We start from the raw sequence: 144,179 nt of genomic DNA on the forward strand, positions 1-144,179 counted from the left end.
AACAGACACAAAAAAGGCAGTTTCTGGCCCCAATGATGTGTGGAGGCTAATGGGAATGACAGCCACTGCACAACTGAAACAGGCATGCTGGAGGACTTGAAGGGTTCACACCTACAGCAGATACTGTGGGTGTCCCGCTCATATCCTGTGGTGCTGGTTCTTCCTGTTTTTGTGTATGTTTCCCATGTCTTACCACAAGCACCTGTGATTCTTCAAGGCCTGGAGGCTTTCTCCTAGCTCACAAGCAGAGCAAGTTGGGAGTTCAGTACATTGGCATTCTAGAGCACCATCAGCAATAATGATTAGGAGTTTGTGGATAAACACCCCAGATCCCTCATGTGGGACAGTCTGGAGCCTGTTTTGTACTGTATCCAAAAGGTCATGGGGAACCAAACCCCAACTGCCTGTAGCAGCACCTGCTCATGAATGCACCTTGCATTGACTGCCTTGCTTTCTTGCCCCTAGGCATCTGTGAATGCTTCCTGGGATTGTCTTTAACTTGCACTCTGATCCTTATTTTAGAGTCTGTTTCTGAGGGAATCCAGACAAAGGCAACACAGAAACAATGATGTGTGTGTATTAGTGGGAGGACAGAAGTTTAGCTCAATGAAGTGTGGAAGGTTGGTAAAGATAGGGAGAACAATCTCCAAAAATGACATAATTTAAACACTTTTGAGGATTCATGTTGAAAGTCAGTGTTGGGACCATGATGAAAGAGTGAGGAATTGGCATGAAAGTAAATCACTGAGATACAGAAGAAAGATAGGCTAAGGGACACCTTTCTTGTGTCCCCACCCCAGAATCCACCTATATAAGAGCATTCTTCCTTTGCCCCAAAAGATAACCTTCCCTTAGACTCCATTGGTGAGGAGTCCTCAAGAGCCTGTCTCAACAATATGATAGACGTACAAAGTCTTGCTCAAGGAGGAACCTCCAAGTGAGGAGGAAATGTAGAAGGAACTACATTTTATTTGACCTCATCAGACATCAGGGTGCATCTGGTTTCAGTCATGTATCAAGATTAGGGAGAAAAATCAGTTCTGAGAAGCTTACCTCAGAAACTCTAAGCATCATTTCCTAAAACAGAATCATAGAATCCTTAAATGAAGAAACCTGGGTCACCTCATCTATTATTTTGGTGCTGAGGATTACCAGCCAGGCCTGGAGAAAACATGCAGCTATCAACCGACATTTAGAGACCAAGTTTTTGTACTTGTAACCATTTCACAATGTAATCAAGATGCCCCTGTGGCATATACCTTCAGATCCCGTCAGTCCCTCAGAGAAGGACAGTTTCTACTTTAGGGTAACTGTGTACCCACTGGCAGTTCCATGATTTTGGTGGTTCTGGAGAGAGCCATCTGATTTGGCCCAACCCAGCTTTCCCACTAAATACAGCTGCCAGTCCCCCCACAAACAGGCTGATGGAAGCTGTGTAATGGATCTGAGAGAGCCCAGAGAGAGACTGAAAACATTTGAAACACAGATTTGTTATAGTTGTCATCTGAGAAGTGACCCTTATGGCTTTGGTTGAAAAAATGTATTTTCTGGTTTGATTGAGCTCAATTTTCTAAGGTTGTGGCCACTAGCTGTGTTTCAATTCATTATGTTATTGCCTCACATCCAGAGATGAGTGGACAAGCCCAGAGAAAATAATTTTTGTTTTTTACTGGTCATAAATCTTCACTAAAAAATAGTAATGCTGAGGTCACCCAGGGAGTAGTACTATGACTGAGTCTTTACCATGACTAGCCTGGGGCTACTCCATTCTTAAAGCACATCTACTAGGTTTGTGGATGGAATGTTGAGAGCTGGTGTGTAATGGTACATTTTTCTCCATGTGATTTGAAAAGTATGTGTGCTGGGAGTAGGAGGGAGAAGGTACTAGAAAGACCAGAAATTTTGTGATTTTGAAGATAACCAAATACTTTCACTAAGAATGGAGGTTTGATTCAGCAACTTTCATTTACATGAATTTGGTCCATCCCTTACCCAGGCTGGGAAATTATCTGCCAGAACTTCAAGGTACAATTATCACAGACACTCTGGTAGCTCCATCAGCCCCCTTCAGTTAGAGCTGTGGAAGACAATCCGACACAATTTCAGATTCTCCTTGAGCTGACAGTTCTAGTTTCAGTCTCTCATTGTGTACCTCTCCATTTCTGACCCAGGGCTTCTCTGTTGCTACAACCCAGAAGTGGAGGTTGGGGAATTATTGCCATGAGTACCATCCTTCAACAATCATTGTTGAAAAACAGAGAAATACCCCATTTCCTGTTCTCAGGTTATAATTCTGGGAGGCCTTCTGTATGCTTCTCAGGATGTCCCAGCAGAATAGAGCCCCTTTTGTTCCCACTGGTATCCTCAACAATGAACCTTTATATCAATTTGATCTCTTTTCCTCTATCATTTTTGCTGCTCCCTCACTTCTCCTTCTTCCTGACACCACCTCTCAAATAAACTATCTCCTCCTAAGTTCTTGTCTCAGACTCTGCTTTTGACAAAACTGATCATGGATAAATACTTAATTTATTTTTTTAAGTGTATTTATTTATTTTGAGAGAGAATGTGAACACACACAAGCAGGGAAGGGAGAGAGCGAGAGAGAGAGAGAGAGAGGAGACAGAAAATCCCAAGGAGGTTCTATACTTAGCTCAGAGCCCAACATGGTGCTTGATCTCACAATGGCAAGATCATGACCTAAGCTGACATCAAGAATCAGACACTCAACCAACTGAGCCACGCAGGTGCCTCTAAGTACTCGATTAAAAAAAAAAAAAACAAAAAAACTCTTGGCATCCAGGTTTTCTCAGAGTCAAGGGAGTCAACTGTCCCATTTGCCATTCAGAGATAGAAACATCCCCTACTGTATTTTTATAATCCCCAAAGAAGTTTGTTTCTCAAAGAGAGATGTTACCAAAGCATTTTGGTCATACAGTCAACTAACATTTGTTTAGTCCCTACTATATGCTATACTTTTGTCGAGCAGTTTGGGTAATGCACAGAAGTTTACATGTTATTAGGGAATATACAAAAAGTAAATAGAATATAAATATAAATCATAATAGAATAAAAAAGGAATAAAAAGGACAAATATAAATTGTTTGAGGGAGGAAGCTGTTGTTTTGGTTGCCTTACATTTATTCCTTTTTGCTGGTAATAGACTTTCAATTTTTCTTTGCAGAACCTGTCCCTACTCCTTGTTTTGTTCTGTGTTTCATCTTGACTGATCCTATCCATGAATCTTGGTATTAAAGGCATGATCCAGATCAGGCCAATTAGTTCATTTTATCCTCCTGGTCACAGTGGCCATTGCTTCAGGAATGTCTGTGTGACTGAGATTGATCCAATTATATTTAGTCCTAGGATATTTGTTGAAACTTTTGTTAGTAAAGTTCTTTTTTTAGTCGAAGTTGCTGAGCTGGAAGATTTAGTTCAAGTTGCTAAGCTTGAAGCTACAGGTGATATTTTGCCACCATAATGTGAAACATGAAAGCAGCTTACAGTGAAGCCAGGATGAAAGACACAAGCCAAATCCTGATGGTATCATTAGAGCACCATGACTAGTTTCATGAGCTGATAACTTCTCTTTGCTACCTAAGATTGAGTTGGATTTCTAGCATGTACAACTGTAATAATCAGGGCTAAAAGATTATTTCAATTACAGGGCAATAAAGTCCAACTCTAGCTGACTCCAAACTTAGATTCAAAGCTTTATCATTTCTAAGAAATTGAGGTGTTGGTAACCTCATCTCTTCCCCAGGCACCAATTTGCTTGAGCTGACAGACACGGAGGGATAAAGAAAGAAGAAGGTGGTTCTGGTCCATTCTCCAGTGTTCAGAAATGCCTACTTTGTGTTCATTTATGGTGAAAACAGTTTGATATCTGTTCTCTTTCCTAAGAAATACTGAAGCAAAGACTCAGTTGGAGGCTTTGTGAGATCTGGGCCAAAGGCTATATGCCTCACACTCTGATGACAAGGTCTACACAGAGGAGGAGATGGCTGTTTTACATGTTTGCCTGCAATGCATCAAGGCTTTGGTACAGGAGGAGTAAAAGGAGTCCATGAATTGTCTTGGGACATTGGGAAACACTGCCCTGGGCAAGTAAGCATGTTCTCATGAAGGATGTGATGAGCTCCTCAGGTGACTCCTGAGAGATGGCATTCAGATGGGAGACTGGAGTGTGAACATGAGGGATCCCAGACCCTTCCACACATAAGGGGTAGATTTGCAGCAGGGACAGTAGAGGGAGTGGTGATGAATATACAGTTACACCCTACTTTAATGCAAGCTAGTATTAGGGGATTAGCTAGTATTTTGGAGAGAGGTAATTACTTCTAGCTCTTTACAGGTTGTAAAAAATTTTTCAGATGTATTCATAGGAATGTGAACTCAAGATGTCACCTTTATTGTTGGTGAGGTTGGATTAGAGAACATGTTTGGACTTGAATTCAGTATTTACCACCTAGATATAGGCAGAGAAGCAAGTCAGCAGTAAATCTTCTCTTCTCAAGTGTAAGTGACCTTAGGGCAGGCTGGATGAAAAAAAATCACAAGATGAGTTGAGCTGTGATGTGGAGAAATTGAGAGGGTGGAGAGTAGTCCAGAAAAAAAAATTTTGAAAACTTTTGAGAGGTTGAAAGTTCCTATTTTATGACTCTCAGCAGGACTATGAGCAGAGTAAAGAAGTAACTGTCTTGGTAGTGTATGCTAAGAGTTAGCAAAATTTGGGCATCATTGTTAATTTGGCCTCATTTGGATGCTGTGCTGGTTATTGAGCTATTGTCTCTCAGATGTAAACTGAATCACTTTTTCCTACTCTGTTTTGTGATGCTGATGCCCAGAAGCTGCAAATCGCATTCTTCCTTTGCCCTCAGTGTCCCTGCTAGTTCTGCTGATGGAGGGGGACAGGAAAGCTGGATGCAGGAGAAAACTTTCTTCCTTTTGTTTTCTTCCTGTTTATCTCTGCATCACCCATTCATGCTTCTTTACTCCACGCAGGATTGGTTGTTGTAGCAGTTGATCTGTAATCCCAGAACCAGCCATATCATATGCCCTCAGAAATACTAGCAGCAGCCCACAGCATCTCCTCCTCAGGAGGCTGGTTCTCTCCTCCAAACTGGAGGCTGTAATCACTCCAGCCTGCTCTCTCCATGCTCAGCCTACGGTGTTTGTGTGTGTGTGTGGGGGGGGTGGCAGCAGCTGTTTCTACAGGTGTTATTCCTGTATGATCTTGGTTCTCCCTTTCCAAGTCCTCCTATATCTTTTTAACTAATTCCCTATGTCAGATTATTTCTAAGTTCCCGGTGTAGTTTCTCTTTTGCTTGAATGAATCTGAGTGATAATAATGCACAGGCTTATGAGGTCTGGGGCATTAAGTTTACTCAACACATGTCTGAACTTTGTGTTTCTGCCACTGTGAATCTCAATCTCAGGTAAAAAAGAAGACTTTGGAGGAAAAACATGTAAGATTGCTTTAAATACTGGCATTATCAGTTCTGTATTTGTCAAAGAAGAGTGACAACAAATAAAAATGTTCCAAAAGGGTTATGGTTTGTGTGTGTCCCTCTTAAACTGAACTGCATGCAGCCTTCTGTTACATACACAATGACTGAGCATATAAGCACTAAAGAATTAAGACAATTTGTGGAATTTGTCTTGAGAAATATTTTTTTTTGTAAAATTAACTGATGTTGGATAGAATAGTTTGCACTAAATCATTTCTAGTCACAAACTTAGAATCAAAATGTTCTTGGGCTCAAACCAGAAGGTCAAAGTCTTACAGTGCCTTAGATGAAAACATGAGGAGAAGTATTGATCCATGACCAGGATGCTACCTTCACTGGGGTCAAAAAATTGGCTGAACTCAGCAGTCAAGAACCCACCAATGTTTAGTCTGGCAGAAAATGATAAAGCTGTCATGTGGGACACATTTGAGGATGAGGCTTCTAAGCCAGATATTTTTCCATTCAGAATATTTGATTGATGCTAGGTACTGTGGTAGGCTCTAGAAATATAGCAGAAAACAAAATAAAGTTCATTTCCTCTTGGAACCATTGGAGGAGATAGAAAATAATCACATTACAAAAAGTTGGGTGGTAATGAGAGAGAAAAAGAAAAATACAACAGTATTGGGGATAGAAAGTGATGAGGTGCTATTCAGATAATATAGGCAGGGAAACCCTCTCTCATAAAGTGACATTTAAACAAACACATGAATAAAGTTAGGGAGTGAGCCATGGGGCTATCTGAAGAAAGATGGCTCCAAGTGGAGGAAGAAAGTAGCAGGTGCAAAGGCCCTGCTTCAAGAACACACCTGGAGTGTGGGAATAACAGCAAAGAAGCCAGGGAGGCTGGTTACAGATTGTGGGACAAAAGAGTTATCTCGGAAGTTTGGAGTGAGGGATGATCATTCAAGGTCTTGTGGGCATTTTGAAGGGTTTTGTCTATGCTAGATTTCAGCACTATTAGAGTGCTCTTAGTAAAACCCCTTCGCCTCCTTAGCCATGTTTCCTTTTTTTGTTTCCGGTGGGAATAATCATCTTGACCTGTCTTCCCCAGTAAGTGCCTGGGAGACCTCAGTCCACACATGGGCATTTGACCCAGCCAAGATCTCTAGCCCTAGTCCCTAAGATGACTTTGAAAAGAAATTTAGGCAAACAAGGAACTATTTCTTTGTTATTTATTCTCTCCTGATGGATGTTCTCTGGTCACTTCTTTCTCTTTCTCTGTCCCTCAGAATATGTGCAGTTGCTTGACCACAGAGCTTCCCGGGATGCAGGCCCACCCTGAGAAACATTGGCACCTCCATCTCTATTTCTCTTCTTTATTCCAAGAACTTTTGTTTATTTTTTGACCTCCTTATTCCCCTCCCCAAAGAAGAGTTTGATAATTTGGGACCAGGAATTTATTCGCATGAGCATTTTACAGGTGAAAAAAGGTAAGGGCCGGGAGTGCCAAATTCTAGTACCCATAAGGGACTACTCCTTCATCAGAGGGCAGACCTTGACTCTCAGAGCTGTTTTTTTTTTAACTTTTTAAAGATTTTATTTTTAAAGAAATCTCTACACCCAACATGGGGCTTAAACCCACAACCCTGAGATCAAGAGCTACAAGCTCCACTGACTGAGTGAGCTAGGCACCTCTCAGATCTGCTCTTTTAACTTCTCTCCCCCAAAAGCATGAAAAGCTTATACAGGCCTTCTGAGGGACTTTCATATGCGCTGCTCTTTCTTCACCTCTACTTTGTTATATGGCCTCATGGGCTATTTACTGTGTGCCTGTTTCCCACATTCACCTAGTGGGCACCTGCCCTTTTTCTAATTCTGGACATTCACTGGACACAACTCTAATAAAGAACCACTTATGAGTGTTTATAACCACAGGCATTGTGAAAACTGCTTTAAGTGCATTGCTCTATTTAATCATAACAAAAACAGCTAGTGGCATTGGAGTTAAAGTTATTCTGATTTTATAGATAAAGGCATTGAGTCTCAGAGGAGTTAAAAGACTCACCTCCACTTGTGGTGATAGTAGAATGCAGAGTTAGGACCCAGACCCAGGGCTGTAATCCAGATTAACTACACATATTCACCTTCTAAATTGCCTCTTAGTGGTGTCCCTCTATGCTCCAGGTCCTCCACTGCAATTCAGGGATAAGCTTGTGCATGTCAGTAAACTTATTATTATTACCACCCTTGTGATACTGTGGTCAAGATCAAAGTAGACAAAGTTGAGTTCAAGGCAGTGCAGTTCTGTAATGTATTCATAAACTTGAGAGTGACAAAATTTGATTTATGTTTAAGTTTTGTTTAACTTATTGGCTACTATGACGCTTGTGATTTTTTTTTTAAATCAGTATACATTATTCCATAGCATGGTATAAAAATGCAATCAAGTACATTTTCAGAATGGTCACATATTTATGAATGGTGGAATTTTGATGGTGTAACTGAGGCTGAACTAAAATAATATGGCTCAAGGGGGTACTTGGGGGAAGAACATTTAAAAAGAAATTCTTTGCAGCTGAGCAGTGATGGTTTTAATATTCAACAAGTTAAATATAAGCTTCTCCAACTGCATTTGGTATGCCTCTAAAATGCCAACAAGATCTGTGTGTATCTGGGTCCTTTCTCCTATGGCTAATTGGCCATCCTGACATTGCAGATCATTTGTGAAAATGCAATAGAAAAAGTACATTTAAATATGACTCTAGGAAGCTTTTCATAATGGCATTAAAGAAATCAAAGTGTTTTTATTAATTCTCAGTTTCACATACCCATCCATGTGGAGAGCGACATTCAGAGATGGCCTGTGCCAAGCTGTAGGAGAAAGCAAATCTAGTTCTTTATAGCACCACACTTGTTCTCCATTATTCCTCTCTCTGTCCTAGAGTGCCCCTCATGCAGTTCTCTGGTTGTCTTCCTCTTTAGAACTTTCAAAAATTTCTTTCCTTGTACCTCATGCCTGGGTCAGTTCTAGTACCTTCCTCAGATTGTACCAGTTACTAGCTTACTTTCTACATAGGACATAGAATATATTAATTATTGAATTAGGCTGATGTGCCTTTGTATAGGGTTGAGTATAACAAAATGAAATGCAATCATAACATCCCAGACTGAAAGGGACAATAAAAGTCATTCAGACAAGACTCTACTCAGTACTCAAATCTTTTGGCATGGACTGGATTCTTTCCTAATCAGTATTTCTCTCTGAGAATTGAATACAAATGGTTTATGTGGGAGGTGATCTCAGTGAGCATCAGTAAAGCATTGGAGACAGGGAAAGGAAAGAAACCAATACTGGTTACATTAGTGAGCATGTTACTGTTGTAGGTAGTTGAGGCTCACTCTTGCTGGGGACCTCTGAGAAATGTGGAATGTGTCCTGCCCCAGAGGTAATCTCAATGAGGGGTGAGGGAGTTGGGGTATTTATGCTCCAGCTCCCATTATCATTGACTGAGCATGCTCTTAGGGGAACTAACACACTGGACCTTTTGGCCTGTTCTGCTGGAGACTTGGGTGTCTGCTGTAGGATGCCATTGGCATGTGAGTGCTGAACTTGTATGGACAGGACAGATACAGTCTGCTACAACTTGTTATGGAAGCATCTCATCAATTACCCAGGTCATAGAGTTCCAGTAATGAGAAACTCAGCACCTCTTAAAGAGCAATTCTTACTTTCTGAAAGTTTTTTCATGTACCCATTGGTTCTACTTATTTAACTTTTAAGACAAAAAAGAACATGCCCTTCATATTTCACAGATCCCCTTCTTGATCTCATGTTCCCACTCAAGTCCTCACTATCAACCTAACATTCCCAGTTTTTCTACCTGTTCCTAATGGGAAGGCACCTCCAGTCTTGCCATTGTCTCTTTTCTAGAGATGTTGTCTACTGAATTCCCTCATTGTAATGTGTTTTGAAAGAGGATACTGGGTTCTTATGTCACAGCTTAATAAAGTGGTTAAGAAAGTGGGCTCTGACAGACTAGGTTCAAATCCTGGTTTTTGTCACCTTAGGTACCTTACTGAGCTTCTCTATGCCTCAGTTTTTCATCTCAAAAATGGTGGTACTGTTTGAAGTACTGTTTACATCAGGATGGGCATAGGATACTGTCTGTGATAGAGTTAGTGCGGAATAAATACTATTATTTTTGTTGTTACTGTTGTTGCTGGTAGTAGTAGTAGTAGCAGCAGCAGCAGTAGTAGTTTCTTCAGTTTGTCTGAATTCCATAGTCTTCCAGCTGTTTTTTGATGGGTATAGGTAGAAACATCTGGAATGACTGGATAGAGAAGAGTTGATATAAAAGAGTGGTATCCAGTTGACAATGGAGAAGAGCAAGTTACCAAGACTTGGAATAGCTATGGTTGTGAGATAAAATCCTATTCTAGTGGGAGGGATTAGATTCCCCTCAAGAAAAGTTAAGTATTCTGCTGCTGTTCACCCAGGGAGGAGTCTTTCATCCAGAGGGGCTAGGAGCAATTGGGTCTGGATACTGAAGCACAGAAAGGTCAGCACTGGTTACAGTGGTAGATATGAGCTGCCTCTGGCCATATGGATGCAGAGGTGGAACAAGCCACAACACTAACCTCTGATTTTTGCTAGTGATGGTGGTGACATGGCCAGCAATGCAGAGAGGGTAGCATTTAGAGCATTAACAAATAAATCCTAAGGTATGTTTGTGTTGTTTCCACTAGCCATAGAATAGGTAACTTAAGCAAATAAGATTAACTTGGGGCCCTGAGCCATAGTGGGGTCTAAATATGTGGGCTGTCCCAGTAGAAACTTCCTCTAACCAGGGCCTGGGTACCAGAAGTAATGTGTGGGGACAAAATGAGAATGAGGAACCAGTAAACCTTGGGGGTGCATTTTGGAAAGCATTGAAAACAGAACAGGGAGAATGATTAAGAAGAGTTGAGCTGAAGATGCAAGATATAGAAATGGAGTAATTTAGCACAGAGGGGAAAGGGTATCATGTATTTACTGAGTCTACTAAGTGGGTTTGATCTCATTTTCTAGTTTTAGGCAGGTGAGGCCTATGAACTTCCAAGAACAGTGAGTAACAGCATTCTTTTCCTTCTGCATTTTTATCCTCATCCCTTCCCCCTACACGATCTGTACTTAGATCTCCTAGAGTAAGGCTTAAAAACTTCTGGGCTGCAATTGGCATCAGAACTTAAAGCCAACAATGTAATAGAAGTCACATTCCCATCCACTCTAGAGGTAGACCTAAGAGGTCTAAAACTCAGCAGCCATAGCTGAAGGCCTCAGTGTGGAGAGGGTGGGGTGAGGCACTGCTGCTAAGAGTGTAATCCCCCTAAATATTGACATTTATAAAGCCTGGCCCATCAGAGGCTCAGCTGGGTTTCAAATATAACCTCTGGTATCAAGAAGGAAATATTTATTGAAACAAACTGCAGGATGAGTTATCAGTATCCACATTTGATGCATATTATTAGAGCTTCATATTCCTTCACAATGACTAGAGCTCTTAGCTAAAGTCCTTAGGTTTCCACATGTGATTTATTTCTCTTTGCCTGGAAGATTCCTTCCATTTATTGTTGCATTCCAAGGGTTGCATTTCAAGGGTTAGCTTCAGGTGGGAGGATCTTAGATGCTGATGGACTGTCCCAGGACAGGAGATAGAGGTACCTTGGATGGGATTACAGGACCCCTTATCCACAGCTGCCAGTGACTGGGATGGTACTTCTATGGCTTCCGAAGTTGTGCATGTTAGTACCACAAAAACCCACATCTGCAGAGGCTGTACCATCTAAAACAGGAACAGGTTTCAGAGCTGAGACATAAGGCAAGTGCCCACCTAAAGACCTAGAGCTTGGTCTCTGTAAGGTTGATTGATGTGTTGCGCTTGCTGGATTACTGGGTCCATAGGGGATTAGCATAGAGATACTAGTGGCTGATCCTGGTGGAGGCTCACCTGGGCAGTGGAATGAAGGAGGTTGCCTTTTTTACAGCTGGATAAAGAGAGAGACACTGTCAACTATACCATCTGTACCATAGGAACGGAGAGCAGAAGTAGAGAATTTGACAAGAGAAAACGAGAAATCTCCAACTCACTCACTGGATAGCAGTTTTGAAATTTGCTTTGGATTTGTTCCACTGACTGTGGAACCTTTGTGATTGAAACCAAAACATCACAGACTCTCAGAATTGAAAAGAACTGGCAAAGTCAATCTCCAATCCTTCATCTACTATTTCCTCTAGAGTTCCTCATTTTCCCAGCAACACTCCTTGAGTATTTCCTGTAGCAGGAGGTTCATCTCCTTATGAGACAGCCTCCATTAGGAATCTGTGCTTTTTAGAAAATATTTCTGATGCTGAGCTGAAGTGGACTTCTGGAGTCAGCTTTGCTAGCTTTCCCTAGAATGTCATGTTGTTTCTTTCAGCAAAAGGTTCAGCCTGAGAGCTGTGATGCATGAGACTCTGAATAGGTCAGGAAGGAAAGGGGCCACCCTTTTCCTTGTTTTAGCTTCTCTAATTTAACCCCTAAAATCACCCCAACGTTCTTTTGTGTTCTGGCTTAATGGTAATGGGTATTCCAGATGGTGAATGGGCCCTAAACACTTGGCTATTCTCTAAAGGCGTATCAAGAATCAATGTTCTATGGGTTTCTTGTGTGTTTTCCACATTTAGTAGCCATCTATTTATAAACATTGGGTACCGTAAACCACATTCATGTGACTCAGAGATACTGCAATTAAATTCCACAGAAAGGGTAGTGCTGGTGCTGGACTTCCAGGGACTTGAACTCAACCTACTCTCTTTTATCTTCTTTTCTCTTCACCTTGACTTTATTCTATTAAACCAGCAATCATCACTCTCATGAAGGGTAACATAGCTGCCAACCTCACATTGCTAGGCTTTGTTATCAGGTCGGGGGGGGGGGGTGGTCATATTTTCCACAGCCCCATTTCTAAAAGTCACAGAAAAAGACTTTGATTTGTGTGGCTCATGTGTCAATTCCATAAACCAACTGTCTGTAGCCACATAGTTTGATTTCTAGCCCTGACTAGAATCTCCTAATTATAGTTGAAGGGGATCAGTTCTCCAGAAAATTGGAGGCATTCCACTCTGGACAGATCAAATGATTGTCCATTGCAAAACTCCCCAGGTGTAATCATTGGGAGATTTGCACTTCAGCATGTATCTATCTCTTAAAATTCCTTCAGTTTCTTGTGCCCCAGCTGTCTACAAAAATTGTGTGTGTGTGGGGGGGGGTGGAGGTGGGGGGAGAGAGGCTCAAGGTCTGTGGATATCCTAAAAGTTTCAAATTATTGCAAGAATGGATACAAGTCCCTTTTCACATGCCAGTCACTCCTTACTAAGTCCAAAAATGTCTACTAGAAATAAGATCAATAAATAACAACCAAGAATCAGAAAAGAAGCCTAGAAAAACAGACATCATGAAGTCTGTGCACAAGTTTATAATTTTCCTTAATGTTTATTTTAGGTGTTTAATAAGTTATCTAATATCTAATTCTTCAGCTCAAATGAAGGTAAAGGGCCCTATGCTAGGCACTAAATGCAAACAACAACAAAAACAAACAAAACAGATCTTCTCTCTTGAGTGGTAGAAACAGGATAGTTAGTAAAGCACCGACAATAATAGAGTGTTACAAGTGCTGTGAGACTTTGGGGAGCTGGAAATGTTATCTGGTTCCTGCACATATAGAAATGGAGAGAGGATTTGCTAGACAGGATAGATTGAAGGATTAGGAAGTGAGAGCTGATAGTCTGGGAGGAGACATAAAAACTATGTAAACAGGCACAAGAACTAAACAAAATACAACAGTTGAGGCCATCTGGTGTCAGTGCACAGTTCAAGGCATTTCAAAAAATCTAGAGGAAGTGACTGTAACCTTCTCAATGTAGCTTTCGCCAGGGCTGGGTTAGGAGTCAGGACACTGAGTTATTAATCATAGATCTCCTACCAAAAACCATGGTCCCTTCACCTGCATGGGCCTCTGTTTACCCATCTAGAAATATAATGTCAAAGAGATTAAGATTCTTTGCTTTTGACTGCATTCATAATGATGACCCTGTGTTCAAGGTTAAACTATGCCTACTAGTGTGAAATATGACAGCATAAATTCATAAATTCAACAAATATTGGGTGCTGGGTACTGCATAGGATAAGGAGTCTACAGCCTAGGGGTGGGGTCAGACAGGCAGGAAGCAAGCCCAGAGTAGTGTTTTAGTGGACAGAGCGTAGGAACACACAGGACGAGTATTGGCCCATGTGATCAAGGATCATCAAGGAGGGCTTTCTAAGGGAGGTGGCATTTATCTGAGACCTAGATGATGAACTGAAGGCAAAGGTAGCAAGTGACATTATAAGAGTGTTACAGGTAAAAGGAGCAGCAAAGTTCATGGAGAAATGAGAGGGCATTGTCTCATTTGGAGTAGAAGCCTGGATATGTGCCCCTTGAGGGCCTTTTATTTTGTGGTGGAAAGTTTAGACCTTGCCATGGGTGACGAGGAGAAATGGAAAGATTTTGTACCCTGGAGAAGCAATTCCTGTCAATTTTTTTCTTCCCATCTTATTTCTTCCCTTGCACTCCCATCACTGTTTTCCAGGTTTCCACCCTCTCTCACCTGTATCTCACATGTACCCTGCAGGTGCCCCCTCACCAGTTCCTTCCATCTGTTCCCATCATCCTTCTCAACCATCCTCCAGAGCACAGACTCCTTTTTCTCCAAGTCATTATTATGTCTTTTCCATTCCTAACACTCCAGTGATTTTTCTATTGAACTGGCTCCTGACCATTTCCTTAGCTTTGCATCAAATGAGCTCATCTTGATTGTCTCCTCTGCAGCCACACTGAGCTTCAGTGGTCTTCTGGCTATTCCTTGAATGTATTCCCCAAAGAGTTGTCTATTGAATGTAAAGGTTTGTTTCAGATGTGGAGAGAGCATATTGATACTGAGCCCGGACCCAACACTACCCCTTTTAATGACTGTGTCACATAGAGAAACATTTCCTCTTTCTGGGTTTTGGTTTCCCCATTTGTTCAATGAATATTTTGGACAATAACCTTTTAAATTCCTTAAGGGCTTATATTTTTGAGTTTTTAAAAGATATATTTTATCTTGTTCATGCTAGGCCTCCAAGGATAATGATATTCTCTCTTAGATAAAATTTTAGTCTCTTTAGTCTCTTAGATAAAATTTAGTCCAATTCAAATCTTATCACCTTTAACACTGTTGATAAATAAGAATATATTGGTACCCATTCTAGGCCTGAGGCCAGAAATTGGGGTTGAACAACGTAAAACATCTATTTAAGTTGAATTCCTGTCTTCAGGGGTGCTCCCATCCCAATGACGGGATTCATATTGAGTACCCATGTCTGACACTCCTCATACTTTCTTACTGTCCCATGTTTATTTGTACTTAATAACATATTATCTCTTTTAAAACCATTTTATATGAATTATCTCTTCCTAAAACTATAATATCAACAAGGACTTTTGCCTAATCTTTTAAAAAATTTTCCCCAGAGCTTGCCATTTATGGAATAGAAATGCTATGGATACTGGACATTGTGTTGCACAGTCAGAGCCATCTGACATTATGATCTTGCCTACTTGATGGCAGAGCTCTTGAGTGTGGGGATCCTGACAAAACAAAATGCCAGTTTTATCGCTGAATAAGTCTGCACTTTTAAAAAATTTCCTCCTTGTTCTGGGCGAAGTCACTTCTGGATTCTTCCCAGTGAACTCCAGGGGCTCCACAAAGATCAGTGCCTTGGCTGCTCATCTCAACCAAGCAGTTAACCTTTCCTCACCAGTCTTACTTCCCCAGGACTCTGAAGACCTTTTATCTACACCCAACTTATCCCATTCGCTCCTTTGAAGGTTGTCAGGAAATTTTAAAAAGCAAAAGCTCTACTTAGTTATTTCTTTGAAAGCCGCACCACTTCTTTTCTAAATCTTCTTCTAGGACCAGCAGCCACTTGGGTATCCTGCTTTTTTCTACAGCTTCAAATTTTCTTTGAGTTAGAAACAGGACAAAGGCAACAGTGTGAAGAAGGCAGTTTGTCTGTTGAGGGCATTGTTGGACAACATTCCTTTCTACAAGGAGGAGATGAACCAACAACAGCTTTGTGAGTCCTGGTGTTGATTTATGTTCTGGCAGATAAGACATGCTTTGTAAGATTCAGTGAACACAGACCTGCTGTGGTGAGTGAGATATCCCTTCTCTCTGATTTAAATGCAACTTGGCACTGCATAGACCAGGGTACAATCACAGTATCTACCAAAGGGTGCAAAACACTGAGGTACATATGATCAGGTGGAGAAAGCCCACATGGGCTGGACTTACTGGGTAATAACCATAAGTTCAGCTGGTGTGGAGCCTTTGTTGAGATTCCAAAGGTGAACTTGTCATTGGGCTCCCTAGAGTTGGGGAAACAGTTCCAACCTGCACTGAACAGAGCAAAGGAAACACATCTATTACCCCGTCTGGGACATATTATACCTAGTCTATAACAACTTTGCAAAGAAACATGCTTTAAGTCCAAATAATTCATCTCATTGTACAACAAAATGGTTTCATGTGTCACATCCTTCAAAGACTGTTGAGTCTGCTAAAATGAGGTGGGCACATTACTAGAGAAAAATCCCTTTACAAAAAATTCTGTTTGTTCTCTTCCTTGTCTTTCATTCCTACATAGGCTTACTCTTCAAAAGGTTCTTAAAAGCTAAAAAATGCAAAATATTCAAATCAGTTATAAATTTGTCTTTGTTAATATGTATGACATATTGGTTAGGAGATGAATTTCAAGTCATTGTTTTTCACCCAAATGTTCAAATAATTAGTATCCCCAGTGTGATTGATGATAAATATTCATAGTAAGTCCAAATTATACACACATTGTCCGTTTCACTCTAATATGTCTAGATACAGGTATCCCTCACTTTTTGAAAGTTTGCATTATCCCTTTGCTTTTATGAAAGACCTACATTAGTACCTGTTTTTGTAACCAAAGGATATCTGATGAGGAGTTTTGTGTTTATGAAAAAAACAAAACAAAAGAAAAAGTGCAAATAGCATTTAGTGCTTGTTTTGCAGTAAGCCATGATACAGGCAGTGCACATACATGGAATGAGGAGAAAGGCACTGCTAGGCTCCGTCCTCAGGAACTACACTCAGTATCTCAGCATCAAGGTACCATAGCTTTGAACTGTGCCTGTGAGCATACGTGCTTTTTTTTCCATTTGTTTTGTACATTCCTTAGCAAGATGTGTCTTAAGGTACAGAAAAACCCAAGAGACATTATTTTTTGGATCTGGAGGACATTAAAAAAATTCATATAGATTAATGGTAATTGTTTCTTTGCTTTGAGTCACATACATTTACAAAAGGTTTCATATATTCTCTACTTTTGGATAATGGTGGGAAACCTGTACACACACACACATACGCATACACATACGCATACATACATTTAAATTTGTCCACATGTTTACCAAATTGTTGCTTATATTTGCTTTTTGAACTGAACTCTTTCCTTTCATGGTTCATTTCTTCTTATATGAAGGATATTTTAAAATATTTCACTCATTGGGAACCTGTGCATAAGTAAGAACTCCCCAATTTTTGTTATCTAAAAAGTTTTTATTTTGTCCTTGCACATGAATGATACTTTAGCTGGGTATATAATTCAGAGTTAACACTGTTTTTTTCCTCAGTAGTTTGGAGATATTATACTATTATATTTTGGACCTGATTTTTACTCTTGGGACACCTATCAGGTGTCTTTTTTTTTTTTTCTGGATAGTTTTCTTAGCTTGAGTTTCTTGAGAGCTGAGTCTGAAACAAATAATGTGTATAGGAAATTTATTTGGGGTGTGATCCCAAGAAGCAGAAGTAAGGACTGAGAAGAATGAGACAGTGGAAGCCAATATAAGAGTGTATTATTAAATTTAACCCTGTGGACAAGGCGGGGTCTCACCTCCATTAGGATCTCTTAAAAGCATCTAAAATGGCTCTCAGAATTGTTCATCCAAAGACTGTTACTATCCAAAGGTAGGAACATTTATTCATTAGTTTCCATCTCCCATCAGTTCTCTGGGAGTATTAACTTTCCTACACTGCATATGTGTTGAAAGTAAAAGAGGAACTGTTCATGTCTGCAGCATCAGAGAAGAAGTAAACAGAAACTGCAGATGCACAATGTGAACATGAAGTAACATGCTGTTGATGCCAGGTTTCTTAAAGCCCACATGGAACTGTCCACTCTAGCCACAACTGGAATCAGAAGTATGACTAAGAAGATGTGTGGCAGGACATCAAGTGCATCTGATGCAGAAATCTACTTTCTGTTTCTGTTGCTTTTAATTTTCTTTTTTTATGTTTGGAATGTTTTGCAACTTCACTAGAATGTGTTGAGATGCAGATTTAAAAACTTATTAAGGACTTACACTTTTTCATGTTGTATATTTATATCTTTATTAAATATGAAAAATCAGATATATTCCTTTGAGTATTGTTTATCTCTCATCCTTAGTATCTTCTCATTTTGGAATTCCTATTAGATGTAGTTTGAACTTTATCATAATATGCCTCATATTTTTCTTTTCTAAAATGTTTATTTATTTATTTTATGAGAGAGGAAGAGAGAGAGAGAGGGTAGGCGTGTGCATGAGTAAGGAAAAGGGAGAGAGGGGCGCCTGGCTGGCGCAGTCGGTTAAGCGTCCGACTTCAGCCAGGTCACGATCTCGCGGTCCGTGAGTTCGAGCCCCGCGTCGGGCTCTGGGCTGATGGCTCAGAGCCTGGAGCCTGTTTCCGATTCTGTGTCTCCCTCTCTCTCTGCCCCTCCCCCGTTCATGCTCTGTCTCTCTCTGTCCCAAAAATAAATAAACGTTGAAAAAAAAAAAAAGGAAAAGGGAGAGAGAGAGAGAGAGAGAGAGAATACCAAGCAGGCCCTGTGCTATCAACACAGAGCCCAACAGACCTGAGCTAAAATCAAGATTCAGATGCCTAACTGAGCCACCCAGGCACCCCACCTTCTTGTTTTTCTTAACTCTTTTTTAAAAATTTCTGTATCTTCAGGGTGCCTGGGTGGCTCAGTCTGTTGAGCGTCTGACTTTGGCTCAGGTCATGATCTCATGCCTCGTGAGTTTGAGCCCCGTGTCAGGCTTTGTGCTGACAGCTCCGAGCCTGGAGCCTGCTTCTGATTCTGTGTCTCCCTCTCTCTCTGCCCTTAACCCACTCGCATTCTGTCTCTGTGTCTCTCAAAAATAAATAAACATTTTTAAAAATATTTTTAAAAAAATAAATAAAAATAAAATTTCTGTATCTTCAAGGGAGGAGCCAATATAGCAGAACAGCATGGAAATTTTAGTGTGTCTTGCATCATGAAATACAGCCAGACCAACACTAAACCATCCTGCACACCTAGAAAACTGATTGGAGGATTAATACAATAATCTGCACAAACTGAACCACAAAATTCAGCAGGTACGTGGTGCAGAGAGGTGAACTTGGGGAGTGAGAAGCTGCAGCAGGCAGGGAGGTGCTTTTTTGGGTGGAGAGAGGATGGAGACTGAGGGGGGGGAAGAATATGGGAAAAGCACCCCTCCCCAAAAGCAGCTGGAGAGAAAGTGGAAAATTGGAAATAGCCACAGCGACCAAGCTAAAAAAGGAGAAAGGAGAAAGGAGAGGGTTTAAATTCCATTAAGACTGTAAACTAGGGGAACACAAAGTCTGCAACTCTGCTTGATACCTGGCTGTGCTCTGGTGGGAAAGGCAAATCCCCAGGCCCAGAGTGGGGTCTGAGAGGTTCTTGGGCCACACTAAGAAAAGCGGTTCCACTGCTGGAAGGACATTTGGTAGAGACTGTTGAAGCCACCTGGTCCCAGCAGACCCCAGAGAATGGCCACATTCTCTGGTGCTGGAACAAGGTCATTAAGGGTGAAGCTTGGTGCCAGATGTGTGTTGTGATTTTCCATAATCCCTGAGACACTGCTGCTACACTGTCTCACGAAATTTTTCTGGGACAGGCTGGCACCTGGCCGCAGTCTCAAGGCACCAGCAGCAGCAGGGTCCAGCAAACGTTCCTGGGTGCAGCTGACATTTAGCCATTGCTCAGTAAGACCCTCCCACAGAGGGGTGGAATGGGTCAAAGCCACAGTCCTTCAGAAGTAAGGAGCTGGGGAAAACATCCGTTGTATATTCATTAGTTTCTGTCTGGGGCTTGGTCACCAACAGTGAAGAGGTACTGTCTGGGGCTTGGTCACCAACAGTGAAAAAGTGGGGAGTGAACAAAAACTGAAGACAGAGGACAGGTGCGCAACTGCTGATCAGGGAGAACAGAGTTCCAATATTAGAGACTGAGTGCTGGGTGACATCATTTCCACCACTCCTGTGCATGCCCATACGCACCTAAGAGCACCCCAACACTCCACCTCAGTAGGCTAGCAGCACCATCTAGTGGAGAAAGGAGCCCTTACACTGAGCCCCACCCAACTGGGGCAACCTCGCTCTTCAAGAACACAAGTCTTACCGCCTGCTTAGTTTATGGACCATAGTCTGACTTCATAGTCTGACTCCTAGGGGAAAACAAAGTAATTTCAGTCCTATTTCAATCTGATAGCAGGTCCACTTATTCAATTTTCTTTTCTTTTTATCTTTTTCACTTCTTTTCTTTATCTTGAATACAGAAAGAGAAAAAATTCATTTTTTTCAATTTTTATTAAAAATATTTTCTTTAAATTTTTTAGTATATTTTTTACTTCTGTGTAAATTTTTTCAAATTCTATTTTACTTCCATCATTTTATTTTAGTCTACTTCGGTGTTTTCACTTTTTCAAATTTTCAAATGATTTCCTTTTGTTATCTTCTTTTGTTTCTTTTCTTTTTCTTGAATGCAGAAAGAGAAAAACTTCATTTTTACTTTCAATTTCTATTAAATATATTTTTCTTTAATTTTTTAACTATATTTTTTACTTTTATGTAAATTTTTTCAAATTCTATTTTACTTCCATCATTTTATTTTAGTCTACTTCAGTGTTTTCACTTTTTCAAATTTTCAAACGATTTCCTCTTTTTCCCTCTTTTTTCTCTTTTTTGTTCCTTTTCTATTTCTTGAATACAGAAAGAGAAAAAAAATCATTTTTATTTTTAATTTTTATTAAAAATATTTTTATTTAATTTTTTCTACAATATTCTTTAGTTCCATGTAAATTATTTCAAATTCTGTTTTACTCCCACCATCTCATTTTAGTCTATTTCAGTGTGTTCATTTTTTCAAATTCTCAAACGATTCCCCCCCCTTTTTTATTCTAAACTGTCAAACCACTTTCAACACCCAGAACAAAACACACCTAGGATCTAGGATCATTTATTTGACGTGTGTGTGTGTGTGTTTAATTTTTATATTTTAATATTTTTTTAATTTAAATTTCTTATCATTTCAATTTTTCTACCTCATTAATTCTTTTTCTCCTTTCAAAATGACAAAACGAGGCAATTCACCCTAAAAGAAAGAGCATAAAGAGACGACAGCCAGGGATTTAACTAACACAGAAAGAAGGAAGATGTCTGAACCAGAATTTAGAGGCATGATAATAAGAATACTAGCTGGAGCCAAAAATAGATTAGAATCCCTTTCTGCAGAAATAAAAGAAGTAAAAATTAGTCAGAATGAAATAAAAAAATGCTATAACTGAGCTGCAATCATGGATGGATGCCGCAGTGGCAAAATGGATGAGGCAGAACAGAGAATCAGTGATATAGAAGACAAACTTATAGAGAATAATGAAGCAGAAAAAAAGAGGGAGATTAAGGCAAAAAAGCACAATTTAAGAATCAGAGAAATAAGTGAGTCGTTAAAAAGGAACATCAGAATCACAGGGGTCCCAGAAGATGAAGTGAGAGAAAAGGAGGCAGAAGGTTTATGTGAACAAATCATAGAAGAAAACGTTCCTAACCTGGGGAAAGACACAGACATCAAAATCCCAGAAGCACAGAGGACCCCCATTAGATTCAACAAAAACCGACCATCAACAAGGCTTATCATAGTCAAATTTGCAAAATACTCAGGCAAGGAGAGAATCATGAAAGCAGCAAGGGAAAAAAAGTCCCTAACCTACCATGGAAGATATATCAGGTTTGCAGCAGACCTATCCACAGAAACCTGGCAGGCCAGAAAGGACTGGCAGGATATATTCAATGTGCTGAATCAGAAAAATATGCAGCCAAGAATTCTTTATCCAGCAAGGCTGTCATTCAAAGTAGAGAGATAAAAAGTTTCCAAGACATACCAAAATTAAAGGAGTTTGTGGCCACTAAACCAGCTCTGCAAGAAATTTAAAGGGGACTCTCTGAGAGGAGAAAAGATGAAAAAAAAAAAAAAGACCAAAAGCAAAAAAGACTAGAAAGACCAGAGAACACCACCAGAAACTCCAACTCTACAAGCATCATAATGGCAATAGACTCATATCTTTCAGTATTCACTCTAAACAACAATGGACTTAATGCTCCAATCAAAAGACAGAGGGTAACAGAATGGATAAGAACACAAGATCCATCTATATGCTATTTACAAGAGACCCACTTTAGACCTAAAGATACCTTCAGATTGAAAATAAGGGGATGGAGAACCATCTATCGTGCTAATGGTCAATAAAAGAAAGCCAGAGTAGCCATACTTATATCAGACAATCTAGACTCCAAAAGAAATACTGTATCAAGAGATGCAGAAGGGAATTATATCATAATCAAGGGGTCTATCCACCAAGAAAACCTAACAATTGTAAACATTTATGCAATAAATGTGGAAGCACCAAATATATAAATAGATCACAAACATAAAGAAACTCATCAATAGTAATACCATAATAGTAGGAGACTTCAACACCCCACTGACAGCAACAGACAGATCATATAAAGAGAAAATCAACAAGGGAACAATGGCTTTGAATGACACAGTGGACCAGATGAACTTAATAGATATATTCAGAACATTTCATCCTAAAGCAGTAGAGTATACATTCTTCTCCAGTGCACATGGAATGTTCTCCAGGATAGACCATATACTGGGACACAAATCAGCCCTAAGTAAGTACAAAAAGATTGAGATCATACCGTGCATATGTTCAGACCACAATGCTATGAAACTCGAAATCTACCACAAGAGAAAATTTGGAAAGGTAACAAATACTTGGAGACTGAAGAACATCCTACTAAAGAATGAATGGGCTAACAAAGACGTTAAAGATAAAATTAAAAATTATATGGAAGCCAATGAAAATGATAACACCACAACCAAAACCTCTGGGATGCAGCAAAGGCGGTCATAAGAGGAAAGTATATAGCAATCTAGGCCTTCCTAAAGAAGGAAGAAAGATCTCAGACACAGAACCTAACCTTACGCCTTAAGGAGCTGGAAAAAGGACAGCAAATAAAACCAAAAACAAGCAGAAGGCAGGAAATAATAAAGATTAGAGCAGAAATTAATACTTTGAAACAAACAAACAAACAAACAAACAAGAAACCAGTAGAACAGATCAATGAAACCAGAAGCCGGTTCTTTGAAAGAATCAACAAAATTGATAAAACACTAGCCAGTTTGATCAAAAAGAGAAAGGAAAGGACCCAAATAAATAAAATCAAGAATGAAAGAGGAGAGATCGCAACCAACACTGCAGAAATAAAAACAATAATAGGAGAATATTATGAGCAGGTATATGCCAATAAAATAGGCAATCTGGAAAAATTAGACAAATTCCTAGAAACATATTCATACCAAAACTGAAACAGGAAGAAATTGAAAATTTGAACAGACCCATGACCAGTAAGGAAATTGAATTAGAAGAGTCCAGGGCCAGATGGCCAGATGGCTTTCCAGGGGAGTTCTACCAACCATTTAAGGAAGAGTTAACACCTATTCTCTTGAAACTGTTCCAAAAAAATAGAAATGGAAGGAAAACTTCGAAACTCATTCTATGAAGCCAGCATTACCTTCATTCCAAACCAGAGAGACACCCCACTAAATAGGAGAACTATAGACCAATCTCCCTGATGAACATGGATGCAAAAATCCTCAACAAGATATTAGCCAACTGGATCCAACAATACATTAATAAAAATATTCACCACAACCAAGAGGGATTTATACCTGGGATGCAGGGCTGGTTCAATATCCACAAAACAATTAACGTGATTCATCACATCAATAAAAGAAAGGACATGAACCTTATGATCCTCTCAATAGATGCAGAGAAAGCATTTGACAAAATACAGCATCGTTTCTTGATAAAAACCCTCAAGAAAGTAAGGATAGAAGGAGCATACCTCAAGATCATAAAAGCCATATACAAAAGACCCAATGCTAATATCATCCTCAATGGGGAAAAACTGAGAGCTTTCCCCTAAGGTCAGGAACAAGACAGGGATGTCTACTCTCACCACTGTTATTCAACATAGTATTGGAAGTCTTAGCCTCTGCAGTAAGACAACACAAAGAAATAAAAGGCATCCACATTGGCCAGAAGGAAGTCAAACGTTCAGTCTGGGCAGATGACATGATACTCTATATCGAAAACCAAAAGATTCCATCAGAAATGGCAAGAATTGACTCATGAATTCAGCAAAGGCCCAGGATATAAAATCAATGCACAGAAATTGGTTTTGTTCCTATACACCAACAATGAAGCAACAGAAAGAGAAATCAAGGAATTGATCCCATTTACAGTTGCACCAAAAACCATAAAATACCTAGGAATAAATCTAACCAAAGAGGTGAAAAATATATACACTGAAAACCATAGAAAGCTTATGAGAGACATTGAAGAAGACACACAAAAATGGAAAAAGATTTCAAGCTCCTGGATAAGAAGAACAAATATTGTTAAAATGTCAATACTAACCAAAGCAATCTACATATTCAATGCAATCCCTATCAAAGTAACACCAGCATTCTTCACAGAGCTAGAACAAATAATCCTAAAATTTGTATGGAACCACAAAAGACCCCAAATAGCCAAAGTGATCTTGTAAAAGAAACCCAAAGCAGGAGGCATCAGAATCCCGGACTTCAAGCTATACTACAAAGCTGTAATCATCAAGACAGTATGGTACTGGCACAAGAACAGACACTCAGATCAATGGAACAGAAGAGAGAACCCAGAAATGGACCCACAAATGTATGGCCAACTAATCTTTGACAAAGTAGGAAAGAACATTCAATGGAATAAAGACAGTCTCTTCAGCAAGCGGTGCTGGGAAAACTGGACAGCGACATGCAGTAGAATGAACCTGGACCACTTTCTTACACAGTACACAAAAATAAACTCAAAACGGATGAAAGACCTCAGTTCAAGACAGGAAGCCATCAAACTCCTCGAGGAGAAAGTAGGCAAAAACCTCTTTGATCTTGGCCACAGCAACTTCTTACTCAACACATCTCCAGAGGCAAGGGAAACAAAAGCAAAAATGAACTACTGGGACCTCATTGAAATAAAACCTTCTGCACAGTGAAGGAAACAATCAGCAAAACTAAAAGGCAACCGATAGAATGGGAGAAGATATTTGCAAATGACATATCAGGTAAAGAGTTATTATCCAAAATCTATAAAGAACGTATCAAACTCATTACCCAAAAAACAAATAATCCAGTGAAGAAATGGGCGAAAGACATGAATAGACACTTCTTCAAGGAAGACATCCAGATGGCCAACCAACACATGAAAAAATGCTCAACATCATTCATCATCAGGGAAATACAAATCAAAACCACAATGAGATACCACCTTACACCTGTCAAAATGGCTAACATTAACAACTCAGGCAACAACAGATGTTGGCGAGGATGCAGAGAAAGAAGATCTCTTTTGCATTGTTGGTGGGAATGCAAACTGCTGCAGCCACTCTGGAAAACAGTATGGAGGTTCCTGAAAAAATTAAAAATAAAACTACCCTACAGCCCAGCAATTGCACTACTAGACATTTATCCAAGGTGTGCTGTTTCGAAGGGACACATGCACCCCATGTTTATAGCAGCACTATCTTTTTTTTTTTTTTTTTTTTTTTTTTAATTTTTTTTTTTCAACGTTTATTTATTTTTGGGACAGAGAGAGACAGAGCATGAATGGGGGAGGGGCAGAGAGAGAGGGAGACACAGAATCGGAAACAGGCTCCAGGCTCCGAGCCATCAGCCCAGAGCCCGACGCGGGGCTCGAACTCCCGGACCGCGAGATCGTGACCTGGCTGAAGTCGGACGCTTAACCGACTGCGCCACCCAGGCGCCCCTATAGCAGCACTATCAACAATAGCCAAAGTATGGAAAGAGCCCACATGTCCATTGATGGATGAATGGATAAAGAAGATGTGGTATATATATACAATGGAGTATTACTCGGCAATCAGAAAGAATGAAATCTTGCCATTTGTAACTACGTGGATGGAACTGGAGGCTAATATGCTAAGTGAAATTAGTCAGAGAAAGACAAAAATCTTATGACTTCACTTATATGAGGACTTTAAGAGACAAAACAGATTAACATAAGGGAAAGGAAACAAAAATAATATAAAAACAGGGAGGGGGATAAAACAGAAGAGACTCATAAATATGGAGAACAATCTGAGGGTTACAGGAGGGGTTGTGGGGGGGTGGAATGGGCTAAATGGGTAACAGGCACTAAGGAATCTACTCCTGAAATCGTTGTTGCACTATATACTAATTTGGATGTAAATTTAAAAAATAAAAAATAAAATTAAAAATAATTTCTGTATCTTCATCTATGTGTCGTATTCTATATGATTTATCTTGTCTATCTTCTAATTCAGTAATTCTCACTTCTGATTATTTTATCTACTGTTTAATTTATCCCTTAAAATGTTCACTTAACTGGCTATATATTTTTTTACTTCTAGAAATTCTATTCAATTCTCTCTAAATTAACTTTATCCTTTCACACCCAGGGGCTATATTCTTTTATGTGTTCTCTTTTATATAATAATTGCAAGATTCTTTTTAATACTTCATATATTCTATTTATATCAAACTTATGAGATGGTTAATTGTCCTGTTTGATGTGGCTTCTCTCACTTCTTCATGGTATATTAGCCCTTCATGAGTTATATATATATATAAGTACACACACACACATATATATACATACATATGTATATGTATGTATATGTATATATATATGTGTGTGTGTACTTATATATACACTTTGTGTATACACATATGTGTATATATAATGTACTTTTAATTATGTTCTCTCCCATTGGGAGTTCCATGAACCCTGGATTGAGGAAATGTCTCTCCAGAACACTCTTTTTCCCACTGGGGGCTTCAGAGATTTCATAGCTCTAGAATGAGTTTTCACATAAATTTATTAGCTTGGGATTCCAGCATTACACTGATAGTATTTATTCATAACCTTACAGCTGCGTGTGACATATACCTAAATTTTAGTTTTTCTGCATATTTCATACTCAGAGTCCAGAAAAGATGACAAGCTTTGATGCCTCTTTCAAGGTAAGCAGGCAGATTTTTCTATGCCTCTTTACATAATAGGATTCACATCAAGATTCACAGTATTTGGCCCAATATCCTATTCTGTAGAAGTTCTGGATCATGTCTTTTGTCCCTGAGTGGGCACCCAAGCCTCAGTCCCCAAACTCTAGAACCTATATCTAGGCCCCATGCTCATATTCTCAACTCTGATATCAAGTTCCTTTCTCATTTCTGGCAACTTGGAATTTTCCTTTCTTTCTTTTGAGATCATTTAGATATTTAAAAGCTTTTCATTGTTAAATTCCATCTAGAGGCTTGCAAGTTTGCTGCTGGAGGATAGGAAAGAGTGACCTATGCTTGTTCATCCTAACACATTACTAGAAATAACTTCCTACAGCCCTTTGTTGGTTACTTCTCATTTATAATTCTCCATGTCCTGTCATCTTCTGTATTATGTGATTCTGTATTTTTATCCATCTCAGAAACTTTTTTCGAGTCCATCCACATGATCTTCCACCAAAAGTGTTTAAGGATTACTTCACTGGTCATGCAGAAAGGAGTACATTATTATTCCCAATTTCTCACCTATAATTTTTGAAAGTCATTTATTGTAGACTTTTTATACCTTGATGGTCTTCTCTGCAGTGATGACTGTAGAAAGTGGGGTTGTAAGAAAGTAATCTCTGATGTCATAGATGGTTAGAAGTGCCCTTGAAGCCACAACAGAAGTGAAAAGTTAATGGCTTCAATCACATAACGCTGGCTCATTTGCACATGGAAAGTGCCAGGGAAAAGTGGAGTGGGGGGGCTTGCTAGTTGTTCTCTGCTAATCCCCCAATTCATTCTCTACCCTTCTCTGCCATCCTCTATAGCAGATATTTTTACTATCTTAAACGTAGGTCCTCAGACTTTCCATTTCCATGCATACTGGCATACTGGCCTGAAAACAGCCAGCACCTATGACTTTGGCTTGAGGGATTTATTGGACTGCTAGACTAATTTGATCTGTGCATCATCAGGCCAGGAAGGTCAAGGAATGTATGCTTCCCAGGACTAGTCCTCAATTAATGACTGATGAAAGTTGACAGATAAATAACTCCCTCACCCCTTAGGACAATGGTATACACAGTTCTAACTTGCTTGATAATGTAATTTTATTAGTTTCCCTCCATTCTCTGTCCCACTGCCCTACTCTCCTTCTTCTTGGATTGTCTAAACTTCAGTGAAATCCTTGTCTCCAGGTTTGATGCTGTGGGCACCCAACCTAAAAATTCATATAGATGGCATCATCCAGCTCTCTTGCCCTCTTGCTTCCAGTGAATTCAGACAATGAGAGGTATTGACAGGAAGATTGGAGGGTTTTAGGAGAGAGATAATTGAATGTGTCTTCCATGCATCAGCACTATAATTTTTGTCAGGACTTTATCTCTTTATGACTACAGCTCTGTGGCTACATTAATCTCCAGACTGGAATAATATTGTTTCCTCTACCTCCTCTTCAGACCTGAGTCACAGGTTTTATTACTATTGCTACTCTTACAGTGCCTCAATATGCCTTGTTTTTCCTTCTGCAGTTATCAATTTATTGCCTTTTAACCCCAAATCTTTGCAAATAATTCTCCTTTGCAAGATGGTTTTATGTAAAATTTTGTCAATAGAGGGCATTAGAAGGACTCTGTATGACTACAAAAAGAGGAAAGGATCTCCCTTCTTTGTCCCTTTGTGCATGATTCTCAAAAATGTCTGAATCTCAGCCTTTAGAGACTATATTAGTTAGCTTGGACTGCTGGTGATTTAAAACTGGTGATTTATAGACTGGTGATTTAAAACACAGAAGTTTATTTTCTCATAATTCTGGAGTCTGGGAAGTCCAACATCAAGGTAGCAGTAGGGTTGGTGTCTGATGAGGCATTTCCACTTGGGTTGTAGACAGCTGCCTTCTGGTTGTGCCCTCACATGACTTTCTTCTGTGCGTGTGTGCAGAGAGAAAGAGAGAAAGTGTGAGAGAGTGAGTGTGTATTTTCTGGTGTCTTTTCTTATGAGGACACTAACCTTACTTGATTAGGACCCCACCATTTTTTACTTCATTTAACCGTATTGAGCTCCATAAAGATCTTACCTTCAAATACAGTCACATTAATTGTTGGGGCTTTAACATATAAATTTTGGGAACACATAATTTAGTCCATTTTAAAGGCCCTCTTTTATTTTTTATATTTATTTATTTATTTATTTATTTATTTATTTATTTATTTATTTTTATTTTTATTTTTTTTCAATATATGAAATTTATTGTCAAATTGGTTTCCATACAACACCCAGTGCTCATCCCAAAAGGTGCCCTCCTCAATACCCATCACCCAACCTCCCCCCCTCCCACTCCCCAGCAACCCTCAGTTTGTTCTCAGTTTTTAACAGTCTCCTATGCTTTGACTCTCTCCCACTCTAACCTCTTTTTTTTTTCCTTTTTTCCTTCGCCTCCCCCATGGGTTTCTGTTAAGTTTCTCAGGATCCACATAAGAGTGAAACCATATGGTATCTGTCTTTCTCTCTATGGCTTATTTCACTTAGCATCACACCCTCCAGTTCCATCCACGTTGCTACAAAAGGCCATATTTCATTCTTTCTCATTGCCACGTAGTATTCTATTGTGTATATAAACCACAATTTCTTTATCCATTCATCAGTTGATGGACATTTAGGCTCTTTCCATAATTTGGCTATTGTTCAGAGTGCTGCTATAAACATTGGCGTACAGGTGGCCCTATGCATCAGACTCCTGTATCCCTTGGGGAAATTCCTAGCAGTGCTATTGCTGGGTCATAGGATAGGTTTATTTTTAATTTTCTGAGGAACCTCCACACTGCTTTCCAGACTGGCTGCACCAATTTTCATTCCCACCAACAGTGCAAGAGGGTTCCTGTTTCTCCACATCCTCTCCAGCATCTATAGTCTCCTGATTTGTTCATTTTGGCCACTCTGACTGGCGTGAGGTGATATCTGAGTCTGGTTTTGGTTTGTATTTCCCTGATAAGGAGCGACGTTGAACATCTTTTCATGTGTTTGTTGGCCATCCGGATGTCTTCTTTAAAGAAGTGTCTATTCATGTTTTCTGCCCATTTCTTCACTGGGTTGTTTGTTTCTCGGGTGTGGAGTTTGGTGAGCTCTTTATAGATTTTGGATACTAGCCCTTTGTCCAATATGTCATTTGCAAATATCTTTTCCCATTCCGTTGGTTGCCTTTTAGTTTTGTTGGTTGTTTCCTTTGCTGTGCAGAAGCTTTTTATATTCATGAGGTCCCAATATTTCATTTTTGCTTTTAATTCCCTTGCCTTTGGGGACGTGTCGAGTAAGAGATTGCTATGGCTGAGGTCAGAGAGGTCTTTTCCTGCTTTCTCCTCTAGGGTTTTGATGGTTTCCTGTCTCACATTCAGGTCCTTTATCCATTTTGAGTTTATTTTTAGGAATGGTGTGAGAAAGTGGTCTAGTTTCAACCTTCTGCATGTAGCTGTCCAGTTCTCCCAGCACCATTTGTTACAGAGACTGTCTTTTTTCCATTGGATGTTCTTTCCTTCTTTGTCAAAGATTACTTGGCCATACATTTGTGGGTCTAGTTCTGGGGTTTCTATTCTATTCCATTGGTCTATGTGTCTGTTTTTGTGCCAATACCATCCTGTCTTGATGATTATAGCTTTGTAGTAGAGGCTAAAGTCTGAGATTGTGATGCCTCCTGCTTTGGTCTTCTTCAGAATTACTTTGGCTATTTGGGGCCTTTTGTGGTTCCATATGAATTTTAGGATGGCTTGTTCTAGTTTCGAGAAGAATGCTGGTGCAATTTTGATTGGGATTGCATTGAATGTGTAGATAGCTTTGGGTAGTATTGACATTTTGACAATATTTATTCTTCTAATCCATGAGCAGGGAATGTCTTTCCATTTCTTTATATCTTCTTCAATTACCTTCATAAGCTTTCTATAGTTTTCAGCATACAGATCTTTTACATATTTGGTTAGATTTATTCCTAGGTATTTTATGCTTCTTGGTGCAATTGTGAATGGGATCAGTTTCTTTATTTGTCTTTCTGTTGCTTCATTGTTAGTGTATAAGAATGCAACTGATTTCTGGACATTGATTTTGTATCCTGCAACTTTGCTGAATTCATGTATCAGTTCTAGCAGACTTTTGGTGGAGTCTATCGGATTTTCCATGTATAATATCATGTCATCTGCAGAAAGCGAAAGCTTGACTTCATCTTTGCCAATTTGGATACCTTTGATTTCCTTTTGTTGTCTGATTGCTGATGCTAGAACTTCCAGCACTATGTTAAACACCAGCAGTGAGAGTGGGCATCCCTGTCGTGTTCCTGATCTCAGGGAAAAAACTCTCAGTTTTTCCCCATTGAGGATGATGTTAGCTGTGGGCTTTTCATAAATGGCTTTTATGATCTTTAAGTATGTTCCTTCTATCCCGACTTTCTCAAGGGTTTTTATTAAGAAAGGGTGCTGGATTTTGTCAAAGGCCTTTTCTGCATCGATTGACAGGATCATATGGTTCTTCTCTTTTTTTTTATTAATGTGATGTATCACGTTGATTGATTTGCGAATGTTGAACCAGCCCTGCATCCCAGGAATGAATCCCACTTGATCATGGTGAATAATTCTTTTTATATGCTGTTGAATTCGATTTGCTAGTATCTTATTGAGAATTTTTGCATCCATATTCATCAGGGATATTGGCCTGTAGTTCTCTTTTTTTCCTGGGTCTCTGTCTGGTTTAGGAATCAAAGTAATACTGTTTTCATAGAATGAGTCTGGAAGTTTTCCTTCCCTTTCTATTTCTTGGAATAGCTTGAGAAGGATAGGTATTATCTCTGCTTTAAACGTCTGGTAGAACTTCCCTGGGAAGCCATCTGGTCCTGGACTCTTATTTGTTGGGAGATTTTTGATAACCGATTCAATTTCTTCGCTGGTTGTGGGTCTGTTCAAGCTTTCTCTTTCCTCCTGATTGAGTTTTGGAAGAGTGTGGGTGTTTAGGAATTTGTCCATTTCTTCCAGGTTGTCCAATTTGTTGGCATATAATTTTTCATAGTATTCCCTGATAATTGTTTGTATCTCTGAGGGATTGGTTGTAATAATCCCATTTTCATTCATGATTTTATCTATTTGGGTCATCTCCCTTTTCTTTTTGAGAAGCCTGGCTAGAGGTTTGTCAATTTTGTTTATTTTTTCAAAAAACCAACTCTTGGTTTCGTTGATCTGCTCTACAGTTTTTTTAGATTCTATATTGTTTATTTCTGCTCTGATCTTTATTATTTCTCTTCTTCTGCTGGGTTTAGGCTGCCTTTGCTGTTCTGCTTCTAATTCCTTTAGGTGTGCTGTTAGATTTTGTATTTGGGATTTTTCTTGTTTCTTGAGATAGGCCTGGATTGCAATGTATTTTCCTCTCAGGACTGCCTTCGCTGCGTCCCAAAGTGTTTGGATTGTTGTATTTTCATTTTTGTTTGTTTCCATATATTTTTTAATTTCTTCTCTAATTGCGTGGTTGACCTACTCATTCTTTAATAAGGTGTTCTTTAACGTCCATGCTTTTGGAGGTTTTCCAGACTTTTTCCTGTGGTTGATTTCAAGCTTCATGGCATTGTGGTCTGAAAGTATGCCTGGTATAATTTCAATTCTTGTAAACTTGTGAAGGGCTGTTTTGTGACCCAGTATATGATCTATCTTGGAGAATGTTCCATGTGCACTCGAGAAGAAAGTATATTCTGTTGCTTTGGGATGCAGAGTTCTAAATATATCTGTCAAGTCCATCTGATCCAATGTCTCATTCAGGGCCCTTGTTTCTTTATTGACCGTGTGTCTAGATGATCTATCCATTGCTGTAAGTGGAGTGTTAAAGTCCCCTGCAATTACCACATTCTTATCAATAAGGTTGCTTATGTTTATGAGTATTGTTTTATATATTTGGGGGCTCTGGTATTCGGCGCATAGACATTTATAATTGTTAGCTCTTCCTGATGGATAGACCCTGTAATTATTATATAATGCCCTTCTTCCTCTCTTGTTACAGCCTTTAGTTTAAAGTCTAGTTTGTCTAAGTATGGCTACTCCAGCTTTCTTTTGGCTTCCAGTAGCATGATAAATAGTTCTCCATCCCCTCACTCTCAATCTAAAGGTGTCCTCAGATCTAAAATGAGTCTCTGGTAGACAGCAAATAGATGGGTCTTGTTTTTTTATCCATTCTGATACCCTATGTCTTTTGGTTGGCGCATTTAATCCATTTACATTCAGTGTTATTATAGAAAGATACGATTTTAGTGTCATTGTGATGTCTGTATGTTTTATGCTTGTAGTGATATCTCTGGTACTTTGTCTCACAGGATCCCCCTTAGAATCTCTTGTACGGCTGGTTTATTGGTGACGAATTCCTTCAGTTTTTGTTTGGGAAGACCTTTATCTCTCCTTCTATTCTAAATGACAGACTTGCTGGATAAAGGATTCTCGGCTGCATATTTTTTTCTGTTTAGCACACTGAAGATCTGGTGCCATTCCTTTCTGGCCTGCCAAGTTTCAAAAGAGAGATCAGTCACGAGTCTTATAGGTCTCCCTTTATATGTGAGGGCACGTTTACCCCTTGCTGCTTTCAGAATTTTCTCTTTATCCTTGTATTTTGCCAGTTTCACTATGATATGTCGTGCAGAAGATCGATTCAAGTTACGTCTGAAGGGAGTCCTCTGTGCCTCTTAGATTTCAATGCCTTTTTCCTTCCCCAGTTCAGGGAAGTTCTCAGCTATTATTTCTTCAAGTACCCCTTCAGCACCTTTCCCTCTCTCTTCTTCTTCTGGGATACCAATTATGCATATATATTTCTCTTTAGTGCATCACTTAGTTCTCTAATTTTCCCCTCATCCTCCTGGATTTTTTTATCTCTCTTTTTCTCAGCTTCTTCTTTTCCATAATTTTATCTTCTAGTTCACCTATTCTCTCCTCTGCCTCTTCAATCCGAGCCATCGTGGTTTCCATTTTGTTTTGCATTTCGTTTAAAGCGTTTTTCAGCTCCTCGTGACTGTTCCTTAGTCCCTTGATCTCTGTAGCAAGAGATTCTCTGCTGTCTTGTATACTGTTTTCAAGCCCAGCGATTAATTTTATGACTATTATTCTAAATTCACTTTCTGTTATATTATTTAAATCCTTGTTGATCAGCTCATTAGCTGTTGTTATTTCCTGTAGATTCTTCTGAGGGGAATTCTTCCGCTTGGTCATTTTGGATAGTCCCTGGTGTGGTGAGGACCTGCAGGGCACTTCCCCTGTGCTGTGGTGTATAACTGGAGTTGGTGGGCGGGGCCACAGTCAGACCTGATGTCTGCCCCCAGCCCACCGCTGGGGCCACAGTCAGACTGGTGTGTGCCTTCTCTTCCCCTCTCCTAGGGGCGGGATTCACTGTGGGGTGGTGTGTCCGTCTGGGCTACTTGCACACTGCCAGGCTTGTGGTGCTGGGGATCTGGTGTATTAGCTGGGGTGGGTAGGCAAGGTGCACGGGAGGCAGGAGGAGCAGGCTTAGCTCACTTCTCCTTAGATGATCCACTTCAGGAGGGGCCCTGTGGCAGCGGGAGGGAGTCAGATCCGCTGCCAGAGGTTTGGCTCCACAGAAGCACAGAGTTGGGTGTTTGTGCGGAGCGAGCAATTTCCCTGGCAGGAACTGGTTCCCTTTTGGATTTTGGCTGGGGGATGGGCAAGGGAGATGGCGCTGGCGAGCGCCTTTGTTCCCCACCAAGCTGAGCTCTGTCATCTGGGGGCTCAGCAACTCTCTCTCCCTTTGTCCTCCAGCCTTCCCGCTTTCTGAGCAGAGCTGTTAACTTATGACCTCCCAGACGCTAAGTCGCGCTTGCTGTCGGAACACACTCCATCCGGCCCCTCAGCTTTTGCCAGCCAGACTCGGGGGCTCTGCTTGGCCAGCAGGCTGCCCCTCCACCCTGGCTCCCTCCCGCCAGTCCATGAAGCGCGCACCACCTCGCCGCCCTTCCTACCCTCTTCCGTGGGCCTCTTGTCTGCACTTGGCTCAGGAGATTCCGTTCTGCTAATCCTCTGGCGGTTTTCTGGCTTAGTTAGGCAGGTATAGGTGGAACCTAAGTGATCAGCAGGACGCACGGTGAGCCCAGCATCCTCCTATGCCACCATCTTCCAACTTTCTCCTGACTGGATATTTCTTAAAGGCCCTCTTTTAAATTGCTTCCTTGTTCAATCTCTCTCACCAAAGAAGTAATAGTTACTTTCTGCATTTTCTACTTCTAGACTCCTTGAGTCTTATTTTAACCCCTTTATCTAGGTTACCATTTTTACTAGTTAACAATTCTCTATATCAACTTTTTCTGTTTAAATTATGTTTCTTTTTTCTCATGGACCTTGACCAACACAGTTCCCTTAACTCCATTCCTACTATAAAAGTAATCTTTTTTATTAAATTTTCTTTAATTCCAATCAAGTGAACCCTCTGATATGGAGAAGGTGACCAAATCTGGTTGATCACCTGGTAACTCTGATGGTATGTCCACTGTTTTCCAATAGTTAATAACCTTATTCCTTCCAATAATTCATTTTAAATAGTCAAGCTTCTACTTTGGTCCAGTACCCTCTATAAATCCCATATTTATTTATTTTTTCTCTCTCTTTTTAAAATTTTATTTATTTTTAATATAATTTATTGCCAAATTGGCTAACAAACTGCATAAACTGTGCTCTTGGTTTTTGGGGTAGATTCCTGTGGCTCATCACTTACCTACAACACCCAGTGCTCATCCCAACAAGTACCCTCCTCAATGCCCATCACCCATTTTCCCCTCTCCCCCCCCAACACACACTCTTAGTTTGTTCCCTGCATTTAAAATTCTCTTGGGTTAGCCTCCCTCCATCTCTGTTTGTGACTATTTTTTCCCCTTCCCTTCCCCCATGGTCTTCTGTTATGTTTCTCAAGATCCACATGAGTGAAAACATATGATATCTGTCCTTCTCTGACTGACTTATTTCACTCAGCATAATACCTTCCAGTTCCATCCATGTTGCTGCAAATGGCATGATTTCATTTTTCTCATTGCCAAGTAGTATTACATTATATATATATATATATATATATATATATATACCATATCTTCTTTATCCATTCATCAATTGATGGACATTTAGGCTCTTTCCATAATTTGGCTATTGCTGAAAGTTCTGCTACAAACATTGGGGTACACGTGTCCCTATACATCAGCACTCCTGTATCCCTTGGGTAAATTCTTAGTAGTGCTATTGCTCGGTTGTAGGGTAGTTCTATTTTTAATTTTTTGAGGAACTTCCACACTGTTTTCTAGAGCAGCTGCACCGGTTTGCATTCCCACCAATAGTGCAAGAGGATTCCCATTTCTCCACAACCTTGCCAGCATCTGTAGTTTTCTGAGTTACTTTTAGCAATTCTGACCAGTGTGAGGTTTTGATTTGTATTTCCCTGATGATGAGCATTGAGCATCTTTTCATGTATCTGTTGGCCATCTGGATGTCTTATTTGGAAAAGTGTCTATTCATGTATTCTGTCCGTTTCTTTTCAAGTCTAGCCATTCAACTCTATTCTTTTTACTTAGAATTTACCTCTTCATCTTGACCCACCAGGTTGCATCAGGGCTTGTGTCCAAGAAAATTAATGACTCATCACAACATCTTTATGCATGTGCATTTTTCAGAAGGACAAATCATCAACTCAGAGATAGAAGTCCCTCTTTAATTCTACAAGCTCTAATGGAATTTATTATGATGGGCTGCTGAAATAAATATCCTGGGGAAGGTCTTTTAACTGTGAACTTCTCTAATTCTGCTTCCTCCTTCATATGCCTAAGTGAAAGAAGGCAGAGATATAAGTCTACATGTGGAGAGTCAACAATCAGATTAAAACCTGTCCATACCTGATGTTTTGCTGATATTTGATTCTTTGGCTAGATAAAATGGCAAATTCCTATCAGTTATATTGAAATTGGATAGGATATCATCCAAGGTCACAGAATGAGTTAGTGAGTGGCTCTGTGAATGGTGGTTGTTCAGGATTTCTGATTATGCTTAATTCCATGTTTCATGCTATTGGACCTAGTTTTAGGTAGAGAGAGAACTCAACTTGAGATATTTTCTAGTGCAATAGTTATTATTCTCATTGGAAATTTATTTCTCTAACGACTTCCTCTGATTACTTAAATTCATCTTTAAAATGGATTTCTTTTTTTATACTCAAAATTCATGTAGGTTTTTTTTTAATATTACATTTTTAATGAGAAAATGTGTATTCATTTGAGAAGAAAGTGGAAATTATATAGAGTGGTACAGAGAACAGGAAAAAGTCTGATTAGTTTTCACCATCTAGAAAAATAATATTTTAAAATCATGAAGTAATATTTGTGTTGCATTTCATATTATTTTCCCCATTAATATTTTTGATAAATATTTTCCATGTTATCACAGCCTTAATAGCTATGATTTTTAATTTATACATGACTGTAATTTATTTTTTTTTTTTTTTTTTTTTTTTTTTTTTAATTTTTTTTTTTTTTTCAACGTTTATTTATTTTTGGGACAGAGAGAGACAGAGCATGAACGGGGGAGGGGCAGAGAGAGAGGGAGACACAGAATTGGAAACAGGCTCCAGGCTCCGAGCCATCAGCCCAGAGCCCGACGCGGGGCTCGAACTCACGGACCGCGAGATCGTGACCTGGCTGAAGTCGGACGCTTAACCGACTGCGCCACCCAGGCGCCCCGTATACATGACTGTAATTTAAAATATTATAGATTAATTGCCCACCATACCTTAGTTTAGGGGTGACTGAGGGAGGCTTTTGGCTAGGGAAATCAGATAATCTGTTTTCAATGTTTTGGGAAAATAATTTGGGAATTTTGTGATTTTACCTCCCTGACTACTGCTTGGGAAAGAAATTAAGTCAGGCTCTTCTCATGGATTTGAAAGACACAGGAAAATTTCTAGCCAATATATGTGAAAGAAGTTCCACTGTCATACTAGTAAACCCAAGAAGATCAGAAAGAAAAATTATAGAGGTTGAAGGGCTTAAGATAATAAAAGTTATAGAAACTTGTGTTTGATTCTTATGGACTAAGCTCCCCTTGTGCTCAGGACCACATGCAGATGAACATTTCCCAAAGCTTCCTCACAGAGTGCTGCAAGGGCTGAGAGCAGAAGTGTCTCAGCTTATAAAACTTGGATTTCTGAGTTCTATTTTCAAGCACCTTTTTATTCTCCAAATATTCATTCAGTTTAACATTTCACATACCTTATGGATGTAAACAGAAGGAAATCAGTGTGAAAATGCTATTAGTCTTATCGACAGAAACATAGCCTTTTCTTGTCATCTGAGCAGTTATATTGCTATTGCTTCTTTAGAGACTATAATTTCTGTTGATGCCTGTGTATTCTTGACATTTTTGTTTTATTAACTGATCTATTTCTCTTGTTTATTCTCCCTTGGCATCAAAGTTGATAGATGCATACATTTCACATGATATCTTTGAGGTCTTTTAAAATCCCCCTTGCTCTGAGCAATAGTCCACATATAAGAACTGTCACCAAAATAATATGGTCCTGCTTTTGGTGTGTGAGGTGCCTAGAGGCCTTGTCTGCTCACAGTTCTGTGCACTGTCAACATGAGTGGAATTTCAAGCAGTACATAAATTACTTCCCTAAGTTATATTTTATAGTGGTGAGAGGGGGAAAAAAAAGAAATACTATTTCTCAGAGATACAGCCTGATATGAAGCCTATGAATTTATGCAATAATCTCTGAAATGCAATAACCCCTGATTCTTGCGTTTTAAGGGATGGAATTCACATTCTCTTTTTCCCCTACCTTCAGAAAATATATATGTGTTGTTTTGCTATGAAGTTACAAGTAAAAAAGCAGTTTCAGAATGACAGACTGACTCTTGAGACAAAGAAACCCCACAGCTTTTAAAATAGTCTTACTGGAAAACTGAAAATACAGACTACTTTTCCCACCTCTCTGTTGTCACAACTCTGGCATGTCACTGAAGAGTCAGTGTCTATCAGAAGGTAAGGCCAGTGATGAGCAGTTTGGTTGTTACTGTGAAGTTCATGTCAATTCATAATATTATTATTACTTTTAATTTGCATTTATTAACTGATGAGACATGGTGATATTTTATATATTTATTTACCACTGCTATTTTTCCACAGCATTGTGGGTTTTTTCCCTTTATAATTTAATACTTTTATATAATTTAATTAAATTTTAAATTGTTAATCCATGATTAAAAAAAGAAAAAAAATGGCTTCAAATGGTAAAAATTTAGAATATAAGTGAAAAGTAAAGTCTTTATCTCATCTGTCCTCTAGTTATCCAGTTTTGCAACCATTGTTATCCCCCCCCTTGTTTTTAACATCTTTGACATATTAATTCCAATAGTCTTTCCCTTCCCTTATTTATCTACCTTTGTGGAGATAGGTGCCAGCGATGATCAATGAATCTGGCTGAAATATAATGGCTATAGTTGCTTTGGCCATAACTGGAAAATTTGAAACATTGGTACTTTAAAATAATTTCACTTGGAGTGTCACATTCCTTCTTTGTGGTTCTCCAGTGTCTATTATCAGGTTTTGTAAGCTTGACCTTGCCAGGTGGGTAACAATACTAAGGATCTCAGCTTTGTTTGAATCTCTGGCCAAAAGATTTTATGTCTTCCTTGGCCTTTCTTTCAATGCTTGTTCTGTGCTATAAACACCCACTTGAGAAAATCTCTTATATTGGTCCAGGTCCCTAGACTCCACAAAAGGAATTTTCCTTCTCATAGGAAGTGAATAGAGTTAATAGAGTGTGACCACAATACATCTTTCTTAAGACAGACATCACAAGATCTACCCAGTCCTCCCTGAAAGATAAGCTACAGACCTTCACTGACTGGAAACACCTGCACATACAGAATGTGAGGCCTCATAGTTAGAAGCCCTGATGGTTTGTTTCCATTAAAAATTAATTTGACATGATGAATACATGATCTATGAACATAATATAAAATTCAACATACAATTTCAACATATATGCTATTAAATAAATTGGGAAGACTTATCATTTAATACTCCAAGTAAGATGATAAAAAATGTGGGTCCAAAATTTTGCCCTGAGAAAGTAATAAAAAGGGTCAGAACTTTTTGGTCACTGTTGTGGTCCTTGCTTTACTAGAAGAGCTACACAGTAACCCTGCAAGAGCTTGGCAGTGGGCTAGATGAGAATTCCCTTTAGATTTATCTTCAGTGGCAAGAGAGTCATGGATCTCTAGCTTTGGGATCTAGTATTGTTTGGACTATCATAGAATTCTGTCTTTATCACAAGGATAAAAATGATGTAGATAGTGGTTCTGCACTTACGGAGCTTGGAAGGCATCATTCCATCTTAATGATAAGTAAAGAGCTGCACAGACTGACACATCAACAACTCTTCTAGGATATGTAAGAAATGTAAGGACATCAGGCAAACCACTGCCCTCAGTATTACAGAGACTAACAGGAAAATACAGAGACAAATTTACCAAATCAGAGTCATGAGTGGAAACTACCACAAGAACAAGTGCAAGAATAGGAAAATCGGAGTTGTAATTGAAGAATTGCTGGAGGCTTACTGCAGATAACTCTGAGAGTTAAAAACTTCAGGGAAGCCCAATCATAGGAAGCCCTTTGCAATTTTGTGAGATTTACCTCCATAACCTTAAGCAGTTTCCAACAGTAAATACTGGGAAAAAATTTTCCTTATGTTCTGGCAGAGGAAGGGGAAAAGGAACCATTTTGAACTATGCCAGAGGGGCGCCTGGGTGGCGCAGTCGGTTAAGCGTCCGACTTCAGCCAGGTCATGATCTCGCGGTCCGTGAGTTCGAGCCCCGCGTCGGGCTCTGGGCTGATGGCTCGGAGCCTGGAGCCTGTTTCCGATTCTGTGTCTCCCTCTCTCTGCCCCTCCCCCGTTCATGCTCTGTCTCTCTCTGTCCCAAAAATAAATAAACGTTGAAAAAAAAATTAAAAAAAAATGAACTATGCCAGAGCACTATGTTGTTAACAAGGTCTGCCCTCAGAAGAAACTAGTTATCAAAACCTAAACTGCTGGGGTGTTATCAGACAGTAACTGTCCTGGGAGAAGGGAAATGCCCAATTCCAATCCACTTTGGCCATCCTTCCCAACCTAAGAGAGGAGGGGAAAAAAACACATATGAATTTAAAGCCCAGAGGCATAAGCTCATTTAAAGACTGAGACCTAATCACAAGACTATAGAGTGGCTCCCCCCAACCCCCCACCACCACATACATCTCACTACCATGTTACTAATGGTCTACTTACCACAGTTCCTTTTGCTCAGTATATGTCTGGCTTTCAATAAAAAAATTACAACACATGCCAAAAAGCAATAAACAAACAAATGCAACTTGAAGAGACAGCAAGTATCACAACCACACATGTCAGGGATGTTGGAATCATCAGACTGAAAATTTAAAAAAACTATGAATAATATGGTCAGAGCTCTAATGATTTAAATAAACAACATGTAAGAGCAGATGAACAATACAAACAAAAATGGAAATCCTAAGAAATAATTTTAAAAATGCTAGAGATAAAAAACATTGTAACAGAAATTTAATTTTTTATTTATTTTTGAGAAAGAGAAAGACTGTGATCCAGGGGAGGGGGGAGAATGGTGATGGAGAGAGAGGGAGATACAGAATCCAAAGCAGGCTCCAGGCTCTGAGCTGGCAGTCCAGAACCCGATGTGAGGCTCAAAGCCATGAACCATGAGATCATGATCTGAGCTGAAGTCAGACACTTAACTGACTGAGCCACCCAGGCGCCCCTGTAACAGAAATTTAAATGCCTTTGATGGGCTTATTAGTAGACCATATATGGCTGGGGAAAGAATCTCTGAGCTTGAGGGTATCTCAATAGAAACTTCAAAAACTGAAAAGCAAAGAGAACAAAGACAAAAAAATATATAGAATGTCCCAGGATTATAGGAAAACTGCAAAAGGTATAGCATACACCTAATGGAAATACCAGAAGGAGAAGAAAGAGAGAGAGGAACAGAAGGAATATTTATAGTAATAATGACTGAGATTTCCCCAAATTAATGCCAGACACCAAGCCACAGATCCAGGAAGCTCAAATAACACCAAGCAGGATGGATATGACTTCTCCCCCACCGCCCACCCCCAACAACAACAAACACACACAGAAAGACACCTATGTATGTCATATTCAAAGTACAGAAAATTAAAGGTAAGGAAAAAATTCTGAAAGAAGCCAGTGTGAGGGAGTGGAACCTTACCTATAGAGTAACAAAGATAAGAATTAACAGGTGCCTGGGTAGCTCAGTCAGTTGAGCATCTGACTCTTGATATCGGCTCAGGTCATGATCCTAGGGTTGTGGTATTGAGCTCCATGGCAGGCTCTGTGCTGGGTGTGAAGCCTGCTTAAGATTCTCTCTCTCCCTCTTCCTCTTTCCGCTGCTCACATGCTCTCTCTCTCTCTCAAAAAAAAAAAGGAATTACATCTGACTTCTCAGAAGCTATGCAAGCAAGAAGACTGCATAGTGAAATATTTAAAGTATTAATGAAAAGAAACCCCATTAACCTAGAATTCTGTACTTTGTCAGAATATCCTTCAAAGGTAAAGGATAAATAAAAAGTTTCTTGGGCAAACAAAAATTGAGGATATTTGTTGCTAGTACACTTTCCCTGAAATAAATATTTTTTTAAAAAATTCCTTAGAGAGAAGGAAAATAATTAGGTCAGACACTTGGATCTACACAAAGAAAAGAGTGTCAAAGAAGGATTAAATGAAGGTAAAATAACTTTTATTTTGCTCATTCTTAATATATAAATTAATTAATTTATAAACATAGCAGTTTGTTCCAAATAATAATGGCAACAATGTATTAAAGTATATATGCTTATGTATATGTATATATCCTTATGTATATGTCTGTATGCTTATGTACACTTACATATAAGTAAAAAGAATGACAGAAATTACCAAGGGATGAGAGGGAGAAATTAGGATTATTTTATTTTTGTAAGATACCCACATAACCTATGAAATGGTAGTGTTACTTGAAAGTTGAGTTGGATTAGTTGTAAGTATATATTGCAAACTCTAGGACAACCACTAAAAAAAACTACAAGAAAACTGTACAGCTGCTATGCTAATAAAGGAGAGAATACAAAATCATATAAAATGCTTAACTGAAGCTACAAAAGGTAGGAAAAGAGTGGATGACAAAAATAGGAACAAAGAACAAGGTCAATAAATAGGAAACAGTCACAAATATGGTAGATATTAATCCAAATATGTCAATAATTATTCTGAATGTAAGTGATGTAAATGCACCAATTAAAATATAGAAATTGTCAGAGTGGATCAAAACCATGATTCAACTATATGCTGTCTAAAAAAAAAACAACTTTAAATATTAAGATTAGATTACATAGGTTAAAAGTAAATGGATAGGAAAAGATACACTACACTAACACTAATCAAAATAAAGCAGGAATATCTACATTAAGTTCAGACTTCAGAGCAGACTTCAAAGTATGGAAAGTTATCAGGGATAAAAAGGGCATTGCGAATATAAAGGGGTCAATTCTCCAAGAAGATATGGTAATTCTTAATGTGTATGTGCTTAACAACACAGCATCAAACTACATGAGGCAAAAAACTGATAGAATTGAAAGGAGAGGGCTTCTGAGAAGATGGCGGTGTAGGAGGATGCTGAGCTCACCGTGTCCTGCAGATCACTTAGATTCCACCCACACCTGCCTAAATAACCCAGAAAATCACCAGAAGACTAGCAGAATGGATTCTCAGGAGCCAAGTGTAGAAGATAGGTCCACGGAAGAGGGTAGAAAGGGCGGAGAAGTTGTGCATGCTACACGGACTGGCAGTAGGGAGCTGGGCAGAGGGGCAGCCTGCTGGCAAAGCAAAGCCTCTGAGTCTGACTTGCAAAAGCAGAGGGACCGGACGGAGTGTGTTCTGACAGCAAGCGGGACTTATCATCTGGAAGGTTATAAGTTAACAGCTCTGCTCGGAGAGCAGGAAGGCTGGAGGACAATGGGAGGGAGAGTTGTTGACACCCAGATGACAGAGCACAGCTTGGCAGGGAACAAAGGCTCTCACCAGCTCCATCTCCCTTGCCCATCCCCCAGCCAAAATCCCAAAGGGAACCAGTTCCTGGCAGGGAAAACCACGCAAACACCGAACGCTGTGCTTCTGCAGATCCATCCCTCCTGTGGGTCTGACTCCCACCTGGTGCTGCAGGGACCCTCCCGAAGTGGATCACCGAAGGATAAGCTAGCTGAGCCGCCCCTCCCACCCCTGTGCACCATGCTGATCCACCCCAGCTAATACACCAGATTCCCAGCACCACAAGCCTGGCAATGTGCAAGTAGCCCAGATGGGCCATGCCACCTCACAGTGAATCCCGCCCCTAGGAGAGGGGAAGAGAAAATACACACCAGTCTGACTGTGGCCCCAGTGTGGGCAGGGGGCAGACATCAGATATGACTGCGGTCCCGCCCACCAATGCAAGTTATTCAAGACAGCACAGGGGAAGTGCCCCGCAGTTCCACACCACTCCAGGGACTATCCAAAATGAAACAGAAGATTCCCCTCAAAACAACCTCCAGGAAATAGTGACAGCTAACGAACTGATCAAAAATGATTTAAACAATGTAACAGAAAGTGAATTTAGAAACATAGTCATAAATTTAATCGCTGGGCTTGAAAACAGTATAGAGGACAGCAGAGAATCTATTGCTACAGAGATCAAGGGACTAAGGAACAGCCAGGAGGAGCTAAAAAATGCTATCAATGAGCTGCAAAATAAAATGGAGATGACCACAGCTCAGATTGAAGAGGCAGAGGAGAGAATAGGTGAACTAGAAGATAAAATTATGGAAAAAGAAGAAGCTGAGAAAAAAAGAGATAAAAAAATCCAGGAGGATGAGGGGAAAATTAGAGAACTAAGTGATGCACTAAAAAGAAATAATATACACATAATTGGTATTCCAGAGGAGGAAGAGAGAGGGAAAGGTGCTGAAGGGGTACTTGAAGAAATAATAGCTGAGAACTTCCCTGATCTGGGGAAGGAAAAAGGCATTGAAATCCAAGAGGCACAGAGAACTCCCTTCAGATGTAACTTGAATCGATCTTCTACACAACATATCATAGTGAAACTGGCAAAATACAAGGATAAAGAGAAAATTCTGAAAGCAGCTAGAGATAAACGTGCTCTAACATATAAAGGGAGACCTATAAGACTCATGACCGATCTCTCTACTGAAACTTGGCAGGCCAGACAAGAATGGCAGGAAATCGTCAATGTGATGAACAGAAAAAATATGCAGCCAAGAATCCTTTATCCAGCAAGTCTGTCATTTAGAATAGAAGGAGAGATAAAGGTCTTCCTAAACAAACAAAAACTGAAGGAATTCATCACCACTAAACCAGCCGTACAAGAGATCCTAAGGGGGATCCTGTGAGACAAAGTACCAGAGACATCGCTACAAGCATGAAACCTATGGACATCACAATGACTCTAAACCCATATCTTTCTATAATAACACTGTACATAAATGGACTAAATGCGCCAACCAAAAGACATAGGGTATAGAATGGATAAAAAAAACAAGACCCATCTATTGGCTGTCTGTCTACAAGAGACTCATTTTAGACCTGAGGACACCTTCAGATTGAAAGTGAGGGGATGGAGAACTATTTATCATGCCACTGGAAGTCAAAAGAAAGCTGGAGTAGCCATACTTATATCAGACAAACTAGACTTTAAATTAAAGGCTGTAACAAGAGAGGAAGAAGGGCATTATATAATAATTACAGGGTCTATCCATCAGGAAGAGCTAACAATTATAAATATCTATGTGCCAAATACGGGAACCCCAAATATATAAAACAATTACTCACAAACATAAGCAACCTTATTGATAAGAATGTGGTAATTGCAGGGGACTTTGACACCCCACTCACAGCAATGGATAGATCATCTAGACACACGGTCAATAAAGAAACAAGGGCCCTGAATGATACAATGGATCAGATGGACTTGACAGATATATTTAGAACTCTGCATCCCAAAGCAACAGAATACACTTTCTTCTCGAGTGCACATGGAACATTCTCCAAGATAGATCACATACTGGGTCACAAAACAGCCCTTCATAAGTATACAAGAATTGAGATCATACCATGCATACTTTCAGACCACAATGCTATGAAGCTTGAAATCAACCACAGGAAAAAATTGGGAAAACCTCCCAAAGCATGGACGTTAAAGAACACCCTACTAAAGAACGATTGGGTCAACCAGGCAATTAGAAAAGAAATTTAAAAATATATGGAAACAAATGAAAATGAAAATACAACAATCCAAACGCTTTGGGACGCAGCGAAGGCAGTCCTGAGAGGAAAATACATTGCAATCCAGGCCTATCTCAAGAAACAAGAAAAATCCCAAATACAAAATCTAAGTGCACACCTAAAGGAAATAGAAGCAGAACAGCAGAGACACCTCAAACCCAGCAGAAAAAGAGAAATAATAAAGATTAGAGCAGAAATAAACAATATAGAATCTAAAAAACACTGTAGAGCAGGTATATGAAACCAAGAGTTGGTTTTTTGAAAAAATAAAATTGATAAAACTCTATCCATGCTTCTCAAAAAGAAAAGGGGGATGACACAAATAGATAAAATCATGAATGAAAATGGAATTATTACAACCAATCCTTCAGAGATACAAACAATTATCAGGGAATACTATGAAAAATTATATGCCAACAAACTGGACAACCTGGAAGAAATGGACAAATTCCTGAACACCCACACTCTTCCAAAACTCAAACAGGAGGAAATAGAAAGCTTGAACAGACCCCTAACCAGAGAAAAAATTGAATCAGTCATCAAAAATCTCCCAACAAATAAGAGTCCAGGACCAGATGGCTTCCCTGAGAATTCTACCAGACATTTAAAGCAGAGATAATACCTCTCCTTCTCAAGCTATTCCAAAAAATAGAAAGGGAGGAAAACTTCCAGACTCATTCTATGAAGCCAGTATTACTTTGATTCCTAAACCAGAGACCCAGCAAAAAAAAAAAAAAAAAAAAAAAAAAGAGAGAGAGAGAGAGAGAGAGAGAACTACAGGCCAATATCCCTGATGAATATGATGCAAAAATTCTCAATAAAATACTAGCAAATCAAATTCAACAGCATGTAAAAAGAATTATTCACCATGATCAAGTGGGATTCATTCCTGTGCTGCAGGACTTGTTCAACATTCGCAAATCAATCAATGTGATACATGACATTAATAAAAGAAAAGATAGAACCATATGATCCTGTCAATCAATGCACAAAAATCATTTGACAAAATTCAGCATCCTTTCTTAATAAAAACCCTCAAGAAAGTCGGGATAGAAGGAACACACTTAAACACCATAAAAGCCACTTATGGAAAGCCCACAGCTCATATCATCCTCAATGGCGAAAAACTGAGAGCTTTCCCCCTGAGATCAGGAACACGACAGGGATGTCCACTCTCACCGCTGTTGTTTCACATAGTGTTGGAAGTTCTAGCATCAGCAATCAGACAACAAAAGGAAATCAAAGGCATCAAAATTGGCAAAATTGAAGTCAGGCTTTCACTTTTTGCAGATGACATGATATTATACATGGAAAACCTGAAAGACTCCACCAAAAGTCTGCTAGAACTGATACGTGAATTCAGCAAAGTCGCAGGATACAAAATCAATGTGCAGAAATCAGTTGCATTCTTATACACTAATAATGAAGCAACAGAAAGACAAATAAAGAAACTGATCCCATTTACAATTGCACCAAGAAGCATAAAATACCTAGGAATAAATCTAACCAAAGATGTAAAAGATCTGTATGCTGAAAACTATAGAAAGCTTATGAAGGAAATTGAAAAAGGTATAAAGAAATGGAAAACCAGTCCGTGCTCATGGGTTGGAAGAATAAATATTGTTAAAATGTCAATACTTCCCAAAGCTATCTACACATTCAATGCAATCCCAATCAAAATTGCACCAGCATTTTTCTTGAAGCTAGAGCAAGCAATCCTAAAAGTTGTATGGAACCACAAAAGACTCCAAATAGCCAAAGTAATATTGAAGAAGAATACCAAAGCAGGAGGCATCACAATCCCAGACTTTAGCCTCTAGTACAAAGCTGTAATCATCAAGACAGCATGGTATTGGCATAAAAACAGACACATAGACCAATGGAATAGAATAGAAACCCCAGAACTAGACCCACAAAAGTATGGCCAACTAATCTTTGACAAAGCAGGAAAGAATATCCAATGGAAAAAAGACAGTCTCTGTAACAAATGGTGCTGGGAGAACTGGACTGCAACATGCAGAAAGATGAAACTAGACCACTTTCTTACACCATTCATAAAAATAAACTCAACGTGAATAAAGAACCTGAATGTGAGACAGGAAACCATCAAAACCCTAAAGGAGAAAGCAGGAAAAGTCCTCTCTGACCTCAGCCGCAGCAATTTCTTACTTGACACATCCCCAAAGGCAAGGGAATTAAAAGCAAAAATGAAATATTGGGACCTCATGAATATAAAAAGCTTCTGCACAGCAAAGGAAACAATCAAGAAAACTAAAAGGCAACCAACGGAATGTGAAAAGATATTTGCAAATGACATATTGGACAAAGGACTAGTATCCAAAATCTATAAAGAGTTCACTAAACTCCACACCCGAAAAACAAACAACCCAGTGAAGAAATGGACAGAAAACATGAATAGACACTTCTCTAAAGAAGACATCCAGATGGCCAACAGGCACATGATAAGATGTCAACATCGCTCCTCATCAGGGAAATACAAACCAAAACCACGGTCAGATATCACCTCACGCCAGAGTGGCCAAAATGAACAAATCAGGAGACTATAGATGCTGGAGAGGATGTGGAGAAACGGGAACCCTCTTGCACTGTTGGTGGGAATGGAAACTGGTGCAGCCACTCTGGAGAACAGTGTGGATGTTCCTCAAAAAATGAAAAATAGACCTACCCTATGACCCAGCAATAGCACTCCTAGGAGTTTACCCAAGGGATACAGGAGTGCTGATGCATAGGGGCACTTGTACCCCAATGTTTATAGCAGCACTCTCAACAGTAGCCAAATTATGGAAAGAGCCTAAATGTCCATCAACTGATGAATGGATAAAGAAATTGTGGTTTATGTACCCAATGGAGTACTAGGTGACAATGAGAAAGAATGAAATATGGCCCTTTGTAGCAACGTGGATGGAACTGGAGAGTGTTATGCTAACATGTTTTCACTCTTATGTGGATCCTGAGAAACTTAACAGAAACCCATGTGGGAGGGGAAGGGAAAAAGAAAAAAGAAAAAAAAGAGGTTAGATTGGGAGAGAGAGTCAAAGCATAAGAGACTCTTAAAAACTGAGAACAAAGTGAGGGTTGATGGGGGGTGGGAGGGAGGGGATGGTAGGTGATGGGCATTGAAGAGGGCATCTTTTGGGATGAGCACTGGGTGTTGTATGGAAACTAATTTGACAATAAATTTCATATAATAAAAAAAGAGATAAAATAAAGAATTGAAAGGAGATAAAAATGCACAGTGGTGATTCGTACTTTCCGAGAATGGGAAGGTCAAGTTATTAACATTTTCTTAGAACAAACTCAGGCAATTTTTCTGCCACCCTTTGTCAAAATAATGTCATTACCCTATACGGTCTTCTCTGTGTAGACCCATAGCATACCCAGCCCTCTTCAGAGAAATTTAGTGGGAGTATATACCAATCACTAATGGTTCAAAGTGTCCAGAAGGACACTGGCAGTTTCCCAGATTTCAGAGCTGAAATATTTCACATCTGGAATCAAAACCCAGGTCACTTGACTCCTGATCCAGTGCTCCTTCCACAGCTCCTCCCCCATTTTCAATGCCTACAGTCATATTTTTTATTTGCCCATAATAAATGGTGTGAAAATCATATAAAAATTAGTTTAATATGTAGACCTATTACATTGCCATATTTAGCTCAAATACTTAGGGAATAGTGTAAATGAAACCTTGATCCCAAATTCTACATGAACTGAGGAGATGGAATACATGAGGGTAGGTTTCACAGTTACATGGAACTGGGTTTGAATCCAATTTATTTCCCTTTCTAGCCAAATGGCTGTAGACAATAACACTTATAAGCCTATTTCTTTCCCTATGCAATAGATATAATATCACTTATTTCACAGTATAGTTGTGAGAATTGCATGTTGTGTGTAAAGCACTTAACATAGTGTCAGGGCCATGAGAAGTGCTTTCCTTTGCCTTCTTCCATCAATTTGTCTTCAAGGTTTAGTTCACATTCCACGATACCTCCCACAGTCTTTTGTCTAAACCACCTTAGTGGCTCCCACACTGCTTGGTTTTATTGTCATGACTCGATATAGTTTCATTGTTGTATTTTGTTGTGTGATTCTGATTTGCCCCATGAATTCATGAGCTTCTTGTAGCAGGGACTATATTCCATCTGCCCTTGTTCTGTCCCCACTTCATGGACAGAGGATATAAGATCATGGAAGCTTTCTTTGGCACACTGGGTTAAAACTCTGCCAGGGTGGACCAATTCCTGGACAGAGAGCAGCCTCTAAAACAGAAACGGGATTTATAAATATGGCTGCACTGGGGTATCTGGCCAATTTTCCCCCATGAACTTTGTGATGGTAGAGACGTGACTCAGAATTCATGGTTTGGATGGAAAAATATATGATTTGTGCTTGGATTTTCCTCAACCATCTGCTCTTGTCTCCTGGGAGGCTTTACAATATGGTGTTGGACAGGGGCGCCTGGGTGGCGTAGTTGGTTAAGCGTCCGACTTCAGCCAGGTCACGATCTTGCGGTCCGGGAGTTCGAGCCCCGCGTCAGGCTCTGGGCTGATGGCTCAGAGCCTGGAGCCTGTTTCCGATTCTGTGTCTCCCTCTCTCTCTGCCCCTCCCCCGTTCATGCTCTGTCTCTCTCTGTCCCAAAAATAAATAAACGTTGAAAAAAAAATTAAAAAAAAAATATGGTGTTGGACAATATATGGGGAAGTGATGTTCCAGATACAATACTTAAACTTTTCCCAACTGGTTCTGCTTTACCCAAAATCATCCTTGCTCCTTCAGGCAATCTTTCCACTGAAATTCCGTAAAATTGTAAGCATTCGTGAGATAATGGGTGAGGATGAGGTTCAAGAGACTCTCCATGGTCATAGGATGAGTGAAGTGATTTGAGCCTACAGCTGATAATAGTACTGCCAGTCCTGGGACACATTATGTGCTGGGCACAGTATGTACACAGTAATTCATTTAATCTTCATGACAGCCCTATAAGGTAAGTGCTGTTGCCATTCCACGCTGTAGATGGGAACGTCAAAAATAAAGAGGTTAAGTTATTGACTAATACCACACAGCTGCAACTATCATAGGTGGAGTTACAACTCAAGTCTGTCTGTCTCCAACACCCATACTTATTTCCTCCTGCTAGATTCTTCTCCAGTGAAGGAATTCAGAATATGCCAACCCAAAAATTGGCCTAGGGCACTTTACAAACAGCAGATATGGAACAGGGTCTCTGTCCTCCTTCTTTATATTAAAAACAGATCATAAAATTTCTCATGAGAAAGATGCCCTCCCCCCCAACCTTGTACCAGGAAGAGAACATTCTTATCATCAGGGACCGGGAGCTGACACTGGAATGAACCTGTGCAAACAGACCTGCTAAAATAACCTCTATCTCCTATTAGTGTCTATCTCTCATCTATTTCCTGGTCACCGTCCCACAAGTTACTTCCCCTAGCCCAGTTGCCTTTGTCTTGTCACATCCCTACAATTTATCATTCTTTGTGTAAAAAGCTATATAACTATTTGGGCCTAATGGCTTCTTTGGGTCTTTATTTTCCTTCTGAATTTTCCTTTGTACATATTAAAATATTAAAATACACAATAAATTATTGTGTATGTTTTTCTTCTGTTAATCTGTTTTATGTCAGTTTCATTCTTAGGCCAGCCATAGAACATAAGAGAATAGAAGAAATTATCATCCTCTATACCTGTATAGATAGATCATAAGGTCTTGGATTTTATTTGTACAACACTTTAACATGATGACCCATATGCAGAGGTAGATTGAATTATATATGTTAGAATGTTGTTTTCCTGGTATTCAGAAGTGGCTGTACTTTGCCTCACCGCTGACATGGGTTGACTTAGCTTACTGAAGTAGAAGACTACTAAAAGAGAGTTAGTCATGGTTTGTTGTTCTACAAAACCATGCATCTTTAAACCCAGACATTTTGAAAGTATTAGGCATACAAGTCAGAGATTTCATTTCAGATGCATCCATTTTCAGGGATTTTTTCAATAACCTGGCTTCACAAGTGTATTAAGGAAAATTTGATTTACACAAAATAATATGCATACAACCTCTCAGAAACACATCTGCAACTGAAAGTTGTGGTGACACATTCACTGGAGGATGGAAAGGGCTTGACGTCATCAGAACTCAGAAGAGCTAAGTAGTAAAGTAGTAAAGTAGAATCCTGATCACTCGAGGCTTTAATAAGTAAAGTATGTGTAAATTTAGGAAATTTTAATCTTATATAACCTGGGGGGGGATTCTTTTGAAACAAAAGCTGACTGAAGCTGCTTTTACATGCATGAAGCAGCATGACCCATCTCAGAAGCCAGGTAAGAGGGGAAAACAACCTTCATAGGTCTTATCTGCTCTCATTGGTAGGCCAGTCTACTCCACCCTTGGTCCTGCATAGTTTGGAAGGCAAAGGCCAAAGAGAGGGCAGAACACTATGCCTGTTTAGGTGGGTTTAATGAGCAGCCTGGGAGGAAGGGGAAGAAAGAGGGAGACATAGGAAAGGTGGTAGGGAGAAATGGGCAAGTGACAGGCTGGCATGCAGGCAACAGAAAATCTTCTGTTCGGGGAAGTTGTCAATTAGTTTTATATCTAGGGAAAGTTATGTCTGCAACTAAATTTGTGATTTTGTTACCAGATCTGTGTCGTAATTACCCAGCATGCTTCCAAGCCTTTTTAAAAGTGTGGTGCACTCAGCAAATTTTATTTGGTAATACTCTCAGGGTACTGGAGGAAGAGGTGCGGTCTTCAGGATGGGACAAGTGGGTCAGTGTGAGGGGTGGCAGCTGGGGGAATCAAGCTGTCTTAGCTCAGACTGCCATAACAGAATACCACAGGTGGGGGGCTTTAATAACAGAAATTAGTTTTCCCACAATTCTGGAGACTGGAAATCCAAGACAAAGGTATCATCAAGGTTGGTGTCTGTCACAAACTTTTTGAGTCTGAAGTTCTGTCTTGTCCAGCAAGAGAGTGGATGCAGAATTGAATATGAGAGAGGCTAATGTCCAGGAGGAGACAACAGCCCTGAATAAAGTTTCTTTCTCCATATTTATTAGGATCAGAAGGCTTACATATGTGATGGATGTGCATAAAAAGACAATAAAACAGTGACCATTAACTCATGTGTGTGAGAGAAAGGGGATTTCAAAGGTATGCAGTGTTAGGGGTTAGGGTCAAGACAAATCAAAATGTAGGCACCAGCAGATGGCCATTTACTGCAGGCACCAGGCACCATCTCTGTTTATCTTAACTTTTCTAAGGGCTAAGACAGACAGAGCATGCTACCTCAGGGTTAAAAAGGCATTTTTCTTGCTCATTAGTTCTGGGCACTTTTGCCCTGTAGGAGCTTTCTGCTCTATGCTTTGCTTTACTTAATGATTAATCCTGGGTGCTTTTACCCTGCTGCTGTGGTTTTCCACCTCTACCTGTTCTCCAAAGCTTTCATCCTGTGGAAGTGGCTTTCTGCTCTATGCTTTGTTCTACACTGTGCTCTTTCACCAGTGGTGGCTTTCCACCATAAGCCTTGTTAGCCCATTGGTGCAAGCTCAGAAAATTCTTAAGCTTATTCTCCACAGGTGTCTGGTCAGAGTTCTCTCCTTGGATTATAGATGGCCACCGTCTCGCTGTGTCTCCAGATGGTCCTTCCTCTGTATGTGCATGGAGAAAGAAAGTGAGGAATCTGATGTCTCCTCCTTTTTTCTTCTCTTTTTATAAGAGTACCAGCTCTAGGGTCTTCCTCTAGGACCTCATTTAGCCTTAATTATCTCCCCAAAGGCCCAATCTCCAAATGTAATCACATTGGAGATTAGGGGTTCAATATATGAATTTTGAGGGGACACAATTCAGTAAATAAAGGGTGATGCTGAAAAACAGGTGACAGCAAAGATAGAAGGTATAACATGTGCTTACTCAGGAATGGGCAAGACACAGCCCTCTATTTCCCCAAATTTACCAGAAGTCATTCCAAATGGAGTATGGGGTAGAATCCTTTTTTTTTTTTTTATAAAAATACATGTTACTGAATCTTTTCTGCTATGTTTTCCTATCAGAGTCACATTTCTAAGATTTCAACCCAGTTCTCTAAGAATAAGTTATGTTCTATACTTCTGGTGTCACAGCATATTCACTGGTGTTCACAACAGGACTCACAGCAGGCAGAAAAGGTGTTTATTTTCTCCTGAAAATTCATATCTTATACCAAGAGGAGAATCTTCTACATTGGATTAGAATATGTATAACACCACCACCCACCCACCTCACCAACATAATCGCTAAACAATCCTGGGTTCTCAATGTTCAAGAATAGCTAATAAAGTTATTCTCAGAAAAATGGGCACTTGTTTGAAATGGAAATTTTCTCCTCCTTGCATCAGTGGTACCTAGCCTGAATGATGATGCCATAGCAGAGCTCTGATCCTGCCCCCGAGGTCAGCCACCAGGAGGAACAGGGCATCTCTGGAAATGTGGTTAGCACTGTTCCCAGGCAGTGGACATCTTCTCTTAGAGCCAGACTCTTCCTGAGAAGGAAAATGATAGATTCTGCTCTGCCCACAATCACATCAGGCCATGACTTTCCTTTTAGAAAAATCAGAGCAACGTGTTCAAAAGAACAATTGTTTGATTACAGTTGCAATTTACAGGACATAAGCTTGGGATGCTAGGGACATGGTTTAGCTTAGCTTGCTAAAGCTCATGAGCAATTAAACAAGGATCTATGCTCCATCCGCATCCAGAAGGCAGTATGATACTGTGATTCCTTACAAGGGGTTGAAGATCAGACCTATCTCAACTAAAATTCTAATTCTGTTTCTTATCCAACTTTTAAGGCTTTAACTGTTTAGTGCTTCTTTATATAAGATAGACATTATGATAGTAGCTATATTATAAGATTACATGCAATTGTCTTAGCACAATGTTTGATTACTTAGGAAATGCTTGAAAAATGTCTGCAGTAAGTAGGGTGTCATATAATGAACTGTTTAAAATTCCAGTTTGAGATGAAAGAGGCACTGTCGGTATTTATACTGGGCTACAGGCATAAACTGAGACTCTCCAAGCAGACTAGCATGTATAGTCACCTAGCTATGAGAATGGAGTTGTCTGTGTAGCCTCCACTGGAGATAGTTTAGAAACAACTCCGGTATAGTAGGAGATTCCCTGCCAGGAACAAATAGATTTGCTTTGAACTTGGAGTATAGACACCAGGATTATAGCTTGGATCATGGTATGGATTGAATTGTGTCCCCACAAAAGATATGTTGCAATCCTTACTGTCAGTACCTTAGAATATGACTGTATTTGGTATCAGGGTTGTTGCAGATGTAATTAGTTAAGCAGAAGTCATGTTGGAGTAAAGTGGCTTCTTAATCCAATATGACTGGTGTCCTTAAAAAAAGTGAAATTTATACAGAAACAGAGGAAAGATGGCCATGTGAGGATAGAGGCAGAAACTAGAGTGATGTTGTCACAAGCCAGGGAATACCTGAAGCCACTGGAAACTGAAAGAGACAAGGGAGGATTCTCTCTGAGGCTTAGAAGGGTGCATGGACCTGCTGAAACCTTGAATTTACACTTTCAGTCTTCTAAACTGTGAGACAATATATTTCCATTGTTTTAAGCAGCCAAATTTGTGGTACTTTGTTATAGCAGTCCCAGGAAACTAATACATATCATGACATTAACCAGCTATTTGGTGCTGAACAATCCAGCCAGCCTCACTGAGCCTCAATTCTTTGCTTTTAAAATGGAAATGAAAGACCTCTCAGATAGTGGTAAAAGTGTTCTCTGACCTAAGAAGTGCATTTCTCTTTAAGGGCAAGAAAAGGAAGAATATCACCTGTTCTGTTTTGCCACAGAACAATCACAGCTGCCTAACAGAGTAAATGCAGTCAGCAAGACACATTGTTCGTAAAGGACATAAAAAAGTCCTTTAGTTATTTGAACTAAAGGACTTATTAAGCCCAATGAGCAGCTAAAAAGCAAAATCCTGAACACCTCCACTAAGTCTGTGAGCCCCTCATCATGGTAGTCTTAATGTAATTAGTTGAGATCCTGACCTTGATCAGCGTATGTGACTTTGAGGGTGTTCATATGTTAGAGGACTAAGGAAGAAGTGGATAGGTAGGATCATACAGGGAGCTCATAAACCCTTAGCCACAGTGCTGGTATCCCTGGCTACTTGCCTCAGGATATTTGCAGATTTAAAATAGCAGTGATAGGGGCGCCTGGGTGGCACAGACGGTTAAGCGTCCGACTTCAGCCAGGTCACGATCTCGCGGTCCGGGAGTTCGAGCCCCGCGTCGGGCTCTGGGCTGATGGCTCAGAGCCTGGAGCCTGTTTCCGATTCTGTGTCTCCCTCTCTCTCTGCCCCTCCCCCGTTCATGCTCTGTCTCTCTCTGTCCCAAAAATAAATAAACGTTGAAAAAAAATTAAAAAAAAAATAAAACAGCAGTGATAATAGCTACTCATCAGAAGTTTCCACTTACCCAGCCCTGCTTGGGTCAAGGACCCTTTATTTAAGTCAGACCCCCCTTAGGATCAAGACCAGTAAAGTGTCCCAGGACATGGGCACTTGATGTTCTCAAAATCCACAGGCAATATTGGAAGAGGTAAATTTAGGATGCAGAGATAAATAATTGGGAGAATAAACAAAAATATTTTTGATCATAGGCTGGGGTTCCAGTTCATTAGGAAGGCATAAAAGAATAATAGCAGAGCAATTCATGAGCAGCAGTGTGCAACTGAGATAGGAATTCCTATGACACATAACTGAAAGAGAGAAATGGTGTTAGAGTGTTCATGAAAGCAATAAATTTGAAAACCACTGAATTCTGATGGAAAAGATCCTAAGTGCATGTCTTCAATCTACCTGAGCACTCATTGTGGATGTCTCTTCCTCCTAGATTTATATTTTGGCATACCTCTGGTTCATAAATAATTTCACCAAAACATTACACATTTATATACATAACAAAACACACCCAAATAGTATATTTTATTCTAGCACAAACTCCCCTACAACTTGCTTCTCATTCTGAAAAAGTAGGTTCATCATGATGGCTGTGTCCTACCCAGGATGCTATTCTGGCAGTTCAGAGACTTCCACCTCAGCCTAACAGGAGGGTATGAAGTGAGATTCCCAGCTTCTACTTTGGCTTTCTTCAATTGTTACTCCACACAGAAGCCAGAGTAAACTTTCTAAAACATAGATCAGATCATGTTTGCCATCACTCAGAATTCTTCCAAGGCCTGCCATTATACTTAGAACAAAATACTGTGTCATCACCATAGTCTACCCAGGCCTCTGTGTCAGAGCTCTTCCTGCCTCTTTGACATCAGCTCTCACCCTCTAGTTTCCTTATTCAGCTCCACCCACACTTTCCTTCTTTTTATTCTTTGACACACCCAGTTTCTTGCTTCAGAGAAGAGCACTTGTGGTCCATATTTCTGGAGTTTTCTTCAAGGTATACCTTAGTTTCCTTTCTAGTCAAACCTTCCCTGACCTCAGTATCCAATATGCAACTTGTTCCTCTCTATATGTAAGAAATAACATTGCCTGACATTAGGTTAGATGATAAATAAGTGCACATATCACTATTCCGTTGGATAGTCAGCTTTCTGTGGGCAGGCACATTATCAGATTCTCCATGGTATCCCCAGCACCTAGGATAGTGTCAGGAACCTGAAAAGGATCTCAATAAACATTTGCTGTATAAATGGATGGCTGGATGGAAGGATCAATAAGGTGTTGAGATGCAGAATTATAGCTTAAGGTAATTGGTGCAATTGAGAAATTTTGTCACAAACTTGTATTTCACTAGCCTCAGGGCTTAATGTACTAAAAGCTTATGTGATCTCAGGCATATACTCTCTCTTTCATTCATTCACTCACTCATTTGTTCAACATATACTAATTATGCACCTGTAATGACCTGACACTATGCAAGGTGCTGAAGACAACTGGTGAGCAGATAAACCTGGTGCTGGTTCTCATGGAGTTTATATTCTATTAGTGGCATAGTTAGCCAATTTAAAAGGTAAACAAATGAATAAACAAGAAGTACTAAGTAGTAATATAAGCTATGGATAAAATAAAACAGGATATGAGAAAGAGAGTGGCTGGGAGTAGGTGGGATTATGCTTTATCCAGCGTGTCTGGGCAAATTCTTTCAGAGGAGATTTCTTGGATGATAAAATACTATTCTTGATACTTTCTGTAAGGATACTTTTCAGTAAAGATTCTCTCGTGAAATATTTAACTGGGATCTGGGAGGCTAAGGTGCTCAGGTCCTGGTTCTTAGTGAATTTAACTGTGTGACCTTGGGCAATTGACTTGACCTCTCTGCGCTTCAGTCTTCCTATCTTGTAAAATGGGAGTCATACCTACTTCACAAGGTTGTTGTGGGGATTAAATGGATATAATATCTGTAAAGCATCTAAGGTTCTTGAACAAGACACTATATAAATACAAAATAATATCTATTAAAGTTGGTTTATTTGTGAAAAAAGAAAGAAAGAAAATTGAATAAGGAGAAGAAGCTGGTCTTGTAAAGAAGTCCAGGCAGAAAGAAAATCAATTGCAAGGGCCCTGAGGCAGAATGAACTGCGGCAATTATGGCTGGAACACAGCAAGGAGATCCTACTGCTCAGTAGGCATACAAGTGCCAGAAATTAAGGAGTCTGGTAAGAAGCCTCAGTATCCTAATCTGTGAAATGGACATGAGACTGTTCATCTTATAGGGTTGTTCCAGGAATCAAGTAAGATAATGCATGCCATGCACACAGCACATAGCTGGGCACAGTGTAAATGGAAGCTGAAATTATTTTAGCACTAATGCTTTGCTAAAAAGGACAATTGGCTTCAGTATTTCTGATAATAAGTTTTACTGTCTGGACTGGGTATGCCAGGACCTCTTTTCCAGTGAAGGCAATGGTCTGGGAGTCTAGTTGGGCATCCTCTGCCTGCATTCTTCCTACCTGCCTTCACATCTGCCTGTCTGTCTGGATGCTTTCATAATATGCACTTATTTTAAAATAGATACAAATGGAGAACTAAGCAAGGACCACTGGGCATGAATATTTCTGCTAGCTTCAATCAGGTTTGGAGCCATTATGTAGCTGCCAGAGTTTTTAAAATGAAATTCTGACATGATAGTAAAAGAGGAGGGAAGATCATACAAAATTGGAAATCTTCCAGTCTTGAGCAGGTTAGGTGGGAGCCAAACTGCAGGACCTCTTTTTCCTTGGTCAAAATTGGCCACATGTGGCAGTAACTTCCCCCACACTTCTAGATTGCACATGTGTGGGATTCTCATGCTTTAGTATAAAAAAGGACCCTCTGAGAGTGAGGTAAGGCACTGTCAGACTGCAACCTCCAAGGCCAATGAGGTGGAAAGGGTATGAACTGACAAAAAGCATGTCTGTGGCAAACACCAAAATGGAATGAAGAATAGCTGAAAGAGAAGGGGAAAAGGATCTTAGAAAATGTGTGAAGACTGGATGGAATTTATAAACTGATTGAATATGGGGTTGAAAGTGAAGAAACTGAGAGATGCAAGAGTCCTCCATAGAGATCCCAGCTTCTTGGGATGTTATAATTTCCCTTCTTACCTTCTCCCTAAATTCTGATTTCTCTATATAAGTTTGATATTAAGACTTGATTTCTGGATCTTGGACCTTCACATTTCTTACTCACGTGGCAAGCCTTGTTCTAGTCAGCAAGTAACTAAGAGTTGAAGTCTAGTTTTCTCTGCAGAGAAAAGCCTGGACAATTGGGGCAGAAGAAGTTCAGGTGTGTGAAAGGCAGATCAGACCTGAGGTTGTATAAAAGTAAACACCAAGAGATTCTGCGGTCAATATTCTGACCACAAGCCATGACTGACTGCAGGCTCTGGGAGATCCGGCAGAGGGCTCTGAGGCAGAGTGTGGCCTTGTCTCTTCATGGGCTCCCTGTAGTGACCACAGCTTCTTTCCAGGCATGTCAGGAAAATTAAAGGACATAAAGATAGTCAGATTCTTATTCTTCTAAAGAATGGAATGAGTATTACCCATGGGTGAAAGAACGGATAGACAACAATGGAAAGAAAATCAAGGGTGGCATGGTAATTGTTCCATATCTCCACAATTAGGTGGTGGCATTTTACACATCATACCCTCCTCCCCTCTCCTGCAGTTAATGTTACTGCCAATAATAAACTACAATGAAATAATGAGAAACTATTTTCTTTTTTAAAAAAAAATTAATGTTTATTTATTTTTGAGACAGAGAGAGACAGAGCATGAACGGGGGAGGGTCAGAGAGAGAGGGAGACACAGAATCTGAAGCAGGCTCCAGGCTCCGAGCTGTCAGCACAGAGCCCGATGCGGGGCTTGTACCCACGAACCGTGAGATCATGACCTGAGCCGAAGTCAGACGCCCAACCGACTGAGCCACCCAGGCACCCTGAGAAACTATTTTCTTAACAACTATAGTGAGTTTATGTGGAACAGCTGAGAATTGCATAGAACTAGCAATTGGGGTTTTAACTTTTTGAGTATGGTGAAAAAAATCATCACAAAAATGGAAAGATTATTGCCTTTGTTGAGCCAAATACCTTGTCAAATTGATGGGAAAAGAAGGTAGGACCATAGAATATTGATTTGAAAAAGGCAAGGCTTCAAAATAGGAATGAAACTGACATGAATCAGAAATGAACAAAGAGTAGGGTGGGAAAGAGTAGCTAATGTAGGAGAAAAGGGGAAGAGGGAACGGGGATGGCTGAGGGACACTGCTGTCTGCTTTGTTTTGTTTTATAGTGGAACTCTTTGTAGTGGAACTCTTCTCAGAACTTCAATCATAATCATGATGGTGACAAAGTTCTTATTAATTAAGTTCTTATTAGGTGCAAAATATCATCCAAAATACATATATTACTCATTCAATCCTCCCAGCAACCATGGGAGTTGAGTAGTGCTATTATTCCTATTTTAAGTATGAAAAAACAAACTTGGAAAGATAGTATGGCCTGTCCAAAGTTACTCTGCTATACATGGTAGAGTTAATCTTCAATCCCAGTCTATCTGGTTCCAGAATTTGTTCTCTTAACTACTTCATTTTGCCGTGTGTGTGTGTGTGTGTGTGTGTGTGTGCATTGTCAGAGGAATAAGAGACAGGCTAAGGACACAGAAAGTTGGAGACATAGGTGACCACAAGCTGGAAGTTCCCTGAACACCTATAGAAATGTGAAGCTAAAATTGGCCTTTACCTAGGTCATGGTATAGAGACTATTTCCTCTGGATTTTATAGGTTAAAAAGACCGTGGATAATAAATGGTTTGCATTGCTAGATGAGTTTTCAATTTTGGTCTTGAAAAGAAAGTGGTATTGTGAACAGCTGTGAAAATTATTGCATGAAATTTGTTACTAATAAAGTACCAGTGTTTGTAAATGATTTACTTCTTGTGTAAACGAAAGCAGATTTGAGTTGTTCCCTATAGCAACACGATTTTCATCCATATGTATTCTGATTCACTTTTAGAAGTGAGAGAGAAAGGATGCAGATAGTGTTTTGAGTTTTAATTCTCATTCTATTTTGCCTAAGCTGCTGCCCATAGCCCAAATTGCATATGTGAACATTATCCATCAGAGGTGTCTTGTCACAAAAGTAGTTTGAGAAAAACTTGACTAGACAGATGCTGTATGAAAAAATTTCCTCCCCCTCCTAGATTACTGCAATGCCTACAGCTCCCAAGAGAAACAATGATGATAGGAATTTGCACTGGGTTCATTTACATTACAATTCTGCAGTGCTATTCATTTTGGCTTCCAGATGATGTCTAATTGTTGACACATACAGAAGTACAAAGTGTGAAATTGCCCCCACTCTGGAAAAAAACTAGATGGTGGTGAAGGTAATTCTGACTTTAATTGGTTAAGAAATTGAAACTTGTCATACACATAAACAGCATTTTGTTTATTCTCCTGACTTTTCTGCAGCTGTTCAGGAGCAAGACTGTAACCAAAGAAAAAGCAGTCCATTCCTTTAAACCATCATTGCTTTTTTAACTCGATTAAGGGCTTGATGGGAGGATGCCTGTTGGTGCCCCCTTGTAATGGGCTGGATTACCACCAGTTCCAGCTCCACCAATCTCATTCCCACCTGGGGCTCATTTGCATTTCAGAAGCAAGACAGGGCTGGAACAGTCAATGTTTATCCTCCAGTCCCCAAGGGTTCTAGCTGTTCAGCAGCCAGCCAATCCAACCATGAATCCGTCTTATCCCTGCCAGCTCTGAGCCCAGGAGTGGTCATGGTTGGGCTGTGAGCAGGAACAATCAGGTCTGTTTTTGCATGGGTTTATTTGGGAGTCACAATACTCACTTAGTTATGGAAAGGCATTTTGGGAGGGACCTATTGAGCCAAAGTTGACCAAATATTTGCCTAGGAGATGTAAAACAGTGAAACTGACAAAGGCAGTATTATTGGCAGAAATAATTCCTTCTTTCCTCTTCCTCATTCCTTTTGTTCATTTATTCAATAGTTACTTGTGGTATAATAGCAAATATATGTGTAGTCTTTGTTCCTGGTGCTTAGCACAGAACTCCTAAAAGTCTTGGAATTTCCTAAGTGAAAGCAGAATGTTTTGTTATTAATAACAAGTTCCTTTCTTTTTTTTTTAATTTTTTTAATGTTTATTTTTGAGACACAGAGAGACAGAGCATGAACAGGGGAGGAGCAGAGAGAGAGGGAGACACGGAATCTGAAACAGGCTCCAGGCTCCGAGCGGTCAGCACAGAGCCCAACGCAGGGCTCGAACTCACGGACTGTGAGATCATGACCCCAGCCGAAGTCGGATGCTTAACCGACCGAGCCACCCAGGCGCCCTATAACAAGTTCCTTTCAACCAGATCTGAATTTATGCTAATGTGATTCTTGGGCAGTTCCTAGATAGTTTCAGGGCGGAGGCTGTTCTCCAGCAAGACCAAACATTGATTAGAGGTTTGGAACTTTCAGCTTCTGCCCCGATGTCCTGGGAGGGGAGAGGGGTTGAAGATTGAGTTCAATCTCTGGTAGTCAAATGATTTAAGCAATCATGCCTTTGTAACAAAATTTCCTTGAAAATCCCTAAGGAGAGTTCAGAGAGTTTCTAGGTTGGTGAACATATTGTGATCCTGGGAGAGTGGCACTCCTGGCAAGTATTTGGAAACTCTGCCCACCCAAACCTCCCCCATCTTCCTCATAGTCTACCCTATTCATGTCTTTCATTTGCCTCTTCCTGAGTTGTATCGTTTATAGTAAGCCAGTAAATGTGAGAAAAATGTTTTCTTAAGTTCTGTGAGCCATTCTAGCAAATTTTTGAAACTGAAGAGGAGGTCATTGGAATTTTCAATTTTAGCCAGTTGGGCAGAAATATGGGTGGTCTGTGACTTGTCATTGGTATCTGAAGTAAGGACAGTCCTGTGGAACTGAGTTTTTTAACTTGCAGTATCTGAAGCTAACTCTATATACATAGTGTCAGAATTGTATTCCATTGTTGAACATCCAGTTGGTGTTAGAGGATCAAGCACATTTATTGCACATCTGGTGTGTCTCTAGTGCTGTTAACTGAGAATAAAAATATGAATAAAACCAAATTCCTATCTCTGGTTGTTAGCATCATTGAAGATGCTAATGGAGTCCAGAAGGTGTGACTATGTCTGCCTCAGAGAAGGCTTCAGGAGGTACTGTTTGAAACAAATCAATCCGGCTATAAGATTTCCAGGTAGAGTGGAAAAGAACACTCAAGCAATAAGAATATCTGTTTAAAAAAAATTTAACGTTTATTCATTTTTGAGAGAGAGACAGAGCATGAGTCAGGGAGGCGCAGAGAGAGAGGGAGACACAGAATCTGAAGCAGGCTCCAGGCTGTGAGTTATCTGCACAGAGCCTCATGTGGGGCTCTAAACCACGAACTGTGAGATCATGACCTGAGCCCAAGGCAGACACTTAGCCGACTGAGCCACACAGGCACCCCAGAATATCTTTGACCAAAGACAGAAATGTCTTTGGAGAAAGCCCCTGTAGCTAGAATGTGAGGAGGAGCCAGGGGTGCATGGTGAGACAGATGGGGCCTTACATGCCAGGTCTACTGGTTTTGACTTTATCCTGGGGATGAGAAGACTACTTAGCAGGTATATTGTACACTACACTAGGTACCTCAACCTCGCATCCTCTCAGCCTGCTTTTTTCTCTAGCTATTGCTGCAGCATCTAGCTCCTCACAGGAGTAAGCACAGCAAGTTGCCTTGCCTGTATCATATATACCTTTTCCTTCCTCCCCACCCCTGTGCTTCTCTGATAATATAAAATGTCTTTAAGAACCACCCAGAAAACCTACATGCATGGCCTGAAAGTGTGAGAACGTTAACAGCTTCATGGTATAGTCTTTGACCAATAGGAGACTAAAGATAGTAAGTAAATGCTTCCTCTGTCTTTTGCCTGGAATAATTTGAAGTATACTCTAAATGGCTTCTCAGATGGTCCTAGCAGAACTGAGTATCACTTGCCCACATTGATAACTCACATTAGCTAAACCTTACTTCCTGTTTTGTTTTTCTTAGTGCCACATTCTTATTCCATAAGATCATATTGCATCATGTATTTGTGCATATAAGCTGCTGTCTCATGCTGTGCTTTCTGGGGGTAGTCATGGTTGGTGGGAGCTCAGGGTAAGTGGGAGGCTACTGCAATAGTTTAGAGAAGAGTGAGACTTGGTCAGCTTGGAAGGAGACGGAGTGGTGGTGATGGATATTCACAGTTTTTTGGAGTCAGTGTTGAAGCAGACCAATGCCTGCTATGCATGATTCTGGAGGAGGAGTAAAGGTGAGGCTGCTTTCATTTGTCTGGGGGTGGACAATGCATTCTTCCAGTCCTCACAGCCCTATTTAAATGACCTCTCCTGTGCCCAGATGGAGAGAAATTGACTCTTCTCTTGAACCCACAACTTCCTGGAACAGTCTATGGTAAATAGATCACTTGAACAAGTCAAACTTAGTGCCAGGAGAGTGCAGAGGGTGTAACAAAGGTCACATGTGATCTCTATTTAGATATAAAAAAAGTTATTTCCTGAGCCCTTATCATCTATTACCATGATCCTTTACAATCTGGAAACCAATCATTTTTCTGGGATTAATTTCTGATAATTCACAGGGTAGTTCTGTCCCCCTGTTTCCCATACAATCATCTCTAGACTTTCACCCATGTTGTTCCTTCTACCTGGAATGCCTTTCTTCCCCTCTGTACCTATTGAAATCCTATTTATCTTTTAAGGTTTGGCTCAATTCCTGCCTCCTCCACCAGATGAGGTGAATTGATGCCCTATCTGTAGTCCCTGAGTAATAGAGCTTACATGCTATGGCTGGTGTTAGAGTTGTCTGTTTACACATCTGTCTTCCCCAGTAGGCTTTGGGTAAGTAGAGGCAGCCTAGTGTATCTCAGTCTCCTTCATATCTCCTAGAGAAGGTTGGCACATAGTGGATGTTAATGAAAGTATATTGAATTGAATGTGATAACAAAACCTTGCTTAATTTATCTAATTGTCCCTTTTTATAGTAAAAAGGAGTGGTTTGCAAAACAGCAATTAATTAATCTCCAGTGGAGTACACTGTATTTGTAAGTGAAGCTACCATTCAAGGGAAAAGCATAAAACTGTGTTGCCTTGCCCTCCAGAGCCTCATCTGATAGGACTACTCAGCACCAAGGTGATAAAATCCAATGTTCATAGCAGCACTCTCAACAATAGCCAAATTATGGAAAGAGCCTAAATGTCCATCAACTGATGAATGGATAAAGAAATTGTGGTTTATATACACAATGGAATACTACGTGGCAATGAGAAAAAATGAAATATGGCCTTTTGTAGCAACGTGGATGGAACTGGAGAGTGTGATGCTAAGTGAAATAAGCCATACAGAGAAAGACAGATACCATATGGTTTCACTCTTATGTGGATCCTGAGAAACTTAACAGGAACCCATGGGGGAGGGGAAGGAAAAAAAAAAAAAAAAAAAAAAGGACGTTAGAGTGGGAGAGAGCCAAAGCATAAGAGACTGTTAAAAACTGAGAACAAACTGAGGGTTGATGGGGGGTGGGAGGGAGGGGCGGGTGGGTGATGGGTATTGAGGAGGGCACCTTTTGGGATGAGCACTGGGTGTTGTATGGAAACCAATTTGTCAATAAACTTCATATAAAAAAAATGTAAAACAGAAAAATCTAAACACAACACAGACATGGTTAAAACTCAAGGGAATGATGTCTAAAAGAACAAGTGCAAATGGAAAAAAAAAAAAATCTTTCTCTTATACTTAAAGAACTGGTTTTAAGGATTAAGACAAATTATTATTATTAATTTTTTTTGCATCACTTCAGTGGGGCCAAAGTCTAATCAGAGAACTTCTTTTCCTGCCATAACAGAGAAAGATGCTCATATTCTGTAAGGTTTCAAAAACTGTTTAATCATTGTATTTTAAGTGGCACACACATACACATAGGATTTCTCCAGTGACTGTGATGACCGCAGTTATAAGGTAGAAATCTTCTATGTTTATATATTTTATGACAGTTACCTGAACCCATAGTGCTGTAAACACACTGTTCTTTCTACCTATAATGCTCCCCTTTCCTCACCACTTTCTGAAACCCTCATTCATATGTATTCCTTTTTTTAAAATGTTTATTTATTTATTTTGAGAGAGAGAGAGACAGCCCATGAGAGCAGGGGAGGGGCAGAGAGAGAATCCCAAGTAGACTCTGTGCTGTCAGCATGGATCCCAATGTAGGGACCTGATCTCTCAAACCCGTGCTATCGGGACCTGAGGTGAAACCAAGAGTCAGACATTATATTGAGCCACCCAGGCACCCCTACTAATTCATCTGTATTCTTGAAGATCAAGTATCCCCTTGCTTTGCAAGATGTTCCATTACTCAGCCTAAGTTGATCACTCCCATCTCTGTCTTCCACTTTACCTAGGATATGTTTTAGCCTTCACAACTCAGCCTTGCAAATGTGTTTCCATGGCATTATTCACTATTACAGAATTTGAAAAACCAATATGCATTCAACTTTCATGATTTTTGCCCTATCTATGTTTCATTCTTACTTTTACTTCATTAATATTTTTTTAAGTTGTTCACCTTTAAAATTTGCAAGAAAGCTAAAAATCAATTCTATAGGCAAGACATAAGTATAACACTTGTCACAGAAATGGTCAAATAGTTTTTGATTCCAGAAGAACCCTGGTTTTTACCAAAGGCCTGCAGTCTGAGACTTGTTCCCTCTTTGAGATTAGCCAGTCATGGAAAAGTATGAGACAGACTGACACAAAACTGAGACTTTCTCCTAAATGTCCTTTCTCCAAAGGACTGAAAGAGAACTAAACATGGAAGAATTTTTCATTGAGTTATGTGACTTTATGTTATGTCTGTAAGCCACCTCAAATCCCCTTTCATTCCATCTACAGGGTTTCTAGTGTCTCACCCTTTGGAAACACTGTCCTCTGGACTGAGGGCTTCCCTGAAGGGCAATGACCAGGTTTTATTCAGCTCTACTTTTCTCTGTGCCTGGCACATGGTAGAGTAAACATATTTGGGCAGAATAAGTATCAATACTGTCATACTGTATTTAATGAACAAATGAATTCAGTGACTGATGTGTACTGTGTTGAGAGGTCATGATGCAGTCATCAGCAGCAATGCATGGAAAGAGTTTGAAGTTGTTTAGCTCTTACTTTTCCTTCATGGTAAAACTAAAGCCATACTTAATAATAGCTGCCATATAGTAAGCATTTACTATGTGCGTGTGTAAAAGTATGTAACTCTTTAATTCACCCTGAGCTGAGAAGTAGATATTCTCATCACCAAAGGGAAGATTAGAAGGCTGGGGCTGAGAAAAGTTAAGTAGGTTATCCAGGGATACACAACAATAGGTAACAAAATTAAAAGTTAAACCTGGTTTGTCTCATTCCAAAGCCCTCACCACTACATCAAACTTCCTCCTAAAAATTCTTAGTGAAAAGATCAAGTTTAAAAATCTAGAGGGGCGCCTCTATCTGAGGGGTGGCTCAGTCTGTTAAGCATCTGACTTCGGCTCAGGTCATGATCTCGCAGTTCATGAATTTGAGTCCTGCGTTGGGCTCTGTGCTGACAGTTCAGAGCTTGGAGCCTGCTTCGGAATCTGTGACTCCCTCCCTCTTTGCCCCTCTCCTGCTCATGCTCTCTTTCTTTCTGTCTTTAAAAAATAAATAAACGTTAAAAAATTTTTTTTAATCTAGAGAGCTGGTTCAAGGATTAGGATGTGGATATCTTTGAAGGGTCACTAGCCTGCCTATCGCAAATTCCAAACCAAATGGTGAACACATGACCTCTAACATTGTTTTATGCTCTAAAACATTTGGTTGAACGGCCTTTTGGTTTTATTGTGAAACATTTCTTTATACACTGAACAACATTCCCTCCTTTCAGCTCCAACTCATTGTTCCCTCTGTCTAGGATACCTTCCCTCCCCCACCTGTAACTATGTGAAAGCTGCAAGTATTATAGTCAAGCTTGAACCCTACCTGCTTTAAAAGGCTATTCCTGGGTACCCTTGTCAAATATTATTTTGAATCTACTCTCCCATAGCATGTCACTTGTTCTTTCACATGGGGCATATCACTGGCTGCCTGTCTATGTGTTTTCTCATAGTAAGCATTGTATATGTGTGTTTAATGAAATGGATCCAATGAAACGAGAGGGTTCTAGGCCAGAGATTGGTTTAGCTCAGTCATGTGACCCAATGTTGGCCATTGAGAACGATGGAGACAACTGCTTAGGCAGGATGATGCAAATTGTGGTGTTGCTTTATACACTTGTGGTTTAGTGCATTTAGAAACTTTTACAGCAATTTAACTGAGTAGTTTTATGCTTATGTAATCTAATAATAATAATATATTTTGGATTGTATTTTTAATATCTTTATTTTTTATTTTTTTATTATTTACTATTTTTATTTTTATTTTAAATTGTATTTAAATCCAAGCTAGTAATGGTTTCAGAAGTAGAATTTAGTGATTCATCACTTACATATACACCTAATGCTCATCCCAACAAGTGCCCTCCTTGACATCCATCACCCATGTAACTCATCCCCCCACCCATCTCCCCCTCCAGCAACCCTCAGTGTGTTCTCTATATTTAAGAGTCTCTTATGGTTTGTTTCACTCTCTGTTTTTATCTTATTTTTCCTTCCCTTCCCCTATGCTAATCTTGTTTCTTAAATTCCACATGTGAATGAAATCATAGGATGCTTATCTTTCTCTGACTGACTTATTTCACTTAGCATAATACACTCTAGTTCTATCCACATTGTTGCAAATGGCAAGATTTCATTCTTTTTGATGGCTGAGTAATATTCCATTGTATAATATCTTTATTTTTAAATTTTATCTATCTAGTAATTGATCTTTATTGTGTTTTACAAAAATAATGTTTCATGATGGAATGGAGGGAAAAAAAATTGGTTCTTCGCCTCACATAGTTTGAGAAGCTAAGAAATTTCTGGGAAAGATTTTCTTACCTTAGAGGAAAGGATGTTTCTTTATGTGTGTCATATCTATCCAGGATGCTGGGGACTCCTGCATTCACCTAAGTGACCAAATGAAAATTACACACTGGTATGCTGGGACTTCACAGCAGAAAGAATGGAGACTAAATTTATTGGTAACAGTATTAGTTATCATATGATCAGTATTTAATATATACCCAGCGCTTTTCAAAATGCTTTATGCAAACTTTTTTACTTAATCCCCATAATAACCTTAAAGTGTTACTATCACCTGCTATGGATTGAATGTGTTTCCCAAAATCCATATGTTGAAACATAATTCCCAGTGTGAGGTTTTAAGAAGTGGGGCCTTGGGAGAGGGACCAACATTGTGGAGAAGTAGGGGGATCCATACTTCCTGCATCTCTCCAACAAAGAAGGGCTGAAGCCAAAGGACTTTGAACCCCAAGACTCTGGGAGAAAAAGAGACAGTCTACCAGGGAGAAACTGACACGACCTGATGAGCCATAGGTGGGTGATTGTGAACTGGGGGAGATAAAACAGGCTACATAGGCACAGAGGGTAGCGATCCCCTTTTGCAGGGAGACAAAGGGAAGAGAAAGAGAAGCTGGGGAAGTGCAGGACTGTATCTGGACAAGAGAAAAAACTTCAGACTGGGATGGAGAGGGATCACATCTTTAACTGCAGGACTTTCTTCAGACTGGGGCTGGCTGCCCTGTTCATGCACCTGGGGAAGAGGGGAGCCACCTCCGTGTTAGGTGGTAGGTCAGGGGCACAGCCTGCAGCAAGAAACCCCCTCCCCTGAAGTGCTGTGGCACATAATAAAACCATTTTTATTCCTACCACCTATTTCTATTCGCCATTTTTCTTCCTACCACCACCAAGGCGGGGCCTCAGGGATTGGTCCCCAGGGCCCACAGTGGAGGCAGGGCCAGCCTGCACCAAAGCACACCCCTCCGCACTGGGTTACTGCATATCTACTGGACTGGGATAGATGTTGTGGAACCAGATGGACCACTCCACCAGACCAGCACTGCTGCATTGTCTGGAATAATTCTAGGACAACTCTTGCTATATAGATATATTCTCCCTTCCATTTCTCCTTCTTATCTCTTTCCTCCTCTAGGCTGGTTACTCTGCTTATTGGTTTTTTTTAAAAAAGACATATTTAATCCATTCTCTTGATACATGTTCCATACCACCTTAATTACATTCCTTTCTCTCTCTCTGGAATAATCAAGCCATATAGTTTATTTGTCTGGATAACTTTATCTTCTTTTTTTTTTTTTCTCCATCTCCTTCATTATTTTCCTATCTCTCTCTCTGGACTAAGACTTTTAGTCTCCCTGCCTGGTCAATGTTTATTTTTTGTTTTTCCCTGTCCCTGTCATTTCTCTCTTTGTATGTGCTCTTCTATTAGCACTGCCTCCACCCTGTTCTTTACTTGTAGCTGGTGTGTCTCGTTCTTTGCTTTTGGATTGTTTTTAGTTTTTAGTTTTCTGTTTTTGTTTGTTTGTTTGTTTTATTTGTGTGTTTTTGCTTCCTGTTTGTCAGTCTGTTTATTTAGCTTTCCAGGTCTACGTCAAGGAACAAATCAAAGCACACATGGTGGAGTGTCCAAAATATCACTACAAGTAAGGAAACAAAATAACCAAAGTCACAACAACAGAAAGCAAGTAACACTCTCCAAAAAAACACCTCCTGAAGGGCCAGGCCCTGGGCAATGTAAGACCCCCATTTAATATAGCAGTGCTCATACTTGCAGAGCACATAACAAGCTTTTAAAGCTCATAAGGGACAGAAAACTAGCCAAAATGAGGAAACAAAAGAATTTTCCTCAAAAGGAACTCCAGGAGGAGGTGACAGGTAAAGAATGATCAAAACAGATATAAGCAACTTAACTGAACAAGAATTTAGAATGATAGTCGTAAAATTAATTGCTGGGCTTGAAAAAAGCATAGAAGAATGCAGACAATTGATTGATGCAGAGATCAAGGGACTAAACAATAGGCATGATTAATGAAAAAATACTATAAATGAGGAGCAAAAATAAAATGGAGGTGGCCACAGTGTAGATTGAAGAGGCAATGGGGATAATAGGTGAATTTGAAGATAAAATTATGGAAAAAGAGGAAGCTGAAACAAAGAGAAAGAAAAATTCCTGGAGTATGAGGAGAGAATTAGAGAACTAAGTGATGCAATCAAACAGAACATTATCCATATTATATGAATTCCAGAAGAAGAAGAGAGAGAAAGGGGCTGAAGGTGTACTTGAACAAATCTTAGCTGAGAACTTCCCTGATCTGGGGAAGGAAACAGGCATTGAAATCCAAGAGGCACAGAGAACTCCCTTCAAACATAACTTGAATTGACCTTTTGCATGACATATCATAATGAAACAGGCAAAATACAAGGATAAGGAGAGAATTTTAAAATCAGCTAGGGATAAACAGGCCTTAACATACAAAGGTAGACACATAAGGGTAGTAGCAGGCCCATCTCCTGAAACTGGGCAGGCCAGAAAGGAATGGCAGGAGATTTTCAGTGTGATGAACAGGAAAAATATGCCCCCAAGAGTCCTTTACCCAACAAGCCTGTCATTCAGAATAGAAGGAGAGATAAAGGTCTTCCCAAACAAACAAAAAGTGAAGGAATTCATCACCACTAAACCATCCCTACAAGATATCCTAAGGGGGATTCTGTGAGTGAAATGTTGCAAGGACCACAAAGGACCAGAGACATCACTACAAGCATGAAACCTACAGACATCACAATGACCCTTAACACTGAATGTAAATGGAATAAATGCTCCAACCAAAAGACATAGGGTATCACAATGGATTAAAAAAAAAAAACGAGACCCATCTATTTGCTGTCTCTCTACAAGAGACTCATTTTAGACTTGAGGACACCTTCAGATTGAAGGTGAGGGGATGGAGAACTCTCTATCATGCTACTGGAAGTCAAAAGAAAGCTGGAGTAGCCATACTTATATCAGACAAACTAGACTTTAAATTAAAGGCTGTAACAAGAGAGGAAGAAGGGCATTATATAATAATTACAGGGTCTATCCATCTGGAAGAGCTAACAATTATAAATGTCTATGTGCCAAATATGGGAGCCCCCAAGTATACAAAACAATTAATCACAAACATAAGCAACCTTATTAATAAGAATGTGGTAATTGCAGGGGACTTTAGTACCCCACTTACAACAATGGATAGATCATCTAGACACAGAATCAATAAAGAAACAAGGGCCCTGAATGAGACATTGGATCAGATGGACTTGACAGATATATTTAGAACTCTGTATCCCAAAGCAACAGAATATACTTTCTTCTCGAGTGCACATGGAACATTCCCCAAGATAGATCACATGCTGGGTCACAAAACAGCCCTTCATAAGTATAAAACAACTGAGATCATACCATGCACACTTTTAGACTGCAGTGCTATGAAACTTGAAATCAACCACAGGAAAAAGTCTAAACAACCTCCAAAAGCGTGGCCGTTAAAGAACACCCTACTAAAGAATGAATGGGTCAACCAGACAATCAGAGAAGAAATTTAAAAATATATGGAAACAAATGAAAATGAAAATACAAGAATCCAAACCCTTTGGGATGCAGCAAAGGAAGTCCTGAGAGGAAAATATATTGCAATCCAGGCCTATCTCAAGGAACAAGAAAAATCCCAAATACAAAATCTAAGTGCACACCTAAAGGAAATAGAAGCAGAACAGCAAAGACACCCCAAACCCAGCAGAAGAAGAGAAATGATAAAGATAAGAGCAGAAATAAACAATATAGAATCTAAAAAAAACTGTAGAGCAGATCAATGAAACCAAGAGTTGGTTTTTTTGAAGAAAAAATAAACAAAATTGATAAACCTCTAGCCAGACTTCTAGAAAGGAAAGGGTGATGACCCAAATAGATAAAATCATGAATGAAAATGGAATTATTACAACCAATCCCTCAGAAATACAAGCAATTATCAGGGAATACTATGAAAAATTATATGCCAACAAACTGGACAACCTGGAAGAAATGGACTAATTCCTAAGCACCCACACACTTCCAAAACTCAAACGGGAAGAAATAGAAAACTTGAACAGACCCATGACCAGAGAAGAAATTGAATCAGTCATCAAAAATCTCCCAACAAATAAGACTCCAGGACTAGATGCCTTCTTGGAGAATTCTACCAGACATTTATAGCAGAGATAATACCTTTCCTTCTCAAACTGTTCCAAAAAATAAAAAGGGAAGGAAAACTTCCAGACTCATTCTATGAAGCCAGCATTACTTTGATTCCCAAACCAGACAGAGACCCAGAAAAAAAAAAAAGAACTACAAGCCAATATCCCTGATGAATATGGATGCAAAAATTCTCAACAATATACTAGCAAGTCAAATTCAACAGCATGTAAAAAGAATTATTCACCATGATCAAGTGGGATTTATTCCTGTGCTGCAGGACTCGTTCAACATTCGCAAATCAATCAATGTGATACATCACATTAATAAAAGCAAAGATAAGAACCATATGATCCTGTCAATCGTTGCACAAAAAGCATTTGACAAAACCCAGCATCTTTTCTTAATAAAAACCCTCGAGAAAGTCGGGATAGAAGGAACATACTTAAACACCATAAAAGCCACTTATGAAAAGCCCACAGCTAACATGATCGTTAATGGCGAAAAACTGAGAGCTTTCCCCCTGAGATCAGGAACACGACAGGGATGTCCACTCTCACCGCTGTTGTTTCACATAGTGTTGGAAGTGCTAGCATCAGCAATCAGACAACAAAAAGAAATCAAAGGCATCAAAATTGGCAAAATTGAATTCAAACTTTCACTTTTTGCAGATGACATGATATAATATCATGTATTATAATATAATATATTGTATAATATAATATAATGTAATATATTGTATTTATTATATATATAATATAGTGTATAATACATGGAAAACCCGATAGACTCCACCAAAATTCTGCTAGAACTGATACATGAATTCAGCAAAGTTGCAGGATACAAAATCAATGTACAGAAGTCAGTTGCATTCGTATACACTAACAATGAAGCAACAGAAAGACAAATAAAGAAACTGATCCCATTCACAATTGCACCAAGAAGCATAAAATACCTAGGAATAAATCTAACCAAAGATGTAAAAGATCTGTATGCTGAAAACTATAGAAAGCTTATGAAGGAAATTGAAGAAGATATAAAGAAATGGAAAACCCTCCGTGCTCATGGATTGGAAGAACAAATAATGTTAAAATGTCAATACTCCCCAAAGCTATCTACACATTCAATGGAATCCCAATCAAAATTGCACCAGCATTCTTCTCGATGCTAGAACAAGTAATCTTAAAAGTTGTATGGAACCACAAAAGACCCCGAATAGCCAAAATAATTTTGAAGAAGAAGACCAAAGCAGGAGGCATCACAATCCCAGATGTTAGCCTCTACGACAGAGCTGTAATCATCAAGACAGCATGGTATTGGCACAGAAACAGACACATAGACCAATGGAATAGAGTAGAAACCCCAGAATTAGGCCCACAAAAGTATGGCCAACTCATCTTTGACAAAGCTGGAAAGAATATCCAATGGAAAAAAGTCTCTTTAACAAATGGTGCTGGGAGAACTGGACAGCAAAATGCAGAAGGATGAAACCAGACCACTTTCTTACACCATTCACAAAATAAACTCAAAATGGATAAAGGACCTGAATGTGAGACAGGAAACTATCAAAACTCTAGAGGAGAAGCAGGCAACAACCTCTTTTACCTCAGCCACAGCAATTTCTTACAGGACAAAGGAATTAAAAGCAAAGGCAAAGGAATTAAAAGCAAAAATGAACTATTGGGACCTCATCAAGATAAAAAGCTTCTGCACTGAAAAAGAAGCAATCAACAAAAATAAAAGGAAACTGATGCAATGGGAAAAGATATTTGCAAATGACATACCAGATAAAGGGCTAGTACCCAAAATCTATAAAGAACTCACCAAACTCCACACACACCCCCAAAAAAAAAATCCAGCCAAGAAATGGGCAGAAGACATGAATAGACACTTTTCCAAAGAAGACATACAGATGGACAACATGCACATGAAAAGATGCTCAACATCACTACTCATCAGGGAAATACTAATCAAAGCCACACTGAGATGTCACCACATACTTGTCAGAGTGGCTAAAATGAACAAATCAGGAGACTGCAGATGCTGGAGGAGGATGTGGAGAAATGTGAACCCTCTTTTACTGTTTGTGGGAATGCAAACTGGTGCACCCACTCTGGAAAACAGTGTGGAGGTTCCTCAAAAAATGAAAAATAGAACTACCCTATGACCCAGCAATAGCACTGCTAGGAATTTACCCAAGGTATACGGGAGTGCTCATGCATAGGGGCACCTGTACCCCAATGTTTATAGCAGCACTTTCAACAATAGCCAAATTATGGAAAGAACCTAAATGTCCATTAACCAACGAATGGATAAAGAAGTTGTGGTTTATATACACAATGGAATACTACTTGGCAATGAGGAAGAATGAAATCTGGCCATTTGCAGCAACGTGGATGGAACTGGAGAGTACTATGATAAGTTAAATAAGTAAGGCAGAGAAAGACAGATACCATATGTTTTCACTTAACAGAAGTCCATGGGGGAGGAAAAGGGGGGAAAAAAGTTACATAGAGGGAAGGAGGCAAACCATAAGAGATTCTTAAATACTGAGAACAAACTGAGGGTTGGTGAGGGTTGGGGGAGATGGGAAAGTGGGTGATGGGCATTGAGGAGGGCACCTGTTGGGATAAGCACTGGTTGTTGTATGCAAACCAATTTGACAATAAATTATATATTTAAAAAAATACATAAATAAAATGTGCTATTTAATCCCAGCAATGCTATTGGCTCTGAGATTAAGAGTACAGAGTGTATAGATAAGAGAGGAACCTGATTTGTCCTGGGTATCTGGAAATGTGTGTTTGACTGGGAATCTGAAGGTGACTAGGAACTGGCAAGAAACAAGGAAGTAAATTTCAGGCAGGGTAAAGTGTGAGGAAAAAGTGACAGATGTGTGTGTGAGGAGTGAAATAAGATAAGAACACATTTATTTTGGGGCGCCTGGGTGGCGCAGTCGGTTAAGCATCCGACTTCAGCCAGGTCACGATCTCGCGGTCCGTGAGTTTGAGCCCCGCGTCAGGCTCTGGGCTGATGGCTCAGAGCCTGGAGCACGTTTCTGATTCTGTGTCTCCCTCTCTCTCTGCCCCTCCCCCGTTCATGCTCTGTCTCTCTCTGTCCCAAAAAAAAAAAAAAAAAAAAAAAAAAAACGTTGAAAAAAAATTTTAAAAAAATAAAAAAAAGAACACATTTATTTAGAACCTGGAGAGTGTGAGGGAGGAGAGTGATGCCAGATGAGGAAGGCAACACTAAGAACTCACATTATACTGGACTTCAAAGGCCATGATAAGGAGTTTGGAGAGTCTGTTAACAGAAAGGAGAGGCATTTTAAGCAAGCCATGATTAAGATTAGATTAGCATTCTTTAAAGATCATTGCTGATCTATGTGGAAATGAATTGGAGGGGAGAAGATGTCAAGTTCCAAACCAGTCAGGGGATAGTACAATTGTTCAGCAAGAAATGATAATAATTGGGACTTGTGTGGTGTGGCATGGGTGTAAATTTTAAACACCTCTCCTTGCAAAGCATCTTTAAGAGACTTTAGTGATCTAAATCCACCCCTCCAACCTTTCTGCTCTCCCAGAAGGTAAAAATATGATTCTGTGTTTGTTAATCTTATACTGGGGCTGCCAAGCCAATTGCATTTACAGTGCAGAATGGTTGCATGTGTACTTACCACTATAGGTCCCTTTGTATAATTAAGATTACTGATATAGCTAATGACTGTTTTATGGGACTTGGGCATGAGAGAATTGTTTCAGATGGCCATAGAGAGTTGCAGCTATTGAATATTTGTGTTTAAGATAGTTTGGTTATAGCTCTGAGTTATTGGATGCTGAGCCCTTAGGAAGGATGAATTTCCAAATAAAGGCATTGTTCCTGTGTAAAAATGTGATTAGCTTCATGACAGTCTGATTTATGGATGACTCCCCAGGAATACCTCATTGATTCATTTATTCACTCAACCAACAATTTCTGGGCACCCACTATGTTCTAGGTCAACTATATACTAGACACAGGAAACAAAAAGATGTCTTCAAGAAAGAGTTTGCAGCCAATGAAGGTCCAGTTCATTTTCCAGGGGTAAAACCAAAACCTAGACTCCATTTAACTAGATCCCTTCATCAATGCCATCATATTTTCTCACACCACCCTTTTCTTGCATTTATCTGGCCTTTTATTCTGTCCAGTCATCAACCTTAGTCACCATTCTCTAGAGATCCAACCTGAAGGGTCAAAGAGAAAAGACAAAGGAAGCCAATTCATTCAAGGATAGTTGCCTAATGTCTTTCTAAGCCTTGGGTTATGTAGTTTAGTACTTATTTTCTGCAAATGAGCTGGTATCTCAGAAATATTCTGAGGCAAACCTTTTTTTTAAAAAACTGTGTCTTTTTCCATAATAAAATTCTGAGTTGAAGGCACTGCCCTTCATTAATAAAAGATGATATTTGGAGATAGGAACATGTGTGTGGATGATTTATCACTAAACCAGCTTCCAAAGTTGACTTTCCAGACTTGAACCATATAAATATAAACTCAGGATACCTCCTGTTAGTGACCTGGCTTTTTGTTATTCCTCTCTTAAGATATCAAGATAAATACTTAGCTTCTTTTAGAGGAAAGACTTCAAAGGCAAGAAAAGCTCTTCCAAGAAATCATTTATAAAGGCTGCTTCCTTTGAGGGGCCTGCACATGGCTTCCTAACAAAGCAATGCCTTATGGTTTTTCCTTCTCTTGCAGAGTGATTTCCACCTGTTTATTCTATTCTGTTTTTTTTTTTAAATGCACTTATTCTAAGACAATCCCATTTATAATTGTACCCAAAATAATAACATATCTAGGAATTAACCTAACCAAAGATGTGAAAGACCTGTACTCCAAAAACCATAAAACACTGATGAAAGAAATTCAAGATGACACAAACAAAAATGGAAAGACATTCCATGCTTATGGATTAGAAGAACAAATATTGTAAAATGTCTATAGTACCCAAAGTTATCTACACATTCAATGCAATTCCTATCAAAATACCAACAGTATTTTTTACAGAACTAGAAAAACAATTCTAGAATTTGTATGGAAAAGACCCCAAATAGCCAAAGCAATCTTAGAAAAGCAAAGCTGCTAATATCATAATCTGTTATAGTTTCTTTTGTGATTACACTAAAACAATGATAAAGTGATCCAGGCTGTCCCCATCTTGACACTCCTCTTTATCTCTAGGATTCAAGAACTTGTAAACAAACAAACAAAGAAACACTTTGTTGAAAACAAAGTGTGGAGAACTCACATTTTTTCTTATTGCCTCAGACCAGAATTGGCATATTTTAACTCCCCTCACAAACTAAAACAGTCATCTGGCCAAGACAAAATGCAAAGGAGATTGGGAAATGGAGGGAAGCATGTGAGCCAGTTAATGAGCACCACTGTAAAAAAATAAAATAAAATACAATGAGCACCACTGTCTCAGCCATGTAGCTACCACTATTATCACCAGATAAAGAATAAAGAGACTTTTTTTTTAATTTTTTTTAACGTTTATTTATTTTTGAGACAGAGAGAGACAGAGCATGAATGGGGGCGGGTCAGAGAGAGGGAGACACAGAATGTGAAACAGGCTTCAGGCTCTGAGCTGTCAGCACAGAGCCCGATGCGGGGCTCGAACTCACGGACCGCAAAATCATGACATATGCCAAAGTCGGCCGCTCAACCGACTGAGCCACCCAGGCACCCCAGAATAAAGAGACTTTGAAAGGTCAGTGTCTCAAAGTAATAAAAGGCAGGGCCAAGGCTGAGCTTAGACTGGTGTGACTCTGTATTTCTAATTACAGAACCATGGTACCTTGTTTGTTTGTATTCTTTCAGGATAATTAGACTTATTTATTCATTGATTCATTTATTCCAAAAACATTTGGCAATCATCTATTATATACTAAGAACTGTGTTGGGCTCTGAAAATATCACAGTGAACAAGTTACATGAGGTGCAAGAGTGAAGGAATCTTAGATAGCTGTGGAGCTGAATCTCACGTGTTTTCTTTCTATTCAAAAGACATTTCTTCAGTACTTCTTATGTACATGACACTGCACTGAGAAGACCATAATAAAATCAAACGTGGATCTTGACCTCAAGAGTTAATGATCTATTAAGGTAAACAGAATATCAAAACCCTACATACTCTACAGTAATTGTGTTCTGCTTGATCTCAAGCTGGAACAGTCCAACTACTATGGGAACCAATAGTAGAAAAAGGACTAGAACTGGTTCCATGATACAGATGGAATATAAACAGGGTGATGAGAAGTGGGTAAGATAACAGAGAGCAGTGGAGTGAAGGATAGAGAGATTTGCATGAGCAAAAAACAAAAACAAAAACAAAAAAAAACCCACAGGTAAGAAAGTAATATCTGTTCAGACAGAAGTAGCAAGGCCCACGTGCATGCGGAAAGGAAATGCAAGCATAGGGAAATGTAGTAGGGTTAGGGCTTAAAAAGCTAGACATCAGGGATATGAAGAAAACAATTCAGCAGAGTGGTCAGGGCTCCATGCTAGCATGAAAAAAGACATGAGGACTAGCTTGACTAATTGCTTACTATGTGGCTTTAGACAAGCCCCTAGTATCCCCAAGTTCTTATTTTTAATATTTGAAAATAGGCAAAAATTTAGACCCATCTCATAGGATTTCTGAGAAGATCAAATTAGATAATGCTTTTAAAGTGTCTGGCACATAGAGATCCAATTTTGGGCCATGCCTAGTGCCTTAAACACAAAGTGAAAGTAGATTGATTCATGAGATTGGTTATTCTAATTTCCAAACCAGTATGTTACAACCAGAATCTTGTCTTCCCGCAAAGGTAACTCCCAGTGACCCCACATTTATATTGAGTGAATCATAGAATGTGCTCTTTCCTTGGGGTGGACAGGTTGTATGGCAGCTAGTCAGGTAAGTTCTGTAGCCTATCTTCCAAGCTTCTCTTTGCAAAGATGGATTAAAAGGTATGATTGGTACATTCCTGGTTTTAGTGCCTCAAAGTTAACTTTGATCTCTTTAGAATGGTTGTGGGATGGATACTATCCCTTAGATATTTTTAGAGATAGTGAAGTAGATGTGGCTCTTTAGAGAAAATTTCTTGACTCCAGGGATGTTCTTAAATTCTTTTGAATTAAGAATTTCACTACTTGTTTTCCAATTAGAAGGAGCCTCTTTCCTATAAGCAGACACACATTAAACATTTTATTAGTTCTTACAGAAACCCTTCATGTTTTTAACTAGAGGAAAGGGTTCATATTTTTTCCTTGCCTCAAAATTGTGATATTCATCCAATTCTGGGTCTTAAGGGTAAATTTTCCCATCACTTGGCAAGAATAACACTCACTTCTGCTAACAGACTTGCAAGAAAGCACACTCCCTCTCAAACTGCCAGACCCAGAGTGCTTCAATCTACTATGGAACTAGAGTCTGTAGTGAGTTTTAGCTACTCAGCAGAGCAAGGAAAAACTAACTTTCCAGCAAAGTGAGTGTTAGCCACTCAGCAGAGCAAGGAAAAACTAACTTTTCAGAAAAGTATTGTAAGCACTTTTTAACATTAGCTTCCTTGAAGGGTGAGATGCCAAGGTAATTTAAGTCCCTTCTGTGATCTAAAGCCTCTGTTTGCTGGTTCATTGTTATTTAATAGTAGTGGCTTCTGCTTTTATAATAGTATACATTTATTTTACTAACTTCATGATTTGCTGTGATGACTCAGCTAAGGAAGAGCATAACTAATTAATGCCTTGTGACAGAGTGTGAGATTCCTCTATGTCTCCTGCCTCAACATTCCAAAGCATGTTCAGAAGTCTAGGTAGTTTGGCATTCCTGAACCGACTCTACTTCTCATAAGGTCATAGATTCTGGCTTTGAAACCTCCTCAGCAGAATTCAGAACACACTCTTTGTGGTGCCTTACTTATGGATCAACATGTAGTAGGTGCTTCATAAATATCTGCTGAATAAATGAATGTCCACATGACATATTCAGGAAAGCTGAAGAAAAGGATGTTTGTGGATAATCCTCAATTCACTAAAGAGCCCATGGTTTTACCCAATGCATATTTGTGGTATGTTCCATCTTTAATCAGGGTGTTTTTCCCAACTATTATATATATATATATATATATATATATATGTATATATATATATATATACACACACACACACACACATACGCACATATATATACATACACACATATATACACACACATATATGTATATATACATATATATGTATATATATTTATAATAATTATTAATATATTAATATAAATCTTGTGTGTGGATATGACCAATTAGGAAATTACTTATATTGGATGTGATACATGTAATAAATATATAATTATTATACATATATCATTATAAGTGAATTTCTAAATACATATGATGACAGTATATTAGCTACCTGTTGCTATAATTAAGGATATGTGTAACAAGCAACTGTAAAACACAGCAGCTTAAAACAACAAGCATTTATTATTGTTCATGAGTCTGTGGGTCATATATGTAGCTCTGATCTTTTGAGCTTGCTTATAAATCTGAGGTCAACTGTGTACTCTTTAGGTAGCTGATCTAGGTTGGCTTTATTTGGGATAACTGGGATGTCTTAGCTCTCTGGGGTGTCTTTCATATTCCTCCAGCAGACTAGCTCAGGCATGCTTTTATTGTGGAGTTATGGGTTCAATAGCAAGAAAGAGGAAACATGTAAGACCTCTTGAGACATAGGCTTGGAAATGGCACAGTGTCATTTCCCCAGTGTTCTATTAGCTAAAGCAAGTTTTAAGGTCATCTCAGATTCAAGGAACAGAGAATAAGCTCTGTCTCTTTTAGAAGGAATGAAGAATCAGAGCTATTTTTTTTCAATATGTTTACCACTAAGCAGAGAGGAGAATTAGCTAGAATTGTGAAGCATAAACTAGGAACAAAATTATGACCAGAGATAAATTTTCTTTAATAATTTATTAGAGTCTTCCATCAGGGCTGAAGATCTAGGGTTTGGAGGAATGAATGGGGGAAGCTCCATGGACAGATAGAAGGGCTAAGACCGCTACCTTGAACAGAAATTCTGGAAGCTAAGATCCTCCTACAAGCTTCATATGGAATGACTACAGCAAATTGCATGGGTGCAGATTCCACACTAGCCACCTAGGGACAGAAGAGCTTTAAAAACCTGTTTTTTTCTAAGCAGAGCCCCACTGCCTGTCTATTTAGGGTATAAGAGAGAGTCTCTTACTTTCTCTCCCACCTTTGTGAACAAGTGGGCCAAGAGTGAGAAGAGAGAAACCATATACTTTTCTCTCTATCTCTCTGTCTCTATCCCCTTAAATCCTATTTCCATTTTGATTTCTGTTCCAATGGAGGTAAGAAAGGGAGAAACCTTAAAACACCATTTCATCTTTGTTTTTTAGCATACCCCTGTATAATATAATTTTGGTACAAAAATTTCTGTTGTGGGAAAAATTTAAGCAATTTTTATTAGATTTTTGAAATTTAAACTGAGAAACAGATATTTTGGCTATTTATAATTTACCATGTGCCACTGAATCAGTTACCAACCTATTATCCAGTCAATCCATATTGGACACTTATTATGTTTATCTCCAATATAAGGAAAAGTAAGAGCCAAGATCTCTGTTTATGAGCTATAATTATGGTTAAATCGTCTTTTAATTTTGCTGAAGTTGGAGTGTCTCAATTGAGATTAGACAGAAGTAACCACTCTGGCTTAGCTAAATTACAGAGCTGATAACAAAAACAGATGGGATAATGAATGCAATGATATCATGAGGAAATGCCTTTAAGATATTATGAATTACTGGGATTGAAAGAGGGGGATCATTTTGTCTGGGCCACTTTGCCTGAAAGAGCACTTACAAGTGAAATGTTTTCATTTCAATCAGAGCACTTTAGTACTGGATGTTACAGTATGAACTATGTGGTGATATATATAATTAAAAAGTAATAAATGGCTATTTTACTATTTTCTAATTCAGAATATGACAGATGAAAATTCAATTGTTCACTCTGTGTTAGCAGTACTCATTCTTCACTTAACAGATGGTGACTCTGATTTGGAGGCTTTCTCATCAGGGCTTTGAAGAGCTTCTCTTGCAGTGTCTATTATTGCTTCCAATGTTGTTAGTGTTCCAAGGTAAGGATCATCCACTCAAGTATCAGGGAGAAACCAGACTCCTTTTATAGCACTAGATTATACAACTGGCCCCTTGAGCTGAGCACAGTCCATCTACTGGTGGGTCTCTATTGAGTTCCCTGGGATGTATTTAGTACTGATTTTAAAGACTGAGGGGGAGAAAGACAAAAAAAAGCCTACAGTCTAGCAGGATTGATAAGCCTGTCATACAAAGGCAATTAAGGAACAAGATAGTACATGGATGGTTTAACAGCTTCCAAAATGAATTGTTTGTACATTTATTTTTCATTTAATGTAGTATCATTTAACTGTGCTAATATCTGTTCCTGCCACTGATGTGTAAATTCCTGAGGATGAAGACCTGTGACATATGACATCACGTTACTCTCTTGTTAAAATCCTTCAGTGGAATTTCTTTCTCAGGTCATGGCAGAATTTTGGGCACTGAACTTACTGTCCTATGGTAAACAGTGAGGACAGTGAAAAAAAATAGATGACGGAACTGTTTTCAGACATTGGTAATGAGGCAGCGTAAGATTATAATTCCAGATAGAAAAGAAAAAAATGAGGTGAATCCTATGTCCCAACTTTTTACCTACAGGAATTTTCCAGATGGCAGTGCAGGAGAGGAAACCCAAGCTGATCAAGATGGTCATGCTGGATTGAGGAGATAATGACTGAATTTCAGAGGCAACGGGAACCTTCAGGACACCTGGAATTTTCAAAGCATAGAACCATAGAGGAGAGAATCACATAAAAAAAAGAGCGAGAAAACCTGCATGGGGCTCACCTGAGCCTTTGGTGAGTAGTGATCTATATATGTCATGATAATTGGGCAAAGAACGACTATCAGAAAACTCTAAACTAAATAATTTCCAGACTTTACATGGGGCTGGAAGATGTTTGAATTCCCATGAGTCAGAGCGATAAGTCCTTATTGAATACCAAAGGCATTCTGTAGAGCCCCAGAAAGGTCATGCCTTGGTAGTAAAGCCAAATCAGTCCTAGAGTAAATGGCTTATTCAACAAAACCATAAAACAAGCCATCAAAAGATCAAACTGATAAACAAGAAATGTCAAAACCAATTGCTGGAAGCAGCTGGACCAGCCTGATGGCAGGGCCTGACTGCAGGGCAGTCCACTGACGGTGAATCTCCTTGTATGCCTGCTTTTATGTAATTTGGCCTTAATAGAAGTACCTGAGGAATCGTCTGTTGGGGAATTGTCCTCAACAGGACCCCTGGGAAAAGAACCACTGGGGAAAGAAAATAAGGTTCCACAAGGAAATCGTGCGGCCCTACATTTAGCCCTTGCCACCCCCTATAAAGACTCCGCTACCTAAAGGAAGGATAGCCCCATACATTTCCTAGCCAAGGAAGAATAAATGGATTTGAAAGCCCCACTCTGGCAACAAAGGAGTGTATCTATGGGCACAAGTTCCTCCAACCCTTAGGCCCACTTGGCCCCCAGGAGGCATTCCAGATGATGATTGAACCTAGTCAGTTAAAGTACAGAATGGTTCATTAGTTCCTAGGTGCATTGTCTCTCTGAGAATGTATAAGGCGTGGGTTCCTAAGACCCTCTTGGCCCCCTCCTGGCACCTCGGACAGAGGCGAACACTTTTGTTCCTCAAACCACAAATGGTTCAGGGAAACAACTAAGAGGCCATGTCCCTGTAACTGTTCCACTTGGGGTGTTGAGAGATAGATGACCTTTCATGAAAACAGCAAAGCAAATGCTTTATAGATTATAGATAAACGTAGAGACATAATGAAAATAATGTAAGAAACTAATAAGCAAAGGGCAGGAGGGAACATTATGAGAAAATAACCATGTTATTCCTTAAAGGGTGATTACACATAGGAACATTTTTAGAATTAGATAATGCCAGAAAACATAGGTGATGCATGCTACAAGAAAATTGCTAACAAATTTATAATGCCATGTTTGCCACAATAAAGCAGCAGTTCAACACACTGCTGTTGTCTGTGTCCATTTTTATTTTTGCTTTATTTTATTTTCACTTTTTCGCCAATGCCATTCATACTTCAGGAACCCCTGGGCCTGCTGGAACTGGACTCCAGCAACCAATATTAACACTTTTTAAAGAATAACAAAATTCAGGCATTCAACAATGTGACAATCACAATACTTAATATCCAATCAGAAATTACGAGAACTGCAAAAAACCAGGAAGCATAACCTATAAACACACAAACAAAAATAAATCAATAGAACTAAACTCAGAAATGACAGAGATGCTGGAATTAGCAGGCAAGAGATAACACCAGAAGAAAATGCTCCATATATTTACTCTAGGCCCTTGGACCCACCTCCCTGCTTACATGTTTTCTGAGGCTGCTCCAAGCCAATGTCTGAGCATGGCAAAGAAATTAAGATAAACTAATTTCTATGGGATATGGGATTCTCCATTAGGAGATCTTAGGTTAAGAATTTTCTCAACTGTCTGTTTGAACTTTTGGTGTTACTACACAGCTGCCCAAGACTTTTTCTACCCAATATCCTTTCCTTCCCTCTCACCATTATATTCATCATATCTGCCTTATGGTTTGAAGGCTTTCCATGATTTTTCATGTGTTTTCCCCTATATCTGTCACAAGCATTTCCACCAAAACATTTTCTGTATTTTTATTCATGGCTCAATGTTTGCTTTTTGGAAGATCTAAGCTGAAAGTGCCTAATAACAGACATTTAAAAATTATGGAAGAAAAGTGGCATAAATGAAAGGAGAAAAAGACAAATTTTCATTATAATTTAAATTTCAATACTTCTTTCTCAGTAATTGATAGAACTGCTAGACAGAAAATGATTAAAAACAGAAAAAAATTTCAACAACACTATCAACCAATTTGAATTAAATGGCATTTATAGAAGATCATAGCTAACAATGACAAAATATATATTGCTTTCAAGTATACATAAAATATTTACCAAGTTAAATCATATATTGGTCCATAGAGTGAGTCTCAACAAATTTACTAGGCTTGAAAATATATAAAGTATTCTCTTGATTCAGTAAAACAAAATTATAAATCAATAATAAAAGGATCTCTAAAAAATCTTGAGGTACTTTATGACATATTAATGACATATTAATTTATGACAAATTAAATGACATAATTCTTAGCAACCAATGGGTCAAACAGGAAATTTAAAGCAGAAGTAGAAAATATTTTGCATTGAATAATTAGAACAACATATAAACATTTTGGGGCCCAGATAAAATAGGACAAAAGGGAAGTGTATAGCTTTAGAAGAAATAATGTCTAAAATCAATTATCTACAATTTGCCCTCAAAAATCTAAAAAAAAAGAGAGTGAGTCAAACCTAAAGAACATAGAATAACAGAAGTGGTAAAGATAAAAGCAAAAATCAATTAATAGAAAACAAAAGTAAGGAGATGGTCCTGGAAGATGGCGGTGTAGGAGGACGCTGGGCTCACCGCGCGTCCTGCTGATCACTTAGATTCCACCTACACCTGCCTAAATAACCCAGAAAACTGCCAGAGGATTAGCAGAACGGAGTCGCCGGACCCAAGTGCAGATGAGAGACCCACGGAAGAGGGTAGGAAGGGCGGCGAGGCGGTGCACGCTCCACGGACTGGCGGGAGGGAGCCGGGGCGGAGGGGCGGCTCGCCAGCCAAGCAGAGCCCCCGAGTCTGGCTGGCAAAAGCAGAGGGGCCTGACGGACTGTGTTCCGACAGCAAGCGCGACTTAGAGTCTGGGAGGTCATAAGTTAACAGCTCTGCTCGGAAAGCGGGAAGGCTGGAGGAAAAAGGGAGGGAGAGCTGCGGAGCCCCCGGACGACAGAGCTCAGTTTGGTGGGGAACAAAGGTGCTCACCAGCGCCATCTCCCCCACCCATCCCCCAGCCAAAATCCCAACGGGAACCGGTTCCTGCCAGGGAAATTGCTCGCTCTGCGGTTCCTGCCAGGGAAATTGCTCACTCCGCGCAAACACCCAACTCTGTGCTTCTGCGGAGCCAAACCTCCCGCAGCGGATCTGACTCCCTCCGGCTGCCACAGGGCCCCTCCTGAAGTGGATCACCTAAGGAGAAGCGAGCTAAGCCTGCCCCCCCTGCCGCTGTGCACCTTGCCTACCCACCCCAGCTAATACGCCAGATCCCCAGCATCACAAGCCTGGCAGTGTGCAAGTAGCCCAGATGGGCCACGCCACCCCACAGTGAATCCCGCCCCTAGGAGAGGGGAAGAGAAAATACACACCAGTCTGACTGTGGCCCCAGCGGTGGGCTGGGGGCAGACATCAGGTCGGACTGCTGCCCCGCCCACCGACTCCAGTTATACACCACAGCACAGGGGAAGTGCCCTGCAGGTCCTCACCACACCAGGGACTATCCAAAGTGACCAAGCTGAAGAATTCCCCTCAGAAGAATCTCCAGGAAATAACAACAGCTAATGAGCTGATCAAAACGGATTTAAATAATATAACAGAAAGTGAATTTAGAATAATAGTCATAAAATTAATCACTGGGCTGGAAAACAGTATACAGGACAGCAGAGAATCTCTTGCTACAGAGATCAAGGGACTAAGGAACAGTCACGAGGAGCTGAAAAACGCTTTAAATGAAATGCAAAACAAAATGGAAACCACGACGGCTCGGATTGAAGAGGCAGAGGAGAGAATAGGTGAACTAGAAGATAAAGTTATGGAAAAAGAGGAAGCTGAGAAAAAGAGAGATAAAAAAATCCAGGAGTATGAGGGGAAAATTAGAGAACTAAGTGATACACTAAAGAGAAATAATATACGCATAATTGGTATCCCAGAGGAGGAAGAGAGAGGGAAAGGTGCTGAAGGGGTACTTGAAGAAATAATAGCTGAGAACTTCCCTGAACTGGGGAAGGAAAAAGGCATTGAAATCCAAGAGGCACAGAGAACTCCCTTCAGACGTAACTTGAATCGATCTTCTGCATGACATATCATAGTGAAACTGGCAAAATACAAGGATAAAGAGAAAATTCTGAAAGCAGCAAGGGGTAAACGTGCCCTCACATATAAAGGGAGACCTATAAGAATCGTGACTGATCTCTCTTTTGAAACTTGGCAGGCCAGAAAGAATTGGCACGAGATTTTCAGTGTGCTAGACAGAAAAAATATGCAGCCGAGAATCCTTTATCCAGCAAGTCTGTCATTTAGAATAGAAGGAGAGATAAAGGTCTTCCCAAACAAACAAAAACTGAAGGAATTTGTAACCACTAAACCAGCCCTACAAGAGATCCTAAGGGGGACGCTGTGAGACAAAGTACCAGAGACATCACTACAAGCATAAAACATGCAGACATCACAATGACTCTAAACCCGTATCTTTCTATAATAACACTGAATGTAAATGGATTAAATGCGCCAACCAAAAGACATAGGGTATCAGAATGGATAAAAAAACAAGACGCATCTATTTGCTGTCTACAAGAGACTCATTTTAGACCTGAGGACACCTTTAGAATGAGAGTGAGGGGATGGAGAACTATTTATCATGCTACTGGAAGCCAAAAGAAAGCTGGAGTAGCCATACTTATATCAGACAAACTAGACTTTAAATTAAAGGCTGTAACAAGAGATGAAGAAGGACATTATATAATAGTTACAGGGTCTATCCATCAGGAAGAGCTAACAATTATAAATGTCTATGCGCCGAATACCGGAGCCCCCAAATATATAAAACAATTACTCATAAACACAAGCAACCTTATCGATAAGAATGTGGTAATTGCAGGGGACTTTAACACCCCACTTACAGAAATGGATAGATCATCTAGACACACGGTCAATAAAGAAACAAGGGCCCTGAATGAGACATTGGATCAGATGGACTTGACAGATATATTTAGAACTCTGCATCCCAAAGCAACAGAATATACTTTCTTCTCGAGTGCACATGGAACATTCTCCAAGATAGATCATATACTGGGTCACAAAACAGCCCTTCATAAGTTTACAAGAATTGAAATTATACCATGCATACTTTCAGACCACAATGCTATGAAGCTTGAAATCAACCACAGGAAAAAGTCTGGAAAACCTCCAAAAGCATGGACGTTAAAGAACACCCTACTAACGAATGAGTTGGTCAACCAGGCAATTAGAGAAGAAATTAAAAAATATATGGAAACAAACGAAAATGAAAATACAACAATCCAAACACTTTGGGATGCAGCGAAGGCAGTCCTGAGAGGAAAATACATTGCAATCCAGGCCTATCTCAAGAAACAAGAAAAATCCCAAATACAAAATCTAACAGCACACCTAAAGGAAATAGAAGCAGAACAGCAAAGACACCCCAAACCCAGCAGAAGAAGAGAAATAATAAAGATCAGAGCAGAAATAAACAATATAGAATCTAAAAAAACTGTAGAGCAGATCAACGAAACCAAGAGTTGGTTTTTTGAAAAAATAAACAAAATTGACAAACCTCTAGCCAGGCTTCTCAAAAAGAAAAGGGAGATGACCCAAATAGATAAAATCATGAATGAAAATGGAATTATTACAACCAATCCCACAGAGATACAAACAATTATCAGGGATTACTATGAAAAATTATATGCCAACAAATTGGACAACCTGGAAGAAATGGACACATTCCTGAACACCCACACTCTTCCAAAACTCAATCAGGAGGAAAGAGAAAGCTTGAACAGACCCATAACCAGCGAAGAAATTGAATCGGTTATCAAAAATCTCCCAACAAATAAGAGTCCAGGACCAGATGGCTTCCCAGGGGAGTTCTACCAGACATTTAAAGCAGAGATAATACCTATCCTTCTCAAGCTGTTCCAAGAAATAGAAAGGGAAGGAAAACTTCCAGACTCATTCTATGAAAACAGTATTACTTTGATTCCTAAACCAGACAGAGACCCAGGAAAAAAAGAGAACTACAGGCCAATATCCCTGATGAATATGGATGCAAAAATTCTCAATAAGATACTAGCAAATCGAATTCAACAGCATATAAAAAGAATTATTCACCATGATCAAGTGGGATTCATTCCTGGGATGCAGGGCTGGTTCAACATTCGCAAATCAATCAACGTGATACATTACATTAACAAAAAAAAAGAGAAGAACCATATGATCCTGTCAATCGATGCAGAAAAGGCCTTTGACAAAATCCAGCACCTTTTCTTAATAAAAACCCTTGAGAAAGTCGAGATAGAAGGAACATACTTAAAGATCATAAAAGCCGTTTATGAAAAGCCCACAGCTAACATCATCCTCAATGGGGAAAAGCTGAGAGCTTTTTCCCTGAGATCAGGAACACGACAGGGATGCCCACTCTCACCGTTGTTGTTTAACATAGTGCTGGAAGTTCTAGCATCAGCAATCAGACAACAAAAGGAAATCAAAGGCATCAAAATTGACAAAGATGAAGTCAAGCTTTTGCTTTTTGCAGATGACATGATATTATACATGGAAAATCCGATAGACTCCACCAAAAGTCTGCTAGAACTGATACATGAATTCAGCAAAGTTGCAGGATACAAAATCAATGTACAGAAATCAGTTGCATTCTTATACACTAACAATGAAGCAACAGAAAGACAAATAAAGAAACTGATCCCATTCACAATTGCACCAAGAAGCATAAAATACCTAGGAATAAATCTAACCAAATATGTAAAAGATCTGTATGCTGAAAACTATAGAAAGCTTATGAAGGTAATTGAAGAAGATTTAAAGAAATGGAAAGACATTCCCTGCTCATGGATTGGAAAAATAAATATTGTCAAAAAATACTACCCAAAGCTATCTACACATTCAATGCAATCCCAATCAAAATTGCACCAGCATTCTTCTCAAAACTAGAACAAGCCATCCTAAAATTCATATGGAACCACAAAAGGCCCCGAATAGCCAAAGGAATTTTGAATAAGAAGACCAAAGCAGGAGGCATCACAATCCCAGACTTTAGCCTCTACTACAAAGCTGTCATCATCAAGACAGCATGGTATTGGCACAAAAACAGACACATAGACCAATGGAATAGAATAGAAACCCCAGAACTAGACCCACAAATGTATGGCCAAGTAATCTTTGACAAAGCAGGAAAGAACATCCAATGGAAAAAAGACAGCCTCTTTAACAAATGGTGCTGGGAGAACTGGACAGCAACATACAGAAGGTTGAAACTAGACTACTTTCTCACACCATTCCTAAAAATAAACTCAAAATGGATAAAGGACCTAAATGTGAGACAGGAAACCATCAAAACCTTAGAGGAGAAAGCAGGAAAAGATCTCTCTGACCTCAGCCGTAGCAATCTCTTACTCGACACATCCCCAAAGGCAAGGGAATTAAAAGCAAAAGTGAATTACTGGGACCTTATGAAGTAAAAAGCTTCTGCACAGCAAAGGAAACAACCAACAAAACTAAAAGGCAACCAACGGAATGGGAAAAGATATTTGCAAATGACATATCGGACAAAGGGCTAGTATCTAAAATCTATAAAGAGCTCACCAAACTCCACACCCGAAAAACAAATAACCCAGTGAAGACATGGGCAGAAAACATGAATAGACACTTCTCTAAAGAAGACATCCAGATGGCCAACAGGCACATGAAAAGATGTTCAGCGTCGCTCCTTATCAGGGAAATACAAATCAAAACCACACTCAGGTATCACCTCACGCCAGTTAGAGTGGCCAAAATGAACAAATCAGGAGACTATAGATGCTGGAGAGGATGTGGAGAAATGGGAACCCTCTTGCATTGTTGGTGGGAATGCAAATTGGTGCAGCCATTCTGGAAAGCAGTGTGGAGGTTCCTCAGAAAATTAAAAATAGACCTACCCTATGACCCAGCAATAGCACTGCTAGGAATTCATCCAAGGGATACAGGAGTACTGATGTTAGGGGCACTTGTACCCCAATGTTTATAGCAGCACTCTCAACAATAGCCAAATTATGGAAAGAGCCTAAATGTCCATCAACTGATGAATGGATAAAGAAATTGTGGTTTATATACACAATGGAATACTATGTGGCAATGAGAAAAAATGAAATATGGCCTTTTGTAGCAACGTGGATGGAACTGGAGAGTGTAATGCTAAGTGAAATAAGCCATACAGAGAAAGACAGATACTATATGTGTTCACTCTTATGTGGACCCTGAGAAACTTAACAGGAACCCATGGGGGAGGGGAAGGAAAAAAAAAAAAGAGGTTAGAGTGGGAGAGAGCCAAAGCATAAGAGACTGTTAAAAACTGAGAACAAACTGAGGGTTGATGGGGAGTGGGAGGGAGGGGAGGGTGGGTGATGGGTATTGAGGAGGGCACCTTTTGGGATGAGCACTGGGTGTTGTATGGAAACCAATTTGTCAATAAATTTCATATATATATATAAAAAAAAGAAAACAAAAGTAATATAAAATATTGATAAAACTAAACATCATTTGTTGCTGAAAAGAGCGATAAAATTAACAAAATTCTAGTTAGGCTGATGGGGAGAGAGAGAAAGAGAGACAGAGAGGGAGGGAGAGAGAAAGAAAATGAGAAGAGAGACACAAATCATAAATATGACAAATAAAAGAGAATATCACTATAGACCCTACTGACATAAAAAGAATAGGTAAGTTTTATGAAACACTTTTTAGTAAATTAAAAAGTTTTTTTTAGTAACTTAAATGATGCAAATTTTAAAGACTCAAGCATAAATATATAATATAAATACATCTATATTAAAGAATATCAATTTAAGCCTTCTTACAAAAAAATTCCAGGACCAGATGGTTTCATTGTTGAATTCTGTGAATGTAAGGAAGAAGTACCAATCCTACACAAACTCAGAGAATACAGGAGGAGGAGGAAGCACTTCCCAATATATTGTATGAGTCCAGCATTACCCTGTTACAAGAATCAGAATAAAGAAATGAGATACAGACCAGTATCCCTTAATGAAATATTAACAAATGAAACCCAGCAATATATAAGATAGATAATCCATCATGACCAAAGAGGACTTACCCAATAATGCAAGGTTGATTTGTCATTTGAAAGTCACCAGTGTAGCTCACCATATTTACAGAATAAATGGCTAAACTGATAAGATTTTCTCAGTAAATATTTTCTCAGAATAAAAATTGATAAGGGGCGCCTGGGTGGCGCAGTCGGTTAAACGTCCGACTTCAGCCAGGTCACGATCTCGCGGTCCGTGAGTTCGAGCCCCGCGTCAGGCTCTGGGCTGATGGCTCGGAGCCTGGAGCCTGCTTCCGATTCTGTGTCTCCCTCTCTCTCTGCCCCTCCCCCGTTCATGCTCTGTCTCTCTCTGTCCCAAAAATAAATAAAAAAAAAAAAAACGTTGAAAAAAAAATTGATAAGATTTAATACCTACTAGGTATTGATATAATAATACCTCCTAGGCATTGATACTAGGAGTAGAAGAATTTTAACAAACTGGGAATAGAAGAATATTTTCTCAACCTATGAAATGCATTTATAACAAATCTACAACTAACTTTATACTTCAGGGTGAAAGATTGGGGATCTTCCCCCCTGAGATCAGAAAGCAAGGATATCTGTTTTCACTTCTGTTGAACATTGTACTGGAGGTTCTAGCCAAAGCAATGAGACAAGAAAGAAAAATACAATTTTGAATTGAAGAAGTAAAGCTATCCTTATTGATGGAAATAATAAATTTAGCAATATTATAAGGTAGAAGGTCAAACTACAAAAATCAATTGTATTTATACATATTAGCATTGGGAAAATTGAAAATAATATTAATTTTTGCATTACCATTAAAGGTAAATATTTAGAGATAAATTTATCAATATATTCACAAGACCAGTGCACTCAAACCACAAAAGATTGCCAAAAGAAATTAAAGATAGATGAAGAAGTTTGTCAATTGAAGACGGGTATCTTAATGCTAATGTTATCCAGTTTGATTCAATGCAATTCCAATCAAAACGTCTACAGGCTTTTTAACATTTTATTTTTTTTAATTTTTATTCACTTATTTATTAATTATTTTTTCATTTTATTTTTTTATTTTTTTTTTAATTTACATCCAAATTAGTTACCATATAGTGAACAATGATTTCAGGAGTAGATTCCTTAGTGCCCCTTACCCATTTAGTCCATCCCCCCTCCCACAACCCCTCCAGTAACCCTCAGTTTGTTCTCCATATTTATGAGTCTCTTCTGTTTTGTCCCCCTCACTGTTTTTATATTATTTTTGTTTCCCTCCCCTTATGTTCATCTGTTTTGTCTTTTAAAGTCCTCATATGAGTGAGGTCATATTATTTTTGTCTTTCTGACTGACTAATTTCACGTAGCATAATACCCTCCAGTTCCATCCAAGTAGTTGCAAATGGCAAGATTTCATTCTTTTTGATTGCTGAGTAATACTCCATTGTGTATATATATCACATCTTCTTTATCCATTCATCCATCGATGGACATTTGAGCTCTTAACACAGGCTTTTAATAGAGATTGACAAGATGATCCTGAAATTTATATAAAAATTCATAGATAAAATAATTTTGAAAAAATACATAATAAAGGTGGAGGACTTAAACTACTTGATTTCAGGGCTTACTCTTCTTAAACTAGAATAGTCAAGACAGTATGGTATTGGTGTAAGGACAGACATATAGATAAATGAAAGAGACTAACTAGCCCAGAAATAGACCCATGTATATATTATCAATTGATTTTTAATAAAGTTACCCAAGGTATTTGTACCCAAGGTACAAGGGAAATAATTGTATTTTTGACACATGGTGCTAGAACAAATGGATTATACATATGGTAAACAAATGAATCTCAATCCCTCACATCATACAGAAAAATCATCTTAAAATGGATCATAGACCTAAATATAAGAACTAAAACTGTAAGGTTCTGGAAAATAACATAAAAGAAAATATTTTCAGTACTGTAATAGACAAAAATTTATTAGAATACAAGAAACACTAGCTAGAAAAGGAAAAAAAAAAGATAAATTTGACTTTTTAGAAATTAAAACATATTCTTCAAAAGATACTATTTAGAAAATAGAAATGCAAAGCACAGATTATATCTTATTTGTTTTAGCTGCTATACTAAAACATCACACACTGGGTACCTTATAAACAACATAAACTTATTGGTCACAGTTCTGGAGGCTGGTAAGTCCAAGATCAAGGTGCCAGCATGGTAATGTTTTGGTGAGGTCTTGCTTCTTGGTTCATAACTGGTGCCTTCTCACTGTATCTGCACATGGTAGAAGGGGCTAGGGAAACTTTCTGGGGACTCTCTTATAAGATACTAGTCTCAGTCATGAGGGTGGAATCCCCAAAGGTCCCACTTCCTAACACTATCATCTTTGGGGGGTAGGATTTTAACATATAAATTTGAAGAGATGCAAACATTCAAACCATAGCTTATGGAGAAATCTTTTTTTGTAAAATATGTATCTGAAAAAGAAAAGAAGTGTTTCCAAAATATTTAAGAATGCTTACAATGCAATAAAAAGATAAACATCTCAATGAAAATAAAATGACAAAAAGACATTCACAAAAGAAGATAAAGGAATGCCAAAAAAAACATGAAAAATGTTCAAGATCATTATTCATCAAAGAAATGTAATTTAAAAACACAGTGAGATACCACCATTCACCTACTAGAATGGATATAATTAAAATGACATTTACACTAGGCTAATCATCCATCTATTCATTCTTTAAATATCACTTCTTCAAAGAAACATTCTTTGAACTGAATTCTAAATTATCCTCTCTAACATCTCCTTATTTCCTTCCTAATTCCTAAAGTGTTATATATTTATATATTTTATTATTATATATTTATTAAGGTGAGCATTTAATGATCAGCTTTTCCTCTAGGATATAAATGCCATGAGAGGCCATCATTTTGGTCCCTATTCTATCCCAGGAAACTACTATAGTGACAGGACTTAGGAAGATGGCAGTGGAGTAGGTTCATCTCATCCTACAAATACAGCTAGATAACTGTCAAATAATCCTAAATACCCCAGAAATAGACCTGAATACTGGCAGAACAAACCCCATAGCTAAAAGTAGAGAAGAGGCCATGTTGAAGAAGGTAGGAAGTGAGGAGATGTGGTTTGGGAGAGAAACAGATCATGGCTACTGTGGTGGCAAGGGAGCTATTGTCAAAAATAATGGCAAGAAACATATTTTTTTTTCAACATTTATTTATTTTTGGGACAGAGAGAGACAGAGCATGAATGGGGGAGGGGCAGAGAGAGAGGGAGACACAGAATCGGAAACAGGCTCCAGGCTCCGAGCCATCAGCCCAGAGCCCGACGCGGGGCTCGAACTCACGGACCGCGAGATCGTGACCTGGCTGAAGTCGGACGCTTAACCGACTGCGCCACCCAGGCGCCCCGGCAAGAAACATATTAACACACAGGAGAGTGCACAGGGAAAAGGAATCCCCATTATAATTGGCTTGGAAAGTGAGAGTGGCCAAACTGTGTGAGTTATTGCAACCAGTGGGGCTTAAACCCTGGAGTTCTAAAGGTCAGCAGGCATGATGAGTCAGGGAGATCCCAGAGATGTTGTGGCTACCTTTGGAGAAAAGGCAAGGTAAACAGCATATGGACATACAGATGGTGTTTCCATCTGAAACACCATCTGAAATAGTAACTGGGACACACATAAGTCAGCCAGAGAAAGACAAGTAGCATTTGATTTCACTCATATGTGGAATTTAAAAAATGAAACAAACAAACATAGGGAGAAAAAAAGAGAAAGAGACAAACCAGAAGATAGATTCTTAACTATAGAGAACAAACTGAGGGTTGCTGGAGGGGAGGTTGTCAGGGGGATGGTTTAAATCAGTGAAGAGTATTAAAGAGGGTACTTGTGATGAGCACTGGGTGTTATATGTATGTGATGAATCACTAAATTCTACTCCTGAAACTAGTATTAGTTAATTAATGTCAACTGGAGTTTAAATAAAAACTTGAAAAAAAAATGGAAAAAAGAAGAAACAGATTCTTAATGATAGAAAACAAACTGATGGTCACCAGAGGGGACAGGGATGGGAGAGATAGGTAAATATGTGATGGGGATTAAGGAGGGCACTTGCCATGATGAAAATAGGGTGGTATATGGAAGTGTTCTGAATCACTATATTACCCACATGAAACTAATATAAAACTGTTAACTAACTCAAATTAAAATAAAAACTTCAAAATTGTTTTAATTTTTTTAAGTTTGTTTGTTTATTTGTTTGTTTGTTTAGGGAATGAGAGCACAAGTTGGGGAGGGACAGAGAGAGGCAGAGAGAGAATCCCAAGCAAGCTCTGCACTGATAGTGCAGAGTCTGATGTGGGGCTCAAACTCATGAACTGTGAGATCATGACCTGAGCCAAAGTCAGATACTTAACTGATTGAGTCACCCAGGTACCCCTAACTTTTTTTTTCAAAAAACTGCTACAGTGGCTACATTTCAAAGAATCTCAAATACTCAAGATAAATGAATAATGAAACACCTGATAGGGCCAGAGACTTACATAAGACAACAATTTATAAATGTTTGTATTAAAGAAAATTGAATAAGGGCTATTGTTAAATTCTCATTTGTTTATGTCATTTTACAAATTCACTACCCAGATCAGTGATTTGGGATAATCTCATATCTTTAGCTGATAAAGTTTTGTGAGGTTAGAGGTAATTTTTCAGTTTCACCATATCCTTGTTAGGCCTACTTGATCATTCTGTATTTGAGCATTACAAACCCCATTATCTAAACCTTAGTTGCTGTGGCCTTTTGTGATCTAGGGCATACTGAAAAGCAAACAATACTGTTTGACTCACAGGTTTTTAAACTTATCTTTTTGGTTTCTTTGTACTTACTACCATGCGGGGGACACTATATTCTGAACCAAGCCTGACTAAAAAAAAGTGGGGGGCAGCTTTTATAAAGATCTAAACCAATTTTCCAGCATTTTCTCTACCTCCCTGCAAACTTCATTTTTTCCTATCATATTACATTGGTCATTTTACCAAAAGAGAAGTCTTAAGCAAAGTTCCTGATATTCCTATTCTTCTCTTTTCTCTGACACCGTATCCATAGCACTCTCCCAAATCACTCACTGCTCCCCTTTCTTAAGGTATGTGGTGTGACTTACTTGGTGTTAAAGATGTGGGAAGAATAAATTCTCCATCTTCAGCTCATTCTTACCCTTATTTTTTCTTGAGAGTTACCTGTCCAAAGAAAGTAGGTAAGATTTGTTGTTCTAGACCACCTTGGTATGGCATTACTATTCCTAGACAAGTAACCTGGACAAGTCTTGGGATCCAATTTTCAGGCCTAGTGGCTCTTCCAATAAGCCACTTCCTCCAAATTATCCCTTAACAGTACTCAAGGTGATACTTTCATTGCCACTCCTTTCCTTTGTTTTTCAGTTTGTTCAAAAGTTAGGTAAGGACAAGAGTTATGGTTTATTATGCCTCTACAAAGATCCCAACAATGAACACTGTGTCTCTGTAGAATCATGTCTCTGAAAATTACAGAATTAAGTTTAAACTTATAATACCTCCCAATCAACATCAGTAGACATTTTTATTGACTTAATATGTTCAGGAAAATATACCAGACTCATGCATCAAGGCTATATTTGCTTTTGACGAATTTATGGCCTGGTTAAAAAGATTGCAGATGTATAAACCTAATCGCTGCAAATTAGGTCATAATTTTTAAGTTTACTTGTTTACTTTTTATGTGTACAATTCAATGTTTTTTAGTATATTTGCAAAGTTGTGTAACCATCACTATAATCTAATTCTAGGACATTTTCATAACCCTGAAAAGAATATGTGTACTGATTGACAGTCACTCCCCATTCCTCTACCCTCTAGTTCCAGGCAACTACTTATCTACTGTTTCCATAGATTTGTCTATTTTGGACACTTAATAAAAATAGAAACATACAATATGTTGCCTTTTGTGTCTAGATTCTTTCACCTAGCATGATGTTTTAAGGTGATACATGCCATATTATAGCATGTATCAGTACCCCATTCCTTTTTATGATTGAATAATATTCCATTGTAGGGAAAAATAAGTTTAATTGTCAAATATTTTGGGATACTTCACATATCTGTTATCAACTTCTAGTTTAATTCCATCATGATTTACTTTTTCATGATTTCTACTATTTTACACTTTGTTAGGATTTTCTTCATGATCCATACACAGACTATCTTAGTGAATATGCCATATCAAATTTAAAAAATGCATAAGTTGCCATTTTTGGGAAGAGTGCTCAGTAAATTTCAGGTCAAGTTGGTTCAAGTCTTCTGTATCTGACTGATTGTATGCCCTTCAATTCTAGAGTGAGGGGTATTGAAGCCTACAACCATAATAGTGGATGTCCTATTCCTTGTGTAAGTTCTTTCAATTTTGAAAATATATTTTAAAGCTTTATTATTCAGCACATCTACATTTACAGTTGTTACATTTTCTTGAAGAACTGACCCTTTTATCAGAATAATATTCTAAAGTCTACTTTGTATGATTTTAATGTAACTACTTCAGCTGGCTGAATTTCAAATTGATTACTGTTTTTGCACTAATCAGAAAGCAACAGTGACAGAGGAAACAACTAGTCCGAAATCCACACATGCAGAGAGAAGAAAGTCATGAATACTTGCTTACCTAGTATAGACGCACCTGGATTCCGACAGAGTTCAGCTGGAAGAATTGATGAATTGGGGAAAGCAGAGTATAGCCAGCAGGACAGAGGAAACCCTTGGGAACCAAAGTGTAGGCGTCTTCACCCTGTTTCAGGTTTTTTCTCTAATGGCAATGGGGCACTCCAGAAAAAAAAAAAACCTAAAGAGTTAGCTCAATGGTGGGGGAAGGGTCCTTCTCTCATGTTCTGATTAGGCCACAGTCTTAGGCAAGCCCTGTGTCACTGGCCTTCTAAGGTGTGTTTTTCTCAGCTCTCTTGTTATTCTCCACTGTAGTTCTGAGTCAAGCACATATTCTGTTCCTCCTCCAGGAATAGTATCTTTTTTTATTTCTCTGTTTCCTTGTTGCAATAACTTTTTACCAGTTCCTTTAAAGTTTATAACTCCTCACTCCATGTACTGATTAAAATTTTGCTCCATAAGAGACATGAGGGGAGGAAGAATCTGGCCAACTTTCTCAGTACTCCTGAACAGCTGTCATTCCCCTTTCCCAGGTCTGCATTACAATAGAAACTTTAAGGCTTTTTCTGCCTTTTTTTTTTTTTTGGTAAACCATTAAGATTCATGGAAAAAAAAGAGAGTATGGACTTCCTCTATTTCTGCAGTTCCCATGGTTTCATAGCGTTCCTGCAGCCCAAACTCAGCGTTCACCAATTTATCAATTCTATCTAAGCTCTCCAGTTGCATCTAAGTAACAAGTGTTCATATTTCCTATTTACCTGCAGGTGGCAGTCTTGCCCCAGATTTTGTGTTAGTTGTTTGCTCTGCTATCTCAGCTCTCAGATGGGTTAAAAATAAAAGTCAGGAATTTGAAAAATGTGCGGCTGTTTTGTTGTTGCTGTTGTTTTGTTTTGTTTGCTGTTGTGTGGGAGTGATGCTCCTTGCTGCTCACTAGATGGCAGAATGGCTCACTTTTGATCTACACCCCAGTTGCTGAATGTGCTCCAGGATCCGATGTTTATTGTGGCTATGGTACCACAGGTTTTAATGATCCTTGTCCATATTTTATGCCCATGGTGGGGCTTGTTTGCTGGAGGGTTTGTTTCCCTTTGCACTGGTTTGTCTGTTGCAGCTCTCCCAGTAATATTCCACTGTGACTTGTTAGTCTGCTGGTGGAGGCTGATGTTCTGGTTAAACATCAGTCCTAGGCAAGGACTTTGTACCTTGGGGATGTAGACTTCACAAATGTCCCTGCCCCCTCCTTCAGGAGTATTTCTAGGTCCATTGTGTATTATTGCCCTTTTCCCAGGGCTAGTGGAGTTTTCTGTAACATTCCCTCAGCTGCAATTGGTTTTCACCAGTGCCCTAGTGCCTCAGTTTCTGTTGTGCTTCTCCTTGTAGATAAATGCCTTTGTTCCATAGAGGACTAGGGAAGATGGGTCTTGACAGAGTTTAATGGCCCTCCCACAGTGGCTGCATTCTGTATCTTGGAGGAGAGACATGCATTCTTAGGAACCCCACAAGTTTTCTTGTGAGGTTTGTGAGGAAAAAACCAACAAGAAGGTGCAACCTCCCTCTCCCATATCTCTGACTTCTCTCTTGCCCTTCACATCAACTATTCTAGATGAATTCTTACCTGAATTCTGCTGGTATTTTTTCACAGGCAAATAAGTGTCCAGGCTTTCTCTCCCTGCTGGCACCTGTTGCTTCCTACATTTCAGGGAGATGGGAGTGGTACTTTGCATTCTCTGTGACATTGGCAGTGTGTCCTATAATCAAATTCAGATCTGACTCTATTAGTATATCACAAGATAAGATCTCAGTTCCATAAAACTGCCCCCACTTGAGATGACAGTCCAAAGTCCTAGTTTGTCCCCTGTACCAACGAGGTATAAAGCAGGATTCCCATAAACTCCTTGGGTTTGACGATTTTCTAAAGTGGCTCACAGAACTGAAGAAATGCAACTTATATTTACCAGTTTAATACAAAGGACATCATAAAGGATGTAGATAAACAACCATATAAGAGACACACTAAAGCAAAGTATGGGGGAAGGGATGGGGAGCTTCCATGCCCTCTTCAAGTGCACCACTCTCTTAGCACTTCCACTTGTTCACCAGTGGATAAGAGCTCTGAATCCTGTACTTTTGGGATTTTTATGAAAGCATTACCATATAGGTATGATAATCATTAATTCAATCTCCAATCCCTCCCCCTTTCTCAGAAGAAGGGAGATGGGACTGAAAGTTCCACCGTTGTTGTTGTTGTTGTTGTTGTTGCTCTTCTTCTTCTTTGAGAGAGAGAGAGAGTGCACAAGCAGGGGATAGGGGCAGAGGGAGAAAGAAAGAGAATCTTGAGCAGGATCCATGCTAAGCACAGAGCCCAATTCAGGGCTTGATCCCACGATCCTGGGATCATGACCTGAACTGAAATCAAGTTAGACGATCTTGAGCTACTCAGGTGCCCCCTGAAATTTCAACCTTCTAAACATGGATTGAAATTTCTGATGATAGCCTCACTAGAACAAAAGATATAACTGTCATCCAGGAAATTCCAGGAGAGTTAGGAGCTCTGTATCAGAAAGAAGAGTCAGATGTCAAATATTAGACCAAAAGATGCTCCTAATGATATTATCCCTTAAGAAAGTACAATGGATTTAGGAGTTCTGTGACAGAAAGTAGGACCAGATATGAATATACATTTTTTCTATTATTTCACATCCACAGTACATTTTCATAAAATGTCCATCCTTATAACCACCAACCAGATAGAGAAATGCAATTTTTCTAGTATATTCCTCTCAGTTAATAATCCCACATAGGTAACCACTATTTTGACTTCTATCATCATCAATAGTATTACCTATTCTTGAATTTCGTATCAATGGAATTATATAAACTTTTAGCTTTGGGGTTCTTTTCCACAATGCTGCATTTTTAACATTCATCCGTGTTTTTGTGTGTTTCAGTAGTTTATTCTTTCTATTGCTTTGATTGTATCATTGTATGAAAATTTATTTATATACTTTTCAAATGATGGAACTTTGTTTTACTTCCAATTTATGACTATTAAGAAAAAAACTGATCCCTTGAAATTTAAGTATAGCAAAAACAGGATAAAACAGTAGAAATTGAAGATATAAATTGAATAAACTAATTTCCACATTAGATAGGATTTCAATATTCCAACTCCAGAGTAGCTACACATAATTCGTCTTGCTTAGTATTTTTCTGTACTGCAGGAGTACAAAAATAGAGTATTGGCTCACAGAATATAGTAGTTTTCTTCTTAAAACACATATTTTTTGCCAATCTTATTCAGAGTCTTCATTAACCTTTGCCTTTCCTGTTAGTTGTGTCAAACACTGAGAGATGGAGAGTCACGTTCATCTTACTCATTAGACAGGTCTTGCTTAAAACAAGTCCATTGTGTGCATAGTGTCTAGCATCCTTTTTTGCTGTTTAGCAATTGACTGACATCTGAAACCATTTCTTAAGCCACAGCACTTAAGGGAATAAGCCTATAATTAAGTAACGTACTACCCCCAAAATAACCCTTAGAGACTCTCCATTTCATTCCTATTACCTTAATACTGCCTGTACTTTAATCACAAGTGTGCATCCTATCTCTTCCCAGAAGCTTGCTATGGTCATATGGGTCCATAATAAAATTTTAATCTTGAAATTCTCCAGGTATTGGGGTTGAGAAATGGCAAATTCATTGGCTGGCTTACCTGGTAACATAGTCAGGGTTTGCCAACCAGATTCAAAGCAAGAGAGGGTGGCACAAGTTCTTAGGGATCAACGTCAAAATAGGGGAGAAGGGCATCCATGGCTGGAGGATAATATATTTGAGAATGGTCTCTGGTAATCAGACATAATACTTTGCAGAGTCCGATGAACTAAAAAGGCAGGCATAATACATGGGACAGAACTGTAGTTCATCCTTGACTGTTGTAGTGTCCTGATTTTGGATACAGCCATACATGTTTTTAATTGTGGATAATGTGTGCTCATTTCCTGGATTTGTTGTGTTTTTTTTTTCATTTCAAGTTTTTATTTAAATTCCAGCCAATTAACATATTGTGCTATGTTAGTTTCAGGTGTAGAATTTAGTGATTCATCACTAACATACAACACCCAGTGCTCATCACAAGCGTACTCCTTAATACTCATCACCTATTTAACACATCCCCCAACACACATTCCTTCCAGCAACCCAGAGTTTGTTCTCTATATTTAAGAGTCTGTCTTGTGGTTTGCCTCTCTTTCCCACCCACCATGTTCATCTGTTTCAATTCTTAAATTCTACATATGAGTGAAATTATATGGTATTTGTCTTTCTCTGACTTATTTTGCTTAGCATAATACTCTGTAGCTCCATCCATGTCATTGCAAATGGTAATATTTCATTCTTCTTATGGCTGAATAATATTCCATTGCATATGGAATAACATTTATTCTCTGTTTATCAGTCGAGGGACATTTGGGCTCTTTCCATAATTTGGCTATTGTTTATAATGCTACTCTAAACATCAGGGTGCATGTGTTCCTTTGAATTACTATTTTTGTATCCTTTTGGTAAATATCTAGTAGTACAATTGCTGGATTGTAGGATAGTTGTATCTTAAACGTTTTGAGGAACCACCATACTGTTTTCCAGAGTGGCTACACCAACTTGCTTTACCACCAGTAGTGTAAGAGGGTTCCTCTTTCTTGCATCCTTAACAACATCTGCTGCTTCCTGTGTTAATTTTAGCCATTCTGACGGGTGTGAGGTGATATCTCATCATGGTTTAGATTTGTTTTTCCCTGATGATCAGCGATGTTGAGCATTTTTTCATGTATCTGTTAAGCATCTGTATGTCTTCTTTGGAAAAATGTCTATTCATATCTTCTGCCCATTTTTAATTGGGTTATTTGTTTTGGGGTATTGAGTTTGTTAAGTTCTTTATAGATTTTGGATACTAACATGTTATCAGATATGTCATTTGCAAATATCTTCTCCCATTCAGGCAACTAAAATGTTGCCTTTTAGTTTTGTTGAGTTTTTCCTTCACTGGGCAGAAGCTTTTTATCTTGATAAAGTCCCAATAGTTCATTGTTGCTTTTGTTATCCCCACTTCAGGAGATGTATCTAGTAAGAAGTTGCTACGACTGATGTCAAAGAGGGTGCTGCCTATGTTCTTCTCTAGGAATTTAGGTCTTTCATTCATTTTGAATTTATTTTTGAGTATGTTGTAAGAAAGTGGTTCAGTTTCATTGTTTTGCAGATTGCTGTCCAGTTTTCTCAGTACCATGTGTAGAAGAGACTGTCTTTTTCTCATTGAATATTCTTTCCTTCTAGGTCAAAGATTAGTTGACCATATAGTTATGGGTCCATTTATGGATTTTCTATTCTATTCCATTTATCTATGTGTCTGTTTTGTGCCAGTACCATACTGTCTTGATCACTACAGCTTTGTAATATAGTTTGAAGTCTGAAATCTGGATGCCTCCAACTTTGCTTTTCTTTTTTACAATTGCTTTGGCTATCCAGATATTTTGTTTTGCAGTTTCATACAAATTTTAGGATTGCTCTAGCTCTATGGAAAATACTGTTGGTATTTAATAGGTATTGCATTAAATGAGTAGATTGCATTGGGTAGTATAGACTTTTTTTAATGTTTGTTTGTTTGTTTGTTTGTTTAGAGAGAGCAGAGGAGGAGCAGACAGAGACAGAGAGGAAGAGATAATCCCAAGCAGGCTTTGTGTTGTTAGCACAGAGACTGACATGGGGCTCAATCCCATGAACCGCAAGATCACTGTCTGAGCCAAAATCTAGAGTCAGATGCTTAATCAACTGAGCCACCCAGGTGCCCCTGAGTAGTATAGAAATTTTAATATTTGTTCTTCTAATCCATGAGCATGGGATGTTTTTCCATTTCTTTGTATCAATTTCGATTTCTTTTATAAGTGTTTTACAGTTTTCAGAGTAAAGATCTTTTACCTCTTTAGTTAGGTGTATTCTTAAGTACCTTATGGGTTTTTGTGCAATTATAAATGGGATTGATTCCTTGATTTCTCTTTCTGCTACTTCATTTTTGGTGTATAGAAATGCAACAGATTTATGTACATTGATTTTATATCTTGTGATTTTTTCAGAATTGCTTTATATTGGGGTTTTTTGTGGTTCTACACAAATTTTAAGATTGGTTGTTCTAGCTCTGCAAAAAATGCTGGTGGTATTTTGATAGGGATTGCATTAAATGTGCAGATTGCTTTAAGTAGTATACACATTTTAACAATGTTTTTTCTTCATATCCATGAACATGGAATGCTTTTCTACTTTTTCTGATGTTCCTCTTCTAGTTCCTTTAGGTGTAAGGTTAGGTTGTGCACTTTGAGACCTTTCTAGCTTCCTGATATAGGCCTGTATTGCAATATACTTCCCTCTCAGGTGTCTTTGCTGCATTCCAAAGGATTTTAACTGTTATGTTTTCATTTTATTTGCTTCCATGTTTTTTTTCTTTTTTCTTTTTTTTTCTTTCTTTTCCTTCTTAACCGTTAAATCTTTAGTAGGATGTTTTTAACCATTATGTATTTGAGAGCTTTACAATTTTTTTCTTGTTGTTGACTTCAAGTTTCATAGAGTTATGAGTGAAAATATGCATGGTATTATCTCAATCTTTTAGTGCTGGTTGATGCTTGATTTGTGACCCCATATGTGATCTATTCTGGACAATGTTCCATGTGGACTCAAAAAGAATGTGTATTCTGCTGCTTTAGGATGAAATGTTCTGAAAATATCTGTTAAGTTCATCTGGTCCATTGTGTTATTCAAAGCCATTGTTTCCTTGTTGATTTTCTGTTTAGAGGATCTGTCCATTATTGTAAATGGGGTGTTCAAGACCCCTACTATTATCGTATTATTTTCAATGAGGTTTTTTTTTAATGTTTGTTATTAATTGATTTATATATTTGGGTAATCTGAGTTGGAGACACAAATATTTACAACTGTTAGTTCTTGTTGATGGATAGACCCCTAATTATGATATAATGCCCTTCTTCATCTCTTGTTACAGTCTTTTTCTAAAGACTAGTTTGTCTGATTAATTATGGCTACTCTGGCTTTCTTTTGAGGTCCATTAGCATGATAGATGGTTCTCCATCCCCTCACTTTCAATCTCCAGGTGTCTTTAGGTCTAAAGTCAGTCTCTTGTAGGCAGCATATAGACGGATCTCATTTTTATGCATCCTGATACTCTATGTATTTTGACTGGAGCATATAGTCCATTTACATTTAGAGTGATTATTAAAAGATACAAATTTAGGGCCATTCTGTTACCTGTAGAGTTGGTGTTTCTGTTTATGTTCTCTGGTCCTTTGTAGTCCTTTGCTGCTTCTGTTTGTTTGTTTTTGCAATCCACTCAATGAGTCCCCCTTAAAATTTCTTTCAAGGCTATTTATATGGTCATAAACTCCTTTAGTTCTTGTATGTCTGAGAATTCTTTTATCTTTCCTTCTCTTCTGAATGACAGCCTTGTTGGGTAAAGAAGTCTTGGCTGCATATTTTTTTTTATTCAGCATGTTGAAAATATCCTGTCAGTCCTTTCTGGCCTGCCAAGTTTCTGTGAAAAAATTTGCTGTGGAACTGATCTGTCTTCCCTTGTATGTTAAGGACTTTTTTCCCTTGTTGATTTCAAGATTCTTTCTTTGTATATTTTGTGAATTTGACTATGATATACCTTGACAATGTTTGGCTTTTGTTGAATTTAATGAGAGCTCTCTGTGCTTCTTGGATTTTGATGTTTGTGTCCTTCCCAACATTAGGGAAGATTTTAGCTACAATTTGTCCAAATAAAAATTCTGCCTCTTTTTCTCTGTCTTCATCTTCTGGGACTCTTATGATATGAGTGCTATTATCCTTGTGGTCATTGCAGTCACTTGGTTTCAATACTTGGTTATCACATTTTCCATTTTGGCCTTATTGATTTTTAGTTCTCTTATCTCTACTTTAAGGGTCTCCCTGATGTCTTCTATGCTTTTCTCAAGATTAGCTAGTATCTTTACGATTGTTGCTTTAAATACTGGATCAGGCAGATTACTTATATCTTTTTGGATTATGTCCCTGGTGTGATCTTTTCTTGTTCTTTCTTTGGGGATCAGCTCCCAAAATAACTGGCACTTTGATATGTCCCTATCTTATTCTGTGTTAGGAAAATCTATTATGGTTCCTGCTCCTGAGAGTAATGGCTTTATGAAGAAGAGGTCAGATAATGTCCAGGAACTGGTACTTCAGGGAGTGTCTCTGATATATGCTGTATGTACTCTGCTGCTTTGTTATGGCTGTTCTCTCTTTCAGGTCAGTCCTCTGCAGTATTTCTCCTTGTCTGCAGTGATGAGTGTTTGGACCTTGGCTGTAGTGTGGAACATTTTAGCTCAGTGTGCTCTTGCTAGCTTGCCAAAAGAGATCTGATGCTATTTCAGTAGAATTCGAGTTTTTGAACTCTGTGATGAGTAGAAATGTTGTGTGCTGGACTTCAGGGGGAAGGACTAGCTGCACTGGTCATTAGGCACATTTGCCCTAGAAAAACAATACAAGTGGAGTGCAGGTGGGTGGGATCTGGTGAAAGAGGGTGCTTGGGGTTAGGCAGCTAGTGTTGGCACTGTGCTGTTTACTGAAGTTGGTTTATGTTGAAGGGCAGGGGAGGGAAATGGAGCCAGGCTACTCCTTTGTCCCTAAAGAGGGTAGTCCAAAGGGATACAGGAGTACTGATGCATAGGGGCACTTGTACCCCAATGTTTATAGCAGCACTCTCAACAATAGCCAAATTATGGAAAGAGCCTAAATGTCCATCAACTGATGAATGGATAAAGAAATTGTGGTTTATATACACAATGGAGTACTACATGGCAATGAGAAAGAATGAAATATGGCCCTTTGTAGCAACGTGGATGGAACTGGAAAGTGTTATGCTAAGTGAAATAAGCCATACAGAGAAAGACAGATACTATATGTGTTCACTCTTATGTGGACCCTGAGAAACTTAACAGGAACACATGGGGGAGAGGAAGGAAAAAAAAAGAGTTTAGAGTGGGTGAGAGCCAAAGCATAAGAGATGCTTAAAAATTGAGAACAAACTGAGGGCTGATGGGGGGTGGGAGGGAGGGGAGGGTGGATGATGGGTATTGAGGAGGGCACCTTTTGGGATGAGCATTGGGTGTTGTATGGAAACCAATTTGACAATAAATTTCATATATTTAAAAAATAAATAAATAAGATGGAAGAGCATCATAAGCCAAGGAATGACAAGAGCCTTTAAAAGCTAAAAGACACAAGGATATAGATTCTCCCCTGGAGCATCAAAGAGAACACAGCCCTGTGGACACCTTGATTTTAGCTCACTGAGAAATCAGATCTCCAAAACTCTAAGATAATAAATTTGTATTGTTCAAACCAAAAATAAATAAATAAATAAATAAATAAATAAACAAATAAAATAAAAAAAAAATAAAGAGGGGAGTCCATGCTTGCTGCTCTCAGGGAAGCACTTCCAGAGAAGCAAATAATTTCCCTTTTGGTGTCACAGGCATCTTTCAGATTGCTAATTTCACATTCTCTGTCTCTGGGTCATTTGTCTGCCTAGAGAAGCACAGGGTACCTTGAGTTCTACTCTAACCAGGTCTGCTGACGTTTAAAATTACAAACTTCAGGGACCTGGTATAGCAGGAAACTGCACTGGCCCTCTGGGAAAGGGTCTCATTGCACTGAGACTGATGCAGGTTTGATGCAGAAGGTCAGTTGCACCCGAACACAGGGGTGTGGGATTTAGAGCAAGCAATCTAAACAAGACTGTCCCAGTTAGCTGTCCTCAGCATATGTCTCTGTGACTGTGCTGAGGGGCACAGGAAAGAAATGACACACACTGTGTTTGTTTTGTTTTGTTTTGGTCCCTGGAGAGGGAATGCTACCTTTCACTGATGCATTTGAAAAAGTAGGAAGACTATTTCTATGTGTCCCTTAGATCATGGGGTTATTTACTTGCCTTTGCTCTAGGAATAAGGCAGCATCCTCAGGTCCCTATCACAGCCAAGCCTGGGGACCTCTGAAGCTCCTATCTTTGAGCCTTGCTTGTTGCAAAGACTCATGGATTTCAGCCCCTCCTTTCCCCAATCAATGGCTTTGGGGAAAGTGTTCTCCTTCTACTTATCCTTACACATTCCACTCATTCTCACCTTTGTCAATAACCAGGGCTCCCTCCCTTCCACAGCAGCTATGACCCATTTCTTTCCTAAACCACATCTCTACATTTCCTACTTTCCTCAAAGTGGCCTCTTCTCTGCCTGTAGTTGTGTAGTTGTTCTATCAGCATATATATATTATAGTCAGTACATACATACATATACTCACTCATAAAAAAGGAATATTTTTTGAGGCTTTATTTTAATTCTGGTATAATTAACATACAGTTTAATTAGTTTCAGATATATCATATAGTGATTCATATAGTGAGCTTTTCCTATAAGGTCAGGAACAATACAAGGATATCTACTCTCACCATTTTTATTCAACATAGTACTGGAAATTTTAGCCACAGCAATCAGACAACAAAAAAGAAGAAAAGGGCATTCAAATTGGTAAGGAAGAAGTGAAACTTTCATTAGTTGCAGATGATGATCCCCTATATAGAAAACCCAAAAGCCTCACCAAAAAACTACTAGATCTGATAAATAAATTCCATAAAGTCTCGGAATACAAAATCAATGGGCATAAATCTGTTGCATTTTTATATACTATTAATTAAGCAGCAGAAAAAGAAATTCAGAAAACAATCCCGTTTATAATTGCACCAAAACTAATAAGATACCTAGGAATAAACCCAACCAAAGAGGTGAAAGACCTGTACTCTAAAATCTATAAAACATTGATGAAACAAACTGGAGAAAACACAAAGAAAGGGAAATAATATTCCATGTTCATAGATTAGAAAAACAAATATTGTTGAAATATTTATACCACCCAAAGCAAGCTACAGATAAAATGGATGTTGAATTTTATTAAATATTTTTTCTGTATCTATTGAGATGATCATATGATTTTTATCCTTTTTTCTTTCTTAGTGTGATGTATCATGTTGATTGACTTTCAGATATTGAATAATCCTTGCATTCTTGGAATAAAGTCTACTAGATAATTGCGTATGAGGCTTTGAATATGTTGTTCAATTTGGTTTGCTAATGTTTTGTTGAGAATTTTTGCATTTCTGTTCCTCAAGGTTATTGGTCTGTAACTTTACCTTTCTTTTAGTTTTCAGTTCACTTATTTAGACAGACAGAGTGCAAGCAGGGAAGGGGAAGAAAGAGAGAAGAGAGAGAGAATCACAAGCAGGCTCCTCACTGTTAGTGTGGAAACTAATGTGGGGCTTGAACTCATGAACTGTCACATCAAGAGTAGACACTCAACCAACTGAGACACCCAGATACACCTGTAATTTTCCTTTTAGGTGGTATCTTTGTCTTGTTTGGTAAGAGGGTAATGATGACTTTGTAGAATAAATTTGGAAGTGTTCCTTTGTCTTCAATTTTTTTGGAAGAGACTGAAAAGGATAGATATCAACTCTAAATCTTTGGCAGAATTCATCTGCAAAGTCATTTGGTCCTGGACTTTTGTTTTTTGGGAGTTTATTACTGATTCAATTTCATTACTAGTGATTGGACTGTTCAGATTTTCCATTTCTTTCTGAATCATTTTTTGTATATTGTATGTTTTTAGGAATTTGTCCATTTCTCCTGATTTTCCCATTTGTTTACATATACTTATTTGTAGGAGTTTCTTATTTTTTTATATGAAATTTATTGTCAAATTGGTTTCCATACAACACCCAGTGCTCATCCCAACAGGTGCCCTCCTCAATACCTATAACCCATCCCCTCTCCTACCCCTCATAAACCCTCAGTTGGTCTCAGTTTTTAAGAGTCTCTTATGTTTTCACTCCCTCCTTCTCTGAACATTTTTTCCCTTACCTTCCCCCATGGACTTCTGTTAAGTTTCTCAGGATCCACATAAGAATGAAAACATGTGGTATCAGTCTTTCTCTGTATGACTTATTTCACTTAGCATAACACTCTCCAGTTCCATCCACACTGCTACAAAAGGCCATATTTCATTCTTTCTCATTACCAAGAAGTATTCCATTGTGTATATAAACCACAATTTATTTATGCATTCATCAGTTGATGGACATTTAGGCTCTTTCCATAGTTTGGCTACTGTGGACAGTGCTGCTATAAACATTGGGGTACAAGTGCCCCTATGCATCAGCACTTCTGTATCCCTTGGGTAAATTCCTAGCAGTGCTATTGCTGGGTCATAGGGTAGATCAATTTTTAATTTTTTGAGGAACGTCCACACTGTTTTCCAGAGTGGGTGCACCAGTTTGCATTCCCACCAACAGTGCAAGAAAGTTCCCGTTTCTCCACATCCTCGCCAGCATCTATAGTCTCCTTATTTGTTCATTGTAGCCACTCTGACTGGCGTGAGGTGGCATCTGAGTGTGGTTTTGATTTGTATTTCCGTGATGAGGAGTGACGTTGAGCATATTTTCATGTGCCTGTTGGCCATCTGGATGCCTTTTTTAGAGAAGTCTCTATTCATGTTTTCTGCCCATTTCTTCACTGGATTATTTGTTTTTTGGGTGTGGAGTTTGGTGAGTTCTTTATAGATTTTGGATACTAGCCCTTTGTCCGATATGTGATTTGCAAATATCTTTTCCCATTCCATCGGTTGCCTTTTAGTTTTGTTGATTGTTTCCTTTGCAGTGCAGAAGCTTTTTATCTTCATGAGGTCCCAATAGTTCATTTTTGCTTTTAATTCCCTTGCATTTGGGGATGTGTCAAGTAAGAAATTACTGCGGCTGAGGTCACAGAGGTTTTTTCCTGCTTTCTCCTCTAGGGTTTTGATAGTTTCCTGTCTCACATTCAGGCCCTTTATCCATTTTGGGTTTATTTTTGTGAATGGTGTCAGAAAGTGGTCTGGTTTCATCCTTCTGCATTTTGCTGTCCAGTTCTCCCAGCACCATTTGTTAAAGAGACTGTCTTTTTTCCATTGGATATTCTTTCCTGCTTTGTCAAAGATTACTTGGCCATACTTTTGTGGGTCTAATTCTGGGGTTTCTGTTCCATTTCATTGGTCTCTGTGTCTGTTTTGTGCCAATGCCATGCTGTCTTGATGATTACAGCTTTGTAGTAGAGGATAAAGCCTGGGATTGTGATGCCTCCAGCTTTGGTCTTCGTCTTCAAAATTACTTTGGCTATGCGGGGTCTTTTGTGGTTCCATACAAATTTTAGGATTGCTTGTTCTAGCATCGAGAAGAATGCTGGTGCAATTTTGATTGAGATTCCATTGAATGTGTAGATTGCTTTGGGTCGTATTGACGTTTTAGCATTATTTATTCTTCCAATCCATGAGCACGGAATGGTTTTCCATTTCTTTATATCTTTTTCAATTTCCTTCATAAGCTTTCTATAGTTTTCAGCATACAGATCTTTTACATCTTTGGTTAGGTTTTTCCTAGGTATTTTATGCTTCTTGGCGCAATTGTAAATGGGATCAGTTTCTTTATTTGTCTTTCTCTTGCTTCATTGTTAGTGTATACGAATGCAACTGATTTCTGTACATTGATTTTGTATCCGGCGACTTTGCTGAATTCATGTATCAGTTCTAGCAGTCTTTTGGTGGAGTCTATCGGGTTTTCCATGTATAATATCATGTCATCTGCAAAAAGTGAAAGCCTGACTTCAATTTTGCCAATTTTGATGCCTTTGATTTCCTTTTGTTGTCTGATTGCTGATGCTAGCACTTCCAACACTATGTGAAACAACAGCGGTGAGAGTGGACATCCCTGTCGTGTTCCTGATCTCGGGGGAAAGCTCTCAGTTTTTCGCCATTGAGGATGATATGAGCTGTAGGCTTTTCATAAGTGGCTTTTATGGTGTTTAAGTATGTTCCTTCTATCCCGACTTTCCTGAGGGTTTTTATTAAGAAAGGATGCTGGGTTTTGTCAAATGCTTTTTCTGCATTGATTGACAGGATCATATGGTTCTTATCTTTGCTTTTATTAATGTGATGTATCACATTGATTGATTTGCTAATGTTGAACGAGTCCTGCAGCACAGGAATGAATCCCACTTGATCATGGTGAATAATTCTTTTTACATGCTGTTGAATTTGACTTGCTAGTATCTTGTTGAGAATTTTTGCATCCATATTCATCAGGGATATTGGCTTGTAGTCCTCTCTCTCTCTGTTTTTTGGGTTTTGTTTGTTTGTTTGTTTGTTTGTTTGTTTTGCTGGGTCTCTATCTGGTTTGGGAATCAAAGTAATGTTGGCTCCATACAATGAGTCTGCAAGTTTTCCTTCCATTTTTATTTTTTGGAACAGTTTGAGAAGGATAGGTATTATCTCTGCTTTAAATGTCTGGTAGAATTCTCCAGGGAAGCCATCTGGTCCTGGACTGTTCTTTGTTGGGAGTTTTTTGACAACTGATTCAATTTCTTCTCTGGTCATGGGTCTGTTCAAGTTTTCTATTTTTTCCCATTTGAGTTTTGGAAGTGTGTGGGTGCTTAGGAATTAGTCCATTTCTTCCAGGTTTTCCGGTTTGTTGGCATATAATTTTTCATAGTATTCCCTGATAATTGCTTGTATTTCTGAGGGATTAGTTGTAATAATTCCATTTTCATTCATGATTTTATCTACTAGGGTCATCACCCTTTTCTTTTCAAGAAGTGTGGCTAGCGGTTTATCAATTCTGTTTATTTTTTCAAAAAACCAACTCTTGGTTTCACTGATCTGCTCTACACTTTTTTTAGATTCTATATTTATTTCTGCTCTGATCTTTATTATTTCTCTTCTTCTGCTGGGTTTGGGGTGTCTTTGCTGTTCTGCTTCTACTTCCTTTAGGGGTGCACTTAGATTTTGTATTTGGGATTTTTTTGTTTCTTGAGATAGGCCTGGATTGCAATGTATTTTCCTCTCAGGACTGCCTTTGCTGCATCCCAAAGGGTTTGGATTCTTGTATTTTCATTTTCATTTGTTTCCATATATTTTTAAATTTCTTCTCTAATTGCCTGGTTGACCCATTCATTCTTTAGTAGGGTGTTCTTTAACGGCCACGCTTTTGGAGGTTGTCTAGACTTTTTCCTGTGGTTGATTTCAAGTTTCATAGCACTGCAGTCTAAAAGTGTGCATGGTATGATCTCAGTTGTTTTATACTTATGAAGGGCTGTTTTGTGACCCAGCATGTGATCTATCTTGGGGAATGTTCCATGTGCACTCGAGAAGAAAGTATATTCTGTTGCTTTGGGATGCAGAGTTCTAAATATATCTGTCAAGTCCATCTGATCCAATGTATCATTCAGGGCCCTTGTTTCTTTATTGATTCTGTGTCTAGATGATCTATCCATTGTTGTAGGTGGGGTACTAAAGTCCCCTGCAATTACCACATTCTTATTAATAAGGTTGCTTATGCTTGTGATTAATTGTTTTATATACTTGGGGGCTCCCGTATTTGGCGCATAGACATTTATAATTGTTAGCTCTTCCAGATGGATAGACCCTGTAATTATTATATAATGCCCTTCTTCCTCTCTTGTTACAGCCTTTAATTTAAAGTCTAGTTTGTCTGATATAAGTATGGCTACTCCAGCTTTCTTTTGACTTCCAGTAGCATGATAGAGAGTTCTCCATCCCCTCACCTTCAATCTGAAGGTGTCCTCAAGTCTAAAATGAGTCTCTTGTAGAGAGACAGCAAATAGATGGGTCTTGTTTTTTTTTTTTTTTATCCATTGTGATACCCTATGTCTTTTGGTTGGAGCATTTATTCCATTTACATTCAGTGTTAAGGGTCATTGTGATGTCTGTAGGTTTCATGCTTGTAGTGATGTCTCTGGTCCTTTGTGGTCCTTGCAACATTTCACTCACAGAATCCCCCTTAGGATATCTTGTAGGGCTGGTTTAGTGGTGATGAATTCCTTTACTTTTTGTTTGTTTGGGAAGACCTTTATCTCTCCTTCTATTCTGAATGACAGTCTTGCTGGATAAAGAATTCTAGGCTGCATATTTTTCCTATTCATCACATTGAAGATTTCCTGCCATTCCTTTCTGGCCTGTCAAGTTTCAGTAGATAGGTCTGCCACTCGTCTTATGAGTCTCCCTTTATATGTTAGAGTGTGTTTATCCCTAGGTGCTTTCAGAATTTTCTCTTTATCCTTGTATTTTGCCAGTTTCACCATGATATGTCCTGCAGAAGATCGATTCAAGTTACGCCTGAAGGGAGTTCTCTGTGCCTCTTGGATTTCAATGTGTTTTTCCTTCCCCAGGTCAGGGAAGTTCAAGTACACCTTCACCCCTTTCTCTCTCTCTCTTCTTCTGGAATTCCTATGATACGGATATTGTTCTGTTTGAATGCATCACTTAGTTCTCTAATTCTCCCCTCATATCCTGTTTTTTTTTTCTTATCTCTCTTTTTCTCAGCTTCCTCTTTTTCCATAATTTTATCATCTAATTCACTTATTCTCTCCTCTGCCTCTTCAATCTGTGCTATGGCCGCCTCCATTTTATTCTGCACCTCATTTTTAGCATTTTTTAGTTCCTCATGACTATTTCTTAGTCCTTTGATCTCTGTAGCAATAGATTCTCTGCTGTCCTCTATGCTTTTTTCAAGCCCATCGATTAATTTTAAGACTATTATTCTAAATTCTTGGTCTGTTATATTGCTTAAATCGTTTTTGAAAATTCATTATCTGTCACTACTTCCTGGAGTTTCTTTTGAGGATAATTCTTCCATTTCATCATTTTGGATGGTCCCTGCAGTAGCTCCAAACTGCAGGGCACATCCCCTGTGCTGTTGTGAGAAACTTCTGTTGGTGGGCTGGACCACAGTCAGACCTGATGTCTGCCCCCACCCCACCACTGGGGCCACATTCAGACTGGTGTGTACCTTATCTTCCCCTCTCCCAGGGACTGGACTCACTGTGGAGTGGTGTGGCCCCTGTCTGGGCTACTTGCACACTGCCAGGCTTGTGGTAATGCTTTGATGGGATCTGGCCAAGGGTCTATTAGCCGAAGTGGATCTGCATGGTGCACATGGGCAGGAGGGGCAGGCTAAGCTTGCTTTGCCATCAGTGGTCCTCTGCAGGAGGGGCCCTGAATCACTGGGAGGGAGGCAGACCTGTTGGAGGGATGGATCCATAGAGACACAGCATTGGGCATTTGCGCAGTGCAATCAAGTTCAGTGATGGGAATTGGTTCCTTTGGAATTTCGGTTGGGGGATGGGAGAGGGAGATGGCACTGGTCAGCACCTTTGTTCACCGCTGAGCTGAGCTCTCTCTTCCAGGGGCTCAACAACTCTCCCTCCCTGTGTCCTCTCACCCTCCCCGCTCTCCGAGCACAGAACTGTTAACTTTTCACATTCCAGATGTTAAGTCCCTCTGGCTGTCAGAACTCACGGAGTCCAGCCCCTCTCCTTTTGCTAGCCAGACTTTGGGGGTTCTGCTTTGCCAGACGGGCTTTGCCTCCACCGTCCCAGCTCCCTCCTGCCAGTCCGTGTAGCATGCACTGCCTCTCTGCCCTTCCTACCCTCTTCTGTGGGCCTCTTGTCTATGCTTGGCTCTGGACAGTCCATTCTTCCAGTCTTCTGGCGGTTTTCTGGGTTATTTAGGCAGTTGTGGCTGGAATCTAAGGGATCAGCAGCACATGGTGAGCCCAGTGTCCTCCTATGCCGCCATCTTCCTGGACCCAAAAGTTCTGCTTATGAGTTTTTCCTACACTACAGAGAATATACACATAAGGCCAGTCACGCAGCAGTCAGCCAGTATTTACTAAGCATAATGGCATTTGAATTCAGCCTGGATCTCTGATTGTGATGTTTCAGTACTGTATTAGAGGTTATTAATGATAGTTGCAATTATTATCAGTGATTGTTGTGTGGTTGGGAGCACCAGAGGCAGAACTTTTGGGTCCAGGAAGATGGAGGCGTAGGAGGACACCCATTTACAATTGCACCAAGAAGCATAAAATACCTAGGAAAAACCTAACCAAAGATGTAAAAGATCTGTATGCTGAAAACTATAGAAAGCTTATGAAGGAAATTGAAAAAGATATAAAGAAATGGAAAACCATTCCGTGCTCATGGATTGGAAGAATAAATAATGCTAAAACGTCAATACGACCCAAAGCAATCTACACATTCAATGGAATCTCAATCAAAATTGCACCAGCATTCTTCTCGATGCTAGAACAAGCAATCCTAAAATTTGTATGGAACCACAAAAGACCCCGCATAGCCAAAGTAATTTTGAAGACGAAGACCAAAGCTGGAGGCATCACAATCCCAGGCTTTATCCTCTACTACAAAGCTGTAATCATCAAGACAGCATGGCATTGGCACAAAACAGACACAGAGACCAATGAAATGGAACAGAAACCCCAGAATTAGACCCACAAAAGTATGGCCAAGTAATCTTTGACAAAGCAGGAAAGAATATCCGATGGAAAAAAGACAGTCTCTTTAACAAATGGTGCTGGGAGAACTGGACAGCAAAATGCAGAAGGATGAAACCAGACCACTTTCTGACACCATTCACAAAAATAAACCCAAAATGGATAAAGGGCCTGAATGTGAGACAGGAAACTATCAAAACCCTAGAGGAGAAAGCAGGAAAAAACCTCTGTGACCTCAGCCGCAGTAATTTCTTACTTGACACATCCCCAAATGCAAGGGAATTAAAAGCAAAAATGAACTATTGGGACCTCATGAAGATAAAAAGCTTCTGCACTGCAAAGGAAACAATCAACAAAACTAAAAGGCAACCGATGGAATGGGAAAAGATATTTGCAAATCACATATCGGACAAAGGGCTAGTATCCAAAATCTATAAAGAACTCACCAAACTCCACACCCAAAAAACAAATAATCCAGTGAAGAAATGGGCAGAAAACATGAATAGAGACTTCTCTAAAAAAGGCATCCAGATGGCCAACAGGCACATGAAAATATGCTCAACGTCACTCCTCATCACGGAAATACAAATCAAAACCACACTCAGATGCCACCTCACGCCAGTCAGAGTGGCTACAATGAACAAATAAGGAGACTATAGATGCTGGCGAGGATGTGGAGAAACGGGAACTTTCTTGCACTGTTGGTGGGAATGCAAACTGGTGCACCCACTCTGGAAAACAGTGTGGACGTTCCTCAAAAAATTAAAAATTGATCTACCCTATGACCCAGCAATAGCACTGCTAGGAATTTACCCAAGGGATACAGAAGTGCTGATGCATAGGGGCACTTGTACCCCAATGTTTATAGCAGCACTGTCCACAGTAGCCAAACTATGGAAAGAGCCTAAATGTCCATCAACTGATGAATGCATAAATAAATTGTGGTTTATATACACAATGGAATACTTCTTGGTAATGAGAAAGAATGAAATATGGCCTTTTGTAGCAGTGTGGATGGAACTGGAGAGTGTTATGCTAAGTGAAATAAGTCATACAGAGAAAGACTGATACCACATGTTTTCATTCTTATGTGGATCCTGAGAAACTTAACAGAAGTCCATGGGGGAAGGGAAGGGAAAAAAAAGTTAGAGAGGAAGGGAGGCAAAGGATAAGAGACTTAAAATTTGAGAATAAACTGAGAGCTGCTGGGGGTGGGAGGTAGGGGAATGTGGGTTATTAGCATTGAGGAGGGCACCTGTTGGGATGAGCAATGGGTGTTGTATGGAAACCAATTTGACAATAAATTTCATATTTAAAAAAAGAGAAGTTTCTCCTCTCTTTGCTGTGATTATTGTTTGATAAGGGGTTTCTGGGTGAGGGCAAGCTTTCTATGGTTCATATTGGAAAGCCTATCTCCTGATAAGACCCTTATTAGAGTGACTGCTCCTCATCTCCTCCCAACTCTGTTTTGATTTTCATTCTTATTAAATTCCTTACTAGAGTGATTTCTTGAGTTTTTGTTTGTAGAAAAAGAAGATGTGTATACTTCTGGAAAAAAAATCTCTTACATAGAAAAAATATCAAGCCTGTTAGATATAAGAATTATGAAAAATTAGGTCAAGATATGTCTCTGAATTATCATCTAATTATAATTTGATTTATCACAAAGAAAATATAATCTGAAAGAGAAATGTCTCTGAGTCAGAGAAGTGTCACATATTTGTTTCTGAGTAGCAGGCTTCAGCTGAGTAGTTTGAAGTAGCAATTAATGACAGTTAGCATAATATAGCCAGGGCATTCTCAATAAATGCTTGTTATATGAATGAGTAAATGAACAAATGCGTTAATGATTGAATAAATGGATAAATGTGTTGGCAAATATACGAGTACATAAATACTATATAATCAGATTTTTGGCCTTCTGAAAATTAGTAATGTTAGGCTTATAATAAAATAAAAGTCTATAACAAAATGATTTAAAGTTCTTTTTTTCCTTCTACATGTCTATATGTTTTATACTATAAAAGTCTATTTAAAAATCTATAGTTCTTCTATTTTTCAAAAATCAGACACCATTCTTTTTTTGTGAACAACATCTTTAATTTTCAAGTCCTAGCTAGAAGTACCTATCAAGAGAAGTTTTTGTTTTTATGATGTAGATACTATAGTAAAATTAATTTTAACTTTGGGATCAGATTATCTGGGTTTGAATCTCCCTCTGACCCTTGTCCATCTATGTGACTTTGGGCAAATTATTTATTCTGTAGGAATTTTTGTTTCCTCATTTGTAAAACTGAGTAATAAGTATCTTAGAGGTGGAGAAGCTTAAAAAAGATAATACATGTAAAAGCACTGAACTCAGTGCTTACTATATACTAAGAATTCAACAAGCTTTAGCTGTAGATATTATTATAATGATTAGTGTTGAGGTTTTGGGGGTGATAGTGGTGGGGTTCGTGGGGTCTGGAGCCAACAACCAGGAAAGAATTCTTGAAGACGTCTTTGGTGCAAAAAGGTGATTTTATTGAAGCATGAGGACAGGGCCCATGGGCAGAAAAGCTGCCCAGGGACCAAGAGGAGAGACTGGTTATATACTATGGAGTTGGGGGAGGTAAAGTCCAGGGGAAGTTTCCAGTGAGATTTTCATATGCTAAAGAAGACTCACAGGATACCGGAAGCCTAGTTATTGTCAAGGTAAGGTAGCTTTTTTCCCTCTGGCAAGGCATTAAAAAGACAGTAAGGAGTTCCCGGAGAAACGTTTCACTCTGCCAACCTTATTTGTCAATAGGCTGCAGGTTATAAGGAAATTTAGTTTCTTTTTTTTTTTTAATTTTTTTTCAACGTTTTTTATTTATTTTTGGGACAGAGAGAAACAGAGCATGAACGGGTGAGGGACAGAGAGAGAGGGAGACACAGAATCGGAAACAGGCTCCAGGCTCCGAGCCATCAGCCCAGAGCCTGACGCGGGGCTCGAACTCACAGACCGCAAGATCATGACCTGGCTGAAGTCGGACGCTTAACCGACTGCGCCACCCAGGCGCCCCAGGAAATTTAGTTTTATCTGCCCTTTTCTTCTGCCTTTGTTTCCCACATCACTTTGGAGGGGTAAATGAGACTTTTACGCCCAGCAAGACTATGATCTCTATCAGTTAATCATTTTTTCCCCTTTTGTTTGTTCTTGGGCAGCCAGGAGTGCATAGGAATATCACACATATCCCACCTGGAGGTGGGGGGAGGGGGAGTTATGGTCTGTCAGCTTGCCTTATGTTCATTCCCTCATCAGTTTTCATTAATTTAGTAGATAGTTAAATCCATAATTTATTTACTCCTATTTAATAATCTATTAAGTATAGACCTCTGTTTAGGGATGGTGGACCAAACACTTGCCTTTGTTTTCTAATTACCTTTCTTATCCAGATATCCCATGATAGTGAAAAGATCAATTTTTAAAGCCAATCATGGTACCCCCAAGAGCAAAAATAAAAGGTTAGAACATTAGAGGAATGAAAACATTAGAATCTGGCAACTAGACAGAGAAAAGCTAACTCCTGAAGGTGCTGGGAAGTCAGAGAAGGCACTTACATTACAAAAACATCAGGGTAAATATCTATTCATGTGCTCATGTACTTATCAGCATATTTGTCAAGTTACTTAATTAAAAACAGACCAAAAAAAAGAAAAAGACAAAAAAAATAGAACAGGGGAAGGAAAATAAACCCAGAAGACCCAATATCCAAATAATATAAATTTTAAAGACCGAACAGAGAAATTGGAGAAGAGGTAATCATTAGAAAAAGAAGTGAAGAACGTGGATTGTCAGTTTTTAAGGCTTGTGAAATGCCCAGTAAAATGGTTGACCTAGTCCAATGGCCAGCAAACCACTACCAATTCTGGCCCCTCCTTGTTTTCATATGTCTCAGGATTTGAAGGGATATTTACATTTTTAAATGGTTACATTTTATATGATCACATAAGTACCAACATGATATTCTTGATTTTGCTTCTCAGCCTGCAATGTTTAAAATATTTACTGCATAGTTCATTACAGAAAAAGTTTTCCAGTACTCTGGTTAATAGACTCACACTAAAGCTGTAAAAATGTTGGAACAATGAAGACAAATAGAAGATTTTAGTGAGGACAAAACTAGATAGCATACAAAAGTTCATTGCTTAGAATTCCTTTGGACTTCTCAAGTACAAGCCTGGAAGCTAAAAGACAAGGAAGAAATATCTTTATGATTATGAAAGAAATTATCAAACCTAGAACTCTATACATTGTTAAACTGTAAGGATAATGACATAATTACTTTCAGGAGTATAAATTCTCAAAAAATGAACCATCCTTACACTATTCTCCAGGAATCTAATGAAAAATATAATCTAACAAAATCTAAAATGAGAGAGTAAACCAAGAAACAGTAAAACAGAGACTCTCAATACAGGGGATCTGACTCATGGAAGGTGAAGATTACCCTAGGATAACAGTAAAGGGAGACCCTAGGAGGATAGTTGTAAACCAAGCCTAGAGGACAAACTGACTAGAGGGGTTGTTTTTGTACTGGGATAATTAACTCCAAGCAAATGAAACTTATGAAATACCCAGTGTATTTAACTGTACTAAGGGGAAATTTACACAGTTGGCTGAGATTTGGGGGGATGCATTAGTGGTAACTACCTAGAAATGTAGGGGGGAAAAGGATCAATATAAATTTCAGGATGGTGATGGGGATAGATTAGATTGTATGAGAATGGCTCAACAGCCACAAAATGGAACATTTGTCAATGGGCTTTGACTAACAAGATTTATAATTCTCTGTCTGGAGATGAAGAATGGGAAGTTTGTAAACGTATGTGTGAGATGGTGGCGAATAACTAATACTGACCTTTCAGAGTGGGAAGTCAAAAGATGCTGCTGAAAACAGAAACGTGTTATTTAGAAGTGTCGGTGTAAATACCAAAAAAAATGGCTAAATATTAAAAGGAGTGCTCTGAGAAACTGAGAGGAAAGGATAGGATAGATTTTTTTGTGTGTGATCAGCCTAAGGACAATTTAACCTTTGAATAGTAAGCATATATATAACTTTGAGACAAATTCAACAAAACAATGACAACAAAACGTTTTTATTTAAATTTCATCATACCTTTTTTTCCTAAGAAATTTCAACTTAAAATAAATTATTTATGGTGTATCTCCAAATGTGAACATGGTTGTGCTCAGGTCAAGATAAGGTGCATTGATAGCAGAACTAGAAAATGAAATATACATCCCCACATGTTATATCCCAAATTATTATCTCACATAAGCAGCAGAAAAAAATCTGATATAAAGTATCTGTCTGGACATATTTGGCACTGTCCATGCCAGTTTTTCAGAGGCAGAGGAGGGCAATTATTTTCTACATTTACTTTGTTTTCTATTTATTGAGTATCTATTACATGTCAGGCATTATCCTGATGGGGCATTCTATATATTGGCTTTTGCAGTCCACAAAAAAAATTCTTCAAGATAGTTTGAGAACCCAAAGTTTAAAAGAGTTGGCAACTTTATGAAGGCCACATAGCTACTATGTCTCAGGATTTGAACCCAGGTCAGTCTGTCTAACACTAAAGTTCTTTTTGTATCATTTGTTTTTACCACATTGCTCTCACCAGAGAGATGGGAAACTAGGGCAGCAGAAGTCTGCAGTAGAAGGATCAAGGAAAGACAGCTCCTGGTGAGGCTTCCCACTCTTCTACCATTTGTGAGAGTGGCTCAGAGTAAACCTCTTTTTCAGTTGATTGGAAAAAAAAGTTTGCTAGTCATTAGATTAATCTGGAGCCCCTGTTGCAGATGGACAGGTGAGCAGATGGAGTTATGCAGATGGTGGTGGTCATGCAGGATCTTTCCAGATACATGGGTCACACCAGTGATAAGTGGCTATAGCTCTGAAGTCTGAGCCCTGTAGAATTCTTGGGACTTTACAGATGAATTGGAATCTATCCTATTTGAATGCATATATATTTCAAACTTAATAATTTTTTCAAGTTTATTAACCAAATCAATATATTTTATCCTCTTTTTGAAGTGCTGCAAGCCATTTCAATAAATTCAATAGAGTCATTTCTCTTGAAGTTTATCTGAATTACTTAGCAACATGGTGACCCTGTAGTGGGGCTTACTTTATCCTTCTTCCTTAAATACAGATTGATTTTACACTGTTTTTGATCCACAGAAGAAATTCTAGGTACCTTTACTGCCCCTTTGCCTTCTTATAACAGCTCTCCAACTAGTCTTAAGGGTTAACTTACTTCAAGATAACGTACTCCTTACTTGCTGACATAAGACCCTTGATTTGTAACAGACAGACCAGTGGCCTTAATGAATGAAGGACCAGAACTTTCCCAAGCTGCATAGACTAGCAGCTCTATTTGAAAACATATTGGCTTTATGATTAGCCTAGCAATTTTTTTTTAGCAAAATGTTTTTATTTTCTTAGGTCACACAAATGAATTTACTAACCTTTTGGATATCTTAGACCTTACTATCCTTTGCAGAAAGAGCAGAGCACATCACAAAACAAGAATCTAATCCCCTCTTACAACCCCCAACCACTGAAATAACATTTGTAGTTGGCACCATTAAGCCTGCATGTAATCAAAAAATGTTGCAGAATACTGTGCTCCTTTTACTGACTAAGTACACTAAACCCCTTTAAAAACTTTTGGGACATGGGGCGCCTGGGTGGCTCAGTAGGTTAAGCATCTGACTTCCAGCTCAGGTCATGATCTCACAGTTCTTGAGCTTGAGCCCTGCATCAGTCTCTGTGCTGACAACTCAGAGCCTAGAGCCTGCTTCAGATTCTGTGTCTCCCTTTGTCTCTGTCCCTCCCCTGCTCATGCTCTGACTCTCTCTCTCTCTCTCAAAAATTAATAATCATTTAAAAAAAGCTTCTGGGACAGACACAAACATCAGGAATTGGTTTTTTAGAAGTATTTTTTTAAATTCTTTAATTAGGGGGCACCTGGGTGGCTCAGTTGAGTTAAGCATCTGACTCTTGATCTTGGCTCAGGTCATGATCTCACAGTTTGTGAGTTGGAGCCCTACATGGGGCTCTGTGCTGACAGCACAGAGACTGCTTGGAATTCTTTCTCTCTCACTGCCCCTACCACACTCATTCTCTCTCTCTCTCTCTCTCTCTCTCAAAATAAACAAATAAAACTCAGTTTTTTAGTTCCAATTGGTTAACATACAGTGCAATATTAGTTTCAGGTGTATAATTTAGTGATTCAACACTTACACATACAACATCCAATGATCATCACAACAAGGTCCCCATCACCTATTTAACCCACTCCCACCCACCTCCCCACTGATAACCATCAGTTCGTTCAAAACTACAATGAGATATCACCTCACACCTCTCAGAATGGTTAAAATCAACAATACAAGAAACAACGAGTGCTGGTGAGAATGTGGAGAAAGGGGAACCCTCTTACATTGTTGGTGGGAATGCAAACTGGTGTAGCCACTCTGGAAAACAGTATGGAAGTTCATCAAAATGTTAAAAATAGAACTACCCTATGATCCAGCAATTGCACTACAAGTATTTACTGAAAGAATACAAAAATACTTAATAAAGTGACATATACACCCAAATGTTTATAGCAGCATTATCTACAGTAGCCAAATTATGGAAAAAGCCCAAATATAGATATAGATATGATAGAGAAAAACAAATACCAAATTATTTCACTCATATGTCGAATTTAAGAAACAAAACAAATGAGAATAGGGAAAAAGAGAGAGAAGTAAACCAAGAAACAGCCTCTTAACTATAGGAATTGGCTTTTAGACAAGAGTCTACCTTATCTCCAGATAGTCAGCCTCCTGAAAAAAGCTTAAATTCCTTTCCAATCAAAACTCCTCTTGTGAGTATTGGCCTTTCAAGCAGTTAGCAGCTGAGTTTGGGGTTTAGTAACACTCTGTTCCTCCTTACTGTTGTCAGAATTAGTTTGGGAGCAATATTTTTTTGTCCAGCAAAACCATGTCATAGTATAATTTCTTTCTCACATTTTCCTCGTACCCTCAGACCAGTTTCCTTTCTTTACCATGGAGGTCAAACATTTATATACATTAGAAAAGACTACAGCAAATTTTTTATTACTACATTTTCTTAAAAATGTTTTTTATTTATTATTTTTTGAGAGAGAGAGAGAGAGAGAGAAATAGAGACAGAATGCAAGCTGGGGAGGGGCACATAGAGAGAAAGACACAGAATCTGAAGAAAGCTCCAGGCTCTGTGCTGTCAGCACAGAGCCTGATGTGGGGCTCAAACTCAGGAACCTTGGGATCATGACCTGAGCCAAAGTTGCTTAACTGACTGAGACACCCAGGTGCCCTTGTTATTACTACATTTTTAATAAGTAACCAGAAGCTGTCTTCAGGCAGGGAATTAGATGATGCTTTATATTAACCTGAATGGCAGATTCAGAGGTTAAGCCTGACCTCAACTTTGATGAAAATAATGAAGGAGGCTTAAATTATAAGTGAGAAAGCAAGAGAATGAAACACAGAGCCAGAGAGAACACCACATCTACCTAGCAATTAAGGACAAATGGAAGAAAGAGAAGAAAAGGGTCACTTTGACATCTGTTATTCTAGCAGTATTTCTTTCAACGTTATTCATAATTATTTCCTTCTAGTACAAGGTCCAACCTCAAAGTAAAATCATAGCTGTTTATGAATAAAGTACAGTAATATGAATATTGGGGGTAGAATAATAAAAATGTGAGGTTTATGGTAGACTGCTGCAAAATATAGAAAGAATCTGTACATAAAAAGTAATCTCACCTTCTCCAAATATGGGAATAGCAAAATTGATCAATTCTAAAACACTCCATAAAACTTATAGCCTCAAAGACACTGTGCTGTGGATTGGGAGGACTCCACAGCAATGCACCACAGTGAAAGGGTGAAACTCAAAAAATTAAAGAGCCTGAGCACCTGGGTGGCTCAGTGAGTTAAGCATCCAACTTTGTCTCAGCTCATGATCTCACAGTTTCTGAGTTCAAGCCCCACATTGGGCTCTGTTGACAGCCCAGAGACTGGAGTCTGCTTCAGATTCTGTGTCTTCCTCTCTCTCTGCCCCTCCTCTGAGTGTTCTCTCTCTCTCTCAAAAATAAATAAACATTAAAAAAATTAAAGAGCCAATGTATTTCATGATACATTGTTGCCCCAGGAAAGGAGCTGGGCTAATCTCTCATAAGAAGAATTATAAGGTGGCTACTTTGAACAAGTCATTTTGTCTGTCTCTGCAGTAAAAATAAATGCCATAATGGGGATTATCTATTATAGATTAACTGCCATCTCTCACTTGCTTTCAAGATAAAACAAATATGGGTTTAGTGGATAATGACAGGTAAAGGACATTTGCAATATCTGTGCCTGGGATCTTGTGTTTCATGTAAAATGCATATAATTGGGCACATGTAAAATTCAGTGGGTTGAGGGTCAGGTTGATCAGTTTTATCACCTCCCTTTTCATCAGAAGCTGCACAGATTCTTTGAGTCTCCACTGTGTGCTCGGCCCTGTGTTTTGGCAGATACTTGCATCCAGAGCTTCCAGGGTAGTAGGAAAACTAGAGGTGTATACTGTATATTTTTATGGAAGGACTGACTGAGTGCTGAGGATGTTACAGGCCATGGGGACACTGAGGTAAGGATTGTTACTGCATGCTGCTGGGATCACCTTTGAGGAAACACAGGGATTCAACAATATTTTTAACGACAGATCCAGGTGTAGATCTTGGTTGCACAAAAGCATGGAGACATAAAAATTCAAATTGAATATGATGGTGATGATTCCATGTTGGTTGAAAGGAAGCATCTGTGTAGCAAGAATGTAATAATAAAGGGAGTTTAAATTACAAGAAGGATATGTCATCTGCCTTAGTAATTGAGAAGAAATGGAAATGGAAGAAAGTAATAATATAACACCTGTTATTCTACCTAGCAGAGCTGGGGTCTGAAGAGGCTGCATGCTTCAGTGACAAGGCAAGAAGAACAGGCGGTAAGAAGTCACATTGGTTCCACAGAAAATGGAAAGGTAAGTGTAAAGCAAGGAAGGTGGTCAGACTATGGAGGACTTGAACCAATAGTTGCTATAGGGAAAAGGAGAAGTGTTGATTCCAGTTTCTGAACTATTGTTTGACAGAGATCTAGCCCTAGATTTTTAAGGTTGATAACAAGGTGGTATCAGGATAGGCAGAGGAGGAACCTCTTTATCATTCTTATTCTTTATTATCATGTGAAGCATTCTCTTATAGCTGCAGGTGGGCTTGCCTTGGCAATGCCTACAGTGCTGCTGAGTCTGTGCTGTTGTGGCCACCCCAACTGCCAGCACATCTGGCCAACAATATGGCTCAGAGCTGAACCTCAAAAGCCAAAGCCATTTTCTGCCCTTTAAAAATCATTACCTATAAGATTAGGAGGCTCCTAATTTTCCCTTTTTCTCTTTGCCTTCACCTTGTAAAGGAAGCTTCTGGCTGGACTACAGGGAGAATCTAGGTCAAGTTCAGGTGCAAAGCAGAAAACAAACTCAAGTGCAAATGTCAATATCAGCTGCACATGGTCCTGGGGAGGGCTATGGACAGTGTCTTGAATGATAGAGAAGACCTCTAGCAATTGTTCAAAGCCTTTTCCTGGGAGTTTTTGGCATTAGCCATTACATGAATGATGGGGGAATTATGATCCATGAAGAATCTTCTACATTATCAATTGTCTGAAAGATTCTATACTAATCTTAGCTCAAGCCCATTAAAATTTCATTTAGTGGGCACTGGTTTTGATCTTGGCTCCAGTCCTTTCAGGTTATAACCACATTGCCTCTGTAGAGTAGGTTTCTCTGAGACATCAGTTGACTTTTTTTTCTAACTTATAAGCCAGTATCCAAATGATATCCATGAAACACTCCTGATCACAAAAGCATACCACTCTCTCTTCTTCCTTTTCAACTGCAAAATCCAAAGGAGAGGTTCCAGAATGGAAACGTGCTTGGTAGATACCATGCTGCTCTGCTGGCATGCAGTTCTACCAATCTGAGGATTCCACCCATGGATGAAAACTACAACCTCCTCAGCTTGATGGAAATGACTTTCATTCTTTTCACCCATCCAGTCAAAGATATTTACATTACCATAGAAAGGGGGTCAGCCATTTCAATCAAGACATCCTTTAAGATGGAAAAATGGAAGAAAATTCTAAATCAATCCAAACTCAGGCTTACTCACTTATGAATGAAGGTTCAAGTCTTTGGGGAAAAACTTCTGCCCACTTTACTGGGGTTATTTTGAGTAGTAAATGAGATCTTTTATACAAACATGTATTGTAAACTGCAAAGTTTTATGTCATAATGTAAACAGTGTTATCATGTCATTCATTCAACAGTCTCTGGATTTTAAGCTGAGTGATTTTTCCTCTGAATTTATACATCTCTCTCAGAAGAATCAGATTGTACCCAAATAGGTATAAATCCAGGTTAGAATAAAGGCACTGTTACCTGCAAGTCCCATCTCTTTATCTTCCCAGAGACAATCCCTCATGCAGTCTCTAGGGTTCAGACAAGATTTACCAAAGACCTTCTTCATTTCTCTGTATTATTTGTCTCACCTTCCTCTGAACATCAGTTTGTCGTGTTTCCCTCATATGTTCCTTCTTTCTTCAATTAGATTAGAAACCTGGCATTAGAAGGTAGGGAACCAGGGGTGCCTGGGCTCAGGCACAGCACCTGGCTCAGGCCATTAAGAGACATAATGCACCTGGCTCATGAGCACCTGGTTCAGGCTGTTAAGTGTCTGACTCTTGGTTTCGACTCAAGTCATGATCTCATGGTTGTGGGATCGAGCCCTCCATCAAACTCCATGCTGAGCATGGAGACTGCTTGGGTTTTTCTCTCTCCCTCTCTCTCTCTGCCCCTCCTGTCCCTCCCCCACTGATGCACACTCTCTCTCTCAAAATAAATAAATGAACTTAAAGGAAGAAAAAGAAGGTATAAAACCAGTCTTGAATGTGCCATCTTAGTTACATGATCTTGATTAAGGCATTAGCATCTCTGGCTCATTTTCTTCATCTGCAAAGAGAACAAGAATACCTGTCTTATATGGTCTTTGCAAGAATGAAAGATAAACTGTGTAATTGTACTTGAACCTTTATACAACTCTCAGTTCAGTAATGTATTATTATCTCTCCTTCTCCCAGAGCAGTGTGTTCAATATACACTATCATTCCTGAGATTATTTTTCTAAGGATCTTCAATAGAACTTTACAGGAAAAAAATTCTGGGTGTTAAAAAATGATGGAGATTCATAGTGAAGTTTCCTGAAGTCACATCTGGAAGAAATATCAGGATATGAAGAGCCCTGGGGGATTAGAGAAGGAGCCAAAGAGGAAGAGAAAGAGAAGCAGAATAGCAGAATTTACACAGAGAACACAACTGAATATTGACTCAATGTCAATAGTCATAGGCATAATCTAGTGTAGGAACTGTCAACCACCTCTTAAAGTATCTGTATTGGGACTGGAGGGAAATTAAAGCATGATTAAAAAGGGAAGGATGTCTTAGGTTTTCTTGTCTGACATCTGTATAGCACAGAAAGCAGGAATTTAGGCATTTTGTGGAAGCAAAAGCTGAGGAAGGAGCACAATGCATAGCATCTGGCATGTCGAATTTGACAGAAAGAGATGGGTGCACACATTGAAGGGTGGGAGACTGAGGGCTACAGCAAACCTACAGGAGGGCAGTCCTGGCTGGGCTTCAAATGAGGATAGAGAGCAGGCCTGTCCTTGCACTGCCTGCTCACTGTCTACCCCTCAGTACTCCTACCACTTTCTCTCATGAGGGTCTAGCTCCCACTCCAGGAGTGGACATGTGACACAGATGATCGAGAAAATCTTGGTATCAAGACTTTTGTTGGAGCTGCTGGGAAATTGAAGTTATCTCTACTGGATAAGTCAGCTGTAAGGATGAGATAAGCTGTAAGCTGGGTCCTCCACAAGAAGAGAGGCTTCTCAAGAGCTAAGCCAAAATAGAGGAGACAGACGAGGCATGGGTCAAGGCCTCAACTGATATTAGCTAGCAAGGTCAGGGAGAATTTCATGGAGGGGATGGCATCTAAGACGGACCTTCAAGTTATGCTTGGATTTTGGTTGCATAGAACAGAAACCAGCTAACCTGAGCAAAAATGATATTTACTAGAACTCACAGAAAGCTTGGAGACTTGGGGACAAGATAATAGATAGGAAGCTTGGAGTCAGAAACAACAGTCAAAGTCACACCTCAAGAATAGCCCTAATAGAAGGACATCACTGCTTCCATTGTCCCTGGTAGGCATAGGAGGCCAAATCTGGTCCTTCTCCTGTGCCCTATATTGGATCCTCGTTGCTGCCATGTAAGCTTGGATGAGCTTTGAGCTACCTGTGAGCATTTAATCACTCACTAGACTGGGCAGGAGCATACCCAGCTGTGCGGTGAGAAGAAAATGTCTGGCCTTCTAGACCTTGCTAGGGGCCCTGCTTTCTATGAAGCTTCCCACAGTGTTGGATTCCTCAAATACAAGAGTGGAGATGGGGACCTGGAGAAAAATTTCTAGTGCATGCAACATTATGAGAGGCAGTGGGAGAGGGGGAGATAAGAAGAAAAGAAAGTTCACAGCACGTTTGAGGGACACCTATCAGATGGAAGAATGGTAGGTTGAAGCAGATTTGTAAAGATCCTTGAATATTCTGTTTCAGACAATGCTGTGGGCAATGAGGGAAACTTTCATATCTAAATTAACTCTTCAGTCAAGATGGAACTTGGAGCTTTGTTGCAAACGTGGAAAGCACCTGTGTGAACTTAGGAAGGGCTGTGTGAGTCCCATTTCTGAAGGCTGACCTGAATTCACTGAGCAGCGATGGCTGATGGTATTTTTGATATGGAATCTGCTATTCTCAAGTAGACTGAAGCCTGCTTGTTTCCAATACTGTGATCTGCTGAGGGTGCACTGTCTAGAGTGCCTCAAGAGAGCTCATGACAGCTCCTGGCTTCTGCTCTCTTCCTGTCAAGTGTGCTCTGAATCTATTACACCTGAGGCTGGTCAAGGACATGGCACCTAACATTATCTTACAGAACAAGATCATCTCATGAAATATTAAATGTTCTGAATTAAATGGAGATTTCCAGTGCCACAAGGAACTGCCCCCAAAGGTCTAAGGGACTGGAAGAGGAACAAAGGGTCAGACTTTCAGCAGCTCTGTCCAATCAGTATGCATGCAGGAGGTAATTCTGTCACCAGGATTTGCACTTGGAAAGGTCCTCCTTCCCCATGGGACATTGTCTTCTGGCAACCCAAAGCAAACCCCTCCAGAGCACAGCATTTTTGATTTGCCTTAAAATCCAGTTTGTAACTGGCTCTGATGTGAACTGGGTAAATATTTCTGAGTTCCTTTCTATTTTTACATTTATCTTTCAGAAACACATTTTTTCATAACAGACTTGGCTATTTAAACTTCGCAAACTGCAACTATATGTAGTGGAAGGAGATAAACTTATTTCATATTGGGTGGAGGAAAAGCTAAATTTAAGAAATGAAAGCCCCTCATCCCCTGCACCCCAGCTTTCCTGTACTATTGTACTTTCTTGAGTCTCTCCAGTTAAGGTAGGAATGAGACCTGCTCCTGAGGGCTACAAGGGAGTGATGGACTCACCAGGAATCTTTCTGTCTGTGTCTAGGCTAACTAACTCCAGTGTGGGTATCTGCACATGGTGGCCAAAGACCCCTTGGAAGAAGTCTAAGAGATGATTCAATCATTCCCCACCTCTTCCCTTTTTTGGGGTAATACCACCAGTGCAGCTTAAATGCAGCTGATACTGCAAGAATACTTCCACTACTACCCCACCTCTCTGTATACGCTCACACACACTGCTTTAACGTGTGTAGATCTTTCCTTTTTCAGAAACAGGGAGCCCCACACCTTCAGGCACATACCCTTCCTTTTGTCTGGTTATTTGCCTGCTGACTTTTATCCTTCCCTCATTATCCTTTATATTCCAGGTAACTACATTTCCTTGGCTCCCTTGCCAACTAGCTTCTGTCTAAATTTTGTTAATGGGAGTCACTGGTCAAATAATAGAAGGAAATTGCAAGGGACAAGTCAAGGTATCTCTCTCTCTCTCTCTCTCTCTTTCTCTTTTTCTCTTTGCCTTGACAGGTGTACCCTTCAACAGCCATGTCTTCTTGTTTCTATCTCCCATCTACCACTACTATTTCCACCATAGTTCCAGCTCCTTCTATATGGCCTTGACTCCTGGTGTCTACCATGTCCCTTTGTTCTGCCAGCTCTTGGGGAGAAATGTCTTTTACTCTTGCTAATTCTGAGTTTGCATATGGCTTCTCAGTATTTTTTGTCGCCTATGTTACCAGTTTCCTGTATTAAATTTCTTTTGTTTGAAATACCTAGAAGTTTGCATTTACTCACACTGATGGATGGGTATACCTTGTTGTCCTCTTTCTTTTCCAGTAAACAGTCAGCTCAAAGCTACTTTTAAACATAAAAGTTTATGTTTATACATAATAAGATTGTGGATTTTTGCTACTTATCTTTTGGTATCAAAGAAAATCTCCTCTTAAATTTTTATCTCATTTTTTCTTATGGTGGGAGGGGCTTGCCCAGATGGGAATCTGACTGAATGATTGGAATCAGTGTTGGACTCAGGGAAGTGAGACCATAGCAGGGAATCCCTGAAAAAGACAGTGGGAACCATGGGCTCATACTTGTGAGAGTCTTGCTGCTGGTGATGAAGGGTAGCTAAGCCAGAGACTGCAAAGAAGACTAGGGTCCAAAGCTATGATCAGGGTTAACATGTTATTGAACAAGCATGGGCTTAGCACAGACCCAGTCATGTGGAATTGGCATGATGTAACCAAGAAAATATGGCTTTAGAAGCAATGAAGAAATCTTGGGAGATCATGCCCTTCATTGGCTTTTGCTTAGAAAGGTACAGAATGAGTGAAACAGTTTAAAAGGGAGTAATTGGGTCAATCTCAGCTACAGACTATTGGTTTAGGATATATGAGGGCAGAAATTTTGCTTTCACTAAAGAAAGTAGGCACATCAGGTCTTCAGGCTGGTCTTCAGAAAACCTTGCTCCAGAGATGAAACTTCTGGTTTGGAAAGAGCTATTCCAGCTGTTACCTGCCTTCTCCCTCACTTCAAACAGGCCAGAGCCCTTTGGCTATGTCTGGGCTTCCTTGTGATCAGTCCTATAGACAATCCCCTCCATTTATGGAGGAATGGGGCTGACACTGCTGGACCACAGCTGAGTGGCTAGGTAAAACTTCTTATCAGACAACCACATAGGAGCACTTTTAGAGTTTAAAAACCTATCAAAAAAGTGAGAAATGTCTATGCCAACAAGATAACAAACTCTGTTGTTCCCAGATATTGGTTAAGTTATTTTTCACTATTCAAGTTCTGGGAACAATTAAACAAGGAGAAAATGATGATCAGCAGGAAATCAGCAAGAAAGCAGCTAGATGTGGCTAAAACTGAGAAGCAGAAGGATCCCACTGCCTTGGAAAGGTTAGCGATGGGATAGGTGGCTCTAGCCTGCCAGCTCCCAAATGAAAGCACTCTTACTGTCTTTTAGGTTTCCCATCCATTGTGAGGTATATAAAAAAATCATGCTCCATTTTCCCCAAAACAATTATCTGTTAAAGTTTATCTTTGGCATAAAAAGTATCTACATTTCTCCCAAAAATTAAAAAAAAAGCATCTGTTTGATTTAAAAGCTTTAAGTTCTATACCCTAAATATAAGTTGGGACCTGTAGAAAAAAAGAAAAGTTTAAAGAAATAAAGCATAAACATCAACACATATAAAAGGTAACCTTTCTTTTGAAAGCTTTAGCTGTTCTAAAAAAGCTTTTACTTAGGAAATATGTATTATTTCTCCAGGCCTTAGGAACACCAGGAGATAAATGTTTGCTGAAATAGAGGTTGGTGCTGTGGTCCTTCCTGGGGTCTCTGAATCAGGGTATCAGCACTGCCATAGTCCAAGGCATCTCTGGACTGAGACTGAAACTCTTTGGTCAAAAAGTATTTCTCAGGCTCAAACTAATGCTCAAAACTAAACAAACAACCTACGTTTCCATCCAATTTTAGTCTCTTACTGTACAGAAAGGGAAACTGAGGTGAGATTCTGTGAGACATAAATATGAAAAATAATAGTTTATTCTGAGAGGGATAAAGGAAAGTGCTAAACTTACATTTCAAACTCAAGACAAAACCAAGATGATATTTTCTTCCTTCATCCTCACAGTCTCTGATTTCAGTGTCTGCTTTTCTTGTTAAAGAATAGAGGGAACGGATGGTCAACTCTGTATGGTGTGATCACAGAGACATCACTGACCTTAGTCCAGCCCAAATCCCTTAACTAGATCTGCATTAGGATAATGTTTCTTTTTTAAATTAATAAACTATACTTTTTATAGAAGTTTTAAATTCATAGCAAAATTGAGTGGAAAGTATAATGAGTTCCCATATATCCCTGTCCCCCAACATGTACAACCCCCTCCACTGTGGACATCCCATACCACAATGGTACATTTGTTACAATTTATGAACCTACCTGGTATATTATTATTACCTCAAATCTATAGATTACGTTATAGTTCAGTTTTACTGTTGTATATTCTGTGGTTTTTGACAAATGTATAATGACATATAACCACCATTGTATTATAGTACAGAATGGTTTCATTGCCCTAAAAATCCTCCATTCTTTACCTCCATTCATCCCTGCCTCCTCCATAACCCCTAATCTTATTATTGTATGCAGAGTTTTGCCTTTTGCAGAATAGTATATAGTTGGAGTCAAAGTATATGCAGCTTTTTCAGTGGTTTCTTTCACCTAGTAATATGACTTTATGTTTCTCCATAGATAATGTTGTTTTAAAGTATCCTTTTTTAAATGACACTCCTAGAAGGCAAACATGGTGAGTTTTCACCTCAGAAGAGACCTATTTAGAAGACAATTCAAATTTTATTCCTTTTACTAGGCTGCCCTAGAAGGGATTAAAAATAAATCTATTATTTCTTCAATGCTAACCTTCCAAATTGGATGAGGAAGGAGATTGTGTCTGCTTTATTTACCACTCTTTACTACTTAGTATAATTCCTGGCAGGTAGTCAGGATAGAATAAATATCATTGAATGGATGATTGCTAAGCATCTATGGAAAAGAAAGGCTGGGGCAGTTACAGGGAGCTGTCTTTGCTGAGATACTTCTTAAGGGAGTGGGAACATCAGGGAACCGGTCGGTGTCCAGGTAGAAATAGCAGAGATAGGTCCAGGGACTGGAGAAGATCAACAAATAACTCTGAATTCGTTTATGATATGCCATGTCATGTGGCATCCTATTATTTGGAAGAGAAAGTGGCACCCTACTGAATGTCCAACCCTCTGCCCAGCTCAACTGTTGACCCTCCCTCTCCACTCTTCTCCTAGTGCTGTGCCAGAAGACCTAGGAGCTAGTCATGGGCTCTTTGAATATTCCAAACCAAGTTCTTTGAACGAGCTCTTGAACGAAGTATTTATTCCAACTATTCTGACAAATATAGTCTTTCTAGACCCATAATTACCCAACAGCCAATGAATCATTTGCTACACTGTTCAGCCTAATTGCTATTTGTCTGAGCTTGTTTTCAATCACTGATCTTCTAGCGGAAATTCTTCTAAAAAGGATGACCATAAAATAGGTATCTCTCAAGCATGCTATTATTATGGCATTTACTCTCTGTCTAATTATCAAAACTCTGTATGAATTTTGTGTGTGCACGTGTGTGTGTGTGTGTGTGTGTGTGTGTGGTGTTTACTGTTGGATTAGTGTTGATCAGCCTTGATGATGGTATGACTGATGTGGCATTAAGTGTATCACCTCTTCCCAGGTGGGTAGGCTTCAGTCAGAACACTGGAACTGGACTGCAGAGATCTGGCTTCCAGTCTTCACTCCACCATCCACTTATTGTGTGACTGTGAGGACATCTCTTCTCTCTGAGACTAGGAGATTAAGTAAGATAAGGATAAAATGTGACAAAATCAATAGTGAGAAATGTAGCAGTCACCATAAAGGTAAAACAGATGAGCAAGATGGGCTGAGTTGGAATGGGATCTTTTGAGAACACACCTTCTTTACATGATAAACATGTAAGGTTTCATACCCTAAAAGAAATACAAATGGCTGCCCCCTCTTTCTCTTGAAATACTCATCCTCTCAGTATTTTGCTTCTGCACTTTGGCAGCAATGTGGATACAGAGATCAATCTCTTCAGTTTGATAATAAACAATAAGATGAACAAGATGATAAATAGTAACTGACTTTCATCCTCAGGGCTCAGGGACAATAAAAAATGTCAAGGACTGGGCAGGTCTGGGAAAGTTCATGACCTTCTAATGGGTTGTCTCCTACCTGTCATGTGTACATTCTTGGAATGAAGGCAAGGCCTGTGCTGCCAGATTTTCTGATTGTTTAAGAGAAGCTGAGTGTTTTGTTTTGGTTTCAGCCCATTAATAATTGTGCTATTGGCTGGGAATGCCCTGGACCCCTACTACTGTGGTAATCCTCCACAGACATTTCCTTGACCAGAGCTAATGTTGAGGCTGGACAAGCTTTTGTGGTTCTTACTATGATTGCAAGACATACCTCCACAATAACCATCATGGAACTTCAGAAAAAGGTCTATTCCTCACAGGTCCTAGAAGGTATACATCATGCCTAAGGGCCACCAGCAAAGTGATGGGGATGTAGGGAAGAAAAAGAAAGGGAAAGAGAGAGAGAAAGAGAACCTGGAGCTCTGTCTTTATTGGGGTATAAGGGGTATATGGGGTGCCTAGGGCTTTGGAAGTTCTTTATGAGCAAATTAAAAATAAAAGAACAGATATTAGGGCATGGGAAGGGAAAAGTGGGGTCACCCAAGCAGTCAGTTATCTCAGTCACCCAGAGCTTTCTAAAAGGAGAAGTTAATGGGTGGGGTGTCCTGGTTTCTTATCTAGTTGTTTTATCAATAGCTGTGTCATACAGCTGGAAATACATTTATTCCATATAGATGACTTTGAAATTGATGTCTTGACAGTCAGAAATTTTAATGTCAGGCACTTACATTGCATTGGGCACCTGATTTTTTTTTTATTTTGAAACTCTCCACAGGCCACATAAATCCCCCATCTGTCTGATGTGGTCCACTATTGCCTGTTTGTCACCTTTTGCCTAGATACTTACTGAGGTACCTTCCAGCTGACTGATGGTTTGGGGGACAAATGGGATAAATGGCTGTCTTTAGGGAGATGTTTAGTGTATGGGAGAGTATTTGAAAAATCAGTTGTAGTGGACAATAGCTAGAATAAAGTCTGGGCTGGGAAGTGTGCATGACATTATGTTCAGGTACCAAATCATTATGGCTTTGAGTATTTTAAATTCTGCAATTGGAGTTCAGCAGCAAAGTGAGGGGACAAAATAGGAGTTTGGATGATGATAATGCTAATGACACTCAGGGTGGCCTGAGTGTCAGAGTGGTGGGGTTATTCATGGTTTGACTAGGTACACTGTGACTGTGCAGACAATATTTGACAAGTAACTGGAATGGAGTCTAGGATCAGGAGGTGTGGATTTTCTGATAACACTGCATGACAAGGGCCAAGCCACTTACTGTATTGCATCTGGTTTTCTCAATTATGAAATAGGATTGTAATGTTATATTGACAGCCTCCTAAAGTTACTATGAAGATGAACTGAACATCATTTCTGTACTCTGAGAAACTTGCAGAGAACAAGTGCTCAGGAGTAACTATTGAAGGAGATTGGGGAAGTGAACATACTTTGTCCAACCTGAAGCACCCAAAACTCTGATTGATTATCCTTATAAAAGAAATTGTCACAACTTTTTAAATTTATCCCTTTATTATTTTTAAGTTATTTTATTTTGAGAGAGAGAGAGGCAGAGAGGGGGCAAGACAGAGAGACCCAAGCAGGCTCTGCACTGTCAGCAAGGAACCTGATGTGGAACTTGAACTCCTGAACCATGGCATCATGACCTGAGCCAAAATCAAGAGTCAGACACTTAATTGACTGAGCCACCCAGACACCCCAGAAATTTTCAAATTTTGGTATTGTGGGGCCTGTTCCTGGGTTCCCAGGGAAGCTATACCTTAACATTTACCAGGGCCAAAATGACTCCACAAAACTTCAAAGCATGAGCTCTATTTCTGCTCCAAACACACATTATACATCTGCTTCTTAAAAAAAAAAAAAAAAAAAAAGCATAAAGGAGCATTCCAAACATTAAGATAAGAAAACAAACAAAAAACTTCCGTGGTTACCATAAGATTAAAGTCATACAGCCTTGCATATACTAAACACGTAATATAAAGTCTATAATTTTTCAGAATGTTCTTTGTTAAGATGATTTGTAACTCTTTATGTAAAAAACACATATAAATAACCCTGCACCAAATGGCCCTTCCCTGGAGCACTCTCCGCTTTGTGAAGATTGTGTATCCTGGGCAGCTGTCTTAACTTGGGCTTGAATAAAATTCTTTTCCTTTCTCTTTAAAATTTTAGAATTATTTTTTTTTGCATCAACACCCCTCCTCTCTGCCTACAAAGACAAAAGTGTTATTTTACCAGACAGTAGATATTCAGGCTTCTTTATTTTTTTAAGTTTTTATTTAAATTCCAGTTAGTTAACAAACGTGTAACATTACTTTCAGATGTACAATACAGTGATTCAATTCTTCCATACAACACCCAGTGCCCATCACAAGAAGTGCACTCTTTAATCCCCATCATCTATTTCACCCATCTCCCCATCCACCTCCACTCTAGTAACCATCAGTTTGTACCTGACCTTAGGGGAAAATTTCTCAGTTTTTCTCCATTAAGGATGATGTTACCTGTGAATTTATCTTAAGTGACCCTTATTATATTGAAATATGTTCCCTCTAAACAAACTTTGTTGAGGGTTTTATCATTATTGATGTTGTATGTGACTAATGCTTTTTCTGTGTCTATCAAAATGATAATATGGTTCTTATCCTTTCTCTTATTGATGTGATGTATTATGTTGACTGATTTGAGAATATTGACCCACCCTTGCAACCCAGTAATAAATCCCACTTGATTGTCAGAATGATTTTTTTAATGTATTTTCGGATTTAGATGTTAGTATTTTGTTGAAGATTTTTGTATCTATGCTCATCAGATATTGGCCTGTATTTCTTTTTTCTTTCTTTCTTTCTTTCTTTATTGAAGTGTCTTTAACTGGTTTTGGTATCAGGGTAATGCAGGCCTCATCGAATGAATTTAGACATTTTTTGTCTTTTCTATTTTGGGGAATCATTTGAGAAGAGTAGATATTACTTGTTCTTTAAATGTTTCCTAGAATTTGCTTGTGAAACCATTTTGTCCCAGGTTTTTGTTTATTGGGAGGTTTTTTTTAAGTTTATTTATTTTTGAGAGAGAGACAGAGACAGAGCGCAAGCGGGGGAGGGGCAGAGAGCGAAGGAGAAACAATCTGAAGCAGGCTCCAGGCTCTGAGTTGTCAGCACAGAGCCTGACATGGGGCTCAAACCCATGAACCACAAGATCATGACCTGAGTCCAACTCGGTCGCTTAACCCACTGAGCTACCCAGGTGCCCCATGTTTATTGGGAGTTTTTTGATCACTGATTCAACTTCTTTGCTGGTTATCTGTTCAAGTTTTGTATTTCTTCCTGTTTCAGTTTTGGTAGTTTATGTGTTTCTGGAAATTTATCCCTTTCTTCTACATTGTCCAATTTGTTGGCATATATTTTTTCATAATATTCTCATGATTTTATTTATGTGGTGTTGGTTGGTATTTCTTCTCTCTCATTTATGATTTTATTTAGTACTTTCATTTTTTTCTTGATAAATCTAGCTAGATGTTTATCAATTGTCTTGATTTTTTTTTTCAAAACACCAGCTCTTGGTTTCAATGATCCATTTTTTTTTAGTTTCAATATTTATTTTTGCTCTAATCTTTATTATTTCCTTCTTTATGTTGTTTTTGGGTTTTGTTTGTGGTTCTTTTTCTATTTCCTTTGGTTGCAAGGTTATGTTGTCTATTTGAGATTTTATTCTTCATGTAAAATTGTACTGCTGTAAGATTTATTCCTAGAACTACTTTTGCTGCATCCCAAAGATTTTGAACCATTATGTTTTATTTTAACTTGTTTTCATGTAGTTTTAATTTTTATTCTATTTCTGGCTTGACCCATTCATTGTTTAGTAGCATGTTTTGACCTCTACGTAGTTGTGGTGTTTTCAGATTTTTCTTCCAGTTGACTTCTACTTTCATAGCATTGTGGTCAGAAAAGACTCATAATATGACTTTGATCTTTTTAAATTTCTTGATGCTTGTCTTTTTTTTAGTGTTTTTGCTTGAATTGTAGTTAGTTAAGATACAGAGTAATGTTTGTTTCAGGTGCACAATTTCATGATACAACACTTACATACAACACCCAGGGCTCATTACTAAAAGTACACTCCTTAATTCCCATCATCCCTTCCACCCATCCCCCCACCTACCTCCCCTCCACTAACTGTTAGTTTGTTCTCTATAGTTAATTTAACAGTCTGTTTCTTGGTTTGCCTTTTTCCCCTGTGCTTGTTTGTTTTGTTTCTTAAACTCCACATGAGTGAAATCATATGGTATTTGTCTTTCTCTGAATGATTCATTTCACATAGCAAAATACTTTCAACCTCCATGTCATTGCAAGTGGCAAGATTTCATTATTTTTTATGGCTGGACAATTGGCTTTTTTCATAATTTGACTCAGTAGATAATGCTGTTATAAACATTGGGGTGTACATATCACTTCAAATTAGAATTTTTGTGTCTTTTGGGTAAATACCTAGTAGATCTATTACTGGATTATGGAGTGGTTCTATTTTTAACTTTTCAAGGTAACTCCATAATATTTTCCAGAGTGGCTGCACTAACTTGCATTCCTACCAACTGTGTAGGAGGATTCCCTTTTGCCCACATCCTTGCCTACATCTATTGTTTCCTGTGTTGTTGATTTTCAACATCCTGAGGTGATATCTTATCGTAATTTTGATATGCACTTCCCTGATGATTGGTGATGTTGAGCATCTTTTCATTTCATGTGTCTGGTGGCCATCTGGATGTCTTCTTTGTAGAAATGTCTATTCATGTCTTCTGCCCATTGTTAATTGGATTTTTTTTTTTGGGAATTGAGGTTTATTTCCTTATATATTTTGGATTCTAACCTTTTATCAGATATGTAATTTGCAAATACCTTCTCCCAGTTCTTTGGTTGCCTCTTGGTTTGTTGATTGTTTCCTTCACTGTGCAGAAGATTTTTATTTTGATAAAGTCCCAATAGTTTATTTTTGCTTTTGTTTCCCTTGCCTCAGGAGATATATCTAGTAAGAAGTTGCTATGGCTGATGTCAAAGAGGTTACAGTCTGTGTTCTCTAGGATTTTAGTGGTTTCCTGTCTCACAGGTGTCTTTAAACCATTTTTAATTTACTTTTGTGTATGGTACAAGAAAGCGGTCCAGTTTTATTCTTTTACATATTGCTTTCCAG

The sequence above is a fragment of the Lynx canadensis genome, chromosome E2 (assembly GCF_007474595.2).
Source record: "Lynx canadensis isolate LIC74 chromosome E2, mLynCan4.pri.v2, whole genome shotgun sequence".
Lineage (NCBI taxonomy): Eukaryota > Metazoa > Chordata > Mammalia > Carnivora > Felidae > Lynx > Lynx canadensis.